The sequence below is a fragment of the Dreissena polymorpha genome, chromosome 8 (genome assembly GCF_020536995.1).
Source record: "Dreissena polymorpha isolate Duluth1 chromosome 8, UMN_Dpol_1.0, whole genome shotgun sequence".
Lineage (NCBI taxonomy): Eukaryota > Metazoa > Mollusca > Bivalvia > Myida > Dreissenidae > Dreissena > Dreissena polymorpha.
This window is the reverse complement of record NC_068362.1, coordinates 95,609,015-95,753,193: the sequence shown is the minus strand read 5'-3', so window position 1 is coordinate 95,753,193 and position 144,179 is coordinate 95,609,015. Positions and strand designations below refer to the sequence as shown.

At 35.2% G+C, this 144,179-nt stretch overlaps 1 protein-coding gene across 1 annotated transcript; it reads left to right on the top strand.

The window, feature by feature from the left end:
- Positions 1-31,700: 31,700 nt before the first annotated feature.
- On the top strand, positions 31,701-131,494 carry LOC127842709 (dipeptidyl peptidase 4-like). Its single transcript, XM_052372385.1, has 25 exons — positions 31,701-32,192; positions 98,622-98,736; positions 100,373-100,468; positions 101,851-101,945; positions 106,973-107,047; positions 107,337-107,389; positions 107,738-107,831; positions 110,600-110,723; positions 113,245-113,405; positions 114,875-114,969; positions 116,310-116,433; positions 117,018-117,056; positions 117,418-117,531; positions 118,065-118,147; positions 118,949-118,999; positions 120,547-120,725; positions 121,158-121,256; positions 123,461-123,600; positions 124,376-124,506; positions 125,160-125,211; positions 126,539-126,638; positions 127,279-127,340; positions 128,931-129,003; positions 129,395-129,468; positions 130,255-131,494. The coding sequence occupies exons 1-25, from the start codon at positions 32,163-32,165 to the stop codon at positions 130,399-130,401; spliced, it is 2,406 nt and encodes an 801-aa protein (XP_052228345.1). The 5' UTR covers positions 31,701-32,162; the 3' UTR covers positions 130,402-131,494.
- Positions 131,495-144,179: the final 12,685 nt, after the last annotated feature.

Genomic DNA, 144,179 nt, shown 5'->3' with positions numbered 1-144,179 from the left:
TTCTTAGGGGTTTTAAGTCCATATATTATTTGTGTTAAACTATTTTAAGTTGGTCGCGTTAGCGGCCGACTAAATTTACAGAGCATATTTTGCAAATCAGTATGTGCTTAGAAGCCTAGCTACGGTAAGAACCGCAACTCACTCTGCTAGAGACGATTACCGCTGCCTGTCTGCAGCAGACGACAAATTATTCTGCTCTAGCAGTGAGTGTATATACCAGCTTGTATGACGACATTGGCCAGTCTAGTGTTTATTGAAATCTGTACACATTGGCTGCTTTCAGGGAAAACGTGGCTTAATGCACGTCAAGTAAGATTAGCCTGTGCACACTAATTAGTCTGTGCAATGCGCACAAGCTAATCAAGGACGACAACAGCGAACAACTTCAGTGCCTTCAGCGCTTTGATTAAGAATCGCAAGTAGTATAGTATGCCCTCGTTATTTTTTCTGCGAACGATCCGACTGATCTTTATATTTCAAATTTTGTTCAAGGTACTTGTTAGACACACACACACTTAAGTATGCTTTTTTGGAATGCCTCTGATTAATTTAACTTTTACTAACATAAAAAGCAAATGACCTAATGTTTTCAGTTTATGCTACATTTGCTTGCATATGCATATACATATAATTAATAACGACTGCGTCCATATGATCCGAATAAAAATAATCGAATTCATGGGTGTCGAAATATCTCGTCAAGGGATATTAAGTATACAAGCGATGTGTTATTTTATCTTTCGAAACATTAATGTTGGGCATGCTTTGAAGCACATAAACAATGTCGCGTGGTATTTGCAGAACTACACCATTAACTCCGTAATATACAGGAAGAAGAATTACACCCATTTACTTGATATCGTACAGTAATGCGTTCCAGACGGGGTAGTCACGTGACAAACAAGCTGGCGACATCCCTGCCGAGACAGGTACTTTTCGCCGTTTTATACACTTTATTACTTGTATTTATTGTTTCAATGCCGCTCATTTTTTCAGTCATATCAGCAAAAAAGTGACTAGCGCTTATTTCGTATCAATAATCGCTCGTTTCACTCGTTGCGAATTTCCTTAGCTGGAACTGTAATGATGAGAACCGCTACGAAAGTTCGCGAGTAAAGTGTAAATAGAGAGCGAATATCAATACGATATGGACGCTTATCACTTTATTGCCGATATGTAAAAAAAAAATAATCCAAGTAATAAAGGATATAAACGGCATGGACGTAGCCATCGTGTTTAAGACGTGATTACCCCGTCGGCATTCGACACGTTGTAGTGTATTAAAAAGTCAATGAAATTCGCAAATAAGTACATCGTGGTGTAAGGTATATATAAAACAACTGATTTGCCGACGTCATATGTCCATATGATAAGGATTGGCTGCAACCTCCATTTCCGGATAAACTAAATAAAACACAACGAAGCCGAACAGCTGTCTACCCAAATAATGAAGTTGGAAGAAAGATGGTTTAGTTGCACGGATTTACATATGATTTCGGTGCTTCAGTGTGTGTTCAGTAAAGGGGTCCCAATAGGCAATATCATAAGTAATTCAAGCTACTCCCGTCATGTAATTAAAGTTTTGTCTACAACTTTTCTTGTTCTTAAATTCTTATTTCATGCAAAACGTTTCACTAAAGCGCGTCCATTTATTCCGGTTTTTACTTTAACATTTATAATTAACCGCCTGGCCTTATGTTTGTTCACTCAGATTCAAAATTGGTCTGTGACGACATTGTTATGTTATTGATTAACACGTTCAGATGCTACTTTTTATTTATAATTTTTGCTTCCTAAAGATATTCAAGACAACTGACAGGGTGGGGTATAATAGAATTCAATTCAATCTACTGACATAAACTTTGCTGTGCGGATTTGCTTCTGTTCAGTATTATTCTTTATTTTATGCTTTCCGGTGGTTTATAGAGAAATATTAGTGAATTAAAACTGATAATTTCACTGTTTCAAACAATGAAAATTAATAGTGAAACTTATCGATAATTTTCACTGTTAACTGTGAAATGACGTCATATTTTTGACGAAATGACGTCATTATCTCAGCGAAATTCTTTAGTTAAACTCTTAAAAAATGTATATAAACTGTTTAAAAAAAGCATAAAATAAAAAGAAAATTGTTGGATTCGGTGATAATAGAAAAAGTCCCCAAGTGTATTTGAGCGGCTATTATTTAATAACCCCTTTACTGAACACACTGAAGCACCGAAATCTTATGTACATTCGTGCAACTAAACCATCTTTCTTCCAACTTCATTATTTGGTTAGACAGCTGTATGGCTTGGTCCACGCTCAGTTATTTCCCATTTTTCATTGGATTCAATGAAGTTGTTATGAACTTTGTGAACAACTCAATTCTTCGACGACTTTCCAAGCATAAATGGGGAACTGAATAAGCACCAGTTTCCTCATGCATGCACGAATAAAGGCCATGGATATTTCAATCCACTTTACAAATTATATCATCTGCACTCTCTTGACAACAGCTTTATTTATTGAAAACGCTTTCAAAATACTATGCTGTAAATGTAAGTGACTGTGTACCTTCAATGCTGTATGCTTGAAATACTTCAGTGACAATATGTTGGCAGTATTAATTTTTAGAAAATTTAGTTAGAACGAAACCTAACATCTATGAAATTAATTACTTATTCTACGATATATTTATCCGTCACGACCAGTATATTCCAAAATGATTCCTAATTTCTTACTTTGCGCGACTGCATTTCAATTTTGCATTAATCCACTGTTTAAGCACATTTTAAATCGAAACTACCTATCCGAAGGTTAAGGCTCATCATTTCTGATGAGGACCGTGTGAGGCATATGTGAAACACAATCTTGAACTGTATGACGTCATATGAAGTAATCGAATAATTTTGTCGATGTCGAATGAACAAGACATATTGTTTCCAATGTTGTTTTAATTTATTTTGGTATGTGTGATTTGTTTATGCAATAATAGCGAAAATACACATTTTTTCGGACATGATCATCTGCGCTCTCGGGCAAAAACGGATTTTTCGAGCGCCCGCAGATGATCAAGCCTTCGAAAACGTGTATGATCCCTATATTGAGGAATAGTTTTCTTCAACCAGACGATCCACTAATGTGTAGCATAGTATTATTTGCCTTTATAATGTATTGTTCAAGCTTGTTCTTAGCAGTCATATTTCTAACCTGCCGCACCAGTAAGACGCTAGATTCCATACGGTGCAACATCTCTCAGATAGTCGTACGCGACTGAATATTACTTTTAACGGGTGCATGCTGAATGATTCTGTAGACATAGGTATACTGAAATTCCAGAAACTAATAGGTGTATTGTGACCATCCGCTAAATTTTATTCATTGTTGTTGGAGTGTCTTTTAATAAAATGTTGTCTTTTCCTAATATAAATCCATAATGTTTTTTTTACTATAATTAGTTTCATTTTGATTGTATTGAAACGTGAACTACGTTGAATAAAACATTTGATTTCTTTTGTTAATACACCACAACGCATAACGTACGGCGAGCAATCAAAGAAGGAGTATTGTCATATGCAACTATAGACTACAATACAATTGCTAAATGGAATCATTAAACATCTGTATTAGACCCCTTCAGTTATTGACATGTTAGTCATTTCTCTTAATTGTTCAGCCACGAATCTCTTGAATAATAAAAGCAAGTATACTTTTATATCATCTTCAAGGACTGAGCTAACGGCGAAGTGCCAATCTTAAACACATTGTGCGCGATAGTTTGGACTAATGATACTTTCTCGTCTACACCTTATGGTGAATGTTTTACATTAAATGTGTGTGTATGTCAGAGATTATTTACAGGTCAGCACTGAGTCTTCACGACTACCTTATGTGCTGACATGCCACGGTGGCTTATCAAGGGAAAATATTTAATGTTAAGCCAAAGTAGTTCAAATTTACCCTGGCTGCCCGGGTTTTCGCCGATTTTTTAAAAATATTTTTTGAATACAAATACACCAGTTCATGGTGGCCAATGAGACCTTAAAGTTCACTGGTAGTCATCATTATCATCACCATCATCGCCCTCACCACCACCACCATCATTATTATCATTGTTCTCTTTATTGCCACCATAACCATTTGTTGTATTTTTATCATAACCACCATTATTATTTTTTATTTATGATTGACTGTTTATAGTTTGTTTATTAAAGTAAGTTTGGTACTGTGCTCTCTGCCCCAAGAGAGGTGTTAGAGGGGGATCGAGCGGGATACAGGAAACTCCCCGATTCCAGAGGCGTCACTGGTTCTTTTAAGTGCCCAGTGTAGTGCACCGATACACTGCACCCCCGTTTAATGTCACAGTATTAGTTAAACCAATGCTCACAAAAAATAACAAATACAAATATTAGCAGTGAACGAAAACCTAGCAATATATACCTGCATTATCAGACTAAGATGTCACGGTTTCTATGTAATTAGAGGATGGGATTGAATTGAGTATTTTTGCTGCCCGTTAATATAACTTAATACTAAAGTTTGATAGAAATTAACAACTCGCTTTTTGAGGTGAATGACTATCATTGAGGTCATAGTCAAATAAAGGCACTTCAATATCAACATATTCCGCTCTCTATCTTACCCATGCGTTAAAGAATTTCGAAATTACACATTAAATGCATTGTCTTTATGAAACCGAACGTGCAAAACATCCGCGTGTATTTTCACTGTCAAGCTCTCCCGATTTAAAAATAGCAATTACATACAAGATTACTTACATGATACAGTTTGCCTTGTAAAAGAACTACATGCAGTTACAGGCATATATTTGTCGAGTCTTGTGCAATTTTAACATAGTTCGTGATTACAATATTGACACATCGATAAAGTGACATGATCCGGAAGCTGGATTGTGTTTGCTTTTTTATGGAAAATTGTTTTTTGACAGATCGAAGCCATTTAATCTGATTGCGGGTCCTGAATATACATTTGTACTATATAAGTCCATTCGACGATTTTCTCTTCGATTATATTCTTATTGATCTGAAAAACCGCGTTGGTTATTTTAAAACAAAGCTTGCATTACAAGAGTTATTATTGATATAATTCAGTAGAAGTAGCAGTAGAAGTAGCAGTAGAAGTAGAAGTAGCAGTAGAAGTAGCAGTAGGAGTAGCAGTAGGAGTAGCAGTAGCAGTAGAAGTAGCAGTAGGAGTAGCAGTAGAAGAAACAGTAGGAGTAGCAGTAGGAGTAGCAGTATAGTAGCAGAAGAAGTAGCAGTATGAGTAGCAGTAGAAGTAGCAGTAGGAGTAGCAGTAGAAGAAGCAGTAGGAGTAGCAGTAGAAGTAGCAGTAGAAGTAGCAGTAGGAGTAGCAGTAGGAGTAGCAGTAGGAGTAGCAAGTAGGAGTAGCAGTAGGAGTAGCAGTAGAAGTAGCAGTAGGAGCAGCAGAAGGAGTAGCAGTAGAAGTAGGAGTAGCAGTAGGAGTAGCAGTAGGAGTAGCAGTAGGAGTAGCAGTAGGAGTAGCAAGTAGGAGTAGCAGTAGGAGTAGCAGAAGGAGTAGCAGTAGGAGTAGCAGTAGAAGTAGCAGTAGGAGTAGCAGTAGAAGTTGCAGTAGAAGTAGCAGTAGCAGTAGAAGTAGCAGTAGGAGTAGCAGTAGGAGTAGCAAGTAGGAGTAGCAGTAGGAGTAGAAGTAGCAGTAGGAGTAGCAGTAGGAGTAGCAGTAGGAGTAGCAGTAGGAGTAGCAGTAGGAGTAGCAGTAGGAGTAGCAGTAGAAGTAGCAGTAGAAGTAGCAGTAGGAGTAGCAGTAGGAGAAGCAGTAGCAGTTGGAGTAGCAGTAGAAGTAGCAGTAGGAGTAGAAGTAGTAGTAGGAGTAGCAGTAGAAGTAGCAGTAGGAGAAGCAGTAGGAGAAGCAGTAGGAGTAGCAGTATGGGTAGCAGTAGGAGTAGCAGTAGGAGAAGCAGTAGGAGTAGCATTAGCAGTAGCAGTAGGAGTAGCAGTAGAAGTAGCAGTAAGAGTAGCAGTAGGAGAAGCAGTAGAAGTAGCAGTAGGAGTAGCAGTAGGAGTAGCAGTAGAAGAAGCAGATGCATTAGCAGTAATAGTAATATCAGTAATGTGCGTACGTGTCTAACCGAACAACGACATTTTAATATAATTATAAGGATAGTCGACGATGTGTTGAACGCTCCACTGAGGTAACGTGTTATCTCGTCTACCAGAATGCCCTTCGTCTGTTATTTGACATTAAACTACACAACACAATACGAATTAATTCTCTTAAAACGTTTTACAAATGCTTCCATCATGTCGTGTTTGGGAGACATAAATGAAGGACGAACAACAAAAACGGATTTATAACGATTGGAAAGAAATAAAACATGCATTAAACACGTATTCTATAATGTATTATAGGAATGAGTGAGCGCAACACAAAGTGTGTTTGGATGCAATGTTATAATCTTGAAGATTTCTAAACTGATGAACTATTAGATGAAAGTGTTCAGAGACACACACTGGTCTTAAGTGGGGATTAACCGTTCGTATAAAGACGTTATCTCTAGGTGATTATGACTGAAAAGAAAAAACTTCCATGGAACCTTGATGTTATAACTAAATGATTATCTGTACTGAGGGATATTGAAAAAAGTGTTTGCTACACAAATATTAGGTTAATAAAACCGGATGTAAATACTACAGGTTTTATAACTCGTTAAATAGGTTTAATGAACAGGCAGACATAAAGTAATTATTTGCACGGTGTAAGTGAAGTATTTATAATTGGCTGAAAACTGTTGAATGCAATATATTTAATAACTGCATCGACATCTCAGATAATATTATACAGTTTATACGAATTCGTGCGACATAATGACTAAAATAAAAACAAGAGAAAACAATAATACAAATTGTTTTTCAAATTAATAATTTAGACTCGAGAGACGCCTACTCTAAAAGTGTCTGCAGTTTGGAATGCAACACATTATGGGAATATTCTGTTAAGTCAACAACTATGAATTCCATGTCGCGTGCTGAAAACGGCGTCAGGGGAAACTCACGCGCGAAATTGTCGCGAGGGTCTGGGGAAAATTACGAATCTGACGTCGACTACGTGTTCACTGTATTTGAGGTGAGCTTATGCTTACATAATTCATCAAATGTGAGCTAGGTGTGCTTTTCAACATTGTTAGAACTGTTTACTAATCCACGATGTTGTTTGTGTTTAAAGTTATAGTGTTTTAGATGTGCGTTGATGCAGTTTTATTCAATCTTTAAATATACTGTTGACTAATCCACTGTTATATTTGTTATCTAATTGCACAATTTTGTGTTAACTATCTACTTTATTGTAATCATCTATTTTATTGATTTTACTTCAATATTTTTTGTGATCACCCTTGGAAATGAAAAAAACAACATTACCATACTTTCTAATATTGAAATTCAGCCACTTTTGGAACACACTTTTCACGGGTGTTCAGAACGGTTTTCAGTGCGTAACTTGTGGTCAATACTATTCAACACAAACTAAAAGGAAATCTTATTTTAAATTCGCAACTTATTGAGTCTCTTTTTACGTAGACCCAGCTAATAGTTAATCGAACTTGCATCGGTGAGTCCATATGGTTTATTTGCAAATTCTTTTATATCAATTAGTATCGTCTTTATACTATAAGCGTAAAACACCAATTAAAATTAATGTTTACAATTTTAGTTCAAGTTGATAACAAACTCGTATTTGTGTTTGAACGACTTTGGTTTTTCATTTAAGATATTCTTAGTGTTTTAAGTCCATAGATTATTTGGGTTAAACTATTTTTAAGAATCGTAAGTAGTATACCGGTAGTATGCCCTCGTTATTTTTTTGCGACCGATCCGACTGATCTCTATAATTCAAATCCAGTTTAAGGTACATATTTGTCACAGACACACACTTAAGTCTGCTTTTTTGGATTGCCTCTAATTTATTAAACCTTTTCAAACATAAAAAGCAAATGGCCTAATCTTTGCAGTTTATGCTACATTTTCTTGTATATGCATTCATTTATAATCAATAACGACTGTTTCAACATGATCCGAATGAAAATATTCGAAATCATGGCTGTCGAAATATCACGTCAAGTGATATTAAGTCTCTAGGTCCAAACAAGCGATGTTTTTTTCTTTTTCTAAACATTAATGTTGGGCATGCTTTGAAGCACATAAATAATATCGCGTGTTAGTTTCAGAACTACACCATTAACTCCGTAATATACAGGAAGAAGAATTACACCCATTTACTTGATATCGTACAGTAATGCGTTCCAGTCGGGGTAGTCACGTGACAAACAAGCTGGCGACATCTCTGCCGAGACAGGTACTTTTCGCCGTTTTATACACTTTATTACTTGTATTGATTGTTTAAATGCCGCTCATTTTTCAGTAATATATAATATTATAGTAATATATAATATTATTATTATAATATATAATAATAGCGCTTATTTCGTATCAATATCCGTTTATTATCTGGATAGTGAGCGGCATTTTAAAAATTAATTAAAGTAATAAAGGGTATTAAACGGTGAGAAATACCTGTCTTGTCGCCATCTTGTTTGTCGCATGATTACCCCCTCTGCATTCGACACGTTGTAGTTTATTAAAAAACGTAAATGAATTCCGCAAATAAGGTAATCGTGGTGTATTTAATATACTATAAACATTGTTGTGTAATTGATTGACACGTAAAAATGCTACTTGTTACAGTTATTGCTTTCTTTCTAAAGATATTCAAAAACAACTGTTTTGCCGACGTCATATGCCGATATGATAAGGATTGGTTCTAACATCCATTTCCGGATAAGATAAATAAAACACAGCGAAGCCATACAGCTGTCTACCCAAATAATAAGGTTGGAAGAAAGATGGTTTAGTTGCACGAATTTACATAAGATTTGGGTGCTTCAGTGTGTTCAGTAAAGGGGTCATTAAATAATAGTCGCTCAAATACACTTGGGGACTTTTTTAACGCATCACTTTTCAAACTTGAATATCTCAGTAATGAGTAAAGATATTGATTTAAAATTTAACGTACAATCATTTGACTACATATTTATGCAAGCTCACGGTAACATTATTCATCCGTGACGATTGGACGCATTAGCACGTGGGGTAGGTGTGGTTCCATATTTTTGCACGTGGTCATGTTGAAACGCGATTTAGTTCTAGTTTTATTTCAATTTAATTATTTTAGGTGGGTTCTTACTCAAGAAAAACATAAAAATAATTTACAAAACAATATAGCTGGTATGAATATGCTAGAGCGCAATGGCGCACTTTGCATTTTACAGGCTACCTTTACCACTTGCTAAAGCGTCCGATCGTCACGGATGAATGATTTTATCGTTAGCTTGCACATATTGTAGTAAAATGATCACATGTGCAATTTTAAATGAAAATATTTATCCATTACTGAGATATGTAAGTTTTAAAAGTATTGCATTAGAAAAATCACGATGTGTAGTAAAAGGCGATATACATGTTATTCCTATTTAATTTCAATTTCATAATTCTAGGTAAGTTTTACGCAAGAAAAACATAACATTAATTAAAGAAAAACAATATGACTCGTATGAATATTCAGGAGCCAAACGGCTCATTCGGCATGTTGCTAGCTTGTCGGTTATTAAGTGGTGTAAGTTTATACTTTTTATTTTTCACATTGTTATTATTTAACGTTGTACGAGATTGCGAATTTGACTTTTGAAGTGACATTTTTAATTTGTTAAGTTTAATATTTTGTTGTTTTTCAATTTCAAGTAAATTTTCAGGAATTATCAGATATGTGTTGAATTATTCTTGGTCCAAATGTCAACACAAACCGTTCAAAAATAAGGGAGCAATATTGATATGATTAAGTGATGCGTTAGAAAAGTCTCCAAGTGTACATATATGACAATCTACTCACCCTTTTATAGTACGTATTGATAAAAGTGGAGGGGCGTATAGAGTCACCCCTGCCCGCGTGTGTGTTTGTTGTATGGGTGTGGTATATCAATACTTTTGCAGAACATAATGACATTTCGAAATTAATTGGCAAATATGATAATCTTATCAAGACGACCTGTCGCGTGCAAGAGCCATGTCACTCGCTTCCAGGTCAAGGCCACACTTGGATTGTTTTTGCTTAATAAGTGTATTTAGTTAAAGGTCATTCTGGTTCATATGTTTGTTGTGCATGCTGGGATTTAAAAAATGGTTCAACAGATCGTTGTATCAATTAAGCGTGCAACAATAATGTCGCTCGCTTAAAGGTCAGGGTCACTGCAGATACTTGAGTTTGTGAATATGCCTTATATTGCCAAAAACTTTGTCGTGCATTGTCTTTTTCAACATGAATTGGGGCACATAATCATACTATTTAAACGATGTTTCACGCGGAAAAAACATCCGTCGATTCGAAGTCCAGACCACACCGTGTAGTTCTATGTTATTGTTGGTATTTTTGATGTTCAAATTTTCATCAATTTAAGAAGGTATGTTGTATGCTCAGTGCTTGTTTAAATGTCAATATAACTTATGTGGAATATAATGTATATGTAGCAGTTACAAAGAACTGATACATGCAGTACATGCTGAATTAACATCCTTTTGTGTCCAGTGAAATATAGAGGAGACATCCGTTATCTATTTCAGAATACAAAATTTCTTTCTTATAGAAAGTTTAAGCCCTGATTGAGAGGCAGAATATTAGCAATATAAACAATATGCTGACTGTTTATAGTTAACTTAAACGACTAGACTTATCTTTTCAGAAACCGATAAAAAAAGGTTCAGTACGCTAAGACATTATGTTAAAACAACTTGTTGTATAAAACACATTAATTCCATAAATTTTGGCAAGCTCTGGTTAAACAGATTTACTCTTTCACCCGAGGGTATTTCGCTGCATGGGGAAAATGAACCCATCGTAATTCTTTCAATCTATGCGTTCGTGATACAAATCGTTTAGAAACAATGGCGATTAATATAGAAACTTGCTGTCTTCTAAATACCACTACTACTAACAACAACACAACCCCCATCACCACCCCCACCACTACCATCACCAAAAACAACAACAATTACAACAACAACAACATAATTTTTATTATTAGTAGAAGTAGTAGTCGTAGTCGTAGTCGTAGCAGTAGTAGTAGTAGTAGTAGTAGTAGTAGTAGTAGTAGTAGTAGTAGTAGTAGTAGTAGTAGTAGTAGTAGTAGTAGTAGTAGTAGTAGTAGTAGTAGTAGTAGTAGTAGTTGAAGTACTACTACTAGTAGAAGTAGTAGTTGTAGTAGTAGTAGTAGTAGTAGTAGTAGTAGTAGTAGTAGTAGTAGTAGTAGTAGTAGTAGTAGTAGTAGTAGTAGTAGTAGTAGTAGTAGTAGTAGTAGTAGTAGTAGTAGTAGTAGTAGTAGTAGTAGTAGTAGTAGTAGAAGTAGAACAATCGCTGCACTACTTGGACTCAGGTGAACTCTCATGGACCATCCTTGGGCATTATGGTCCTCTTGCGCAGATGAATGCGGCCTACGATCCCAACATGCAGTTCTTAACAAATTAAATATCGCTCGTATTTGTCAGCCTCTTTTGACCTAATGCAGACTTCAGGTTCCATTACTTTCGGAATCAAAATGACTGATTTTGTTTCCTAATGGTAATTTTCTTATAACAGGTACACATGAACTATTTTATAGCGGTAGTGTTACAACCGTAACGGACAAAGCCATACAATTCAAAGATATAGAATGTCCAATTTACAATTAACTAGAGACATTGTGCGATTCTTGTTGGACCTCGTTACGTTGAATAAATATAGGAAGAGCGAACTCTACGTGAAATTATTATATTGTAACTTCCGTAACAACAGTTCTGTTTACTTAAACTCTAAGTCATGAAAAGAAGCTACAAGGCATTATCGATGTAATCGCACGAACTGCTTTGCCACTCAACCAATATATGTTATACGCAAAAAAAAATCCGCCCTCTAAATCAATGGTGTCAGTTTAAAGTACCATTTATATGATTAAACGGGGATTTGATGCGAAAGGTGATCTTTTATAAAACATTTGTATTTAAATACGAGCAAAAATAAACAACATAGAGACGTTTCAAAACAATTAAGTAAAAAGTCCTTATCGTGCCGTTAGATCGTTACAGTATTCATGCCAGTGACTTGTTCAGAAGCAGTGTGAGCAGGTCGCCCAAGAGAATGGTTCTGTATGAGTAATGGGCTGACTACTGTAGTGTGTTGGATTACCAAAAATTCAGAAATCGTGATGAAAAATTACCGATCAAAGGTTAATGTTACTCTGTATATAAATCTCTTTAATTTAGTATGCATATTCTAGTCGAAAAACGTTTGTCTACAATTTGACGCCCAAAATGCAATAGCAACAAGGACTTCGTGTGCTCAACTGTAAAACAACACATAATTGATACAGATAAAGAATCTCTGCTGCTTGAATAAAAAAAAATGGATTTTATGAAATTTCAGTGTGATTATAGAACAATAAGAGATCTCATGGGATCATACGCCTAACGGATATTGTGACATATCCAGCTGAGGCTTAAACTGGAAATCAAAAACATGCTTAGGAAGTCAATCGAAATACGTGGCTTAAAGTTTTGATCCGACACAATACGTAGATTCCGCAATATATTCCGTTGATATACCGTTGAAATATAATGGATGTTTGATAATGATTCAAGATGTTGTTTAATAATGAAGGACACTAGAGATAAAAATGACAAAAATAAAATGTTCAGAATGCATATCACTGTTGAAGCCTAAAATGTTGAACATTTGAAAGGACTGTATTTGGATTTAACTTGTCTTAAAAATTCAGAATAAAAAAATGATTGTTTTATTACAATTCATATAGATAAACTTGTGTGACTTGTGGAGGACCTTTAGTGACGTTTGTATTATATTGGGGTATGAATACGTTTGACAAACATTTACTTTGATTGCATTAAATTAATGACTGTATGAAACAATTTAAAATGCGTTTGACATTCGTATTCATTTGACAACACACGGCAATAGTTAACATATTGCGTTATGCCCGAGCTGTATTGAAATGAGTTATCTAAGACGTGTGTGTTTTATTTCACTTGATTTAACTCAATAAGTTTATGAAGAGTCATGGATGAAAACGTTTTTACAACTTTCGAACAAGATGATGATGTGAGTAGTTTATTCTTTACTTGATTTAATAAGCAGTTTATTGAAAATGTATTCAAAATAATAGTAACGTATCGGTAGCGTAGTAAATATGGTGTGTGCTTGTTGATCAGGAGGTGCCGGGTTCGATTGATACTCTGGTAACGTTCTCAGGGTTCGTCCAATAAAACAGCATCTTTTGTTTTAAGAGAATGACTCAATAGTGTCTCATGAGCTCCATGCATCTATACAATCGAGCTAAAATAAATAAGTTTGAACTAAAATATAATAAATGACGATTCTGTTGTCATATTGAACTTCTGACCAACGCTAGCGTTGTGTCTCTTTGCATGTTTGTGTTCATATGTGAATATTGACCAGATAACCCATGTTGCACATGTATTGAAATGTTTTGTATTGCCTAGCAAGAGTTTGCAGCAGGTGGCTGGATAGAAAGGGTTATTACACTCATGTCTATAATCGTTGATACGTTAGTAATGCCAAGACGTCATCGTAGCTACAAAACATTAGAATACAGCATGACGATTATGTGCATTGACCGTTCTTTGGGTTTATTCTTGTTTATATGTTCAATGTTATGCAGTTTTGTATATATTGTACCTTAGTGTTTAGGCATTTCGCCGTTTGAATTAAATAAACGAATAGCTGTGGCAGACAAGTATTTTTTAAATTTCCTGATTCGTTTATAATTTTCAACGGTTCATCTTATGTTTTCTCATCGGCTTGTACTCCGAACCAAATGCACGGAAGTGTTATGGTAACGGCGTTAGGAGATTTGATTCGGAAATACACACACAACGAATAAGTTCAAATGATAAAATATATAGAAACCAGATCGCTTTTGATGTATTATACACAAAACATTTATTTATTCGGTATACATAATTGAAGGGCTTATTCAACTTGAAGGCACTTATATTTTAATGTGTTACTTCCGCAATGGCGGGTGGTTTATGACTGCTGTTTACTGAAACTCAAAGTCATGAAAAGGGACTCCATGGATTTATCGATGTACCGATAATCGATAAAATTGCAGGTATTTGATGCAGCTCAATTCAAAAAGATATTTGCGAAACGCACAGTTCATCCGTAAAGTCATTATCATTACGGTAGAACACGTTTTAAATATTGATATAAAACATATTTTAGACTATTTCCGGTAAAGTAAACAAATGTTTCAATTGAAAATTTCAATTACTTAAATACTTTAAAAATAAGGCGCGGTATAGTTTGCATGCTCAAAATTATGCACGGCTTAGTGACTCTTGTCTCGAATGAATGATCCGATCGTTTGAAGCAGATGACTTGACATTATTCGTTTAATGCTAATCTTAACCGGCAAGGAGCCAGTTATTAATATAAAATACACACTGGTATTCGAAACCCAGAATGTGCGATGGTATAACTGCATGTTTGAACAATCATACTGATTGCTGTGACCATGCCTATCACTCTTATTGTTTTGTTACGTTTTACAGTGAGCACGAATCTTAATGTTTACAATATAAATCGTTATTGATTTATTCTTGTATCATTAAAGTTCATGCCATGATAATAATGGTATTAACATAATGATCTTTTCAAAGTTGTTGGACTCTCAAAAAAATAGGATCTAGAAAACTGTCTTGGATGGACAAAATAACAGAAATTGGGTATCTGTATGGTAGACATCAGAATTGAAGATTCTAATATCAGGCTTAGGTACAACCAATCGTAGAGAACTGATCGTTCAATGATTGGACTGGTGAGATGAAATCGTAGATTACTGAATTGTATATGACGGTTACATGACTAGCGTATAACGCAACGTAAATTAATAGCTGATTACTGATTTTTTGATAACTATTACCGGTTCAACGACGATATGAACGATTTTGCCATGTGAAAGATTCTTGAAAACAATTTTTAAAAGGTAAACATCAACTCCCTATATCTTGTATTTCTTAGCGTTGAAAGCAATGCCATTTATTTTGATGTGATACTGAGAATTCCATGAAAAGCGATTACAGATCAGTTTATTTGCTCAGCACGAAACTATGAACCACTCACCAATGCCCATGGCTTAGGTTTTCTATAAAGCCCCTCTAAATAACCATATCTGTATTCAACACTAACATACCATTCTATATATTCAAGTAATAATTTCACGGAAAAAAAGGCACCGCGTCAAGGATGACAAAGTGTTGATGCCGTTTCAACACGACGCAGTAAACAGTTTATCTTAGAAATATATGGATTGATCTTATAGCAAGTTAATATAGAATACCATATGTGATGAAACACGCGTAAATACAGAACCGTGTGCTGATATTGGTGTCTTTATTGAAGCATTCACATTACTCAATTGAATATCTTCCAAATTTGTGTAACCAAATATCAACCATTGATAAATGTTTTTTTACTATTTATTTTAACGTTATGCACAGGATTCCAAATAATATGAAATCAAGTATTGGGTTAGTAGTCGAATCTGAACGTGACTCAAAGTTGTCTGCATGACTTTGTACGGGCTGATGATCACGCTATTTCTTTAAATGATTATCGCAACCACAGAGAAACCAAGCGGCGTTTGATGCTCAGTTACCCAGAACGTTTTATAAATAATTACGTTGTTTACATAAATGATGAGCTCTTTTGCATCAAACTACATAAAAGACGGGATGATCTTTGGTTTCCATTTACTCATCCGGGAATGAATGAAAAGAAACTCTGTGGAATGATCGATGTTATCGCTATCGAGTTTATAAATATTACACTAGATGTCCAATGATCTTTTTAAAGTTACCTGCTGCGTGATTAATATTCCAAAGGTATTATTTTACAGAATTGTTTCGCACAATTGTTTTGTGACCATGGTATAAAATAGTTGGTTAAACGCGTTATGTCCGAGTGTGGTCATTGTATAATATAACAGACTGATTTGAATAGTAGTGCCATTTGTTGAAGCTTATATTGACATCGATTGGCTCGTTTGTTACAATTGTTTCAATGTGTTTAAAGTGTAAAATTAATGTTTTCGACTTAATATACAGAGAATCAGGATATGACATGATTACGTATTATAGTCTTGTTATCAATACTTCAGCTGTGATCCGTGTATCGAATTGGTATTATAGTGTTTCAAAATAGAAATCAAACGGATAATCAAAAGTTTATTGACGGAACGGGTTGTGTTGTTGATTAAATATATTAATAAAGTCATAGATTTAATCTTTGTTCTCGTTTCATCTTTCAACGGCAAAAAAACACTAAAAAGTGCTATTACTTGTGACTTGATTGTTTAAGTTTAACGTTGGCAGTTGAGATACAATCCAGTGAATATATACAAAATGTACGTTGTCTGATCACAATTGGAGCTCTAAAAGTCATCGAAACAGCATCATGGATAAAAAAGCGTTGATGTCGTTTGAAGACGACCAGGAAGTGAGTGTCTTTCCCTAAATTCATAATTATAAATTGTATGATTGTTTAATTCAAATTAGGAAAGTGCATACACTTATGAACTACATCGAAGATGATGCTCGGTACGACCAACTTCAACATGTAATAAATGCTGTTGTCATAGAAACGTAGCGTGAACACTCGTAACCTTTTTTACAGCAATTAATTGAGCAAGAAATAAAATACATGTACAGATTAATGAAAAAGGATTGTTTAACAATTATATTAGTATTCTAATGGAACCAATGAAAATTAGTTATTTTATTTTATGTGTTGTATCAATGAGTGTAAGTAAAATATTTTTTCATTAGAATACACCTTTGCAATAACTGCGAAGTAAAGATATCACATTTTTTTCTAAGGCATAGTACATAAAATATTTCTCGATTTGGAATATGCGCATTGACAGATTTTGATCAAATATTGAGATTTGAGTTTGTCTTACTTGGTCTTAATATCTTAAAACTAAAGCTATTTTGTTTTGTTGTGTATATAATATTTTGCTGTGGTTTTCAATTTTGGAAAGGGTAACATATTAAATGCCCTTAAGAATTAATGGTATCCCAAATTATTATTGCATAGGTCACTTGTTAATGAAAAAGTGTTATCACCTTAAGTAAACCATAATTGAGTTGTTTTAAGGTAATGCTTTATAACGTGAACATTTTATTAAAACATCCTTCTTGCATCGCACATACATACACAATGCTCCCAACTTTGTGCTTACCATTAACGAGAAACCAATGTCTTAGCAATGATCTGAATTGTGTTCGTTTAGTGCGTGTTGCATGCTCACTAAATTCATACCGGTGTTCAAAATTCTTCCGACATATACATATTTCAAATGTTTTATCACCCAAATACTCTCAAACATTCGTGAACAACATTTATTACTTTGATTCCGAAATTATTGTCTAATAACTGCATTGTTTTGTGTTATGAAATCGGGCTATCGGGCTATAGAGGCAGTTTGATAGAAAAAATCTAAATAGCCACAGTGAATTCAATTAAACAAACAAATGCGAAGAAGCAACAACATTCAAAACTGCACATGTCAATCAAAATGTAATAACAAAAAAAAAACTCACGATATAAAGGCATCAATGGAAAAATGTCAATTCGATTGAAGCACGTTTCAGCAATCGGTAAGAAATAAACCAAACAGGAATACAATGTATTGACAATCTAACGCTCCTATAAGTGGAGTTTGGGTATGAGTGTATAAGCATACGAAGAATTTGATTGATCAACATGGCCAAACCACTGACAGTAGTTTGTCAAAACTCTCGGACACAAATCTATTGTATTTCACTACGTTAAGATTAGGTGTGATTCCCGTAGCGTCTTATTGCATTACACAACGTTAACATTAGGTCTGATTCTTGTTGCCTCTTTTCTGAGATAGTTATAATGAATGCCTTACCTTATTAGAGAGAAGTATAATTCCAGCGCATGGATCAATATAACGACTGCTATTATAATTACTGAACAAAACACGTTGTTACATTAGCAAAGCATGTTACTTTTGTTGTCAGTAATTTAGTGTTTGGCACATGGTAATATTTCAATCCACGTTTGCAACTAAGCGGGGATTGAGAAACCGTCCACCGGATAGTTGCGGCTGGAAATAATGCACAGAAGTTCAAAATAAGTAAAAAGGCTCTTTAAATGTATGCATGAATTACCTTTATCGAGAATTAAGGGATATTATATTGGCATTTAACCATTTTTGGCTTATTCTATTTTAGCAAGTGAAGTCTATATTTTATGAATGTTAATAGTATGTAAATGTAACTGTGAATACTCATAGAACGAGTAGAACAGCTGGTCAACATTTTTCTTGCGTTTTTCAACGTTCTTTTTTACATTTTTAATATTATACTAAGTCTGACGTAAGTCCTTAGACCTGTTGCACATATCGTCGGGACGTCTTCGTCAACGGAGTTATCTAAAGTTTTCAATTAACAACGTAACGCACGACGTCAACGTTTGTTTTCAATTATAATAAGTGTAACGTGTTCGTCGTTTCTTCGGGATATATACGGTGGCTCCAAACACCAGTGGTATTTTTCCACACACAGCTTTTCCTGGGGCTTTCCTTAACCGTTTGATTAGATCATCAACTGCCTCAATTAACTGGAATCAATGAATATTTACACTATTAATGATTTGTAATTTTTGTATCATTGGTATGATGAACGTTTAATCACTTTACAAGCCGGTTTCATATGCCATGTGTGACTTGGGTTGGCTTGGGTCAACTTGGGTTGACTTAGGTGTCTTGGGTTGGCTTGGGTTGACTTGTGTTGACTTGGGTCAACTTGGGTTGGCTCGGGTCGTCTTGAGTCTTGAGTTGACTTGGGTCAACTTGGGTTGGCTCGGGTCGACTTGTGTCGTCTTGAGTTGACTAGGGTCAACTTGGGATGATTTGAGTCAACTTGGGTTGACTTGGGTCACCAAGGGTGTCTTGAAATGACTTGGGTCACCTCGGTTGTCTTGGGTGACTTGGGTCACCTCGGGTGTCTTGGGTGACTTGGGTCACCTCGGGTGTCTTGGGTGACTTGGGTCACCTCGGGTGTCTTGGGTGACTTGGGTCACCTCGGGTGTCTTACACCTATAGCAACGAGTCTGCAGTGTCCCCCTCTGCGTTACGCAAGGAAGACAATCGGTCAGTGTAGTACAAGCGACAATAAGTAGCTTGACAGACTCAGGCTGACCTACGAGACCTGACACGTGCACTAACTGGAATGGAAACCTTTGACCCGGACTTATATATTAGTCTCAAGCTACCCAGCAAGCTATGGTATGTTATGCGCAAAGTTGCTTGGGTCTCCCCCACTCAAACAGCATCCAAAGTCACAAAGATGTCCTTTGCTCAGGCTGACCTAAGAGACCAGAAACGTGCACTGTCTTATATTACCAAAGGAGACCTGTGCCCGGACTAATATATGAGTCTCAAGCTTACACAGCAAGCTATGGTATGTTATGCGCAAAGTTGCCTGGGTCACCCCCACTCATTAGGCATCCAAAGTCACAGATACTTTCAATGGTATTTGGTCTCATATTACTATAACGTATTAAACGTTGTGTTCTGTTCGACGATCGAACTCAGACTGACTGCTCCCAGTAGAGCAGCGCTTTATATACTGATATATCAAGTGAATCGCTTGCTAAAGACATCATCCTACTATTTCATTTCATGTAAACACAACCCTACCGTTTCAAACAGTAATTGTATAATACTGTGGCTATATTATGAAATACATATTGTGCATCCTAATAACCGACTTGTATTATTAAATCATCAAATTATGTACATAAAAATACAATGATCAATCCAAAATACACACGCTATTTGCGTGAAACTTACCGAATAGTCGAATGGTTGCCCGCGGGAAATGTACTTTCGTTTTGGTGTAAATAATAGGAAAGAACTCAAATAATAATGAACATAAAGGTTAAAGTACCGGAAAAAATCGTCACATAAGCTTGATTTTGACACATTGTGACAGGCATGTGGTTGTAGTTATCATCGGTAGAATTTGAGTGAAATCGTATTTGTGCTTAGTTTGATGTGAGAACAAAAATCAAAATTTGCAGAAGATTTGATCGATGAAAAAAGTACTGCTCGTCCTACCAATAAAATGCATATGATCGGTTTTCTGTCTTAGTTCCTTAACAGCGAAATGCTTTATGTGTCTGTTAACATGTGCTTCCAAAGTCGAGCAAAGTATGCTCTGTCGAAAACATCGATGCGTATAGGGGGTAACCTAGAGCAATACGCATAGTGTTCGGTGATATGCGAGTACACGGAAAAAATGTTGTACATTAGAACGTTTGAGAAAAGCACATACATTAAGGACGTAAAATCCACCAGAGGAGGATAATGCCAGGAAACTTAAAATAGTGTTATTAATATATGTATTGATTCATACAGAAGACAATAATGTTGGTGTAATGCTATTTTCAAGTTGTGAAATAATGTGTACACTTGTATACATTAGTAAATCTATAATGCGTTTCATTTTTAAGAAATAGAGACGGATTAATTGACCGAATTGGTAAAACGAAGTGTTTACAGAGTGCTCGTGGAATTTATTTATTCAGAGTGTATAGCTTTCATAAAGTGGAAAACCTGATAAGAAATGTGTGTATACATTTTTTAATTACATCTGTGAATTTGCAAGATCAAGTAAAATTAATAGTCGGTGCAATTATTTTAACGTTTGTGTTTATCATCTATTCATTAATCATTTTCTGTTATCGGGAGAAAGTTCATGTTTAAAAATAAATAATAGAATAATGCTAGTAATTGCCTTGGAAATTGTGTCTAGAGACATTAATGTTAAGTGTCATTCTGAAACTGTAAGTTAAAATATTTTCAGAATAATTCCTATCCATTTAGAAGATATATGTCACTCCGGCATGTTTAAACGAAGGAAAATAAAGTTTTATTAGCTTTTATAATTATTGAACACTTAGGCTGCTTTAACGCGTGTCATTTGATTGAAATACACACGTCAAGTATTTCCTTGAGTTTCAGCTGATACATTTTTACAGATAATATTTTTGCATTAACTCATATTAAGAAATAACAATGAATCATACATCTAGTACATGGTTTCTCTTTTAACTCATTAGTTGCCATTCCAATTATACCTGCAGGACTCATTATGCAACTTTAAGACACACTCTGTTTCTACAAGAGGAATACGGCTTGATAGATGTAGCTCTTACACAAAACATTTATATATTTGTAAACATAACAGTGTTAGTGGAGGCTAGTGCATGCTGATATTAAGTGTGTCAACCAACCTACATCAAATATGGATGAAAAAATGTTGGCGGCCTTTGACCGCGACGACGATGTAAGTTATTTTTTTTTCTATATAGCTTTAATGGAACTGTATATCCGATAATCATCGAGTTGAATTACTTGATAAAGAACATTAAATAATTAATTAATATCAAACAACAACAAATAAATTCAACACAAAGTGCACAAGCAGTATGACCGCAATAAATGTAGATGAGCGTATATCATATCGCACCCTTGGTGCAAGAAGGTACCATGTGACATTGAAATTAGAAGGTACATGATACCTTTTTGCATTAATGGGGCGATATATATGTACATTACGTTTTATTGAATATATTTTAATTCATAGAATATCAAAACGTAATTTAAATAAACTAATACTTAAGTTCAGGAAAAATGTTACATGCCTATTATTTATTTTTAACGTATGCGTTGTGATAAGTAAACAATGTAATATTTCATACACATATTTTTTGTTAAGCAGGGACTAAGTAACGAATAAACAAATAGTACTTTTTCGGAACCAGTTTTGTGCTAATAAGTGTTGGTAGAAATTCGTTTGCTTGTCTGTCAACAATCAGACATCAGACACGTTGTCGGCGACTCTGACAGGTAATACCACTTCAAGCGCAATCTATGTATTGGTCTGATATTGCGGTAGCTAGTTGATTGGCGGACGTTTTAGCATTTAATAAAATCAGTGTTGATTGATACATACGTGACATTCGTTACAATGAATGATTAATACGTTCCGCAATTAAGGTGTTCTAAGAAATTCATTTATGCCCCCCCCCCCATCAAATAATACAAACCATTTTAATATAATGCACTTAACTATAATATGTGTAATGAATTATGTCGGAAATTATGCACACTATTCGGCACAATGGCAAACGTGTGGACATTTGCATGGGATATCACCAGTGCATACAACATGTTTCGCCTATGTCTGTTAGTAATTATTTTTTTATAAATATTTATAATCGATCGGTTGTAGGTCAGTTGGTCGGTTTATCTGTACATGTGTTGTAATGAACATATCGCTCAGTGTTATGCCTATAAGTTTGAAACTTAAAAGATATATATGTGTGCATTATGTAGAAGTGCAAAACGTAATTTTTGTTGATTTTGCGACATTAATTATCAGTGATAGGTGCTCTTGAAAGTTGACAAACTTCTCATACTTTACATCATTGTACATGTGTACATGTGAAATAGTCTCTCAGTTTTCTGCGATCAACATAATACTTAGTTTTTATACCTTTTATAATATGCAGACGTTCGCGAACAGTTCAATGCGCATCTTAACGAAACTTTATGAGAGTGTCCTTTTTTACAATGTAGAAATTCATTTTTGTGAATAACCCACTATTTCTTTTGCATAGATATGTGCCTTGAACTTCGGCTTTTATTTAATAAATCAACGAGAACCGTTAAGTATTTGTGGTTGATCAATGGACATTAGAGAACGACACCATTTTTAGATGTATTTTACTTTTAAATACGCAACTTTTACACCTGCCTGATATAATCAATTACGATGACAGTTTTCGTCTTTAATTACTCTTCTAGTTAAGTCTGTAAAATTAACGATATCCCATGATTAGTATATTAACATTTCATTTTATGTGACAATCTGGCATTCTGCATTTGGCCAAGAAATATATATACAAACGAGAGATGGCCAATACAGAGAATCATACAAATTACAACATACCGTAACATATTCAAGATTGAATAAATATGACAATAAAAAAACGTTTGCCGTAATAGCAAATAACATATATAATTATGCAGTACATTCAATGCGTAAACATGCATTTATACAGCAGCTAAAAGATTAACTTTCTCAGATCTAAGTTTAAATGCTTCTACCAAAGTACATTTAGAAAATGTGTGCAATACATAATGGATAATTATGTATTTACGTATGGTAGGCCAGGATGTCCTGATATTAAGTTGTATACGCAATTCAGTATATACTGGACATCACAGTTAAAAGTGATTATCTGATTCACAAACATTTTGATGTACAGAGTAAACGCTTCAGGTCTTCTCGGGATATTCTATGATATCTGCCAACTTCTATTTATAGAAAATGGGAACTTAATCGAAATTTGCTCATTTGGATTCTAAGTTTTGATTGGCTATACAGTCAAGGCATTTTTCGTATTTGAAACTTTTTTTTTAATTTTAAGAAGTCCATTTTTGCTGTCTATGAAGCTTAAGTATCATTTTATTCTTGTACAAATTGATTTTTCAGTATTTGAGATACCATGCGTGTATTCAATGAAGCCTGTAAATTCATGAGTATTAAGCATATAGCCAGACCAAGGTTGTCTAAACTTAATTTTAAAAGCTGGCATCATAGATTATTGTTCGTGTACTTCACATTTTTTAATATTCATCAGTTCCATAAACACTTGATATGATATTGAATTCTGATTACTTACAATTTTCATCCAATAACGCAATGCCCTTAGTTTGGCTATAACAGCTAACGGGAATCTACCTTATTAACTAAGTACAGCATAGTTAGAAGTAGATTGCTTTACACATAGAATATTATTGCAAAATTTGATATGCGATTTATCAACATAAGAGTTGTCGTAAATGCCCCCAAACTTCAGAGCCATACAGTATGATTGGTGCAACTCATGAATCAAACAGCGATAGTTTAGTTTTGACATCTAATTGAACATGGCTAAAAATAGATGCAAGATGATGAAGGCTCAAAGTGTTTTTTCATTAATTTTTTTGACATATTTCCAGTGCAATGGAATTTTACATCCAGGTACAAAAATGTATCGACTATTTCAATAAACTCATTATTAATTGGCAATGAAAAGCTGCACCTGCTTTTTCGTTTTTCAAATATGCAAATTTTCGTTGTTTTTACATTAAGTTAAGACGCCACTTAGAAGAGTAAAGGAATATATCGTTAAGTTGGTTCTGAAGGCTTACTGGGTTAGTAGTAAATAGTACAATGTCATCAGCAAATAACAACACGAAACAGCTAGCACATGTTAATCATTATTTGTCAAATGTTGAACACGAATACAACCTTTAATATTATTGATAAACAGTGTAAAAAAGTAAAGAAGACAGATGATCCCATTGTTTAATTCCAAGAGATACGTCAAAGAAGTCGGAATCATACGTATCCTGAGTGTTTTTTTTTATACATGCTTTAACATTTCCATCTATACTTTTATCGTGGCAATCATTTTGCAGCTAAGACATGATTCAATCAATTGTATCCATAATGCTTGGTGAATAACTGTATCGAATGCCTTTTCGTAATCAATGAATGTATACTATAATTTTTGTTTCTGCAAAAGAACATTGTGTATTATACTGTGGAATATAAGTATACAGTTTAACAACATGAAGTAACTCAAACGTGTCAACTAGCAGTGCTGTGGGATCATTACCAATTACTGATTTTGATACGATTTAAATTGATTGAACATTAACGCCGCTAAAACACAATAACTCATTTTATTTTCGAAGATACCAAAAACATATATTCGTGAAACAAAGTAGTGTAGAAGAAAAAATGTCAATGTCGGATAAGGACAGAAAAAAAGTATTTATTTATTTTATTTTCATACTATGTGTAAAGTTACTTCTATTTATTTATAGATCTCGTTCATAATCATTATTATATTCCGTTTCAGCTATTGTTGAAATACACTTCTGCTACGTGTAGAACATGTTAACTTTCCAAGTTACGTAAAATATTTAAAAAAAGTTTGTATCGCTTGACAAAATCTCAGTTTTAAAATCGAAGACTCAAACGGCGAGTTTATGAATTTTTTAGTGATATTATGATGCCATGGTTGTCAAAGTGAATTACAAGCGCCCTGTGTTCCTTCATTAGTGATGCATTAAACTTCCTCTTCACTGCCACATGCTTTGAGAAGCAGTTCGACTAATCAGGATAGTGTGCTTTAAATGATTGTGTACGTTTGTGTTGTTGAATACATTATTTGATACATAGATTCTTTTTGTTTAAACAAACAAGCTACAACACATGAACACTTTGATTTGATGGTAGTCTATATGTGTCTCAATAAACATGAGATTTACTATTAGAATAACTAACTAACGCACCAGAATGTAATGGCAGCAATCAGCCACCATATATATACGAACTTACAAATAATAAATGCATTGGAACTAAAATGCTGTAAAAATTTAACGTGTCATTTGCAAAATGACACTTTTATTTATATACATATCACATATATTTAAATTGATAACTATTTGAATAAAGAATCCGTTTTCGGCTGGCATTTTCGTATCGCTGACTTCCTACCGCAAAGTATTTCGTTTTCTGCAATATTATCAATGCACATCGAATAAGCAATAACATCCAACACACTTTGTTGTTCAATAAGTCAGTATGATACCAATGTTCGTTTATACCGTACCTCACTTTTGCGTGGATCACAAAACTTAACTCGATACCACAGAGCGGTGTAATACACCGCTACAAGCAGCATTCTAATCATAGCAAATATGTTTTTCTTGCGCTTCTCACGGGCAAGTACTCTTACGGGAGTCGTTTACGTACTTAAGTTTTCTATATCACTTAATGACTTAAATAATGGAGCTGTAATACGTGTAATACGTTTACTTGTTGTTAATAATTATAATAACAGCGAAGAGAAGAAGAGACGAGTGCCTTCCTGGGGTTCCAAATCGGAACCTGAAAAGCCAACGGTAGCGCGCTACCACTATAGTACGCTTGCTTTCGAATGCAGTCTAAACGTTTGTTATTAATACACCTAGGTGCTAAATTAAGAAAAACGGTACAAACACTGTTGTGCCGAATTCGATTGCTGATCATCAATACAAGAACATATATTTCAAACATTTTTATTGGGTCAATAATTGTTAATGACTTATTTTAATTTTATGCAAACGTTCTTTAAACGGATTACATTGTTGTGAAAATAATCATTTGGTTCTTAAGATGAACAACCTTCACATAACTGTGAGAAATACGCGATACCAACACCACCTGCATCATTATTTTGTACATTATAAGTTAACTACGATGAACTGTATGGTGTTTGGTAACTGAAACATATATTTTTATTTTTATTACTTGTTGTGGTTTGAAGTCTGTGTCTTCTCAAAATTGGTAAGCTGGGTAACTATTATGAACTTGGTAAAATTAGCATGTCCAGTTCGCACACACGTATCTGCCACGACACTTTTCGCCTAGAGTGGATTTTTATTTAGAAGAGACTTCCTTTAAACGAAACATTGAATAAAAGAGGAAAGTGTTTTCCCGGATTAGCTTGTTTCGAGGCTAATTTGGGACGCTACTTTACGAGTTGATCGTAAGGTCGTCCATGTTGCTATTTATACAAAGGGGAGTAAGCATCACAGTAAAAGCCCGCTTAAGCCAGCTATATAATATATGCGTACAGAATATTTGCACATGTTACACAAACTTTGATTTTGATTTGACTGACTACCTCGTTCTCTTGAGAAAGCTAAAATTCTCTCCTGTTGTGTTTAATGCACCCCCTTTATTAACTGCACCGCTCTTTTTATGCCCCGCTTCGAAGAAGAGGGGGTATATTGTTTTTGGCCGGTCTGTCTGACTGTCATTGTATGTGTGTGTCTGTCCCAAAACTTTAACATTGGTCATAACTTTTGCAATATTGAAGATAGCAACTTGATACTTGTCATGCATAATTTTGAGTGGTGAAAGGTCAAGGTCATCCTTCAAGGTCAAAGGCAAATATATTAGGGCATAGTGTTTTACCAACACATCACTTGTTTTAATTGCACTCCTCTTTTATTTAGTTTTACACTCCTCTTTTTTTCTATCTCGTGGCCACGAGTTAGTAAGTCGTGGCATCGAGTTACTAAATCGAGGCCACGAGATAGAAAAAAGAGGAGTGCAATTTGAAAAAAGAGGAGTGGATGTCACCTATATGCCACCGTAAATCAGGGACGACCATTTTCGCTTGTGTGGTATTTTTCGTTTAAAGGATGTCTGTCGAAAATCTAGTTTATACGGAAAGTTGTGTCACTGAATAGCCTGTGCACGTTACACATTTCCATACACATAAAGAATTTCTCGGCTTGACAGTGCAAGGTTCAATTTTACTTAGCCATTTGTCATCATATCGTCATTATGAGTGTCGCGGACTGCACAGGCTAATCTGGGACGACACTTGACGCACATGCATTATGCCCAGTTTTCTCAGAACACGACTCATATGTTCAAAAGTACACAAGTAGAATCGTTCTATTGGAACGTAGTTCTCAAGGGTTAACGCCCTTTGTTATATTTATATTCTATTAAATTGTTCACGGAAGGAAACACTTCGATCAGATAACTTATGTTTATGAAGATCAGTGGGTAAAATATTGACGTACGTTGAGATGGTGAATGTTTTCTTCAAATATGTATATATAAGTTCAGGAACAGCCCAAATTGATGAAGTGTGTTTTTGCTCCATATACAGCATTCTTTTATTTTACGGCATAGCTGAATAAAATATCGTTGTGATTTTAACTCAACTTTTGCGTTGATCATAATGCTTGAAACTTTACCGGCAGCGTAAAATTTCGCTAATTCATTTAATTGGTAAATGCAAACCATAAAAACTGTTGGATGTCCACCAATGGCTGTTGCATATATGAATTAATAATGGTAAATGTTTTATATAATTATGAAATGTAGTTAAAGTCACGTATATGCCACATACACTCTAGTATTTCACGATTGTCTGTTATTTTATGTGGCTATGAACTTTATCAAACAATAAAAATAACAATGACAAGAATCGATGAGTTTTATTGTTTCGCAGTAAAATTATATCATAATTCGGATGTTATGACTTTTTAATTGCCATGCATTTCTCCAGTTTAGCGCTCTTAAAATCTACACTCTAATGAACTGTGAAATACCGAAACCAACAACGATCCTCAAGTATTGTTTCACATAATGAAATAGCAATACTCGACCATACAAGAAACTTTAAAGCACATGAATACTCAAAATAGATAGATATCGTTGTGACAAATTAAAATGTTATATATTGTGCCACAGAAAATAAAAACGAGCGTTTTGTATATCGTTAAATCTATGTTACCATACTACATCTAGCGTTGAAATTTTGTTTCGTGAGACTACATGTCCCTTTAATTATCTGGTATATGCATCTCATTAAGGTAACAGATAAGCCTATTTGGCCGAGTATTATACTATAAGATCCTATTTACAGATTAAATGTTGCGTACATTATACATTTGTATAAACGTAACAAAAAATATTGATGTAGATATAAACATAATGAGCTCTGTTTCTGGGGTTGTTGGGTGTGATATCCGATCTTAGCTAGATGGTCATATAATCATGCATTATTATATAATTGTATGACTTTGCATATATTGTCAATTACTCGCAAAAGCTGAGACGGGATGGAATGATCACGACTTTCATCCATTAACACATATAGTTTTATTATTTTATTTGTTTGATTTACCATTTTGAAAACTGGACTCAACGCATGTGCGTAAAGTGTCATCCAAGATTAGCCTGTGCAGTTCGCCGAGGCTAATATGTGACGACACTTTACAGACTGCAAATGCTAATCTTGGACGAAACGTTTCGAACATGTATTGCGCCCAATTTATCGAAGCACATATTAAAATACAACTTCGATGTAATGCAAGTGTTTACTTTGTTACCTGTCCTACAGGACGCACCAGACGAGTCAGTTATGTAATTTAGGGTAACATTCATACATACGTTTATACGTTGTTATTGTCTCGTAAGTCTCGTAAAACCATATCATTATCGCTAATTGATAACACATTTCATACTATACAAGTAAACGGTATGTATAGGCGTATCAGTTTGAGCATACGTACATTTTGTGTGCGCTTGTTTTGTTTTCTTTCAGCAGTTGGCATCTCTCTATATAAGAGATGTTTGTTTAATCCATTTATGCCCCGTGGACTCTCCCATCCATCTAAATTGGATCACTTTATTTCCAAAAATAGGAATGTCGAGAATATTTATTTCTATATTTAGAATATTTCTTTCAGAAATTCCTTTAAGCAAACATGCGTCTCATCTGGGTCAACGCTGTTTGCAAATGCCTTTTTTTAGACGCTAGGCATAAATGGGTTAAGAAGAATTAAGAATTACGTTAATCGAATTGCAGCATCCTGTTTAGGTGCGCGAGTCATTTCAGATAAAAGAACAAGTAAATACTATCTCCATAATACGTATAACTGAAGTTTTGTCCAAGCTCAATACCCTTTGATTAACAACTATATGTTCAATTTGTGGAGCATCCACTCTATTCTTTTCGGCATAGGTAATGTACAATGGTTCACATCAAAATAATAAACTAATTAAAAAAATGATGCATCTAGCATATAAATGATGCATCTAGCATAAAAATGATGCATCTAGCATAAAAATTATGCATCTAGCATAAAAATGATGCATCTAGCATAAAAATTATGCATCTAGCATAAAAATGATGCATCTAGCATAAAAAGTACATAACATGAGCATGTCTCTTAGTATTGAGATTTACACAAAAACAGCTTTTCCTTTTTTCAAGGTGGTCCTTGTAAATCAATGTGTTCTCAATAGCACTCAATTTTTAACATCGATACTCATTTCGATGGAATTATTTAAACTTATAAATATAACAAAACTGATTTAATCATCCTCAGTAATTCTTTGAATAGTATAGAATGCCGTAATTTACATGTTTTCATCCGAATCATTAATCCAAACAAACAAGGTTATTCTGCAATGTCTTGTTTATACATGAATGTTTGCAAGTTGTCTCGAATGTAAACATTTATAAACAAATCTGAAATTGTCGATGGTGTTACAAAACCATATTATATTATTATATACGATCTGGCACGAGTTGTCATATCATACCATATTTTATTCAACGAGTTCAGGAATTTTGTTAGTAAGCGAGGCTTTGGCGAGCTTACTAACGAATTCTTTGACTAAAATATGGTATGATATGACAACGAATGTCAGATCTTTTTATCACATGCTCTTAAATGAGCAAATTTAATTAATATTTACGCAAACATAATGATAAATCACGATTGTTGTTTACATTTCGTGACATCATTTTACGTTGCGACGTCATTTCAGCAAAGTAACAAAATGCGATTGGTTAGTCGAACAAAAACTAAGCCGATGAAAACGCTTAAAAAGTATATTACACATGTGCGAGATAAAAATATTCGTAATGGTTATATTACATGGGAAACAGGGTATGGCATGTGATAAATATAGTTATGTTAAGGAAATGTACAATGTATAGTACAGGTCTGACGAAATATGTATTGTAGTGTCCATTTAACAATCGTCACTTAGTGTTCTAGTCTTGGTGATGCAAGTGTTATTACATACCGACAAATCGCAATATTGTATCAGTTTTGTACATGTACAATTTATATGATTGAGGACGCAGTATTGTACATAAAATGTACATGATCTATACTGAACATTACGTTTTAAATGCCAATATGTATATCAATATTGCGTATCGGTTATTATTATAAATACCATGATCGGTAGATTAACTTTTGCACGCTAAAAATCATTTAAGACAATTAGAGTTAAGCAAGGGTTTGCATAGCCGGTCATCAACGACAAACGGTCCATTTCTTAATAACGGTAATTGCTGGTATATGAACAACGGACGAGAAAAACAATTCCGACAGGCATCGTTTAACCTTCATAGTATTAGGCACCTCATACTTGGTTACGAGCTGAGCGCTTGCGCTTATCATACATCCTGATTGATATGTAATCTATATTCTGCTTTACCTATAGACGATACACGAAGAAATCAGGGTTTAACGTTCATACGCTTGAAGCATGCCTTCATGTTTTGCTTGGTTTTGTTTATAGCCGGTATCGAACAGTGTTTTTTTTTCACTTTTCCATGCGTCGCATTAGTGATCTAACATACGAATATTCGTTGCTAGATTTGTTCTCGTGTGTGATATCCACTTTAAACGAAAACAAATAAGACGCAATTAAATAGCGTTATGCTCCGCAGTTACTCGTACACTCATTTAAGTAGGGTTGTGGCAGTTGTTTTTTGTATGCCGGGTGAGACAAATACCCGTCAGGTTTATTCCATACTTTAGATCGCCATCTCTCGACATCTCTAAGAGAATTCACTTCGTATCACTGTATACTTGGTTCTAAATACACTCAAGGAATAAACGTTCGGTAATTGACCTGCGCAACTCTTGGATGAATTGTGGAGCGTGGTTGGTTTCATTGTATTACAGTTCCTCAGAAAATCACGTGGACATATTATCAATATGTGACTTATAGATCTAAGTTGTTGATTTATCAATATGTGACTTATAAGTTGTGATAAAACGGTTTTAAAATACAGACAACAAGACAGCAACAGATCGAAACGGTTCAAAGTCGATAGGAAATTTTATAATCATAACAAAATAAACGTCTAGCAATTGTTTTGTATCGTTAAGCGTGTGCATTGGGTGTTTTTATTTAATATTTAGTATTTGTTCTTCTCCTATATAACTAGTTCGTGTAGTTTTGTGTGTTTCCTATCGAAGACCTATCAGGAAACATTATCAGTGGTTCGGGCATTATTTCAAGGATTTTGTTCCGAAACTATCGTGTATTATCGTAGGATATCTTGTAAGAATTATTACTGACGACATGGGCTCTGAATACGACGATTTCGAAGAGGTACGTTTATGAAATGAATGCAAGATATGTAATGCTGGCAATGTGTGTTTTCAGCATAGTTAAGAATTGAAATATAGTTTATGTATTGCTGTTTCAATGAGAAACGAGACTAGATCTGAAATAGATAAGTAATGGTCAATACAATTCGGTTGTAACTAGTTGAATACTTTGATCCAATGCGTTTTCTTAGGTGTTAGGTTTTTTCATTGTAATAATTTAATATGTGTGTCCAGTGTGTATATCAGTGAAATCAAGCTATTAAGCATACCTCAAAATAGGCAATTTTAAAAGTTTCCGATGCCCATTTGAGACGCGTTCTGAGAAAACTGGGCATAATGCATGTGGGTAAAGTATAATCCCAGATTAGCCTATGCAGTCCACACAGGCTAATCAGGGACGACAATTTCCGCCTAAACTTGATTTTCAGTAAGGAGGGACTTCCTTAAAACTAAAAATGCCATAAAAGCGGAAAGTGTCGTCCCTGATTAGCCTGTCTGTGATGACACTTTACGCACATGCATTAAGTCCAGTTTTCTCAGAACGCGACTCATTTAGTTGTGTATGTTTTCGGCAGGTGCAGTGGTTGATATTGTGTTTTTTTTATAAACATGATTATGACATTTGATATATGAAACAAGAAGTCGAGTTCAAAAGATGAATATTTATTTTACAACGTTTATTGTATTCACTTGCATACAATTAGTTTTGTTTTGTAAACGAACACTAAAATAACGTTCATCAAATTCCTATGCACAGGAGTAAAATTCAACAAAAAAGTTGCAACACAAACCATGTCATCATTGACATTTACTATGTCATCATTTGCATTTATCATGCCATAATTGACATTCATTTTACGCCTGTTGTATTCGTGAAATAAACAAGGCAAAACTAATGCGCGTTCTTCCAACAGCACTGCTTTGCGCTCGGGATATAGAGAATACTAGGTTAGCGTTGAATACAGAGAAGTTTATGTTGCGAGGCTTAGAACGCCGGGAGCGCGAGCCTTGTCGAGCGCTTTCGGTGTTCGAGCCGAGCAACATGAACTTCTCTGTATTCAACGCTAACCCTAGTATTCTATTTATCCCATTTGATTAAATAGATCTTATAACCTTAACAATAATTTCAATTCAGTCTTAAAAGCGCTTAGAATCTAACGAATGTAACCATGCGTAGTGATATAAATGTATTTGTTCTGGTACGCAAAATAGTCTTTAAAAAAATCACACACATACTGTAAAACAAGTAAAAATATCACCGTATGCCTCGATTCAATTTTACGCAGTATGCAAATTGTTACACATAACGACCGCAAAAAGAAGATTTTACTTTACTATAATTCATTTTATTTTCGAAAGAAAATAATCAAAATCCAATATGGCGGCGATTGCTCCTGACAAAATGATGTCGATGTCCACATTATGATACATGTACACCATCGACGACCTTGACAATCTCGACAAGTAAACAGACAATTGAAGCGACTGACACTTTATTTGACTTAATATACAGGGCAATACGTTTTCCGACTTCGGACGACGAATTTAAGGATGCGCAGAACGTGTTTTTTATAAAATGTTATGGGTATGCCGTGTGTGATCCGATGCATCAATGGCGCCCATGTTAAAATCATTACCCCGAGAACAGGGAACGACAAAAGTACACACAAAAACCAAAACACGTTCGAACTAGTTTCTTACCTTTAATTATCCTTTAAAATCCATCTAATAATCCATTTAACTCATTAATTGACGATTTTGCATCTAGGGTCTTTAATAATTATTTTAGCATAGTTAAATAAAGACCCTTATGCCATCCTATCACTATATTCAAATGAGTTTGCGAACTCAATAAACTTTCTTCTTCATCACACGCTACGTCATGTACTCTATGTACATTACTGCTGTTAAAATGAACCGGAGCAGTTTATCAAATAAAAGCCGTTGGTAAACTCGGTTGCATTTGCAGATTTCTGCATACAAACATAATTATGTTTAAACTTGCACAATGTTTTATTTGTCTATGGTAAATGCCCATATTGTACAAAATAATTTAATATATAAATACACAAAGAGTGGAAAACATTCCATTACACAACAGATAAATGAGTGGATAATATCCGTGTACAAAAAGGGACGTTCCGAATTCCAGTGTGGTTCTATTTTTACCATCTTATACTTTACACAGCTCTATGCCTAACGTGAATTTAATCGGAAAGCAAATATTGCAGATTATTTATGAATTGTGCGATATTTGTATGGCTTGTTGTACATTCTTAAATGTCAAAAGTATATGGATGGATTATAAACAATGCACATTACACGAAATAAGGAAAATGTGATAAATTGACAATTATCTCGATATACAGTACATGTTCAAGTGAAATAAGTCGCGTTTATAATAAAGCGTCAAACATTGGGGAAAATGACGCAATAAGAATGTCATTTTATGACGCCATCAATCAGCTGATTCATTATTATACGGATGGCGAAAACTTATGTCATATGACTAGATTTAAAGGTTGAAGGTCTCGAATTTTTTAAGCTAAAGTTTTCTCGACTTTAAATCTTATGAAAAATCATTCAGTGGTAAAGTAAAAAGTAGTCCGTGCACGCGACAGGTATATCCCACAAGGTTGAATAGTATATTCCATAAGGTGATATACCGTCAATGTCGCGTTGAAACGGGGATAAATTACAATCCGCATAATGTGTTTTATTATTATCTTAGACTATGTTTACGTATCCGTCTTAATAGCAAACCAGGTCCCGGTATTTTAATTCCGCAATTAAATATTTAGTAAAACCAGAGTGAACCCAAGAGGTTGGCAGACAGGTGTTTGGCTGAGTACCAGGATTTCTATCCGGATAGAAGCGCAGACCCGTATCCGTTACTGCAATCTCATTTCTCAATGATAACATCTTATTTGTTGGAGATGAATATCCGGTATGAAAGAAAGCACTGATTTGTGCGCGGTGACATACAACTTACATATTGTTGCATGTAGCGATCCTTATCGTTATGTTGGTTATTTTTTAGCAGTCGTAAATCGGACATGGAGACGGTTCTGTGTTAGGCGTGGCCAAAGTCTAACCCTTTGCATGCTGGGAAATTTGTCGTCTGCTAAAATGTCTTCTGCTGAATTATAAAATTAGCATTGTCTTTGATTTTAGAATAGCAAACAGTTTGGATCCTGATGAGACGCCACGTTCTGTGGCTTCACATCTGGATCCAAACTGTTTACAAAGGCCTTCAAAATTCGGTTCTAGCACTGAAAGAGTTAAACTAATGTTAATGTGTCCAGGTTTGCAGTGTGAACTTAACCAGAAAGATAATATACATTTTCATTCATCATCCATTTATGTACTCACTTATTCACTAACAAACTCACTCAACAACTCACTCACTAAGTCACTCACTCACTCACTCGCTCACTCAGTCGTGCATTAATTGAATGATTCGTTCTTAAGGTCTTGTATTCAATAATAAAACATTGCTTTTCTTGGTTCACTTTCTTGAAAAAACGGATATTATCCACAACACTTGAAAATTCCGGTTATGCATGGCCTTTGTTTATTGAGGTATATGTAGATGGTTAGCCAAAACGTGTATTGAACTTTATGTACACATCCGCAACAAAAGTGCCGTATCAAAGGTCTTACTATCAATTAAAATTACTCATGCACTTTTATTTCCAAACATGCGGGTTTGAATGAGCAATTTGTTCCAAGACTATATTAAGACCACATGAAAGAAAAAATGAATTGAATCACTTACTGTAAGATAAGCCTGTACAGTCCACACAGGCTTATCAGGGTCGCCACTTATCCCTTATAATGGATTTAGGTTTTTAAAAGACTAAAACTAATTTAAATTACAAATTCCGTTAAAGCCACAATAATGGTCTCTGACTGGCCGTGTGGAATGTTAAAGCCACAAGAATGGTCTCTGACTCACCGTGTGTAATGTTAAAGCCACAAGAATGGTCTCTGACTGGCCGTGTGGAATGTTAAAGGCACAAGAATGGTCTCAGACTGGCCGTGTGGAATGTTAAAGCCACAAGAATGGTCTCTGACTGGCCGTGTGGAATGTTAAAGCCACAAGAATGGTCTCTGACTGGCCGTGTGGAATGTTAAAGCCACAAGAATGGTCTCTGACTGGCCGTGTGGAATGTTAAAGCCACAAGAATGGTCTCTGACTGGCCGTGTGGAATGTTAAAGCCACAAGAATGGTCTCTGACTCGCCGTGTGGAATGTTAAAGCCACAAGAATGGTCTCTGACTGGCCGTGTGGAATGTTAAAGCAACAAGAATGGTCTCTGACTCGCCGTGTGGTATGTAAAAGCCACAAGAATGGTCTCTGACTCGCCGTGTGGAATGTTAAAGCCACAAGAATGGTCTCTGACTGGCCGTGAGGAATGTTAAAGCCACAAGAATGGTCTTTGACTGGCCGTGTGGAATGTTAAAGCCACAAGAATGGTCTCTGACTCGCCGTGTGGAATGTTAAAGCCACAAGAATGGTCTCTGACTGGCCGTGTGGAATGTTAAAGCCACAAGAATGGTCTCTGACTGGCCGTGTGGAATGTTAAAGCCACAAGAATGGTCTCTGACTGGCCGTGTGGAATGTTAAAGCCACAAGAATGTTCTCTGACTCGCCGTGTGGAATGTTAAAGCCACAAGAATGGTCTCTGACTCACCGTGTGGAATGTTAAAGCCACAAGAATGTTCTCTGACTCGCCGTGTGGAATGTTAAAGCCACAAGAATGGTCTCTGACTGGCCGTGTGGAATGTTAAAGCCACAAGAATGGTCTCTGACTGGCCGTGTGGAATGTTGAAGCCACAAGAATGGTCTCTGACTGGCCGTGTGGAATGTTGAAGCCACAAGAATGTTCTCTGACTAGCCGTGTGCAATGTAAGGCTATTCTTGGACAACAATATACGCAAGTGCAGTAAGTCTTCATTTCCCAGAACATTGTTCAATTAACTAATACTATAGACATTAATATATACTGACAAAGCGGAACGTTTCATCGTCTGTAAATAACAATTCACTTTTCTCGAGCAATATGCAATCCTTCGCTAGAGGCTTTCTATACTCTTTCGACGGTCCTTGGTAATTGCCCAACTAATTGTTGCACTAATTGCAAACACACCTTGGCAAATTGCAAAGTATAAGAATCATCAGGCGCCGCTACACGCTAGTTTAACCAATCTGCGCATTACAATCCAGCTAATAGTGTATTGAGCGTTTAATCAAGTTGTCTCGTTCCTTGAAGATGTTATTCGAAATATGTATTAATCATGGGAAAACTTTTCTACTCGAAACGCGCCTTTACCTAAAACGTAACGTTTAACGTGCCATTATGGTGTTGTTGTTATAATTACATAAAATATTTTACTCGTCATTGGTCCATTTTTTCATGACGCGGGTCCAATATAATAGGACTTATTAAATACTCGCCCTCTGCTATCGCTTAAGACCATCGATTTATAAAGTTAGGTGCAGAAACAAAGCGCCAATTAAATCAGAGTTTGTATATCTCTGCAAAACACTATCACACTATTAGTTATAATAACTTCAAGAAAAATTCTGCTGAAATATGAATTTGTTTTATGGAACGCTTAGAAAGATAATATAATTGTACATTTATGTCATATTGTTTATAACTACCAGTGTATCAATGAAAAAATGCATCGACCTTGAATATATACATGTATGTGCATGCACATTTGGAACAGATTAGTTTAAACGATAGACTCTTAATAGATCATATTTGTGAACTCTATACAAAGATCGCTTTTATATCTGTTCTTTATTTAAAATTTTGAAGTCTACTGTTAACCGAATGTATATAATCAATCTAAACATGGATATGTGCGTTTAATATAACGGAACATTTTTCTTTGTAGTTTTTGTCTAATCAAATCGTTATTAAACAGAACCGAGTTTACACTAACATAGCAGGGTGTTGATATGAATTATACATTATGTATTTCATTAGACGAAGGTTGTGGTAAGACGACAGTATCTTTCGACGACAATTTAACGTATTATTTTTCCCCCAAATAGAATCAAAGCTTTGCCTTCCAGAAGAAAGAACTCATTCATTTTTATTATTCGCCGAATTTTTCCAATATACCTCAAATTGGCTGAACGTTTCTGATTGAACCTTATCCCATTATTTAAGGGAGACAACTTTTATAATCGTTTAACAAAGACTTGATAAAGACAAACAATTCTTTCCCTCTTTTTACTTTTTTATCCCCCGACATAGGCGGAGGGATATTGTTTTGGCGTTGTCCGTCCGTCCGTCCCTCCGTTCGTCCGTCTTTTCTGTCCGTCCTTCCGTCCGTCCGGAACTTGTGTGTCCGGAGCCATATCTTGGAAGTGTTTGGAGGATTTCATTGAAACTTGGTATGAGTATATATATGGATAAGAGGATGATGCACGCCAAATGACATTTTACACCATATGTTAATAACGGAGTTATGGCCCTTTGTATCTTGAAAAAAATGCTTTGTAATATAAGCTTGCAGCTTTATCTCCATTAACACATGAGCCAGAGCCATGAAACTTGCCATAGTTGTTCTCAATCATCTGAGGTAGCTTCACATTTAACACCCATAATCCTAGGGGCTAAGGTCAAAGGGCACACATTTGATGAATTATTCATTATTTAGTCATGCCTATACTATGCATCAAGAGATTCTGTAATAACTGTCCACAATTGTTCTTCATTATCTAGCTGAGTGTCAAATATAAGAATCAGGTTGCTAGGGTCATGGTCAAAGTCACACACAAATGTCAAAAATACACTATTTGATTAAATATGCCTTTTTTGGTAAGGATTCTACCATACTAAATGGATTCTTAAAATGTCCTATTGTAATTGTTCTCAATAATCAGGCAGTGCAAGACTTATGTGTTTTTGACCAAAGTCAAGGTCACACATCAAAGGTCACATTTGTAGAAATATTTATTATTTAGCCATTATTTTGCTATGCATCAGTGGAATCTGTAATAACCTTCCATAATTCTTCTCCATCTTCTTCCTTGCTGTGTGTCATATGTAAGATTCGTGTCTAGGGTTAAGGTCAAGGTTCATGTCTAGGGTTAAGGTCAACGTCACATAATATACTTCATGTAAGGTCATACGATTCACATCAAGGGTCAAGGTTACACAAATGCTTCATGTAAGGTCGTACTCAATGATGGATGATTAACCTTAAAAACGTATTAATGTTATTTCCACGTATGTCATGGCGGATGTTGTGTTCACTCTGCATCACTCTGAAAATGTAATGTATAGTAAGATTGAATGTTTTCGTGGAAAAGGCAAGACTTTTTAATTCACCTAAATACATATTGAACACTGAAGAACCCTCCTTTATCTTAGTTTTGAGTTATTGTGCTTTGTTATTTTTGTATGTTGCTACTTTTCGGGACAATAACTCAGTATGTAAGATTTCTATGTAAGAAAATGCTCATAACAAGCAATTTCTCCTTTTGTCATTATATTATCAATGTTAATTGATTCATGAAAAATATACTATCTGCATTTTATTGTCTGCGAACCCATCACAGGTACAAATGAGTTTAAAAAAAATAACTGACAAAAGGCATAACCATTCACTTATACCATTTTTTTAGTTCTACACCTATCCATAAACAAAATTTATTTGGCGGGGGATATTAATTCAACGAATTTGCTTGTTAATTTACAAATTGAATATATCATTTTAAGTCTTTTGGTGTGAATCATAATGATAAATGTTATCAAAATATAAGCGAGTTTATTAGAAATTTTTTGAAATAAATGTTTTAATGCTTCGTCATGGCAGATTCTTTATTCATTGTTTACATGGGAAAATGTGAAATATTGCCGTTAAGAACTCTGTTGATGGACGTGTATTACTTTCATAAAGAACGTTATATCATCTTTACATGTGATGCTAGGCTATTAACATTGATAGACCACACACGCTAACACGTTGTTTTTTTTTTACAGTGTTGTTCTTTTATGAATGTTATGAACAAGCAAGCACTATCCCTCTTTTTCAATTTGCCGTGACACCATCAAAGAATTGTGCCAGATTTCTATCTCTCGTCTCTTTTTATTTTTTGTGTGATAAGAATCATAACCCTTTTAAAACATAATCCACATTCAAATTTACAGATTTAATTACTCCCGTGTTTCATCGTTTCATGATAATGCTCTATATTATTTGACAATGATATATACGACCAACATATTTATATGAATCACAAATTAATTAAAACTGGTATCATTTAAGAGAAAATAAATGTGCAATGTATAAAGTTTTAGTATTATCACATGAACATTTTCCAAAACGCAACATACATTAAAACACATAACTCACTTTTACCTAGTCTTTTTTTCAGGACATTGCAGGAAAATTTTCTCTTGATACACTGTCTTCCTTTGCAACGCCAATTGCAAGGGACATTACTACTGTTTATGGTTCTTACTTTTCTAAACCGGATTGTTGCCCTGAATTAACGGCAAATATAGCCATTTTAAGGTATTAGCATATCCCGACAATTACGTTGCCAACCTAGAGACTACACTAATAAGTTATGGATTTTTTAAACAATCATTTTCATTTCAAGGACAACTAAAAATCAGAGTAAAGACTATATTTCTGCTTTCTACATACACTGTTCCATTAAAATCGTGATTGGTCAATGTAACTTTGATATCACCATTTTATGGCGGTTTTCTTAAGCGGTTGTAAAATGTAAATGTTCAGAAAAGGATGTTTGTTTATAGCGTTTTAACAAGTTTCCATTTTTAATGAATATTGAGTTAAATTACATATTAAAAGCTGTTGTGATGGAGGTCGTTTCAGACTATTATTAACAACTGCCTTCAGTTATATTTATTACAATAATGTTGAATATACAAACATGCTATGCAATATTGCATGATGCAGCAAACTTCTGTTTTCCCGAATTGCACGATGATAATCGGTAATTTGTACTGTCTTGAACATTGACGACGTATTTACATTTTTATAGTCCTATTGTTAAAGCTTTTGGTCACTCGCTAAAAGTAGTACTACATTCATTACATTAATATATCGTTCAGCGACGTGTTTTTGTGTTTCAATTTGTTCTTAGCAAATGAAAATGACTCTTGTTTACTTTATACTATTTACATGTATATGTTATAGGAATACAAATCATAGCAACGTATAGTCGACAAATCAAACGTTCAGCCCTTACGCGTGTTTCGGTGATTGATGAAAACAAATCCAATGCATTAAATTGATATCTGCAACCCATCTCGTATTCTTACTACTAATACCTTTATGGCTTCGAATTTACTGCTTTTATGTAGTTATCGATTTCTGGGAAATGTTGGTGTCATCGGATGTCAACGTTTTCTTCTGGTCTCCAAAATTAACGAGAAAACGTTGCTATGGTTTCCAGGACACGCGCGTAAACATATCTACATTCGATGTACAGCGTAAACATGCACTATACAGCTAATTAGTCCTGGCGTTATTGCATCTTCTCTCATCATAGCTAGTTACGATGTACGCTTAGCGTTGTTGTGTTTAATTCCAAAATGTTGTTCGATAATATGATTAGGCTATTAACGAAACGGATCGCCGTTTGTCATTAACTTTGAAATTTCGTTGCGATACATTAAGTATTGACATTTGTTAGTTGTACTGGGTAGTTACTTTCACAATAAGTAAAATAGTGTGTACTGTAAAAACAATTTTTTTTCTCAATGTTGGAAATAGCCTTCAGTTAATAGAACATGTACACAATCAAGTGCACACATATTTAAACTGTCATTTAAGCTTTTTCTACTCCTCATGTTCTTTACATATCCAATCAATCTTGGCGAATGACTTAGTTCGCGTGTACGCAATGCCTTATTGATCGATCGGATTGTTGGTTTAGGTTTTTATAGTATGGAATTTTAAATTGGCCATCGTAATGTGCAGTTTATGGGGCATATTCCGTTATTCGTTTTTATAATGTGTTGCATGAATTCGGAAGCCTCCATGACGTAAGTCCACAACGGCAGCACTATACGACTACTAAATTATTGACATCATTCTATTAAACTCGTGCGTTCAATGCATATTTGAAGACGTCGTGAATAGCTAAAGGATTATTCAAAGCGTGCTTACCGGTGGTGAAATTCTCTTACATTCTTTTAATTGGATGTTTATGAAGGTTAAATTACATCAAAGCACGTATAAGATAGCTACGCCGAAAAATGATTCACATTTCCTTTGGCCTTTTTCAGCTTATATGTTTAACGAGGTACCTCTTTACATTCAGACATCTACTGAGAGATATTTGCTATGATTATTGTGTCTGAATGATTATAGAAGAAATTAATATGATATATATAGGATCTGGTACGAGTTGTCATGTCATATTATATTTTATTAAACTCGTCAAGGAAATTTGTTAGTAAGCTCGCCAAAGGCTCGCTTACTAACACAATTCCTGAACTAGTATGAAATGACAACGAGTGTCGGATCATTTTTATCACATGCTTTTAAATGAGCAAATTAAATAAATATTTACGCAAACATAATAATAAATCCCCGATGTTGTTTACATTTCGTGACATCATTCGACGTTGCAACGTCATTTCAACAAAATAAAAAAAGCGATTGGTCAATCGAACTAAAATAAGCCAATGAAAACGCTTACAAAGTATATTACACATATGTAAGATACAAATATTCGTAATGGTTATATTACATTGGAAACAGGGTGTGGCATGTGATAAATAAAGGATCTTGCACGAGTTGTCATATCATACCATATTTTATTAAACGAGTTCAGGAATTTCCTTGACAAGTTTAATAAAATATGGTATGATATGACAACAAGTGTCAGATCTTTTTTATCACATGCTTTTAAACGAGCAAATTAAATAAATATTTACGCAAACATAATTATAAATCCCGAATGTTGTTTACATTTCGTGACGTCATTTGACGTTGCAACGTCAAAATAACAAAATGCTATTGGTCAATAAACGAAAACTAAGCCAATAAAAACGCTTTAAAATGTTGTATGACACATGTGTAATATAAAAAAAATGTAATGGTTGTATTACATGGGAAACAGGGTATAGCATGTGTTAAAAATTAGTTCATGTGGATAATTTTGATTAGGTATGCCACTATATTTGATCCATTCCAACAATAAACACTGAACACCGGAGCGACAATTGATCAAAGAGTTCCAAACAACTTCTAAATAATGACGTCGTTTTGTCAATTTCATTCTACGAAACATAATTTTACACAACATAGTGATCAGTAGTTTTTATTTAGCATTAAAATCTCTTTAATTTCCCAGCTGTTAATTGAAATAACTGAAAATTAGATTTTCGTTTTGCTTGAGGTCCTGAAAGGAAAAATAATTGTTAAGGATTTTGCAAAATTACATAAAATGTTGTAGATAAAAATATTATTAAAAGCCTAAGTGTCGGAGTGGTCACGTGTTATATTGTGCTCCTTGATGTCCAATGTTTAAACTTCGGATGCCGATTTATTCACATTTATCTGGCTATAATTATAATCTTAAACCATATAAAAAAAAATCAGATCTGTTACTGAAGAAATTGAAATTTCCAAAAAAATAATGAAAATCTGTGAACAAAATCACGTTGTAGTTGCAGTAATAGATTCATTCCTTGGAATGCCAGAGCAACTCTCGCACACTTTATTTTCGATATTCGTCAATACTATAGCAAAGCACTCGTTTTATTCTGTCTGTGATAAACATCAATAATCGCGTAGCATCCAGCAACAATAATGGAATTGAACACCAATGTTTAATGGTCCGTTGGCGTCGTTTCCACATGTCATCTGATGATTGATGTCTGTCTAGTCGCTTGGTGTGGTTGGGAGGTTGAACCAATAAAGACATTTCATCTTCAATCGATCATATAAGCGGTTAGGCAGTACACGAAGATAGAAATGTAAACGAGTTTTTTGTAAATTGTGTTCATAGTTTGATGTCCAAAGAAAATCGTATTAAAACCATACTCAGCCTTGAAGGCCTATGGTGGGAGTAGTGATTCATTGGTAGTACGCGGACATCGGGATCGTATGGTCCTGCGTTCGTATTCTGCGAAAAGCACTCAAAGATTCTTGAGCGAGAAGTTCATCGCACTGCTGCTTTTCTCAACCCATGTGCGCTAAGGGGTATTAGATTTAAAAAGGCAAATGTTTCGTTGTTGATCACTGCATCCGTGTTAACGGAGACGACATATAACATAGTAATTTTTAGTCGGCGGGAGATGCACGTGTACATAAGAATCAGATTATAAATACTGATGTTTACGAATGATATTCTCAGAAAATAAAAAAAGCATGTACATCTAGAAAAGGTTGAAACTCATAAAGGACGACATTTCGCCTTTGTACTTCAGCCAAGCTTGGTATTGTGTATCTTTTTTTTTAAGGAACACATGCATTTATTATAAAATAAACATGGTAAGCGTTTAAAAAGACAATTTTCTTACAAATTAGGACAATAGCCTTGCTTTATTTGAGGCATTCAATTTTTAATTTATCATAATGATAGAACATTATTCTCATTATAAAATCAACATTTTTTATATGTTTTACAAGTCAATTTTTGTTTTCAGTTCGCATGCTTCGTAACTGTGTTATAAAAATAACAATTTGCAATAGAAAGAAAATATAACAATTCAAACATGAACTTAGATCATAATTAATACGTTCATATATGCTGAAATATATCATTATATTACGGTTTAGAGAAAACCTAAATAAACCTTATGCTTTCAATGCAATCGAGCTATTAAAATATGTTCAAACTTAACTAATATATTTTTATTTATATAAGCACTTAAGTCAATGCATTGCATATCGTGTACGCCTAACTATGCTACAGAGATATATGCGTGCATTAACGACTTCTGGATATAATTAACTAGATCTGAACTAATCACTGCATCGTCGGTCTTCGTGCATTATATTGTTGTAAGAGGAATTATCGATGAATGACAGTAACTCATCAGCAACCCTGACGGGAACATCAAACGCACATTATTCAAAGCTACATTAACAGTATATTCACGTTTTAAGACACATCAATCGTGTATCAAACGTTATCATGAGATCTTAGCATGATGTGAAAAAAGACTGCACATTCTAGCTATTTAAGAACTAATGGAAAATACATTTGTATTGTCCTTTGGTGGTTAATATATTGTAAGTGTAAACGTTTCATGCAATCCATATGTTTCATTAACAATCTATGAAATATTTAAAATTCCATACATGTCTATGCTTGAGCATGAATATTGATTTAACTTGTTGATTTTGTTGCGCTGGAATGTAGATGCGTCAGAACCAGATAGGAACATATTTTACATTATCAAAAATGGCACGACTGTAGACGGAAAAATGCAACCTTTTAATTCAATATTTCACTGTATAACAATTAATAAATAACAAGATAAAAATAAATAAATTCTGTTATCACGTTACAAGACAAAAATATAGTCTTAGCTATTTTTTGTTTTATTTCACTCAATGAAAGCACATCATAAAGATTCTGAAATAAATGGATGCTCCACACAATTATTATTTATACATTATTTGAAGAGGAAGATATCAACTTTGATTAAAAATACAAAACCGGGTTAGTACTTATAGCATAAACATAATTATAGAAACAATCGACGTGGCTACATCGTAAGAATGGACATTCATTCAACGACCAAAATGGTATTAATCACCGATATAGCAAGTATAAGCTTTTATATGGTCGAACAGACATCGTTTTATGTTGTTATGCCAAAACATATATACATGCATGTGAACAATGACCATAAAGGTCTATTTCAAGTGTGTATATACATGTATGTATATGTATTTGTTGAAATAAAAGTTCTTCTCCAAAAAACTTCTATTATTGAATGGTAAATGCATGTGTTTATAGTCTTATTACGATACTAGACTCATCTTCAATCAACTTTGACATTTACCCCCCGATCACTGGGTTATAAGTCGTACGTTTACATTCGGCGCAGTATGCAGCCACGACACATTGGCATTTTTTCCATCACAGGTACCCATTTTTACTCCTGGGTGGAGAGCAGCAAGCGTGGGATTAATTTTTTGCTCAGGACAAATCCGTGTACGAATTCTCATATACGAACAGGGCGAAACAATACCGCTGTAGTTGGACACCACTTGTTTCACAAAAACACGTTCTGTCTTGTAACTGCACATAGGCTTACCAAAAAAGGTCACGCAATGATACGGATGCATGTGAAGAATTCGCACGATTCCAAGAGTTCCTTATCGATTTACAAGGCGCCTTTACAAACAAGACACGCAAATCCATGTTATATTTCTCAATACGCTCAAGCAATGTGGCATCCATACCAATAAAACACCACTTTCGCTAGAATCGAATAGTATTTGATGGACCCAAATGCTGTTGTTCGTCTATATTGGATTGTGTGAAGGTTGTGAGTAGTGCGGAAACGAGTTAATGCATTTATGTTCCGGATATTGTTCAGAGTGAGATATGTTTAAAGAACAGGTAAGTAGGTGTATTATGCTCACCTGTATATGAGCTGTCGTGCAAAAAATGGGTCTTATGCCACATGCAGGAAACGCAGCTCTATAACAGCTAATTGGTATGGTGCTTCCATGTCCGTTAAGGATATCACAAAAGCTTGCGTTGATTTATAGCGGATAGGGAATGTGTGGGCTGAACAGAAGCTACGCTGACCGCATATTGCACACGACCCATTTTTTCGGGACATAGGTTGGTGAATGCAATTCGTGCTGCATTAGTTTCTTTAAATAATAAACCCTACACGGCTATTGAGGCGATTTTAATATAAGCCTTATCGTGCGAAATTATATATTATACCATATTCGACCAGCGTACCTCAAGACTAACCTGCGCAATGGCGCTTTCTGGTTAAAAGCTACCATGTCCTCTATAAAGTCAAACACGGTTTCATGGTCTCATTAGCGGACATAATGACCCCTCAACAGATTATACGGGTGGATACCCACATCAGGAGCCACACTTTTCGGATGTGTCATATGGCCCATTTTCGCACGACGTGGTTCATACAATCCTTTAGTTGTAAATCTCAAATTGAGAGAAATAGTCGACATAACTCACTTCCTTATTGCGAGGTTTTTTCACTAACGATTGATTTCTTTTTTTGACATGTTTGCGGCGTGTTATGTCAGATATAATTATCTGTCATAGAACGGGGTTCAATGCTGGCTCACTGAATGCCTCTGATCTGATGATAATGTTCAGTAAAAGTAAGGTGTAGATACTAGATACGTTGATCAAGATTTACTATTCCCATTGAAATACGATTGAGCAATTGACGTTGGATAAATGGGACATTGAAACGATAATTTACATTAATCTGCAAATATGCATTCGATACGTTACATGCATGTATTTTGAAAATTACTGAGATGTTCTACTAGTCCGAACTGCCCTGAACCGTTTAACTTCGTTTGTTCTCAATACCTTTTTTAATAAGTATTATGTTTCGATTAAGACTATCATCTTGCTGTATTTTCTTCACCAAAACGGTGAACTACATGGCGGCTGTATGTGCTAGACATGACTATTTACATGATGTGATCAGGTTTGTAATCAAAGTACTGACAGTACTGCTGTGACGATGCTTTTGAAGAGGATGGATATAAAAGCATCAATTTAAGTTTATCTACATCACCACAATTGTGTATGTAGGTACAGAAATTTTGGGTACGAATAAAAATTGGGTACGAAAACATTGTGTACTTACAAATTATGCCAACAAAAAATGGGTATTTGGGTGCGAAAGAAATTTGGGTACGAAAAAAAATTGGGTACGAAAAAAAGTTAGGGTACGAAAAAAAAATTGAGTACGAAAAATAAATTGGGTAGGAAAAAAAAATTGTTACGAAACAATTTTAGGTACGAAATAATTTTTTGGGGTAGGGGTAAGTAGTACCCGTGGGTAACTTTCAGCCATTCAGCGAAACTGGGAGGCGGGTTACATTCTCGATTAAATATAATCAAAGCGCTGAAGGCACTGAAGATGTTCGCTATTGCATAATTTAACACGCAATTCATTTTTGAAAATCAATCGCAAGTTTAAAATGAACACACGCCATTCAACTTTATAAAGTGTGTGTCATGGCGCACGAGTCGAGTTTTGTGTGCACTTTTTATCATCCTTATTATTTCATAGAAATAACTAAGACAAAATAAAAACAACATGCTTTTTGGAAGTTCTGAAAGCATAGAAAGTATGAAGAAAATGGTAATGACAACTTAATATAAAGAAAATTTGCAGTCACCATCATATTAAAAGAATATTTTTCTAATATCAAATGACTTTCTCACCAAGAATATAAATTCATAATGAAAGTTCCGTGTACAAAACTTTTGATTTTTGACACCATATACAAATTCAAAATATGCAATAATCTTAGTATCTTGTATATGGAGGAATAAAAGTATATAAACATTGCTGTTTATGCTTTACTTGTTACCCGAGCAGTTCACACGGTGTCAACAACGCTAAACTAAACATAGGTATAGAGCACTAATGCGCTTTTAGGCGTAGCTGTTTCAGTTTTCATCTTAGGGACTTTTACATAACGCCAACAGACACGCATGAATATTTTCGAATATTTAATAAGCTGATTCGAGATACTTTCGAATATTTAATAAGCTGATTCGAGATACAACCTCTGAATTTTGCTACATCACAGCGTATGTGCTCAATTCAAAGGATGTAGCACTATTCAGTGTAAGGAATTCCGGACTTCTCTCTGTATGCTCAAACGACACAAATTGTGGCCCTGTTACAATTAAGCGTTACAATCCATCTCGCAGACTTTCACTTTCGCCTCCAAGATGAGAAAACAATCATTAGCGAAATAGTATAGTGTCACGATAAGAGAAAATCGTTTTATTATCATACCACAATGTTTGCCGTACTTGGTCAGCACGTCTGGAAATCATTCCTTAATGTGTGGATAGGCTGCCATTATTAACAAGTTTGCTATTTTGAATTCAATTTTGTATCAAAAAGCATTGTTCTTAAATGTGGCATTTTCAATTCGCAATGAGATTTGTAATGACCCTCGTCATGCGAAAATGGGTCTTATTCCATATGCGCCTATCATATAAATAGCCCACTCAGCTATCCCTCCTTCTGGTAAGGAGAAACATAACATATTGAGTGATTTTAAAGCGAACAGCATCGCCTATGGCCTTACTGCGCAAAAGCACATGTTGGGTTTAACAAACGCTTGCCGAAACGCATAAGACCCATTTTCGCATGACGGCGCTATTGACGTGTGATTTAAATGTGTCGAAAGAAAACTGCGTTTAAATCAAATATAAACATACGATATATTTCGATAGTGAAGAAAGATACTCATATCAAGGCATATGAGGACACATATGAAGTGCTCTCCCGTAGTATATTTTTTATTTACTCACACTAATGTGTGGTTTGACAATGCTAACACACATTTCATGCGGTGAATATGCAGCTTACAAGTGAACAACACAATAGTTTAGCTTTTGTTTAATTGTGTTTGATTATTTAGAAAAGTAAATTGCTAACTTTATTTCAAAGTCAGCGTATACGCCGACTACATTTTTAAAAGACATTTATTGTTATAAATATATTTAATATAATATATTTAGTTGTTTTCGGTTTTAGCGATTATAAAGCATTTTCGAGGTTGCCTATAGTATGCCTGTAGTAATTGATGAACTCATATCCATCTGTCTATGTATTGACAACTGTGAATATAAACAAGCTAAACCTTCTACTAACCTTCTACTTTTTCGTTGCTAGCACCCGTAAATACAAAAGATCGCCTCTATCTGTTGAGAACAAAAGAACGTTTTCCAGAAATACGCGCTGTAGTAGCATGAACGAGGTTATGAAACAGGTCATTCGTATTATTATTATAAATTGTTTGTTATATTCGGGTTTAGCGATTATGAAACTTTTTTTTTGTTTTTGTCTATCGTATCGCTGAAGTTATTGTTGAACTTATGTTCAACGTTTTATAAATTGAGAATATAAATAAGCGTCAACTTTTTCCCGAATCTCTCAATTTACGACCTGTATTACGTCATTGAGTTGTATGTGAGAGCGTAACCTATTGCGTTCTTATAACCCGTAAACTTTTCTTTGTTTATCGACAGGCGCATCTATTAATAGCCTCATATCATGAATGCCAAAACACCCGCGAAAAAAGAACCACGTGACCAAATAGGACGCTAAACGCAAATACCATGCGACTACGACTTTTATTATGTAAGAACGCTCCGCAATTCCTTTGAAGCCGGAGCCTTGTGATTGCTATTACGTAAAGAATTGACCTCTAACTGAAGTAAGCAAAGGAAACGCAGCACCCAATTGACCCATTCCTTCTATGTGCGAAGGCAGATTGAATTTTACTAATGTATGGTTTGCCTATTATAACACACATTCTAATGCGGTAAATATGCGACTAACAAGTAAAAAACACTATAATTAAACTTTTGTTTTGAATTAAGTTATTTAGAAACCAAACTTCCAAACCTTATTTCAAAACAGCAAGACTACATTTTTTAGAGAATATTCTTGTTATATTTAAATCTTTTTTTAACAGTTTCAGCGATAATGAAACATTTTTTATGTTGTCTATCGTATCCCTGTTATAATTGTTGAACTCGTGGTCAACGTATTATTAATTGAGATCTGTGAATATAAACAAGCGTAACCTTATACTAGTGCGTTATTCTCACCCGGACTCCCCATTGTTTATCGCCAGCCGCAGAGTTATCAATGAGATGAGCGAAAGTACTACGTCACGAAGACGCAGCAGAAAGTGGACTATTTTAATCATTCATAAACAATCTCCTCCGCGACACGTACAATACGATCATTGTTTTTATATTCTTTTCTATAAAACACCATTCGAAACTATTGCATTTAACACGATATTAATATAATGTTTCCATTTGTGAATAAACATAATTGGAGAACTCAAACCTCTTGCATAAATTATACAACTCTTTCTTGCGCGTAGTAAGCGGGAATTGGGTTAATCATGCCTAGGCCGTACCGACCTGAATTTTACACTAAGTACTTTAGACGGTCGCTAAAGCGACCATCTGAAAATAACTACATTTGGAGTTTTCCCAGCGTCACAGCGTTTGAAGTGCAACCTGGCAGTTTCGTGTCTGGTTCCTTTCCCAAACCTCTCAATAAATTTGAAAGAGTACGGGAACCAAGCTGCCTTTACCTTCATCAATAATAATCAGCGAGATATGCCGATTGAGAAAATTTAGCTAACTCAATCTTTAACATAGGTCGCCATTGTGAATTTTTTTTTCATGGTATGGTAACTAAAACGAGCTGCTTCGCTGAAGCAGCATCGTCAAAAATGTTTGTTTGCTATTGAATTATTTATAGACGATATAATATTTCAATTGTATTTGATTATTTATTCATAATGAAGCACTTATTATTTTAAGTGCTTTTTGCACGTCGGTACTTTCTCTATTAAGATTGTGTCTTTTTGTCTGTTTTATGTTTGTCAACTTCATTTTGTACATAACTTGATTTGGTTTTTAACCCATTTATGCCTAATGGACTCTCCCATCCTCCTAAATTGGATCAATTTATTTCCAAAATTAGGGATGTCTGATATATTTATGTGTATATTTAGAATATTTCTTACAGAAATTCCTTTAAGCAAACAGCGCAGATCCAGATGAGACGCCGCATCATGCGGCGTCTCATCTGGGTCTACGCTGTTTGCCATGGCTTTTTTTCTAGACGCTAGGCATAAATGGGTTAACTTGCCATACATACGTTTAATAGCTTTTCCATAACTTAAAATCGTAAGTTCTTTATCACGATGGTATACCTTTAACATACGTGGGTTTACTCGGCTATGTGCGTTCTGCGTCTTTAAATTTGTATGGATAATTATCTGTCTTATTAACGATCCTTTTGTCTACTGAGCTTCAGCATTCGAGCAACGAGGTCAGTTAAAAGGACCTTTTCACGTATTTTGGCATGTATTTAAGTATGTAATTCAATGCTTTAAATTGATAAATGTAAACATTGGATCTAAAAAGTTCCAGTAAAAAACAAGAATACAATTTAAAAAAGAAATAAGTAACCCTCAATTATGCTCGAACCATTGACCCCTTGAGTAAAAGTCTATCGCTTAGACCACTCGTCCATCCGTTCTCATTTAATGAGTGATGTATTGAATACTTTATATATGCAATCCTCGTAGTATCACAACATTTAACGACAACAACATAACTCTCCAAATTATTCAATCGTTTCGCTTTGCAACGCTTTATAATTTTCAGGTTTTTAAATCGTCAAAATATGCATATATAATGGATATTTTAGAAGCATGGTAAATGTTTAGTATTACTGTTTCCTCACAAATATCATAACAGCAACGAATATTTGCGATTCTCAAACTATTTTTTTTATTTTGTCAATTAAGCAAAACGTGAATAGGCCCCTTTAATAACAACTATAAAGTATACGCTAAGTTAAAAAGCATATGCATAAAGTTAAATAAGTCAACATTTCCATAAATAGTACTTAGTATAAACAAGAAATATCTTTAAAAAGATATACGGCGTTGATTGTGGCTGGCGTTTAGAAAGGTAAAGAGTTAAATGAATGAGATCAAGGATAGCGAATGTCTTTTTCTGTGCAGTTCTTAGCTGCATCACACGCAGTACGGGATGTTACGCGGAGTTTTCGCGGCTTATTTTACATTATTACATATTGCTGGTCATAAACCTATAGATACAAAACAGAAAACCAAAAGAATAATGGAAGTGAAAGTAAAACATATGAGTCAACCGGCAACACGCGAAGTATCCGTACATATTTTAAATATTTATACGCGCGTTCTTCGAACAAACCTGTTTTAGTGGTTTGTCGGGCATTGCTATTTGATTCGAGTATTAACAGTATCGAGAATCATAATACATTAGTCAATATGGTGGTATAATTCATGTTAAATTAATTAAAAATAATATTTATCATGGTATTGTTGAAAACGCATTCATAATCTATTATTGAGATACCATAATTATATCACTGGATATCTTCATTTAACATCTTTCTGGTCTAAAGAAAATTCCAGTTCACCTAGCTCACGCTATACGTCTTTATTATATAACGATTATTTAACTGGCCGCGAACTCCGGTCAGCACATAAGGTAGTCGTGAAGACGCAGCGATGACCTGTATATAAACTCTGCCATTCACACACACTAACCGCGAACTGACGAAGGTGTAGAATGTACGCACAGATTGCAGTGATGCGAAGATTTGAGTGTAAAACTGTTCTACCTATCATGCCTTTTCATAAGAGATAAAATTGTTTTATGCTGAACACGCAGTAAAACAGTGTTAGAAAGACATGTTTCCAATGTTCTGGTGGTATTCTCAAATCAGCCAATGGACTTAATGAAGTGTATTCATTCGTGGGTAGCCGCGGGCATATTTATGAATGTAACCTTAAGGTCACCTAAGGTCAAAAGTTACGTTAAACAGCTATGCCGAAAAAAACAAAGAGATTTGCTTTTGTATATAATTGTATCATACCCCTAACAAGAAACTTTCGTCGTAATTCCCGACATTTTAAAGACTGAGCAACCCCAAGAGATTAATTTTATTTTGCAGCAGGAGCCTGTCTCGACGTAAATGTCTATATAGGACCCATTTGGTTTACTACAATTGGCATTACGAAAACGATCGTCGGTGGTTTTGTACAACAAACAATGTATTGGATGTCTCATCAATCGAATAAGTTGTTTTTTATTTCCTTGTGTATCTGTTTGTCTAGAACCATGTTAATAATGGTAGGTTTGTTAAGTCCATGTCCTCTTTGAACCATATACCTATAACTCAAATGGCCCTCAGCTAGTTATAAAATGAGTCTCGCTCTGTGAAAAGGGGGTTTAATGCATGAGCGTAACGTGTCGTCCCATATAAGCCTGTGTCCGCACAGGTTAATCAGGGACGACACTTTCCGCTTTGACTGGATTTTTGCTAAGAAGAGACTTTCTTCAAACGGAAAATATCATAAAAGCGGAAAGTGTCGTCCCTGATTAGCACATGCTTATGTGGGACGACACTTTACGCTAATGCATTAAACCCCCTTTTAACAGAGCATGACCCTTATATTTAATATATTTAACCCATTTATGCCTCGCGTCTAGAAAAAAAGGCATTGGCAAACAGCGTAGACCCAGATGAGATGCAGCGTCTCACCATGGTCTGCACTGTTTGTTTAAAGGAATTTCTGTAAGAAATATTCTAAATATAGAAATAAATATACTAGACATCCCTAATTTTGGAAATAAATTGATAGGCATAAATGGGTTAAGACTTCACAGCAAAGCTTGTAAAGTCAAGACGTTTGGCCTGTATAATGCGCAACATACATATGCCATCGTTCTTGCTATAACAGAGCACTCGTTTTTGTAACATTCGTTTTGCCTCAACGTTAACGTTTAATAATAGTTACATGGCTTCCTAATGACCTTGCAAGGTGTGAAACAAGTTTAGTCAATATATTGTACGAAAGCGTAGCAGTGAAATAACATTCATTATGCCACAAGCGTACAATGACATCAGAGACGCTGATCAAAGAATTGTCAGTGTTAATATAAGCCTGCCCGATAACACTTATTAACTAGGCCCATTTCGAAGCTTATCATGTCCCTGATCGATAGCATAATTTCAGCACCGCCCACATTTGTAATAATCGTATTCTCTGCGATGTCAATATCTCCTGAATGACTGCTTACCACGCGCAGTTATTCATCCAAACTTTCTCAAAAGTAATCGGCAGTATTGTAATATTAAATATATCATCTAATGATGTAAACATTTGAATTATTGTTGTTAAAGTTACGCTTGTTGCCATAATTAAGAATCCGTGTGATTTCATATTTTGTTTTTGTTGGATGTTTACATTTGCCACTTTTGAATCCAAACATTGATGTAGGTTGCATTTTGCTGTCTGCGTTTGTGAATCGTTAATGTGAAGGTATTCATTTTTTGTTATTTTTTCTTACAACAAGTCACACTGTCTACCTCCATTTTTTGCCCATTTATTAAACGTGTACTTAAAAACTATTATTGGTGTTTTTATCTAAAACTATTGTGTGTGTTTGATATTCAATAAACATCTATCCACGTTGACGTCGTCGGTCTGTCTCATTTGACTTTTGTTCTGTATTTAATTAATGCGTTTTTTATTTGTTAATATTTAAATTTTAACACTTTAAAAGAGAGTCACACTTAATACAATATATGGTTAGTGGCTTTTAATATATTTTGTGATATCACACTTGTCTCATATGGCGTGTTAAAAGTCAAGCCTCTCATTTTCCTACGCCATATTAAACTCGTCTGATATCAAATGATATCAAAAGTCACCAATCATATATTCTCTGTTAATCTTACCGAGTACCATTCTTTCTCCGGCATCAACGTTATAAAAAGAAACGTGTTGGATATAATGTATTTTAGGACGTTGTCTCGTTTATTTCCGTAACTTCATTGAGCGTCACTTGCCTAATATGAAACGTTACTGCCTTAATATGTGACTTGGTTAGGCCAAAAAATACCGGTTTTCTGTACGAGGTAGTACGATACAAATGCCATATTCCACTTTGCTGTCTCATTTGATATTGTAAACAAGATAAGTATTGTTGCATAGCATCAAAGGGCGTCGGGAATTTCAGTGTAAAAGGCACTCAATGAAGTTACATGGAACGATTTTTTTCTACTGTAAATATTAATATATTGGCCGATTATTTTTAACAAAATAGAAAAAGATACTGGTATAACCATTATCTATAATTTTGTGTAATAACCCCCAAATAACCATTATTTATGATGTTGTGTTATAACCTTCAAATAACCATTATCTGTGATTTTGTGTTGTAACCCCCAAATATTTCATAGTTCATTTTATTTACATTGGTTTTCTTTTTTACTGGCATCCGTGTGCAGTTTTCATTAATGGAACAGAACTGTGTAGGTTTTAAAAAATCTGTTTCATCTTGTAAGCGTAATTTCATATTTTTCTCAACTTCAAGGGGAGATGATTCTGAACTTATTCTTACGTTGCTCATTTACGATAGGGGTTGAGTACTCATTGATATGAGTTTGGAAAGATTCAGACGAAAGTTGTGAACTCTTTTAATCAAGTGGAAATTGTTTATTTTGTCAATTTTAATAGAAAAAAATCTGGACTTATTGTCCCGATGTTTCTCATTTTAAATGAGGTAAAAATGCTCATTGATATAAAGACACTGTAAGTTTGGAAAGAATCTGATGAAAAATGTTGACATAATCACCTAACCAAGCAGTTTTTCACTTTTATTTTTAAATTCAAAGAGACATAATTCTGGACTTATCGTCCGAAATTGCTCATATAGAGTTTGGGTTGGGTCCTCATTGATAAAAAAAACCTGTGCAAATTTGGGAACAATCGGGTGAAAATTTTGGACTTTGAACAACGATTTCAAAATTTCTCAAATTATAAGGAACACTATGGACGTAATGGTCGGATAATGCTGAAGGGCCCATACCACCTGGATAGTAATACGTGTCGCGCTTCGCGCTCTATATGTGGTTCTTAAAAAATGCTCCGAGCAGTTCTTGACTCTAGGGAAACGGGTTGCTGGGGCACAGCTCCTCCTTGATAAGCGGCTGCTTCGCAACTCATTGTTACAATCAATAATACGTGTCGCGCTTCGCGCTCTATATTTGGCAGGGATAGTACTTAGGGCCTATGATTGACAACCATAAAAATACATGGATAATAGATGTGTTGTTTGCATTTATTTGTTAATATAAAAACACGTTTATTTTTTATAATAAATTTAAGTGATGTAAGAAATTTTAATTAACGTTGTCACCACCCGGCATCCATTAATTTTAATAAAAATGTCCAATTGTAGTAAAATAGATTGTGAAATGTCTAAATGAAATAAAGTTCTATTATATATTTATTAACCTGACTGAAAAAAATTGTCAGCCGCCGAACTGTTCCGTTCGTGCCGGAACCCGGGATTGAACCGGGAGCCTTTAGATGATTGTTGCGAAAACAACTTCAGTCTAACGCTCTCCCAACTAAGCTATTCCGGCTGACATCATTTATGTACTTCTATTTGGTGAAGTTGTGTATAGCGATCGTTATTATATGTCTATTAATAAACTAATACATTTTACGTTTTCGTACCACTACGCTTTTCAATAAACTTGCTTGCGCGATAGGTCGTCAAATATCGTACTAAATTGATTCTTCACTAAATAAGAAAATTAGAAAAACCACAAAATAAATATATTTTGATTATGTTTTGTTTTTATACAAATCCAGTTAGTTTCGCGTATATGCCCAGTCTCTGTGATCTTTCCCTTGTGATCAGTTGTGGATCAGTTATTAATTAAAACAATTAGCTTTGCGTTATTGACAATAAATGTTGTAATAAATGTAATAGGCACAAATGCAGTACTTATTGACACTAATTTACACAAAAAATCACCACTATGCAAGATATTCTTAAAAACAAAAATATATACATTGATCCGTAAAATAACTTCTCCTCCCATAAGCGAAAAAAAATATGCATTACATAATAGTCGCCGCTCTCCAGAGCGACGCCAATAAACTATTACTTAGAATTGTACATCGGGGCGCGTCATGGAACAATCTTGTTAATTGCCACTTACAAAAGTAACGTTCAAAAGACGAACACTACGACTGTGTCTTATTTGTTACAGTCTCATCGGAACATTTTTTCATATTCATGTGTTATGCATTGCATAAACAAATATCAATTAAAAATAAAAATAACTAAGTTTGAACGCGAATTCACTAGAAGAAAATCATATGTAAAGCATACCTACTCACTAAAAGCTTTTCGGTTGGTATCTGGAAATACATTAGTTAGGCTGAAAGGTAAGTTCAAAAATGCATGTCAGGTAGCTCGGCATGTTGGTTTTTAGCATAGTTGCGGTTACGCAACTATGCTTATGTTAGAGCTACATTTCGAAAACCGACATGGAACGGTTGACCATTATGAAGCCTTACCTGATCAAAAATCAGACGAAATATCTATTTAATATTGTATATGGAAATTCTGACTTTTTTTTCATTTAGAAACGTTTTTCTAACGTTTTCTGTCAGAATATTGCTGACACCGTTTTTAGTGAATTTTTCAAAGACCGTTTTACGTGAAAAACCCTTCTAAGAAACTAAAACAAATTTCGTTCGTAAAACAATTCTGTTCTGGTTGATAGTTATCTCACACCTACTTTCTATTTCCTTTGTTTACTGTTCTAGGAGAGGTCAAATTCATTAGGCCCTGGTTTAAGGATATGTAGAACTTCATTGGTTAATTATAAATAGAAATTAACATATTCTCAACAGGAAGTGGGACATAAAGCACTTTCATTCTTTGTAAATGTGTAAAAAAATAGCGGAGTACGATGAATGTTTTCTGATTTATGACATGGATTCTGACCTGCCTTTCTATGGATTTAATGAAGTAGAGTTTGAAAGTTATGTAAGTAGAGTTTGAAAGTAATAGAGATGTGTTAATTGAAATTAAAATGATTTTCTTTGAGCCAGAAATTAACGTTACGAGTAGAGCTAACGGATTAAATGTGGCATAGAGTTTAATGGATTCGCGCAAATTCTGGACGAGTGTTGTGTCTGTAAAATATTAAATGGAATGCCGTAAATGTATCAAGTCGGAAAAGAAAACGGATGGATGCATAATGGTATGCGTGAAATAGTGTAATTCTATGTATTTATTTTCATAGTTATGTCATTTTGTAACCATTCACATTCGTCACGATTTGGAAATCCCTTTTCTAAAAATAGTACATTTTGGTAGCATGAACCAAAAAGGGAGGCGACTCGTGATGAGAAATTGTTAAGGTAACAATAAACTAAATAATCGAGTCCTGAATAATCGAGTCATGAAGGTCTGTACTCTCTAAACCAGGGACCTATACTGTATAGGTCCCTGGCTTAACAAATCATCATATTTTCCTCGAAGGCATGTTTTACACTTTAGACTGTTGTTCTGGTTTTATCGTTTGGAGATATTGATAGGGTAAGCATATGTGTTCACTATTAAATACCTGAAATATGATAAAGTTAGAGATTAAAGTAAAAAATGGTTACTGCAAACGGTTACAATCCAATAGAAAACGGCCGAAAAAAGAAGGTGCAAAAACAGTCGATTTTGATTTGAGTCGAATTTTTTTTGTTTTGAACATGACATATCTTCTTTATTGCTTAAATCGATTCAGCTAAGAATGCCCGTCAAGAAAAGATATGGTTATGGGGGTCTCTATGTGCAAAATGTTGTATTTATTTTCGCTCAAATTTGTCGCTTTTACATTGAAACATATAAAGAAACTATTTAGTATATTTTGACCTAAAAATTTACTTCAGCAGCACCTTCCCTGTATCTTGCAACTATGCTTTTAACGCCATCGGCGCTCTCGTTATACCTAGTTTTCAACAGATTTGTCCCATTCAGCTTGAGTTGTCGTTGTTTGTTTTCTAAACCAATAAAATCTATTTGATTTGAAATCACTTTATTACCGTGCATGTGCTGAAAGCAAGTGAATAAAAGCACAGGGTTTGTGTAGTTAAATAACTGTAATTAGTTTTATATGTGACCGTAGTATAAGTATTAGCATAAGTAGTAGTAGTAGTAGTAGTAGTTGTAGTAGTAGTAGTAGTAGTAGTAGTAGTAGTAGAAGTAGTAGTAGTAGTGGTAGTGGTAGTAGCAGCAGTAGTAGCATAGAAGTAGTAGTAGTAGTAGTAGTAGTAGTAGTAGTAGTAGTAGTAGTAGTAGTAGTTGTAGTTGTAGTAGTAGTAGTAGTAGTAGTAGTAGAAGTTGTAGTAGTAGTAGTAGTAGTAGGAGTAGTAGTAGGAGTAGTAGAAGAAGAAGAAGAAGTAGTATCATTATTATTATTACTATTTTATTATTATTATTATTATTATTTTCATTATTATTTTTATTATCATTGTTTTTAATATTATTATTATTATTGTTATTATTAATATTATTATCGTCTCTTTAAATATTTTATTTATTTTATTGAATTATTATTATCATTTTTATTATTATTATTATTATTATTATTGTTATTATTATTATTATTATATTGAATAATGCATCTAAAATGCAACGTATTTAATATACTAGTATGTAGAAGAAGCACCATTTGTGTATGGAAGAAGTTTAATAAATTCTAAATTACTGGTACCTTCTCCGCAAAAACTGGTGGTAAAACGTAAAAGTAATGCAGTTCAGTTTATGTTCCATTTGACGCCACTTCAGAGTATTACGCAGCACCAGCACGATTTGCGAAACTCATTAGTGAGATGCGCAACGCTATGCAAACATTACAGGGGAAAGGTTTAAGAAAATATGTACATAATGGCAGCAGGGAAATACAGTAATGAAAGTGAATCAGACGCAAGGGCGTTTGCAAATGGTAATCAATCGTGAACCAGACACATTGCGCATTTACAATCGGTAATCAATCGTTAGTTACATGTTTGAAAAGCCACTGCAATACTATTTATACACAAAATGCTAAACAAATCTGTGTGTTATGTAAGTTCATGTCAATCGTTGGGTTATGGTAGACGTGCAGATGACACGGTTAGATGAAATCAGAATGAAAACGCATACATGATTACGATATGAATAGATACATTAAAAGGTGCCGTAGTTTTCCAGATTTGTGAATCATAAAAATCATTTGTCGACTAATTATCTCAACATGCAGTGAATGAGAGTGTATCTGCTTCTCGTGTAAAACACTTAAAAAGACTTATTTTGTACGTTTATTGCATTTGATCTTGAAACAAATAACTAAATATATTCTTCTTTCAATCCACACTCTTCGCTGTGTGATTTATTTTAAATGCTCGATATGTTTGCCGCAATGGATGCAAATAACAGCCAACTTGAATACTATATCATATTGGTAGACTAGTATTATCTATGAAATTTACAACATCTGTTGGTAGTACTTTCTGACGATTGTACGTAGGTATTTGTTGTTTTAAATGGATTTACGAGGGATGTATCGGAAATTTATCTTTACATTGAGTTGTGTGGTAAATTATCGTGGTATATCGGTTTGTGTGGCTAGTTAAACAACAGCAGTACTTTGCAACAGTGATAAGGGATAAAATGGACATAGAACAAAAACATAATAGGTTACTGTTATGAGGGGACCTACGACAAGGGTAAGAATGGGTTTGTTTTCAAGTATTTAGTATGCGTACAGTTTTCCCAAAATTTAAATAAAGATGTGTATATATTTAAAAACTAAAATTATGATTTGAAGTGTTAAGGGCCTTCTGTATAATATATATTTTAATACGAGCATGTCATTTAGTAATTCCTTAATTGCGGGTAAAGGTTCACGTCTTAAATTCATTAATATGTTCGTTTTGCTGCCAAATTCAGAAGCAGCGACTATATAATGAAACGTCCTCTTATTTTTATTAATTACACGTGTTGTCTGACTACTACGTAAAAAGTACAAACGTTATGCAATTTGAATAAATGACAAGTGACACATTTTATCGAATTAAAAATACTCTGAAACTTTTCAACTAAATTGGCATCTAATATGGAGAATGGTTCAATTGATTAAATTTATGTAATTTGTGTTACGGTTGATATTGCTTGTGTTGAAGAAAAAATCTATGTTTTTGCTTTTGAGTGAACTCATGTGTTTTGATCAAACGGTGATTAATTTAGGAAAGGCATACATCTAATCATATGAGTCTTGTTCTGAGAAAACTGGGCATAATGCATGTGCGTAAAGTGCCGTCCCAGATTAGCCTGTGCAGTCCGCACAGGCTAATCAGGGACGACACTTTCCAACTAAACTTGATTTACGGTAAGGAGGAACTTCCTTGAAACTAAAAATACCTTAAAAGCGGAAAGTGTCGTCCCTCATAAGCCTGTGCGGACTGTACAGTCTAATCCGGGACGACACTTTACGCACATGCATTATGCACAGTTTTCTCAGAACACGACTCTTATCATAATCTTGGCGTGTTTTACGCATTGCTATTTTTAATGGGTACTGTGTAAATGCTCGCATTTGTCCAGGTTGCCAGCTAGCCTATGTTTTATGGTTGTTTGCCGTTGACTTCATCTTGCGACTCATGCCCATGTCATGATAACCATCTGGAGAAAATATACATCGATTTAAATTCTGTTCTAAATTTTTCATTGTTGATTGTGGTGTTCGTTTTCATTTTAATGAGGGCAACTGGACTAAAATCTCTAATGCAAAGGTCCTTCATTGTACATTTTAAATAGTGGTATTTTATTGTGTTCACTTTCATGGTTATCGGATGATAAAAATGGTAATTTTATTATTCACGGTAGGATGTAATTATTTTAGATATAAATCAGGAATAAGACGGCTAAGGGAGCTATTTAAGTGTTTTATTCATCCCGTAAAAGTATTTTGTCATTATTGTTCAATATCGTGGTTATTGAAAATTACTACAATTGCAGATGGAAACACGTGTTCAACCATTGTAGTAATTTTGAACGTTCATATGTTTTGAATGATAATAATAACTTGGAAAATATTTCATTAGTTTGTATAATTCCTAATTATTTTATACCCTTGTTGTTTAAGGAAACTAGCATTCTAACATTTGAATTTCCGGAGCGACAAACTCGTTATTTTGTCGGAAGGATAAGAAACTATGACTATAATATACAGTAGAAAGCTTAACCGCTTGCATTCTGAGCGGAAGTTAACACCAAAGTCATGTGGAGAACCGAAAGCTACATATGTTTTACAGGCATTTAGTTTTGGTTGTTAACAACTAACTCACCACAATTAACACAACCCTAGCATGGTCTCGTGTTTCTTTTTTGTTTATCGAAGTCGAATGTTAAACCGGTGTGTTGAAGTATTTCGGATGCTTAATAAAGCACGCCTTTACGCTTTAATAAACCTTCATGTAAAATTGGAAAAATGGGTCGAATAAGCGCTCAAAATAACACGTTCAGATTAACAAGAACAGGCTTTACACACTTCTGCAAAATAATTTCACAACAAATACACCATAAATTCCTGTCGTTTACAGCAGCAATAAACATCATTGGTAGAAAAGTTTTTGTTTAACATGAATGCGCAATGAACATGAGTGGGTCTAATGAGGCGTAGCTCTAGATTAGTCGAGTCAAGATACTGTGCGAATACGCAGACTGATCTGGAGCAGCGCCTTTGCATAACGCGGTTCAAATCTCATGTTTAACCCATTTATGCCTAGTGGGCTCTCCCATCCTTCAAAAGTGGATCAATATATTTCCAAAATTAGAGATGTCTAGTATATTTATTTCTATATTTAGAATATTTCTTACACAAATTCCTTTAAGCAAACAGCGCAGACCCTGATGAGACGCCGCGTCATGATATATAATAACGTAAATGAGTTGATTACCATTCGATGAACCCATTTTCACTTTTGACTAGTTTGAGACTGAAGTCTGGTTGTCGAAACTCCCAAGTTATTCTACATTTCTTATTAAATACTAGTACTAGTAAGTCTGTTCATAAAGACAATTACAACCTAATTTCTGATTTTCTTCGAAAGCTACGGTTAATTAAAGGTAATTTCCTTATTTGAGTACATGTGTAAGCATATAATGAATTGTATGTGAATATTATGCCATTAGGTTCATTCCAGTTAGCGTCAGTAATGCTTGCGGAATTTCAGACCAATATCCATTCTAGGTAATTGGATATAATGTTCGGGAAATGCACCCACGTGGTGTGTAATCTAGCACAACTTCAAGTCATAGTTGTCAGTCGTCAAAGGTTTTGACGAGAGGTTCTACACTTTCATAAAGGCATGACATAAACAATAGAATTCCACTACTTCGTTGATGGATTCAATTGTAAGAACGTACAATACATGTATGCATTAGTGCCTTAAAGGGGCCTTTTCACAGATTTTGGCATTTTTTAACTTATTCATTAAATGCTTTATATCGATAAATGTAAACATTGGATCGTAAAAGCGCCAGTAAAAAATCAAGAATAAAATTAAAAAAAGGAAAAGAACATTGCCCGGACCAGGTTTCGAACCAGTGACCCCTGGAGTCCTGCCAGAGTCCTGAAGTAAAAACGCTTTAGCCTACTGAGCTATTCCGCCGTGTACACGTATTGGACGTATTTTATACCTTATATAAGCAATCTTCGTAGTTTCACAAAATTAAACGACAAAAACAGAACTCTCCAAATTATTCAATCGTTTCGCGTTGCAACGCTTTATAATTTTTAAGTTTTAAAATCGTCAAAAGATGCATATAATGTCTATATTAGACCTTGGTAAATGTTCAGTATTACTGTTTCCTCACAAATATCATAACTAAAACAAAAATTTGCGAATCTGAAACAACTTTTTTCAATTTTGTCAATTTACCAAAGCGTGAAAAGATCCCTTTAATATTGGCGTTCGAATATTCAAAGATTACAATGTCCACCAAAGTATTTCACAAGCCTGAATAAGGGATATTGCTGTAGCAGCGTTATAGCATCGTACTTTAACCCATTTATGCCTAGCTTCTAGAAAAAGGCATTGGCAAACAGCGCAGACCCAGATGAGACGCCGCATAATGCGGCGTCTCATCTGGGTCTGTGCTGTTTGCTGAAAGGAATTTCTATAAGAAATCTTCTAATTATAGACATAAATATACTAGACATCCCTAATTTTGGAAATAAATTGATCCAATTTAGAAGGATAGGAGAGCCCACTAGGCATAAATGGGTTAATGCAGTGTACTTAGTTTACAAAACGAACAGCAAAATATAAATGACCCTACTCCAAAGTACCGAAGCTAATTCAATTTAACCCATTTATGCCTAGTGGACTCTCCCTTCCTTCTAAATTGGATAATTTATTTCCAAAATTAGGGATGTCTAGTATATGTAGTTCTTTATTTAGAATATTTCTTATAGAAATTCCTTTAAGCAAACAGCGCAGACCCTGATGAGACGCCGCATCATGCGGGTCTACGCTGTTTGCCAAGGCCTTTTTTCTAGACGCCAGGCATAATTGGGTTAATATTAAAGAAAACTGTATATTCATTTCACGCCACTTGAGAATATAGCACAATGCCTGCACCGCATGCAGAAAGTATTGAGTTGGACATCGACGTGCTAACTTTCTATGGAAACCTTTTTTCAAAATAATATCAGCTGAGAAATAATGTATTGGAAGTCTATCCGATAGACGTGTCAAACGAAGCATTACAATTGTACAAACGTTGTTAAACAGTTAGAAATCAGGAGGCAAACTGTACACGTGCGAAAAAAACAAGGAATATGCGCGTGTTTGGCATGCAAATAGCTGTCACAAAAAACAGTAGTAAGTCCCAGTTTTATATAAATTCCAAATAGGGAAAGCAGATACATAAAAGACCATTAATGTTTGCAAATGTTTGGGAGGTTTTAGGCATACTAAACAAGTAATACAGTGGTCAACGGTTGCCTGGCGTTTGTGTAAAACATAATAAAACGATTGGCCAATTTTAAAAAATGTATGACGTTTATGTGAAACAATTTTCTTTTTTGTTTCAAGCGTTTTTCCTAATTGAATTATCTCTATTATTGACGTGTTTGCCAACCTGGGTACGAAGAACATGAAAATGGCATTACGGATGAAGAATCGAAATCAGAATAGTGTTTGCTATTACTTGCGTGTCACTTAGGTAGTTGTGTCATTGTGATAAAGTGTTACTATGGGAATATAACAAATACATAACTTACAAACTATGAAGTATTTTGTGATACATGGTATAATATTGCATCCTCAGGCGCGGAAGAACCTCTTAAAGTTCGAAAACGACAAGCACAGCTACATAATAGTGATAAACCATTAGCTTGCTTCTGCTTGTCCGTCATATTTTATTTCATTAAGTCTAAGTCATCTAGGTTGATATAAATTAAGTCGGACATATATCATATTACTGGATTGTTCCTGCAAAGTGCTGCTTTCCATAGAGATAACGATTAAATAATCATTCTAGTATAGGGTCCACACTAGTAAATGTTGTATGATCGCCTGGTCTTGTCTTGACTCTGGCATGTGCATATATATATGTATAATTGGGCAATACATACACTACGGGTAACCGTTTTGAAACTGCTAATGCAAAGCATTACGCGCTAAACCGGTTGAATTGTTTTCTGAATTTTACACACAGGAACCGTTGCATAAAAGAAGTCTGAAATGTGAAAAGGTATGTGAGTGTGCAATGGTAAAGCAGAAAGACATCGAAGCATTTTAAATTGACTGGCACAATGCAAAGGCGCATTTCAAACACGTTGTAATTTTTGGGGTGATGCCATTGTATTCAATCAATTAGTTTAATATACAATTGTGGTTAATTTGAATGTAATCGCTGTAAAATTGTGTTGAAAAAATTTATCAATTGTATTCTGTTTTTGCAAAGGCGGTTAACACTTACAATCTATTTGTTTCGTTAAAGGTGTATTGACGACATATACGTTGTTGCCTCTCTCAATAATATAAATAATGTAACATATGTCTTTCCTCGTTCTCATTTATAGTTCATTGATGTCGGTTAGGAAGCAGTTATGTTTGGATAATTTGTGATGTTTATCGATCAAACGCGTACGTTCCGAACGCCTTGATTTTGCGTACCAATAACTTAAACCTCTTTAACCTGAGACCTCTCTATACCCAGTCAATTACAAACATCGTTCTAATTTTCTTACATGCAGACCGTGCAAAAAATAAAACATCTTAAAATAAAAAATGGCCGCTGATGAAGACCGTGAGGTCGAAAGCTTCGGCATAAAATAAATACAGCGTTTATATATATATATATATATATATATAAACGCTGTATTTATTTTATGCCGAAGCTTTCGACCTCACGGTCGAATATATATGTGTGTGTGTGTGTAAGCATTTCATTTTATGTGCCATAGACTCATCAGTCATATTTTCATATTTAAAGGGTAACTCGTTTTCATGTGTTTATAGTTGTCAATTTAAATAAATTATCATCCATGGAACATGTATTGTGTAGCCTATATCCACTCGTCAACGTTTAACGTCATGATACTCCCCATTTATAATGCATATACACAATGTAGCTACATTGTGTATTGTAACGACGTATATATTACTGCGGGGTATTAATGTCAAAATACAGTAGCCTATCAAATAAGAATATACATTGAATATAATGAAAATGGCTATGATTTAATTTGAAGATTGTATGTATAGATGTATCAAGCATGTTATTAAAATACATATAAAATAATTCAATTAACCAATTACCTATACAAAAACCTTACATGTACGTAAACCACACGGGATAGTTGACACTTCGCAGTTCAAAAATACATTCTAGAAACACGGATTATTCTGTAAGTCATTAAGTGTTTATTGAAATATACTTTTCCTATACGTATAAAAGTGACATAAAGGCCATGAGTACAATTTTATATGAATACACGTAAATAGATATACTCAAACTGTTACATCCATGAGAAGACAGACCTCGGGGTCAACAATGTCCAATGTTGGATTTTATTTCGTAGATTGCAATTTATAAGGCCTGACATATACCATAGAGTGGTAGTGCTTCTAATTGAATTGCATGATGGTTTCGCTGGGTAAGGACAGTTTGAGTAATTACATCTGTTCGGAGATAATGGCACACTGGCAGTATATTTTATGCTCATCAATTTTGCGTTGGAATTAAGAATGTCTATATGTACATGATGTCGTCAAATAGTCATTGCTTTTTAACTTACTGTGCTTATTATTCAGCTTTAGTTGCAAATTGTTTTATTGAGGGTTTTCGTTTTATAATGGGCATGTATGCATATTAATACGATGGAAAACATTTATTGAAGAGAGAAAAGCGTGTCAGGACGATTTGTAAAAGCACAAAGCACAAATGCTATCTTAACGATTATAGTTTTATTTGCAATGAAAGAAAATGCGTGCGAAAAAAGCTGGTCAACAATGTAATAAATTCGTTGTACCCTAATGCGTATACTGTTTCGATGTACCGTAATGCGTACACTGTTTCGTTGTACCCTAATGCGTATAGTGTTTCGTTGTTCCCTAATGCGTATACTGTTTCGTTGTACCCTAATGCGTATACTGTTTCGTTGTACCCTAATGCGTATACTGTTTCGTTGTACCCTAATGCGTATACTGTTTCGTTGTACCCTAATGCGTATACTGTTTCGTTCAACCCTAATGCGTATACTGTTTCGTTGTATCCTAATGCGTATACTGTTTCGTTGTACCCTAATGCGTATACTGTTTCGTTGTACCCTAATGCGTACACTGTTTCGTTGTACCCTAATGCGTATACTGTTTCGTTGTACCCTAATGCGTATACTGTTTCGTTTTACCCTAATGCGTATACTGTTTCGTTTTCATTTGAACGACAGACCCAGTATGTCGATGAGTAGAGTACTGTTTTTGAGTCAAGAAATACTTCCTAAATTGGCATTTACAAATATATATTACATCTTCTGTAAAAGTTGTTGAATGTAATTTCTATATACCCATCACTGCATGATTTTATTCTTCCATGAAGTTTGAAGCCAATCGGCTATAATTGTTTATATAGCCCGCCTGTGGGGCTAAAGTGGTATCTTATAATCGCTATACGTTAACTAAAATGTAGAAAACAAAATAATGTTGATGAGTACAACATGTTTGTTTGGTATAATAAAATAAATACAATAGGCAAATTGCCTCGGGCTACGAAAACTATTGTCCCTCGAAGAGGGATGGCCATCTTGGCCTTCGGAAAACTCAACAACTATATACAATGCCCTCCGTTTGCCATCCACGAAAGAAAGTTGAAGCTGCACATTGACATAAGTAATGGATAGATTTATCAATCACTGTATATATTGACTTAATATAAAGCGTTGAATGTGTCTGACAGAGATGTTCAGATACCATTGACATACATGTAAAACGTTTCAGTTTGCTTTTTGATTTTTGGTTTTTCAGATTTTGATTTATAACGCTTCCTTTTTATCGGGTATTTGAAAATATTTATCGCGTTATCGTGTTACCGTTTGAGGACGTTCTGAAAGTATCTTACAGTTTAGCGCCGAATTTATTAAAGAATCAACACAGACTTCCTTTTAGTGCTTGTAAAGAGAGATTCACAGTTGACAAATATAGTAAAGTGACTGCAAGTGAATCCAGTGCATTTAATATGTCTCGCGGTTATATATACTCCTGTGTATGTGTGCAAGAAAATAATCATTTGGAAACTTTTCACATAATATTAATTTACCCAGGATGTATTCCCTTTATTTCGTACGTGTTGTTGGTTTTCACGCACATGAGTAGACAATTTCTCGTTAATTTAAATACTTGTGATGCATTTCTCGTCTCGTTATTTCTGGTCTGTCCCCGTGTGCAGTTGGAGACGAAAATGTTCTGCGTAATCGGATTATCATGTTGGATAATGGTTCTAGACTTCAATTATCTAGGGAACTTTATTGACGTCAGATGAGCATAAAGGGTTTATACATGGCGACTTTACGGTATTAATCCTTTTTAAAAGTGTATGAAACATCACAAGGTTTTTATTTTATAATATTTTTTTACAATAATCTTCATTCAGATTGAGTTTCCGTGGTTTTGCCTTATGTAACATCTTTAAATTACAGTTATTTACCTGTGAATGATCGTCTTTGTCATAGGGTTGCATGAGATGGGTATCGCCAGATACGTTTCTGTAAAATCATCCTACACATTTCTGTACGCGTAATAAACATGCTTGAAGAATCTCTGGTCAAAATGTCCTCTGGAAAATTTGTTTTGACAAACGTTCACCTGTTTTCATAAACAAGGTGTTTTGAAGATCATTTGCTCAGTTAAAGGTTAAAATTCTATTTTTGAGGAAAAACAAAAACACAAATGAAAACTGCATCACATTTCAAGTGACACTGACGCTGTACCGTGCAGAGGGACGCTGCTTTGCTAGTGCTACACGAGACACATACAAAAGTGCAGAAGGGTCGATTATATAATATATATATTATAAAGTGCTTCTTTTCTAATGTGTACATGTTTGGTCAGCATTTAAAAAACATCGAGTCAATTCAATTCAATGGGTGTTTTGCAATGGTTGTTGTATTGGTCTACTACATCTTTGGTAACTGATTGATTCGCTTTATGTGTGTGGCAATATTATGACCTCTCTGATGTTTGAAGTCTTGTTATAACCGATAACCTGCCCCGATTTTGAACAAATAAGTAAGCATGGTTTAAAAGTAAATGTCCTAATTAATTTATAATATTCATGTATATTAGAACAATATGGGTGTTCAAAGAAAAAGGATTAATTTTGTTTAGACCACATATGACTTTCAGTTAAAGCGTGTAATATTTTATACATAATTGTTTGTTCTCACTTTATGGCAAAATGAAAAAAGTGAGCTGAAATATCCCATTAAATGGGGGCTGAGAGGGCTGAAGAATTTTCTGAAATCGTGGCGTGGATTTCTATTTTTTCATACAAATATCTTAAAGGTCAATAACAGACCAATAACAGGGCTTTCCCAACACAACATGCCATCTCTTACTAATAACCAATTGGGTAGGTGTATACTCTGGCCGTTTTATTTGATTATATATACCGTTTTAAGCCCTATACTCAATGCTTTGTATGTTCGAGCATGTGAACTGGGCACAGTGGTGCATCACTAATCAATTAACGTTTACATGAGACAAAGTTGCTGCATGCAGAGGTTCAAGCCAATATTGTGAAATATCAGCGTTAATGTGATTTTGGAATGCGCTCTCCCTCTATTCTATTTCTATGAACGTGTTTTGGACAACAGCTTCAATGTCTTCTTTTTGAAGGCACATGATAGATGTGCTTTTTACACAATAGGGAAAGCAGCTAATCAGCTAATCAAACAGAAAGGTCAAGATTTGATTCAAATTTGATTTTAATGTCTCTCGTTTCACTTTTCGAAATAATTGATTCCTTATTCCAAATAATACTTTTAACAATTTATTCCAAAATAATGTATACATGACTTTTTCGTATGCCATTTCCAAACGCCATAAAACATGTAGTTGAAACAGTATCATTTGTGTTAGGCATTATGTTTTCTTTATTGATATGCTATGTTTTGGTAACTACTTATATTAGAGTATATATTATTATATTGGGCACTGTACATTATTTTTTCCCTAAAATAACTCTCTGAATAATTCAAGTTGGCTATGTTTCATGAGTTGAGTTATCGTAACTATTGTGTGTTATAAATTTGTTTACCCAATTATTATGTTTGCTTTGTTAAAAACATAACGTATAAACATGACATAACGTATTTGGTTTAAAAGTTTGTTTAAGTTTTAAAAGTTACCATTCATAATATGATTATATGCTCTGTTTCCAATTTCGCTCATCTAAACTTTACCAAATAGATCCAAACGTTTTTGTAAAAAAAAGTTATGATTTAATTCAAAGTTATTTCCTGCTACTAATTAGAAGTACACAACATTGCAACGATCAATAGTATTTCCTTTCTGCGAGTTCATTAAAACATGTCACAGCAAACCGATTCGAAAGCAGTTTGTGGTTCGGAAGTTGAATGTCTCCGGTGTGTTTGCGTCGCTTCTCGAACGATAAAGATTGTACCCAGGTGACAGCTTCGTATCGACTATATTTGCCGTTTGTCAGTTAGAAATCACAATTTTAATAACATATTTATTTGTTCATGTTATTTTCAAATAAGTAAACCGACCTCTTTAAATTACAAGGGCGATTCTTACATGTCAAAAGGAAACAGTAAGTCCTTTGTCAAATTAACAGGTTTGGTTTCTACCACGTATAATTACGACAAATAGTTTCTTAAGAATCAAAATATAAACAATTAAACCAGATGAGAATTTCTTGTACGGAATTATCGTTAGTTTCACAGTGGAACTGAAGATATATACAAGCAAAACACGCATATTTAAGTATTGCAAATTAATTTTAATTTTTATATGAAAACGCTATTTTTTGTATTAATACGTAACGAAAAACAATAACAATACGGGATGTAGTGCCGCTTAAAATGTAGTGAAGTATCTATTTTATAATTAAATAACAATATTTCAAATTTTGCCAATCCAAGTATTTCAATTGCAAGCGAGAGAACTCGTACTTACATTACATGTAAGTGTTTCAATGCCATTCTCCCCTGTGTTGTGTCAACTATATTATCAGTGATTTTATAATCGGAACAAGAAATATAAAAAAAGAATGTCCTAACTTTGAAATAAATTACGTTTTAAAATAATTACATTGAAAATAAAGGTTTAATTGCTGTTCTTTTTTCACTTGTTAGTATCATATCCACAGCAGGCAATGTGATATTAAGTGCACGTACCGGTATATTCATACACCACAATAGTGTTCTTAGATACACATTATACAAGGAGGGATCACATAATATCTGTCCTCACATGGCTTTTTATGTATTTATTTCTGCACCATGGGGGAATATATGGTATATTTATATTTGATTAACATGCAGCTTTCTTTCGACACATTCAAATGCCACTTTCAGAGCCGCGTCATGCGAAAATGGGTCTTATGGCGTTTCAGCTAGCGTAGCTCGAGCCCAGTCTGCGCTATTGCGCAGTCGGTTCATGAGCTGCACTGTCCGCTAATAACTCACGCATGGTTTCGTGGTCTCATAAGGTATTTTATGAACAGAGATGCGCAGACTGGGCAATAGTCTGGGCGCATGTGGAATTAGACCAAGTTTCGCATGACGCGGGTCGTAAGAAATCGCATTGATTCTCGTAAATGGAACATCTCAGCACACTACTTATCGAGATGAAATAGATTTCAAACTGTATTATTTATAACAAGTTGGAAAATGACGGTACCCTGTTCAGACTTTCATGAACGATTTTCAGACAGACTGACTGAGAACGGCCCACATGTGTGGTTAGATAATTAAACGATTTCATTGTTATCATGACACTACATTATTTCGGCAGTGTTTGTTTTCTCATCTTGAGAGCAAACTGAATTATCAACATTGATTGATAGTCCATGATGTCTTTCCCGGATGATTTTGTAACCGAGTGCCGAATTTAAAATTCTGCGAGATTGATCATTACGCGTCATTGTAACTAAGTAAAAGATGTGTCGTACGTACAAGGCAAGAGTGGGCTGGAATTCCTTACACTTAACAATGTAACATTAATGCTGTCCACAGACGCAGTGATGTGGCCAAAATTTGGGGGGATTTCTGTCTAATCAGCCAATGAATTTATCGAATTATCGAATTTATTCATTCGGATCTGCCTGCGTTATGTAACGATCATTTAAGGTGTAAAGCTGGGTTAAACAGCATACGCCGATAAAACTTCAAAACTTACCATTGTAGTAAGAGATTTTAAACTTATTCGTTTAATCATATTTTTTTCAACAACCATTAAGGAATTATTTATGTTAATAAAGTGACACCCAATAATATATAAGATACATATAAAATAGCGAAAAACGTTTATTGAACACAAGTTTGAACAGTTAAAAGATTTGTCATATCTTTGCTGGTTGGATGTTTCGTGCTATACTTTTTAAGTATCAATTTTCTCGTTCTAGCATTTGCTCAGAATTCTTTAGTCTATACTACTGGTTTCTCAAATGCTCAATGATTCCGATGCCTACATGTATGTCTGATATGTATTTTCGTTTTTAACTTGTATTATTTTTCAAAATGGAATTAACCTTATATAATGATGTTGGAAAGAATGTATGTTAAATCGCAGAACGTGTCATTTTTTATTCAGCAACAAATGAAAAGATTGTTTCGGATCCTATGATGTATAGTGTCGTATTGCATTATATATTACATATTAATGACACCATTTGGGTAATTCTAGCTCAAATACTGGATTTTATTTCGGGCAAAAACAATCACATTCAGACCACAAGCGTCCATCCATCACCGAATCTCATTTCCTTCTACAATTGCCGCCATCCCGAAACTTACCAAAGAAGTAGCAATGACATCTCCTCTGTAATCAATCGACAGAAGCGCTAGATATTACAGGATGATCATTATTGAGTCGGCAGTTGTTGCAACTCTACTGGGCACAGGTCATATGCAGCCCCTGTTTCCTAGAATTCCAGAAGTGCGTCCTGCTTAGGAATCGCGAGACACTTTAACCCATTTATGCCTAGTGGACCCTCCCATCCTTCTAAATTGGATCAATTTATTTCCAAAATTAGGGATGTCTAGTATATTTATTTCTATATTTAGAATATTTCTTTCAGAAATTCCTTTCAGCAAACAGCGCAGACCCTGATGAGACGCCGCATCATGCGGCGTCTCATCCGGGTCTACGCTGTTTGCCAAGGCTTTTTTTCTAGACGCTCTAATATGCATAAATGGGATAAACGTATCAAGTTCCTGTAATGTAAACGTTGTCCGAGCCATGTTAGCTTTACTTTTAAATTGAAATTTAAATAATCAATTATATTGCTGTGTATCGTGTTCATTTAAACGAAGATAACAACGTGACATAAGTCATGTATACAGTCTATTTGAGATGTGTTCGATTCATGCACCTATTACATTTTAAACGATTACGTATTTGATAATGAGGAAAGTGAAGGAACCAAACCATACATGGGTCATATTTTGTTTGTGCAGCATGCAAAACACTAGAACTTCGGTCTGCAATGTGAATTTTCATACGAAGAAGATTTTCTGTATTAACGAGATACCAAGAAACACTTTATTTGCGATGGTGTGCCTCAAACGTTGATTTAAATGACACATGCATCATTGCGTTTGATGTACGGTGTGTTAGATGTATGGAAGGAAACGCCGTATGGAAGAGCCATCACGGGAAATTGTGGCGATCTCCCCTGAAAACAATTACCAGTAGTAAATGTGATTTTTCGGAATAGACTTGGAGATTTTGTATTAAGGGTTTTTTTCAGTAGACATTTCGGAAAGTAAATCTGTTCTTTTGTCCACGGGCTTATTCTTCTTATTATACTAAACGCTTTCCTAAAACGTGGTGTCCAGATTAAGAATTCCCAGTTCGTTTAATGAGAGTTATGTATATGCGGAAAGATAAGTATAAAACTGTGCATCTGTTATTTCATCATACGTACGGAAAATAACTGGATTTTATTTATAACCTTTGGATTTATTGAAGTTTAATTGTTTATGGAACGGAAACCGCATCAAACACATCAAACATCTGTGGAACAATAATGATTGGAATTTAGCAAAAATAACTTTTGACGTGGCCGTGTAAGCTTCTCCGTATGGTTATATTTATCTAGATTTAATTTAGATTTATAAAAAGTATTTGCATTAAAACTATACATATTTCGAATGCCTTACTTTGTCAAAAATACTGTACACTTATCTCGATAAACAGACGGAGAGGACATTTGCTGGGTTTAGACGCACACGCAATCAAAACATTAACAACGAAGTTTACTAATTTAGTCGTGTTCTGAGAAAACTGGGCATAATGCATGTGCGTAAATGTCGTCCCAGATTAGCCTGTGCAGTCCGTACAGATTAGATTTTTGCAAAGAAGAGACTTCATTTCAACAAAAAATGTCATAAAAGCGGAAAATGTCGTCCCTGATTAGTCCACTTTACGCACATGCATTATGCCCAGTTTTCTCAGAACACGACGCAATTGAAAACTCGTGTTTACGCTATCCTGGATAGGACACAAGACTCTGAAATTTCCATTCGAAGTCTGTAGATAAATGTTGTGTATGTGGACTATGTGCCTAAACTAAAATGAATTTACCGGTTCAGCGATTGTTTTGACATTCAAAAGATTTTCTTTTAAACGACGTCAAATTGTGCAGGTGTTAAATGTAACTATTTACTTTTTGTTATTTTCATTTTGTATGCCTCGTATTCGCTCTCTAACTTGTTTCATTAAAAGCACGAGCAAATGAACATTGGCATTAAAATCGCATACAGCCATCTTGACGTGTTCATGGAACAAGACAATTAATGACAATTAAGCTTGGTTTCATTTTAAATCATATCAATACATATTTACTTATGAAATAACAATTTGTATTGATATTTGTTTTATTATTTAGTTTAACATTGTAGCGGAAAGGCAAATATGCTTTTATAACGAGAAAACACGCTGCTTTCATTTCTTTACGAAAACGTTAAGCATCATGGGTGGCAAACTAAATACTTGCTCTAAATATTTTCATTCGTTGTATTTTCGGTATCGATTGTAATAGGCTAATGTAAACTTTCACTTTCGTGTGAGCAAATATTTGTATGTGTATAATATATGAGTTCGCCTGTGCCGTGCTCAAGCTTTCTTCGAATTGTTCCCTCACAGAATGGCGGATATATATCGCGCTGAAACTGACGGCGTAGTGATTGTTTTGATTGAATTACGCCCTTCTCAAGCTGTCCTTTGATTGGAACTGCACAGCGACGTGAACAGTTATTACATGATGAAAAAGGAGCTGGTGTGTCGGTTATTATTTATTCATTACCACACGTGCACGGCTGTGTTTACTTGTTAGAACAAGAGTCGAAAATAACTTAAAGTATGTTCTTGCATTATTATTGTTGTGGCCTTTAAAGAACAGGATTTGTAACTTGTGGTCACTTTGAATATCTTAAAAAGGAAAACTGTTATAATGGATAAACAGGATCGGACTTCATTGAACTCTTCTAAAGACCCGGATGGCGATCAGGTACAGTCTAGTCTCCATCACGAATTTTATTATCATCTGCATCCTCCGCCTGCACATCATCCACACTATTGTCAGTATCACCAGAAGCAACATCAACATCAGTAATCACAACAGGAGCCGCTTATCATAAACTCCTACGGGAAATCTTAACTTAAGTTGTACGTAAAAAACTTTTCAGATAGACGGTTGTCTGTGATAGACGGTTGTCTGCGAAAGACGATTGTCTGTGATAGACGGTTCTCTGTGAAAGACGGTTGTCTGTGAAAGACGGTTGTCTGTGAAAGACGGTTCTCTGTGATAGACGGTTGTCTGTGAAAGAAGGTTCTCTGTGATACACGGCTCTCTGTGATAGATGGTTCTCTGTGGTAGATGGCTCTATGTGATAGACGGTGCTCTGTGATAGACGGTTCTTTGTGATAGACGGTTCTCTGTGATAGACGGTTGTCTGTGATAGACGGTTCTCTGTGATAGACGGCTCTCTGTGATAGACGGTTCTCTGTGGTAGACGGCTCTATGTGATAGACGGTGCTCTGTGATAGACGGTTCTTTGTGATAGACGGTTCTCTGTGATAGACGGCTCTCTGTGCTAGACGGTTCTTTGTGATAGACGGTTCTCTGTGATAGACTGCTCTCTGTGATAGACTGTTCTCTGTCATAGACGGTTCTTTGTGATAGACCGTTCTCTGTGATAGACGGTTTTCTGTCATAGACGGTTCTATGTGAAAGACATTTACTTGTGATAGACGGTTCTCTGTGATAGACGGTTCTCTGTGATAGACGGTTCTCTGTGATAGACGGTTCTTTGTGATAGACGGTTCTCTGTCATAGACGGTTCTCTGTGATAGACGGCTCTCTGTGATATACGGTTCTCTGTGATAGACGGTTCTTAATGATAGACGGTTCTCTGTGATAAGACGACTCTCTGTGATAGACGGTTCTCTATGATAGACGACTCTCTGTGATAGACGGTTCTCTGTGATAGACGGTTCTCTGTGATAGACGGCTCTCTGTGGTAAACGGTTCTTTGTGATAGACGGTTCTCTGTGAAAGACGGTTGTCTGTGATAGACGGTTCTCTGTGATAGACGATTATTCGTGATAGACGGTTCTCTGTGGTAGACGGTTGTCTGTGATAGGCGGTTTTCTGTGATAGACGGTTTTCTGTGATATGCGGTTCTCTGTGATAGACAATCTGCGCTGAAACTGACGGCGTAGTGATTGTTTTGATTAAATTACGCCCTTCGTAATCTGTTCTTTGATTGGAACTGCACAGTGACGTGAAAAGATATTACATGATGAAACAGGAGCTGGTGTGTCGGTTATTATTTATTCATTACCACACGTGAACGGCTGTGTTTAGTTACTTGTTAAAACAAGAGTCGAGAAAACTCAAAAGTATGTTCTTGCATTATTATTGTTGTGGCAATTAAAAAACAGAATTTGTAACTTGTTGTCACTTGAATCTTAAAAAGGAAAACTGTTATAATGGATAAACAGGATCGGACTTCAATGCACTCTACTAAAGACCCGGATGGCGATCAGGTACAGTCTAGCCTCCATCACGAATTTTATTATCATCTGCATCCTCCGCCTGCACATCATCCACACTATTGTCAGTATCACTAGAAGCAACATCAACATCAGTAATCACAACAGGCGTCGCTTTTCATAAACTCCTACGGGAAATCTTAACTTAAGTTAAACGTAAAAAACTTTTCAGATAGACGATTGTCTGTGATAGACGGTTGTCTGTGAAAGACGGTTTTCTGTGATAGACGGTTCTCTGTGATAGACGGCTAGACGGTTCTCTGTGATAGAATATACTCTGTGATAGACGATACTCTGTGAAAGACGGTTGTCTGTGAAAGACGGTTCTCTGTGATAGACGGTTCTCTCTGATACACGGTTCTCTGTGATACACGGTTCTCTGTGATAGACGGTTCTCTGTGATAGACGGTTCTCTGTGATTGACTCTTCTTTGTGATAGACGGTTGTCTGTGATAGATGGTTGTCTGTGATAGACGGTTGTCTGTGATAGACGGTTCTCTGTCATTGACGGTTCTCTGTCATAGACTGTTCTCTCTGATAGACGGTTCTCTGTAATAGACGGTTCTTTGTGATAGACGGTTCTCTGTGATAGACGGTTCTCTGTGATAGACGGTTCTCTGTGATAGACGGTTTTCTGTGATAGACGTTTCTCTGTGATAGACGGTTCTCTGTGATAGACGGTTGTCTGTGATAATCGGCACTATGTGAAAGACAGTTCTCTGTGATAGACAGTTCTCTGTGATAGACGGTTTTCTGTGATAGACGGTTCTCTGTGATAGACGGTTCTCTGTGATAGACGGCTCTCTGTGAAAGACGGCTCTCTGTGATAGACGGTTCTCTGTGATAGACGGTTCTCTGTGATAATTGGCCCTCTGTAATAGACGGTACTCTATTAAAGACGGTTCTCTGTTATAGACGGCTCTAAATGATAGACGGTTCTCTGTGATAGAATGTTCTCTTTGATAGACAGTTTTCTGTGATAGACGGTTCTCTGTGATAATTGGCCCTCTGTAATAGACGGTTCTCTATGATAGACGGTTCTCTGTTATAGACGGCTCTCTGTGATAGACGGTTTTCTGTGATAGACGGCTCTCTGTGATAGACGGTTCTTTATGATTGTTGGTTCTCTGTGATAGACGGTTCTCTGTTATAGACGGTTCTCTGTGATAGACGGTTCTCTGTGATAGACGGCTCTCTGTGATAGACGGCTCTCTGTGATAGACGGCTCCCTGTGATAGACGGTTCTCTGTGATAACTGGCCCTCTGTAATAGACGGTTCTCTATGATAGACGGTTCTCTGTTATAGACGGCTCTCAATGGTAGACGGTTCTCTGTGATAGAAGGTTCTCTTTAATAGACGGTTCTCTGCGATAGACGGTTCTTTGTGATAGACGGTTCTCTGTGAAATCCAGCCGTTCTTCTAATCACATCAAAATCATTAATCATTTTATTTATTATTTGTTATGTTTAAATATGAGCATAGTTGATCACAAAAAAAATCGCAGATCTCATGAATTTCACGACTTAGAACTTTGATTTGTTTTCCCGACGGAGTTTTGTTGAACGGATCTAGGAGGAAATATATTCTTCCTCGTCATCAGCATCACTTGCATTCTTAGGATTGTTTTCACGTATGTTTATTTCTCATTTAGTATTTCATGAATTATGTCGATTGCGATTTCTCAAACAGTACAAGTTATGATTTATTCAGTACTTCAGACACTGGAACATTCAATACTTGTCAAGCAAGCGAAACAACTCTGATAAGCAAACTTTACCATAACTTAATTGGATTACGTTCCGTGATTCATCGCTCCTTTCGGTTCTTTATTGATTTACTAACACTACTAAACTGAAAAAACATGTGTCCGCATGCAAATATATCTTATAAATGATTGGTGTTAACTGAATATCGAAGACCTTATACCCGATCCTATCTAACTAAAATTTACAATAAAAAAAACAAAATGGCAAATTTTCATGTAAACTCAATCAGAAAATGAAGCTACTACATTCACAAAATAAATATTTTAAAAATCAACTCCCAATTACCTCAAATCAATATGTTTATATGTGTTGATTGTGTGGGACAAAACAATTAGTGTTCTGATAAAACTGAGCATAATACATTTATGACATTTATCGTTTAAATTCGTTTCTTAGCAAAAATCCAATTTAGGCGTAAAGTGTCGTCCCTGATTAGCCTGTGCGGACTGCACAGGCTAATCTGGGACGACACTTTACGCATATGCATTATGCCCAGTTTTCTAAGAACGCGACTCAAATAATTTCATGGTCGTAATTGAAGCTCGTTACGATGCCTATGTACCTTCAGTAGTTTCTTTCATTGTGACATTGTGAATGATGCCTTTGGTCATGGTAATCTCTCGAGATTGGGATGAGAACTGAATAGCTGATATGGGGGGGTAGCTGTTATAGGATCTGTCACCGTTTTCATGCGTGCATGATCAATTAACCCGATGCTGAATTTAACATTCTGAAACTGAAAACCATTTTCCCTCGACTATTCATATTAAACGTTGATAAATTGCTTAATCTAGTCTACACGTAGCCATGATGGGACCCAAAGCGCATTTTAATGTCAATAATAATAGCCTCGATGGACAAATCTTTTTATTGCCAAATTGATTGATTGGTAATCGAAGGCGATAGTCAATAGTAATACATAATACATCAATGCGAGCAATTAGCGACGTGGAATCGATCGAACCAGGATCGAAAATCGCCCCAAATTACTGTCCAATTCCAGAAACCAAGTCAACGTTAAAATTACTGTCCAATTCCAGAAACCAAGTCAACGTTCAAATTACTGTCCAATTCCAGAAACCAAGTCAACATTCAACGGTTGTTGACATGACATGATATGCATATATTAAGTTCTGTATGCATATAGAATAAGGACCATTTATGACTTTTAATAGCGAATACATATATTCGGACATATACAAATATGGTAAACTGGATTTCTGTATACATGTATTTGGTGCCATAAATGGGTCAAATTTCATGTAGTTAAGATATGTGAAAATCACGTTGGCTGGTAATTCTATGGTTAATCATCAAATGCCGCCTTCGTTGCGCGTTTCAAGGAAACGAAATCCATAATAATCCAACTGCATATGGAACTGGGCGTCAATTGTGAAAAGAACAAAACAATATTTCCATGTAATATAATTATGAATCAATACTAGTGAATTATGATAACTTTTGAATGCCAACGTGTTACAAGGTAGCTTCACTAAATAATAACTGGAGTTCAGATCATATGAACTTTGTCCTTTATTTGCAATGCCTACAAATAGAAGACTTCATCTTAAACATGTGTTATTTACCTCGAGAACTGTTACTGAGATTAACCTGACAATAAACAGCTTACTATATTTAATAAATAACGGAAAGATAATCCATTTATGCCTAGCGTCTAGAAAAAAAAGGCCTTGGCAAACAACGTAGACCCTGATGAGACGCCCCATGATGCGGCGTCTCATCAGGGTCTGCGCTGTTTGCTGAAAGGAATTTCTGTAAGAAATATTCTAAATATAGAAATAAATATACTAGACATCCTTAAATCTGGGAATAAATTGATCCAAACTAGAAGGATGAGAGAGTCCACTAGGAATAAATGGGTTAACATAGCTGGTAGAACGCTGGGCTACAAATCCGAGGATCGTGGATTCGATTCCCGGCCTGGCCACATAACTTGTGTTGAATTGTTCCCGGCCAAGCCACACAACTTGTGTTGGATTGGTCGTGAAATCTCTTCTTTGATCTGTGTTTCAAGAAGGGAAGTTGTGTAAGTTGGAGTCGGTTAACTGCCCGCCGTGTTGCACTCGTAGACTGTAGACTGAAGAACCGTTTTACTCGCAAACCAAACATCAAAACAAACAACTTTGCAATTGACAAACCACATTTATTCCAATATCAAAGATTGAAAAATAATCACCATAACTGCAGGTTTGCTCATCATAAAAGTGCAATCGCAGTTGTTTCTTTGTAGAAACATTAAATATATCAAATGCAACAATCTTTGTTATGCGTCTTCAAACGATTACACCATTGCCTGAGAAACGAGTCTCTTGAATTCCATGTTTGTTACGTGGTATGTATAATTGATGCTCGTGAATTTGTTATCGTAACTTACGGTAAAGTGATCGCTTACACGACATTTGAGTGTGAGAAAATATTGTAAACGATATGGATTAATCCATGTATGCCTAGCGTCTAGAAAAAAAGGCCTTGGCAAACAGCGTAGACCCAGATGAGACGTCGCATGATGCGGCGTCTCATCTGAGTATCATGCGGCGTCTCATCTGGGTTTGCGCTGTTTGCTAAAAGGAATTTCTGTAAGAAAATATGGAAATAAATATACTAGACATCCCTAATTTTGGAAATGAAATCGATTCAATTTAGAAGGATGGGAGAGTCCACTAGGCATAAATCGGTTAAAGCGTCGTTGGTGCCTTTAACTCCATGAACTGTCCTGTAGCGGTTGCACAGAGTGATCTACGTGTTGTATTGTCAACGAGGATGTATTAGTTATGTACATTAGTTATGTACATTAGTTATGTAGATGCTTAAGTCACATACCTGCATTTGCAGGTGTAATAATAGAGCTAAGTTATTACAACGCGGTACTCGACTGTTCCGCCTTGCATTTGTATTATTACTTGTATGACATTTTCAGAGCGTGGATTGATAGCGGATACAACCTGTTAACGAGAGTAACATAACACCTGCATTCTTGTGCTTTTTATCGGAATATTGTATTCCAATGATGACTGTTTTGACTGTTGTATGATAACAAATCTACGTTTGGTTTATGACTGAATGCACCTTTCTTTCTTCTGAACGTTGGTGATTGGATTTTAAAGCAAAACTAACTGCTACCTATACACTTATTACACATGAACTCGTTGCATTGTTGCACTCAGGATTGACAGTAGGTTACTGTGTTGCACTCAGGATTGACAGTAGGTTACTGCCACTGAAAATCGTTTATGTGTGATTAATCTTGTTTGCGAAAGAAAATGTGTGTTCTGGAATATATTTATAAATGACTAGACATTGCTCGGTTGATCAGATATGTGTTATTCATCAGTGTTATTTGTTGTGAGAATCAGTTACTGGTAAATGCATCGTTTTATATTGTTATTTATTGAACCATCTTTATAAAAATAAAAACAACATAGCCCCTAAAAGAATGTGAAAACAAACGTTAATTGGGTGACGATTATGAATATTTAGGGAGATTGTTACTGACTCATTCTCCCGCTCTTGTAAAATTCTGAACACCATGCACTCGGCAGTATTGCGATTGAGGAGTGGAATGGTAAGTTAAAATATAATGTGTGCCTTGCTCTGCGATCACGGGGCTTTATGCAGGTGGGTTAAGTGCCGTCCCAGATTAGCGTGTTCGAACGGGATTGTCAGGAACAAAGATTTCCACTGTATTGTACTTTTCGTTTAAAGCAAGTCTCTTTTAGCGAAATTCCAATGTAGGCGAAAAGTGTCTTCCCTAAGTAATAAGCCTGTGCGGACGGCTGCGACCTTACTGGGACGACACTTTTCACACATGCATTACGCCCGGTTTTCCCAGAGCAAGGCTCCTTTCAGAAAAAAGTCCGCACAGAAATGATGAAACATCAGAGCTGCTTCTTCTCGATTGGCACTCTACTTGGTCTCCGTATGCAAGGTGACACTGCAGGTTTCCTGTAGAGCCGCCACCGGACCGTAACGCTTCTCCTTCAATCTAACAGCCGCCACCGGTCCGAATAGCTTCGGGCCACGCATTAACTGTTGGAGACGACCAAGTGTGGAATGTCTTGTGAATGCGATGGTTTTATCTGAAATACCTTGTTCACATTCGGAAGATGTTCGCCTATCCTAGTCCGGACAGGTGATGGTATCTGTCATGTGGTTGTTTGAAGCTGAACACGCTCTTGGTGATGGTTTACATTTCTTCAAGCCTAACTGTTATATTGTAGTCTTTTTGTCCAATCCCAGCTTTGCTATTCTGACTGGCTAATCATGTGTATTCCGGAGTATGATAGAATTTACTCTCAATTCGATGTTGCTGAGATGGAATGGATAAATATGTAACAAAATGTCACATTCGCTCATTGTAGTCTTCTGTGGCTGTAAGTTGAAAGAAAAGTACAAAGGTACTCGATTTCTCTTTTTCGGTGGTTTAGGTCGTACTGGCTGGGTACATCATTATAACGAGGTCAATAGTTATCTTTTTAAATACCAGTGAATGTACGTATGAAAATATTACAATGATGCATTTACACGTATATATTAATATTTGTTAGCGTTTTAAATAATTTATTTAGATATGTTTTCGAGGACTGGGGAACATATGTTATATTGAAAATATTGCGTTGTTGTTTGCAACTTTCATGGGTTTCTTAAGTTTTCTTCCATCTCTACGGTACATGCTGCAAATGGTTTCTTTGTATTGTTTCGTTTTATGTTGCGATTTTTGCTCTACCGTCTCAGTCACTACGTCAGATGTAATTCGCATTTATTTGATTTTATTATTTTCTACGAAAACCCTACATCATCCGCCAGTTTGCTTTACCTCTAAATAAAATTTTCGTTTAAGTTTACATCCGTATTTGTGCTGTTTTATTAGCTCACCTGAGCACAACGTGCTCATGGTGAGCTTTTGTGATCGCCTTTTGTCCGTCGTGCATCGTGCGCTGTCAACATTTGCATTGTGAACACTCTAGAGGCCACATTTATTGTCTGATCTTCATGAAACTTGGTCAGAAAATTTGTCCCATTGATACCTCGACTGAGTTCGAAACTGGGTCATTCTGGGTAAAAAACTTGGTCTCTTGGTCAAAAAAAAGAAAAACCTTGTGAACAATGCAGAAGTTACATTTGATGCCAAATCTTCATGTAACTTTTTCAAAATGTTTGTCTCAATAATATGTTGGTTGAGTTCAAAAATGGTTCCGGTCCGTTGGAAAACATGGCCGCGAGGGGGCAGGGCAGTATTCCTTATATGGCTTTAGAGAAACCCTGTGAACACTCTAGAAGTCACAAGTTTTGCCCAATCATCATGAAACTTGGTCAAAACATTGGTTTCATTGATATCTCGGACGAGTTCGAAAATGGTCCAGATCCAGAGGGCGGTGAAGTTTTCTCTACATGTATATAGTGAAAACATGTGAACACTCTAGAAGTCACATTTTTGGTTCAATGCTCATGAAATTTGGTCAGAACATGTGTTTTCTGGATATGACGGTTGAGTTCGAAAATGGTTCGGATCGGTAAAAAGCATGGCCGCTGGGGGGGGGGGGGGTCATTTTCCTTATATTTATATAGTAAAAACAGCTTGTGAACACTCTAGTTTAGCATGTCAAGGGAAGTAACTGCAAAATGGCTTTTGAAAAATTATGTTGAATTGACAGAGTTGTCACCCTTTTTAAAATATTTTTTAAGCACAAGAAGATTAAGTTGAATTAATTATAAATGATAGATTTACATTCTGGAAGATAGCAAACTTTTGAATATGTTTTTTATTGTTTGATGATTCTGTACGATATGGCATTCTTTTGTCAAGCTATTAAAGCGAGACTATACGATTTTTAAATGTGTTAAATTGTAATATATTGATCAATACATGTTACAATAACACAAAATAGGCAAGACATTGAGGACGAATTTCATAAAATGCAGCAAAGACAAATTAGCGCCCCGAGCCGATGGTGACGAAAGGATATTTCGTACATATTTTCCTACAATAACCGAAGTATTCGTGTTTTTATTAGGATCGGAGTTAGTGTTCTTGTGTCGTATGAATCAAGATTCACATCGTACATGCATGATTAACATTCTGGCGAATTCGACTGTACATACATTTTCGATTTTAGAATTAAATATCTGGCTTATTTCGCATTTTTCGACACATGTTCTTCTTAACTTTTATTTTAAATTATATTGAAATGTTTGACCTTGTTAACACTCTAGAGGTCACAATTATTTTCCGATCATCATGAAACTTGGTCACAGGTGGTTAGCGTGTTGCTATGATAATTTTTCGTTATAATATGATTATTTATCATCATAATTAGTGAAAACATCATTTTTAATGATAAATAATCATATTATAACGAAAAATTATCTTTTCTGGAAAAAACAATTCACTATCAAATATATATATAACAAGGTATGCAACTCAAAATCACCCCAAAACGGGGTGCATCGCTTTGAACAGCCATATCTTCATCAATTGTGCAGCGATTTTCACGATCTTGGTCTTATTCAACGCAGAAATGAATTTCCTTTCTGGAAATGTATATGTCTTGCAATATTTTTACAAATGCTGGGTCAACTTTTAAGAAATAACACGATACACAACTCGCATGACCCAGTTGACAATGACAGTCTTTATGAATGAAATCTCCAGTTGTAAAGACACACCTCCGCATTGGACCAATGAAATCACTCGTTTGTTTAAAATGTCAGTTAGTTGAAATGTATGTAAACAAAGGTTTCAAACGGCGCTGGACAATTAGTCTTGATGCATAATGTAACGACAAGAACGGTAATAATATTTTTCATACGTTTTATTGAATTATGGTATCGAGGTACATGGACTTTGTAGGGAAGATGCCCTTTACTCCGTGAAGATTTCAGTCTTAAAGACAGCATGATCATTGTCAACTGGGTCATGCGAGTTGTGTATCGTGTTATTTCTTAAAAGTTGACCCAGCATTTGTAAAATTCATTTCTGCGTTGAATAAGACCAAGATCGTGAAAATCGCTGCACAATTGAAGAAGATATGGCTGTTCAAAGCGATGCACCCCGTTTTGGGGTGATTTTGAGTTGCATACATTGTTATATATATATTTGATAGTGATTTTTTTTCATAAAATTTAATTTTTCGTTATAATATGATTATTTATCATTCAAAATGATGTTTTCACTAATTAATATCATAGCCACACGCTAACCACCTGTGAACTTGGTCTGAAGATTTGTCCCAATGATATCTTGGATGAGTTCGAAAATGGTTTTTGTTGCTTTAAAAACATGGCCACCAGGGGCGGGGCATTTTTCCTTATATGGCTATATATGGCTTTAATAAAACCTTGTTAACACTCTAGAGGCCACATTTATTGTCCAATCTTCATGAAATTTGGTCAGAAGATTGGTCTCAATAATATCTCGGATGATTTCGAAAATAATAATGTTTGCTTGAAAAACATGGCTTCCAAGGGGCGGGGCATTTTTCCTAAAACGGCTATAGTAAAATATTGTTAACACTCTAGAGGCCACATTTACTGTCCGATCTTCATGAAACTTGGTTAGAAGATTCATCCCGATAATATCTTGGAAGTGTTCCAAAATGATGCCGGTTGGTTGAAAAACATGGCTGCCAGGGGGCGGGGCATTTTTCCTTATATGGCTATAGTAAAACCTTGTTAACACTCTAGAGGTTTATTTTCTGATCTTCATGAAACTTTGTCACAAGATTTGTCCCAATAATATCTTGTTATCTCAGGTAAAGACTTTGGGCCTTTCTGGCCCTCTTGTTTCATTTTTCATTCATATTTTGTTTTAGATTTTGATAGATACAATGCTAAAGGGAATAAAGCCTGTTCAGCCACTGTAATTATCATACACGATTTTCTCCCTTTGCAACGTGACTTCACTGTAGCTTTTATTTAGAAATGTCACGAATGGTATGACTAAACGCCTTAACAAATATACATTTCATAGAATGAACACTCGAAATCCAGTTTTCGTTATTCGGATACTATAATGATGTTTTATGCGTTTGGTTATGTTAAATTTTTATTTTTTCGTACGAATGAAATGATCTATATAACTCTGAAAACGCTGAAAAAATCATTACGGCTTCATGTGTTGTTGTATTTCTGCAATCGGATTTTCCTGCCACGCTGATAATACGACCGTTTCCCACGGGTTTGTTAAGTAAATGGAAATTTAAATAAGTTTATTTTAACTTGATCTATTATTCCTTTGTGAGTTTGCCACATTTTGTATGAATCATGCTCATAATGAGGTTAGTATTTCGAACTACGGACGTTTGATAAACTATGCCTTTCGCACTAGCTTTCCGAACAGCTAGCATTACTTTTTTATGACATTTGTGTGGTAACAGGATGAGCGTATGTTATGTGGACTATTTCTCTTTATTGTTGAAATGACGTCTTAATATCACTTCAATATGCAGGTGATGTGCTTCATTGCGACCTCTCCGTTACATATGACGCATGAAACGATTCAGTTTGAAAGGCCTTTATCATGTTAATACGAACTGTTTCGTTTAAATTTTCAATCGTATACTTAGTTTGTTCATTATGTCCGTATATATCTTTGCCACGTGTATTCAATGAATCTAAATGAATGACTTTGTAAAATAGGTCGCATGCCTTTAAAATACTGACGGTAATTACAAGCAAGTTTGGTTAAAGCTGTCAAAGCTGCCACCATTCATGTCGTAGAACAGGAATATTTATATGACCCTTGTTCTGAAGAAACTGGGCTTAATGCATGTGCGTAAAGTGTCATCCCAGATTAGCCTGTGCAGTCGCGAAGGCTATTCAGGGACGACACTTTCCGCCTAAATTGGATTTTTGCTAAGAAAAGACTTCATTTAAACGAAAAATGTCATACAAAAGGAAAGTGTCGTCCCTGATTAGCCTGTGCGGACTGCACAGGCTAATCTGGGATGACACTTTCCGCTCATGCATTAAGCTCAGTTTTCTCAGAACACGACTCACATATAAAAGAACACTTAATAAGATGAGGACCACACATGACGTAACGAGTTAATTTCACGAGCAGTTCTAGTCCATTATTCGCGTGCCTGTTTTGAATATCCTTCATTTAAAATGTTTGTTTTAGACACCATTTTCATTTTTCCACCAATCCAGATTAAATATATATTATATTCAAACAGATCAAACTATGAGTACGTTTACTTCCTCGCCACTGTACTTGAAGCATAGGCCGGGTACAAATGCATTTTGACCAAATGCGGATCAATACAAAGTCATCGAATATCGATTGTATTTCAAAGGATTTAGGGATATTTCGCCTTCAATGACTTAAATTATGTTAAATTAATTGTTAAGAAGAAGATCTATCAGAAATTTATTCGAGCCTTAAACAACGTGCAGTGCTTATCCCTCTTGTCAATGTTAACCCATTTATGCCTAGCGTCTAGAAAAAAGGCCTTGGCAAACAGCGTAGACCCAGATGAGACGCCGCATGATGCGGCGTCTCATGGGCAGAGCTCCAGATAAAATTTTGGTCAAATTCTTATTTACTCCCTATTTTAAAACTTAATTCTTATTTTACCCCCTATTTATAAAATTAATTCTAAACAATATATTACAAAATAATTGTTTACTCATTGTTTTTGACACATCAACAAATTGAGTCATTTACGCAAGAGCTTATAAATTCATCAATTATTGACGAAACCATGCTTTCGGTATTTGAAACTAATTGAAAGAATGCATGCAGCGTGGACTTTTGACACTGAAATGGCTTTTTTTTTGCCTTCCACGCTTCGGTCGGCCATTTTGATTTTTTATGTAAAACGGTAACTGACATTTCGGCTTAGGTCATATTGGCCTTTTGGTCGCCGTTAAAGTCATATCAAAAACTATATTTAACATTTAATTTTAATGACATTTTGATAAGGTATACAGTATATTACTTGTGTATAAAAATTACGATAAGGGTATTTAAAAAGGTACAATAAACAGTAATGACTCGCCTACAATACTAGGAGAACAGAAATCGAGACCGTTTGGCCTTTCGACCGTTAGGTGTGGCTCTTCCTCACAGCAAACGCTTTTGTGACGTTGACTTAAAGTTGTAGTTTTAATTGAGCGCCTAGACGAGTTAGAACCGGGATGAAATGTTTACCGTATATAATTTGCTACTGGCAGTTTTACGCACGTTCGAAAATTTTGATTTCGTGTTTTATTTTTTCAATGTGTAACTTAACGCAAAGATTTTAAATCTTAATCATTATTTAAGAAATTTAATTCGTTTCTACGCCATTACGCATGTTATCTGGAGCACTGCTCATGGGTCTACGCTGTTCGCTTAAAGGAATTTATGTAAGAAATATTATAAATATAGAAATAAATATACTAGACATCCATATTTTTGGAAATTAATTGATCCAATTTAGAAGGATGGGAGAGTCCACTAGGCATAAATGGGTTAAAAGGCCTCTCGGTCAGGCTAAAAGCCATTTCATTTGTTGATTTCCTTCTTGCCATATCACGTCAATGACAGCAAGTGGATATTTTTATTATGCTCAACAATTCTCAACAAGAAATAAGACCACTCAAAGTTCCCATGTCGGAAATAACAATAGCAAATATTATGGAAAATCAATGCCTCTTAACAGTCTCTCAAATCATTCCTATTTGTTGAAAAGATGCATGTCATTTATGGAATGCCATTAAGTGGTCGGAACGTGTATTACTTTGGATACATAAATGAAACCAGACACACTATTGTATATATAATTATATTAAAAGTTTTCATTATTTTCCTTAACCCACTTGCCTAGCGTCTAGAAAAAAGGCCTTGGCAAACAGCGTAGAGCCAGATGAGACGCCGCATGATGATCCAATTAAGAAGGATGGGAGAGTTGACTAGGCATAAATGGGTTAACACGTATACATACGCACAATAATAGTACCGTGATAGTCTGCATTATAATTAATCAAAATTGCATTCAGCGTTAATATTTGTAATAGCTTAACAGTATGCACACAAAATGTTTTATGTTACCCGAGAATCTAAACTTGTTAGAGATTAATACAACGACAATAAAATGTGCCATGTTTAAAATTGCATGACCATATCAGGTTTTTGGCTTTGAACACATATTTGACACTAAATGCATCAACAGCAAAACTAGATCGAAATGAGAAAACTATTTTAATTATATACACGTTATACACTTTTAAGATAGCCTTGGCGTGTTGAATATGATTACAGATTTTTATATGGAGTATTTATAATTGTGTAATCTAACTATAAAAATGACAATATTTTATAGTGTTCATGTGCATTAATTTATCCTTCATATCAAATGATAATTTCGATAATTTCGATGTTTAATATTAATATATATATATATATATATATATATATATATATATATATATATATATATATATATATATATATATATATATATATATATATATTATTAAATACTGTACAGACTCTTCTATATTGCTGATAAAATATTCAATAAATGTACTCGTATGCAAATACCATGCTTAGGCAGTGCTGATATGGGGAAGTAAAGCAATCCCCGACAATCGGTTATGGACCAAATACGACGAAATTAAGCCCCAAATCGCCTATGCTTTGCTATCAATCTATCGGACATACTGAACACATGGTATTTGTCTTGGACGGAAGGACTTGATTGGCCTCGTATATGTAGGGCTCACGTGGGAATAGTAATATGCAAAAGCTCTTGCGATGACCCATTGACCAATTTGAGACGCGATTTTCCCATAGTTTGAAGCCATCAATATATAAGACGCAATGGCCATTTGTCACAACACCAGTTCGGAAACTTTGTGATTGCAAATCGAAGTTGTTTGCCGCATGTTTTTTTCCATTGAAGAATTATAAACGTAGACACTGCTTTACTAGTCGTTTGTATGATGGACAAAGGACCGCATAACGCGCTTTGGTCCGACTTGGTGAATGTTAGTTTGCAAAATGTTAAGGCGCATTTATGACATAACTGACATCGAGTGCGGATAAATTTAATTGCTTCACCATAAATATTAATAAATGAGTAATGTACTGAGTCGTTGACCATAATTATTGAAGTAGTCAAGTTGGAAAAAGTTTCAATGCGTGTTTGACATAAGTCATGCTATTTGTTGGTGTTGTGTCTGATTTTAGCAGTGACATGCATGCGGTGATTTTTCGTATTGGAATACGCGTGCGTTGTGACAATGCGGACGTATAAAAAGAGTCTATGATTGGTGTTTCCCTATGAAAAAATGTTTTCTTTGCTATGCGAAACTGATATTAAAAACTGCGAGGATTTGCCATTCAGTGAAAAGAATAATAACCAGTGACAATCGTCCGTTTTGTTCAGGATCATTTATAACGATTTAAGCTCGTCTAGTAACTTAATGAATAATTGTATTTTGAGTTTCTTACGTTAAACATCGTTCTTATTTTTCTACTTAAATGACCGCATAAATAAGGACTGACTTTAGTCGTCAACTGGGTGATCAAATATTATTTTTGCATTTCTAAATTTGGATTGAAGAAAAGTCAAATGGAGTCTCTTTTTATCAATTAACTATAATAGTGGACATACACTTCACAGTCTGATCATGATGGACTTTGTGTCGAGTGGTGTAGCCACGACCAGGCTCGAGTCTGGCAAAGGCCCGAGGTACATGATCGATATGCGCGGTCATATGCGCAAAACGGATGCGTCTTTTGAGAGGGTATGTTGGTCGGGGCTCGATGGTTTTCTCGAAAATATATATCATAAAGATTGTTTTATGGTTTTATTATAACAGTAATCTTTATTGTATTGTTTTTATTTGTTCATACTTAATTTTCAAAGGTTTTGCTAATAATTGTCACACGCCGGATATGCGGATATTTTGATAACAGATGGCACTTCGATACCAGATAACAACAAAAGCCACGCGCGAGAGTTGAGTTGATCAGCTTTTTTGCATTCATGTTCTGTTCATTTGGTTTTCAGACACGTAACATTGTTTGGTCGATTAATGGTATAGTACTCCGTATTGCGAAGCAAAAAAGCCGTGAAAAAAAACAGTGGATTATAAAAAGAGATAAAATTTCATCGATAATCGTCATGAATTCGATGATCAGTACGTATTTCAACAAAATAAAAATATTTGGAAATAAATCAAGAACGTGACAACTAATCAAAATAAAAGATCAATATGTCCATTCATGTTACAACATGTTAAAGTTTAGTTTAATAACGTATTTGAGGAAATTCAAATGTTTTAAGAGTCGGATGCCAAATTTTCATGGACACTTCTTTTACCGATCATCTCAAAGACAATCACAGTTCGATTCCAGATAACTCGACACTTTTTACTAGATATAACACACTCTATTTAGTGAATCAGAAATGCAGAATTCGCTGTGGAATACTGCTATAGTAAGCAGGCAATAAATAAAAATCTATGTTCTGACGTAAATTAAAAACGAATTACCTAAACATATCCCTTTGGAATCTTTGGAATATGATGATAAAATGGAAAGGGAATTGTAAAGGGAATTGCTTACTATAAGTAGAGCTCAATATAAAGGGAGTTTTCCAATCTATTTTATATTGTGTGGCTACGCATTAGTATCGTCTTCATGATGCGATTCTTATGAGCACCAATGCCAAAGTTTTTTGGGTGTATTGGCCGCTTTAAGACCCATTGCTCCCCTTATCTAGAGTCCTGCTATAAGTTCATTTGAACACAGTCGTGTTGATCCAAATGATCCGTTGTATTTTCAATTCTCTTAATCTCAATTTATCACTTAAAAACAAGTTAATTATTTAGACAATTATTTTCGGTCGTCACTTGAAATATATTACTTCAGAAATAAACATTTGAATCTTTTTAAAATTTGCCCTACTTATAATATTAATTATATAAATTAATAGTAATAAGATTTTTGAAAACGAACAACGCGATTGGTTATATTTCACGTGTATGTAATTACGTTATGCATAGATTCCCAATGTGTCGAGCTTGACAATGCAAATTGATTCGTACTTCAAAATGTTAGGTAAGAATAGCCATAATATACATACATGTATTTCATGTAGAAGATAAAACTCGGTTATCAGAGTGCCCAATTTGTTGAAAATCTCTGTTATCCGAAGTGCCCTATATCGGGAATCAAAGTATCCGCAACTTCATAAATACCACATATTTAAACATGCTTATCTTCGTTTATATTTCATTGAATACTATAAAAATTTCAGTATTTGAAGCACAGTGATTACTCTACATGCTGGAATATCAAACAATTTCTTGCAATATTTCAAAGTAGTTTTATTTTGTTGTAATGTTTACTGTTTATCCAGTTTATGCTGTTTTCCGACCGATTTTTCTATTTTCGGGTTAAAAATCTACCATTCTTCCGTGATGTTTTTCTTTGCAATAGAAAAGGATTCACTATTTATAAACTCGACCATGCGCCTTGTCTTAAAAACTAATCTGTATGATATAACTTAAAAAAAACTGAAGAACTTACCTCTCGCGCGTGGCTTTTGTTGTTATCTAGTATCGAAGTGCCATCTGTTATCAAAGTATCCCATACCCAGCGTGTGTCAATGAACAATTTAATTCTGTATACCTCATTAAAATAATCTAATTAATACTCCACTTTATCTATATTTAAGAAAGGGTACATCATGCAGCTTAAAATGTTCAGTTATCAATATATTCCGCTCTGAAAACGAAATGCTTTCCATTTTCAACATTTTTCTCCCTTATAAATACTTGATTTAGATTAAGCAAAGTGTTGGATTCATTTCAAAGTATTAATCAAACGTTTTATACAATTACTAGATACTATTCCTATAAAAAGAACTTTTGCGGGCAAAAGCACCATTTGCGCAATTGTGACGCATGTGCCCATGGCGAGAGCCTTTAATGCTGCTTGATTCTTTAACAAAACACGGACATGATATTTAAATACTAAGTTATACTGAGTGTAATATAATTCATTTAACGTAAGCACAATAAGAATATTGAATATCAAACTACATTTTCAGAACAGAAATTCTGATAAATGTGCGACAAAACAACCAACACACCATGAAACATTTTAATATATATATATATATATATATATATATATATATATATATATATATATATATATATATATATATATATATATATATATATATATATATATATATATATATATATATATATATACTAAGTGTGTGTGTGTGTGTCCGCAACATTGAAACGGTCGATATATGTGGCCGCAACATTGAAACGGTCGATATATGTGGCCGCAAAATTGAAACGGACGATATATATGGTCGCAACATTGAAACGGTCGATATATGTGGCCGCAACATTGAAACGGTAGATATATGTGGCAGCAAAATTGAAACGGTGGATATATGTGGTCGCTACATTGAAACGGTCGATATATGTGGACGCAATATTGAAACGGTTTATACATTGGGCGTTTCAATCGGTTGAAAACTATACCATACAAATATCAACGATTTGTATTTTATGTTATGCAACTGCTGTGTTATATAGTATGTATATGTAGAATTTATGGTATATATGGATTTCAGGATAAAATTGTGATCTAAACGAAACTTAAATGTAACGTGTCGATTAAAGGATGTTTGTTTATTCCAAAATCTACAAGTTGAATATAGATAGTTCGATATTAAAATTAATTAACGTTTTGCTTCGGTTCTAATCCTAAAAGTGGGTCCTTCCTTACCGTAAGAAGCATTGAAAGATAGCATTCGAGTTATTGTTTCATCGTCTCTTAACGCAAAAATATAGGAGCTGTTCTCATCTAGATCAGTTGTGTGTTCTACAAAATTTGTTCTCACAAATATCCTTTATTCGTAAACAATAATAAATCTCAAAGTAACATGACATCTACGTTTGTACAAACGACTATGACTTATTACTTCTGTCCTTTTGAGAGGCTCATTTGTGTCCAACGATAGGCCTACATTGCCAATATTCTTCACCGAAGATCCATCAATATGGGCGCTCATTGTATTTGGATCTTTTCTAAACGTCTGTATAATGCCTTATGATGGATTGTCGAATGCTAATTGATGTTTTGATAGGTCCGAAAGTACCAATGGCTTGGTCACGTGATAGGAAGGTGAATAGTTTACTCTGGTCTTTATTAATTTGTTCCTTGATCATGTGTTGACTTTCAAAGATGAGACTCTAACTTGCAAATACCCGCACGTTTGTTTCAGGTATAATTTAGTCGAACTAGGCCATCAAAATGCACGTGTTTCTGTAGGATACCAATCAACTTAAAGAACGAAGCGGAAAATAACACACTGTACACTTCAACACCGTTATTTCGAACACCGATAATCCGAAGTCACCATTATTTCGAAGTATTTCCCGGGTCCCGATTTTGTTTCTTCTTTGTTTAATGTAAAATTTAATTGTTAATCCGAACTTCGTTAAACCGAAGAAATCGTTAATTCGAAGTGATTCTGTCGGTCCCAACACTATAATTCGCACCTAATTATCAATCTTTAATCCGAAGTCAAAACTGCAAAACATTGAGCGTAATTTCACACGTCAAAAACCGATAATTACACCTTTGTCGTCTGCGACTTAATCGGTCAGAGATCAGCGGACGCAGTACTTAAAAGATTAATCCAGCGACGACGACGAGGCCGACAACACAAGAATGAACATGATATCCAATTAATGTGTGACCGCATCAACGACGTAAGGCAGTTCTGCGAGCAAAACACGGGCGGAGTGAATTGTTGAATGTCCTTATAATATCAGTGAACTAAAACTGATAATTTCACTGTTTTAAACAGTGAAAATTATCAGTGAAAATTATCGATAATTTTCACTGTTGACTGTAAAATGACGTCATTTTTTAAGAAATGACGTCATTATCCCGGCGAAATTCTTTAGTTAAACTCTTTAACAATGTATATTAACTGTGAAAAAAGGCACAAAATAAAAAGAAAATGTGTTGGATTCGGTGGAATATCGATTTTAATTCACTCGTGATCATCGAAAAAATATATTTTCACGAGTGGCGCAACATATTGTTTTCAATGATCACTCGTGAATTAAATTCGATAATCCACCGAATCCAACAAATATCCTCTATGTATTTACATGTATTATAATGTGTGCTGTTCATGGTATTTTATATGTTCTGTTATTAGAGAAAAATAAAAAGAAGAAGAAAGAATCGTTTTATTCCTCCGTTTGTTACAAATAGAAATCTATTGCTATCTGACTAGTTTACGTTTTTAAGTAAAACCATTATTAATATTAGCGTGTAATCGAACCATGCGAATTCCACAACGGTTTATTTGTACAGAGTCAAAGAAGTCTTCTGTCAAATGTTTATTTCGAATAATCGTTAATCCGAAGTTTGTTTTACGGTCCCGACGACTTCGAAATAACGGTGTTGAAGTGTATTTTAATTGATTGTTTACGCTTATTGAGTTGTTATTTCAACTGTAGACTTGTCGTATTAAAGGTAGGGTCCGTACCATTCGAACGGTTATATACCTACCACTATGAATGGATATCCGCTGCGATTTTGTTGATTCGTGTGGTTGTTTATTTGTATTTATGTACACAAGTATGTATTATTGCTTTATATTACCTTTGGCTGCGGTCGTTGATGATTCACGAAAACAGATTCGCATGTTACCTGTGCAGACTGAGAAAATATTGTATAAAAGATTTATAACTCTTCTGTGTGGAATACTTTGTTAAACTCATGCGACCCCTGATTGTACATTAACCACGAATGCAAGATGGGAAAATAGTAATATTTAGACAATAATGACTATTGTCAATTTATTGTTGATAGTTTACTTTATGTATTCAACATAAGACCCGTTAAGTTTGAACGAGACTACAAATTGATTCACAACATTTAACACTTAATATTAAACAACAAACGATAGATGTTATTTAAATACAATATGACCTAGTTCATACAAACAATCGTAGCATGGTAAATGCATGAAGACACACACAACACACTAAACTGACGGTCATACATTTCCACAAAAAGACCTCGAAAGATGTGAGTACATACAACTTTTAATGGACTAAATCAAAAGTAGCGAATTCAATAACTTTACTTATTAGCCTATTAACGTTATATCCATATATAACACCAGTCCCTCTGTTTTCAGGAGCTGATAGGGAGCACAGCACCACAGCGCAACTGGCGGGGAATCATCATCGCCCTGCTGGTCATAGTGACAGTGCTGGGACTTATCGTAACCGCCATTGTCCTCGTCACGCCAAGTTAGTCAAAGTTCCATTTCCGATTAGTTACACAGATAGTGTATTTGTATATATTTTTGTTAACGTTACTAAGTGATAATTGACCCGCGTCGTGCGAAAATGGGTCCCCGCCCTAAGTGGTCAGCGTAGCTCCAGACCAGCCGCAAGCCGTCGCGCAGTCTAGTCTGGGGTTACTTTGGCATTTCTCATGCGTTTGTCGTATGCGTACGTCTTAAATCACAGATGATCGTATGCGTGACAGTTCAGTCAACTTACCATTGTACTGCTCCGAAATTGTAATAGCCACTTATGTTGTTGTTGTTTTCCAGGTTATTCCATGTAAATAATCGTCGGATCATATTTGAGACAAAATAATTACATATGAAGGCGTTTTATAGTTCTCTGCTATGATGTTGACAAGGCAGTGTAAAGGGCGGGTATATATTCACCGTGATCCTATCCCCACCGTGATCCTTTTGACCTTTAATGGGTGACTCGGGCCTTAATTCCCCACTCCTTCTGCACATTGCGTCAATATACGTATGTGCTTGTGTGTTAGATATTGCACACGTAGAATTAAATCATGCATGTGCGTATTCAATGTGCAGACGACATAAAAGAACAATTTAGCTAAAATACGAGTGGAAACTGAGTGAACAGTGATTAAAACTTTTACAAAAAAGATCATTTGTGATTTAAGAAATAAATGATACAATTATGTCGTTCACTGCAAGGAAATGCTCGTTATTTCACTAGTTTGAAACATAAAATTGAGGCTAATCACATCGCTAAACGTTCTGATTTTATAGAGTTAATTGAAAAGACGTCAATTGTACGTTACATTGAACACGTGCAAGCAAACGATGTTACGTTGGATAGCGATTTTTTGAAGTTAATAAGAATTATCTAGATACCTTCACTATTCTTAGTTATTACAAGTAAGGAAGATAAAATATTTGCTTTATGAACATCGAATTATTGATACATGTTCCGCCATGAATGATAACACAGTGTATAGAAGTGAAATGAACGTTTTGTACTTTGTAAGAAATATTGGGGAAAAAACTCAGCGATTAAATTTGTTAACAAAACATCCGTGATAGTTGATACAAATGTTGCAGTGATGCATAGAGAAGTGTTATAGTTATTATTATTATTTAAGAAATGCCACTAAGCTATATTTCTTATATTTTTTATTTGCCCATGTAATAATAATGGGGCGATAAAATGCCCAATAGATATGTAAGTTTACTTGTTGCTTTAAATTGCTTTACAGTATACGTTTGTCTGCATGTTATACTAGTTTGCGAGCCAGTTATTTGTCATTTTAATAAGATTTTGAATTTTCTAAAGCTGTTTAACACATGTATGCATAGCGTCTAGAAAAAAGGCATTGGCAAACAGCGTAGACCCAGATGAGACGCCGCATGATGCGACGTCTCATCATGGTTTGCGCTGTTTGCTTAAAGGAATTTCTGTAAGAAATATTCTAAATATAGAAATAAATATACTAGAAATACCTTATTTTGGAAATAAATAGATCCAATTTAGAAGGATGGGAAAGTCCACTTGGCATAAATGGGTTAAAGTGAATGCTACTGTTGGTATGCCTCAGTATCATAACGGTAAATAATGTGTATGCATTATCTTGTTACAGGGGAGATTGAAGAAAATTTTGGAGACAAATTATCATACAAAGATGTTATAAACCATCATTTTGACCCGAAACCATTCCATGCATCTTGGAGATCAGGTATGATATGCCTTTTGAAAAAAAACGGTCTTATTGACAAAATTAAAATTAATGTGTGTATTATTCCAAAGCTTGCACAGTGCACAGTTAAGCTTATGCATTCAACAAAGCCAAATAAATATTAATTGAAATCGTAGTTATAACAAAACAATAATAATTTAGTCTTCCTTTAACAGTTAGATAGTAAGTAAGTTGCCCTTAAAACCTTTGCAGTGGGATTTTCATGCATCAGATCAGGGTTCCGCATTCATTTTTATATTTATTCATATACATGTATTCCCAACTCTCAAAATAAATCGCGAGATGTATTTTCACATGGTTCGATTGTTTTGTTTAACGTCCTCTTTATATATGTATCTGTTTGATCAGGATATCTTTCTCGACTATATGTGCTTCTTCAGTGCTCATAGTATCTCGAATGTGTAAGAAGGTTCTGTCCTCATAATTATTACACATTTCTGTGTAGGTTCCGTGCTCACAATATATATCGAAAATCTTTCCAGTTTATTTTCATACTATCTCGAATGTCTGTTAAGCCTCAGTACTCATGCCATCTCAAAAATCTTTCCAGGTTCAGTTCTCTTGCTATCGCAAATGCCTCTGCAGATTTAGTGCTTATGCTTTCTTGAATATCTCTGTAGTTACAGTTCTCATTCCATCTCAAATACCGCTGCAGGTTAAGTAGTTATGCCCACTCAAATATCTTTGCACGGTCAGTACTTTTGCGATCTCGATTCCCTCTGTAGGTTAAGTACTTATGCTATCTCGAATATCCCTGCAGGTTCAGTACCCACGATTTCTCGAATATCCCTGCAGGTTCAGTATTCGTGTTATCTCGAATATTTTCCCCAGTTTCAGTACTCCTGCTATCTCGAATCTCTCTGCATGTTAAGTACTTATGCTGTCTCGAGTCTCTCTGAAGGTTCAGTACTTATGCTATTTCGAATATCACTGCATGCTCAGTATTTATTCTATATCGAATAACCCCACAGGTTCAGTTCTCATGCTAGCTCGAATATTTTCTTCAGATTCAGTACTCAGGCTATCTCGAATCCCTCTGCATGTATAGTACCCATGCTATCTCGAATACCTCTGCAGGTTCAGTTCTCATTCTTTCTCGAATCCATCTGCAGGCTCAGTACTCATGTTATCTTGGATATCACTGCAGGTTCAGCACTCACGCTTTCTCGAATCCATATGCAGGTTCAGCACTAAGGCTATCTCGAATCCTTCTACAGGTTCAGTTCTCATGTTATCTCGAATCCCCCTGCATGTTCAATACTCATGCTATCTCGAATACCTCTTACGGTTCAGAACCCAGGCTGCATCTCTCTTATCCCACTGCAGGTTCAGTACTCATGCTATCTCGAATATCTCTGCAGGTTCAGTACTCATGTACCGGTCAGATGACGGCGGAGTGGTACAGTTCGACTGCGATTCCAACACCTCCACACTTGTTATGGACAATACCACGTTTGTGAGTTATTTGTCTGTTGTTGTTGTTTTTTGTCTCCGTATTTATTATGTCGCATAGTACGTACTCGAGGTGTACATTATGCTTTTTTATTAGATTTGATCTTATACATGTTGAATTGAGTACGTAATTAATATTGTACTCAATTACGTAAAGAATTACGTAACACAATAGTCACCTTGCATAGAAGAAACGTAAATACAATCGTAATCTAGCATTACCTTAACTTGTTTCTTCTTAAAAATCGATCACACAACGACCTACATAGAAAATACACAGCTTTAAAAACATTTCAAGTGTGTAATATGCTAAGCGTAGTATTATTCAAAAGTAATATGTAAAATACATATAAAGCCTTTATAAATCAAGCGCTGAACTTGATTCCTGTACGCAACTAGGCTTTTCGTGTGCAAGTTTTGTTATACAGTAAATGTAGTATAGTGGATAACGAAATATTAGTAGTAACGATGCAAAGTATGATCTGCGTCATGTAAAAATGGGTCGTATTTCATAGGCAGCATGCGAAGCTCTATTACAGCCGGCGAATACGCGCAGTCTGGTCAGCAGCTATCCTGTCCGCATATCTCGCGCAACTTTATAGCGGATGCAGTAGCTTGTAACCAAACTGCGCGGAAGCGGGCTGGGCTGGAGCTTTGCTGGCCGCATATGGCTTAAGACTCATTTTCGCACGACGTGGCTCATATGCTTTTATCTAATTGCCAGTGTCATGATATATTTTGTTGAATTTTACCAGCAAATATCTGAGATTTCGTGTCAATAAATTTAATCAATAAGCGCAGAAATGATTCAAAACAGAAATACGCCATATTACGCTATAATACACCGAGAGTGTCTGTGATCGTATCAAAGTCATCTGACCGTCCCAAGACAATAGACTTTAATTAAACGCGCTTCTGTTATTCTAAGTGACTGACCGGCACTGATTAAAGAAGCCCCTGGCAAATCCTTGGTGCCATAGTATATGTTCCGATACCGTATTTGTGAAATGATGTAGGCCATTAGGAAATCCGCAATGTGCCAATATTTGCGGCATTACGGAAAGAAAGAAAACAAAAGATGCCATAAATAATTTCTGAAATTCTTATTTCTTTCTATCAACATTCACAATTAGTGCCTTTCAGTACATGCACACTTGTTGTCCAATAGAAAAAAAGTATCACGTTCAAAATTATATCATCAAAGCTTTTTTTGTACCCATATAAATTATATTGCTCAATACAGTGTACAATTACACATGGTGTACGCGTATTTTGTCAATTAACTAGTCACTGTTATGTGTATGCGTGTAATATTGAATTTACTATTAACACTCTATTTGCTAAATCTGTATGATTTGTACAAAATTTAGCCAAATATTTATGGTGCGTTTGCACTCGTACCTGATGCTTTTTATTTGCATAGATTAATATAAAATTTACTTAAATACTAAATTACTCTAAAGATGCCACTGGTATAGCTCTTTTTTTGTCCGATAAAAAAATGAGGCCAATTACGAAGCTGTACGAGTAAATGAGTACTGGAACTATGACATTGCATAACGTAATGAGTACTGGAACTATGACATTGCATAACGTAATGATCACTTACATGAGTACTGGAACTATGACATTGCATAACGTAATGAGTACTGGAACTATGACATTGCATAACGTAATGATCACTAACATGAGTACTGGAACTATGACATTGCATAACGTAATGATCACTAACATGAGTACTGGAACTATGACATTGCATAACGTAATGAGTACTGGAACTATTACATTACATAACGTAATGAGTACTGGAACTATGACATTGCATAACGTAATGCGTACTGGAACTATGACATTGCATAACGTAATGATCACTAACATGAGTACTGGAACTATGACATTGTATAACGTAATGATCACTAACATGAGTACTGAAACTATGACATTACATAACGTAATGAGTACTGGAACTATGACATTGCATAACGTAATGAGTACTGGAACTATGACATTGCATAACGTCATGATCACTAACATGAGTACTGGAACTATGACATTGCATAACGTAATGATCACTAACATGAGTACTGGAACTATGACATTGCATAACGTAATGATCACTAGTAAATGAGTACTGGAACTATGACATTGCATAACGTAATGATCACTAACATGAGTACTGGAACTATGACATTGCATAACGTTATGATCACTAACATGAGTACTGGAACTATGACATTGCATTACGTAATGATCACTAACATGAGTACTGGAACTATGACATTGCATGACGAAATGAGTACTGGAACTATGACATTGCATAACGTAATGATCACTAACATGAGTACTGAAACTGTGACATTGCATAACGTAATGATCACTAACATGAGTACTGGAACTATGACATTGCATAACGTAATGATCACTAACATGAGTACTGGAACTATGACATGTCATTACGTAATGATCACTGACATGAGTACTGGAACTATGACATTGCATAACGTAATGAGTACTGGAACTATGAAATTGCATAACGAAATGATCACTAACATGAGTACTGGAACTATGACATTGCATAACGTAATGATCACTAACATGAGTACTGGAACTATGACATTGCATTACGTAATGATCACTAACATGAGTACTGGAAGTATGACATTACATTACGTAATGATCACTAACATGAGTACTGGAACTATGAAATTGCATAACGTAATGATCACTAACATGAGTACTGGAACTATGACATTGCATTACGTAATGATCACTTACATGAGTACTGGAACTATGACATTGCATAACATAATGATCACTAACATGAGTACTGGAACTATGACATTGCATAACGTAATGATCACTAACATGAGTACTGGAACTATTACATTGCATAACGTAATAATCACTGACATGAGTACTGGAACTTTGACATTGCATAACGTAATGATCACTAACATGAATTACTTGAACTATGACATTGCATAACGAAATGATCACTAACATGAGTACTGGAAGTATGACATTGCATAACGTAATGATCACTAACATGAGTACTGGAACTATGACATTGCATAACGTAATGATCACTAACATGAGTACTGGAACTATGACATTGCATAACGTAATGATCACTAACATGAATACTGGAACTATGACATTGCATAACGTAATGATCACTTACATGAGTACTGGAACTATGACATTGCATAACGTAATGATCACTAACATGAGTACCGGAACTATGACATTGCATAGCGTAATAATCACTAACATGAGTACTGCAACTATGACATTGCATAACGTAATGATCATTAACATGAGTACTGGAACTATGACATTGCATAACGTAATGATCACTAACATGAGTACTGGAACTATGACATTGCATAACGTAATGATCACTAACATGAGTACTGGAACTACGTTATTGCATAACGTAATGATCACTAACAACAAATATCGAACACAATACACGTGTTCAATGCGAAAGTCTGAGTGAAACCAACGAGTTGTGCAACAGGGCACGTTTTTTAAGTAACCAACTTAACAATTTACCAATTTAACGCTTAGTATAGAGATGTGTTAAAAATAAAGAATTGGTGCTGCGTTTGCTCAATAAGTTGTATATTAAGGAAATAAGTTACTGAGTGTTTAAAGGGGCCTTTTCACAGATTTTGGCATTTTTTAACTTATTCATAAAATGCTTTATATCGATAAATGTAAACATTGGATCGTAAAAGCTCCAGAAAAAAATCAAGAATAAAATTTAAAAAAGGAAAAGAACATTGCCCGAACCAGGTTTCGAACCAGTGACCCCTGGAGTCCTGCCAGAGTCCTGAAGTAAAAACGCTTTAGCCTACTGAGCTATTCCGCCGAGTACATATGCAGAAAGTATTTTATACCTTATATAAGCAATCTTCGTAGTTTCACAAAATTTAACGACAAAAACAGAACTCTCCAAATTATTCAATCGTTTCGCGTTGCAACGCTTTATAACTTTTAGGTTTTAAAATCGTCAAAACATGCATATAATTGCTATATTAGACCATGGTAAATGTTCAGTATTACTGTTTCCTCACAAATATCATAACTAAAACGAAAATTTGCGAATCTGAAACAACTTTTTTCAATTTTGTCAATTTACCAAAGCGTGAAAAGATCCTTTTAAGTTAAGCTTAGTAATTTGAAAATATACACGTCACGTTTTTCATTTTTATCCAGGATGACGTTTTTCATTTATATCCAGAATGAACAAAAACGTATGATAAAATGCATGCTTTACTTAGGCATATAATTGAGAAAACTTTGTAAATTTAATACGAGTAGTAAATTTTGCAAAGGTTAACTCTTTTGCCTGTTTTTTAATTTATCTGATCTTAATATGTATTGTCATCAAAATGTATTAATACTCGTGTATGAATACAAGGAACGTTGACTTTGAACATTCATTACACGCAATAGTATTAATGGTGTAAAATAAACACATGCTTGCTCCTTGTGATAACTGAAGAGTTATGACTTTGTGAAGTATTGTTCTTGAAGCTACAAACGTTTTTGTAACATAAGTGTATTTGAAACAAAAGAAACCTGCAGTTTCAAGTATTTCACTCTAAGTTGCCTTGGTAGTTATTCACAACAATTTTTTTATGCGTCGTGTACAAAACAAGAAAGAATCACACGAACATACAAATATTCACATCAACAATTCTTAACATAAAAACATACTTTTGATACGAATGTGGTTGTTTCAGGTTTGCATCATTATTAATTATTTGGTAAATATACACGTAGTCCATACTATAAATGGTGGTTGGTTCAAGTTTGCTTTATTAAGATTTTAAACAAAATGTGCTTGTAGTCAACGCCGTTAAAATTTTGTTGTTTCAGGTATACCTCATTATTTACTTCTTTACAATTATACGTGTAATCCATACCATAAAACTGAGGTTACTTCAGGTTTATGTGTCTTATTGTTACTTGAGCACAATTATGGTGTGCGTCATTGCAAGACACTGTCGTCTTCCTTTTCAGAGGGAGCTCAACACAGAGTCCTACGAGATCTCGGCAGATGGAAAATTCGCCATTTTACCATACGATATCAATTATGTAAGGACAGTTGCTTTAGTTAGTCGATTACTGATGGCTTTCATGTAGTACAAATATTGCTTTCATAATAATAGGTCTTGTGTTCACATTCGACATTACCCTTCCTTATTTTAATATTTAAAAGTATTGATTTCGTTTACGAAAATGTGAAATAATACTCGGTTACATAGTAATGCAATTGTTAGTTTCTAATGGCAATCATACGGATACATTTTTGGTGATATACATAACGGCTGTTCGAGTCATTTTACTGTACATTTGCTCATGATGTTTTTCCTTTTTGTTTCAGATATACAGACATTCATTTGTAGCGAAATATAAACTGTTCAACATTAAAACACGGTATGTACAAATTTGTTTCGAATAAGTTTTGGTCATTGATTTGAAGTTTTTAGAAATGTTTAAGATAAAGTGTCATTTCTCGTCATACCTGTTCCATTAGTCACGAGCGAGGCAAAATATAGCTTTCTCAATCTCGTAAACTATTATAAATATGATGCTTATTGATAAGTTAATTAATTATATTCAATCCTTGACAATAATTCCTGCGCTACGTCGGTATTTCGCTACATATGCTAAAATATTACGCTTATATCGTTGAATTCGACGCGGACAGTGTTTTGTTCTGACCTAAATCCATATACGACAGCTCACAGCCTCCGCATCAATATTGTGTGCTGGATGTTTCAGTTCCCACCGTGATCTCGTGGGCCCATCAACGCCACAGCAGGAGGGCGAGCTGACCTTTCAGTGCGTCACGTGGTCGCCAGTGGGTAACAGTCTGGTAAGTAGACAAGGGTGAGCTGACTTTTCAGTGCGTCACGTGGTCGCCAGTGGGTTACAGTCTGGTAAGAAGACAAGGACGAGCTGACCTTTCAGTGCGTCACATGGTCGCCAGTGGGTAACAGACTGGTAAGTAGACACGGCCGAGCTGACCTTTCAGTGTGTCACTTGGTCGCCAGTGGTTAACAGTCTGGTAAGTAGACAAGGGTGAGCTGACCTTTCAGTGCGTCACGTGATCGCCAGTGGGTAACAGTCTGGTTAGTAGACAATGGGAGCTGACCTTTCAATGTGTCACGTGGTCGCCAGTGGGTAACAGTCTGGTAAGTAGACATGGTCGAGCTGACCTTTCAGTGTGTCACGTGGTCGCCAGTGGGTAACTGTCTGGTAAGTAGACATGGCCGAGCTGACCTTTCAGTGTGTTACGTGGTCGCCAGTGGGTAACAGTCTGGTAAGTAGACATGGTCGAGCTGACCTTTCAGTGTGTCACGTGGTCGCCAGTGGGTAACAGTCTGGTAAGTAGACAAGGGTGATATGACCTTTCAGTGTGTCACGTGGTCGCCAGTGGGTAACAGTCTGGTAAGAAGACATGGTCGAGCTGACCTTTCAGTGTGTCACGTGGTCGCCAGTGGGTAACAGTCTGGTAAGTAGTAGACATGGTCGAGCTGACCTTTCAGTGTGTTACGTGGTCGCCAGTGGGTAACAGTCTGGTAAGTAAACGAGAGTGAGCTGACCTTTCAGTGTGTCACGTGGTCACCAGTGGGTAACAGTCTGGTAAGTAGACAAGGTCGAGCTGACCTTTCAGTGCGTCACGTGGTCGCCAGTGGGTAACAGTCTGGTAAGAAGACATGGTCGAGCTGACCTTTCAGTGTGTCACGTGGTCGCCAATGGGTAACAGTCGTCGAGCTGACCTTTCAGTGCGTCACGTGGTCGCCAGTGGGTAACAGTCTGGTAAGTAGACATGGTCGAGCTGACCTTTCAGTGTGTTACGTGGTCGCCAGTGGGTAACAGTCTGATAAGTAGACATGATCGAGCTGACCTTTCAGTGCGTCACGTGGTCGCCAGTGGGTAACAGTCTGGTAAGAAGACATGGTCGAGCTGACCTTTCAGTGTGTCACGTGGTCGCCAGTGGGTAACAGTCTGGTAAGTAGACATGGTCGAGCTGACCTTTCAGTGTGTCACGTGGTCGCCAGTGGGTAACAGTCTGGTAAGTAGACAAGGGTGAGCTGACCTTTCAGTGTGTCACGTGGTCGCCAGTGGGTAACATTCTGGTAAGTAGACATGGTCGAGCTGACCTTTGAGTGCGTCACGTGGTCGCCAGTGGGTAACAGTCTGGTAAGTAGACATGGTCGAGCTGACCTTTCAGTGTGTCACGTGGTCGTCAGTGGGTAACAGTCTGGTAAGTAGACATGGTCGAGCTGACCTTTCAGTGCGTCACGTGGTCGCCAGTGGGTAACAGTCTGGTAAGTAGACATGGCCGAGCTGACCTTTCAGTGTGTCACGTGGTCGCCAGTGGGTAATTGTCTGGTAAGTAGACATGGTCGTGCTGACCTTTCAATGCGCCACGTGGTCGCCAGTTGGTAACAGTCTGGTAAGTAGACATGGTCGAGCTGACCTTACAGTGTGTCACGTGGTCGCCAGTGGGTAACAGTCTGGTGAGTAGACATGGTCGAGCTGACCTTTCAGTGCGTCACGTGGTCGCCAGTGGGTAACAGTCTGGTAATTAGACATGGCCGAGCTGACCTTTCAGTGCGTCACGTGGTCGCCAGTGGGTAACAGTCTGATAAGTAGACAATGCCTAAACGGGATGCATTCGAGCGTTGGTCCAAAAATATGTTAAGACGATACAAAATGATAAAACGTGTCAATAGCACATCCTATCGACAAATTAGTAACATACTCATTTGATCGATGCAAGATAGCGTTTTGGAATTGTAAAATATAACAATTTCTCAGATGTAAATTTTCATTTGCATTTTGACTTATATTCGTTCTTACCAAATGTGTTCCTATATATAGATTATTATAGTTTATTACATGCATGGCAAAAAAAGATTTAAAACAAACGTTTTAATTTTAATGCATACTCTAAGACATTAGTTATCAATCGTGTACACGTTTTGATATGCGGTTACGGATTCGATATCTTCTCTGGAGGGATGGCGGGTTCTGTATCCCATTTGCAGGCCCTTAGTACTTATACCACCCTGGAATTTACTCATGTGCCATTACAAGTCTTAGGATTTCGGTGGTATTTAGTTTGGATTGTTATGTTTAAACATAACTAACGTGGCGTTTTATGGTATATAAATTGGGCTTGTTCACAGTTTTTTTCAAAATGAATTTTTCAAAAAATATATAAATTTATAGATGTTAAATTATAATCTAGAGTAAATTGAATGTTAAAATATCGTTCCGTTCATTGATAACCGTCAATCAATATGTGTAAATTAAGAAAGCGTGTGTTACACTTTTTCATCGATAATTTGGAAAATATGTCTCAATCTAACATAACTTCGGAATACGCAAGCCATTCCGAAAGTCATAATGGTCCAATGGCAGCACGGACAACTTTGCTTCCCGAGGTCACGGGTTAAAATACCGTGAAAGGTCACTTTTCAAAAATTGTTGTTTTTGTTATTGTATATTTTGCTATACTAATTATTTTAGAATATTCTAAATAATATGTATTTGTTTTTAAAAGCATTAAAGAACAAGTCCCATTAATAGTGTCATGCTTTCAATGATTTGCCTTATATTTAAATTTGACAGGCTGTCGTCGTACAAAACAACTTATATTTATTAAATGACGTCGAAAGCAATACGTACGTTGCCTTGACGACGGATGGGGCGATGGAGGCTGTATATAACGGCGTCACCGACTGGTTGTATGAAGGTGAGGAAGCATTATTGGATCCGTAGCTACGAATATTCATAGAATGTTTGTTTGCAGTGCACACTTTTTCTAGGAATGATTTAGAGGACCCGTAGCCAAGTTACCGAATAAATATTTAACTATGCTTCCCCATTAATAGTCATGGTAATTTGTAAACGGTAAATAGGACACTTAAACACGTGATTCACAACAGTTTCATCCTCGTTTCCGAATGTACATAGGAGATTGTTTGCTAAATGATTATTGATAAGGACTGAATTAAGGTTAGTGGAGTTATTTCTAAAACGGGCATGTACACTGGATGAATATTTATCTCCAGTGTATAAGTACTGGAGATTGTCGGCTTAACGTTTTAAATTTTGAAATGTGTCAATCTTTTGGATGTCAATATGTAACGAATTCCATAGATTCACGACATATTGTATAAACGAGCGTGAGTAACGTAAAGTTATTCTTGATAAAATTATCAAGTGTTAGGAGTGTTCATGAACTGTGTATGGAAGAATGTTAGTAAGGTAATTGGGACACTGACCGTTATACAAATTAACCCATTTATGCCTAGTGGACTCTCCCATCCTTCTACATTGGATCAATTTATTTCCAAAATTAGGGATGTCTTGTATATTTATTTCTATATTTAGAATATTTGTTACAGAAATTCCTTTAAGCAAACAGCGCAGACCCTGATGAGACGCTGTTTGCCAAGGCCTTTTTTCTAGACGCTAGACATAAATGGGTTAAGATGCGAGACAGATCTTGTTAGGCCCGAGATTATTCTTGCGGCTTCATTTTTGTTTGTTTCTTTCTAATGATGCTTTTTCGTACAATATATTTTAGTCCCAAACATTGCACGCGTGTTCTTTAAATGGTCGCATGAACGTATTTTTCAATAAGATATTATCTTGAAAGATTATACTTAACTTTTCGCAAAACTATTTGTTAGTTCCATTTGCCTTCGCTGCATAACGTCAGATCAAGATGTTTGTGATTATCAACAAATGTTACGAGTGCTTAACCAGACATAAATTTGTGGAAGGGAATTTTCTTTTATGTTGTATATACAATTGCTGAAGTTGTTGTCTCGGGATTAAAATCAACAAGCCGCCCATTGACCAACGTCTTCGATCATTAGGTAAAAGTCATGCTTCAAACTAGCTTCGAGATAGGCTAATTTTGATGTAGTACATGATAATGAAGTATCTTCAGCAAACAGACGAGTAATACCAACAAGGTTTTCAACGTTATCATAAACATAAATCAGGTAAAACAACGGCCCTAATACTGACAGCGAATAGCTCTTTTAGCTGTGTTTCGATATAACATCCCCTTCACTGTGAGCTGCTCCTCTTTAGCAAGCCCTCATTAACCCATTTAAGCCTAATGGACTCTCCCGTCCATCTAAATTTGATTTATTTCCAAAATCAGGGATGCCTAGTATATTTATTTCTATATTTAGAAATGTCTTACAGAAATTCCTTTAAGCAAACAGCGCAGACCCGGATGAGACGCCGCTGGGTCTACGCTGTTTGCCAATGCCTTTTTTCTAGACGCTTGGCATAATTGGGTTAAATAATGAAAACAACACCCTTACGATATAATAATATGACAACTTTTTATTATGATTAATATTATGATGAAGATGTTGATGATGTTGACGGTGATAATGATGGTGGTGGTGATGATGATGATGATGATGATGGTGATGATGATGGTGATGATGATGATGATGATGATGATGATGATGATGATGATGATGATGATGATGATGATGATGATGATGATGATGGTGATGATGATGATGATGATGATGATGATGATGATGATGATGATGATGATGATGATGATGTTGACGACGACGACGACGACGACAACGACGACGATGATGATGAGGATGATGATGACGATGATGATGATAATTATGATGATTTATGAGGAGGTGGAGGAGGAGAATTATGAGGATGAGATTGATGAGGACGAAGACGACCACGACTATTAATAATAATAATAATTATTATTATTATTAATATTATTATTATTATTATTATTATTATTATCATTATTATTATTATTATTATTATTATTATCATCATCATCATCACCATCATCATCACCATCACCATCATCATCATCATCATCATCATTATAACTTTGTTATCAAATGTAAACATGTGTATTAAATAATGTCTATATTTGCCTACGGAAATGTAATAGGTTTAAAGAAATTTGTGAACGATGTTTGATCACATAAAGTAATGTTGTTGCGTGTCTTGTTTTTGTTCTTTGATAAATCTACCATTGGAAGGATATTATGCTAACAAATATATACTAAAATAAGTTTACGAAGTTGTTAAAAAATCAAACGTTTTTTTCTACATGAATAAATAAAAATGCTACCACATGTTCATTGTTGTGCGTAAAAGACATAAAATAATAATTCAGTTGAGAAAAAAAGAGATAAATGCATAAACGATGCCCACTTAATGAACTACGTAATATACACATATAATTACGTTTGTTACAGAAGAGATTTTACAGTCCAGCCGAGCTCTCTGGTGGAACGCGGATGGCACGTTGCTGGTTTACGGGCACTTTGACGACCGTGACGTCACGCGCTATACTATGACGCTATACGGGCCCGCCAAGAATAAATACGTGGAAAACAGACGTCTGCCGTATCCGAAGGTATGAAAATCGTAAACATAAAATGCTGCAACGTATTAAATTTCATCTCGCGGAATTTCAGGTCCATGGCTAGGCAAGTAAATCGTCAGGGAAAGCCAGAATGGACTATCGATAAACGCCTGTTCTAATACAACAGCATTGCTTTCAAGATATAAAATAACACGGGTATGAAATTAATGAAAACCTATCGGTCAATGACACTTGCAATGTGAGAAAAAAGTACCGAAATAGTATGGCGTCATTATGAGAGAAAAATCGTGTAATTATCTAACCTCACATGTGTGACGTACATTTCCAAATGCATGACTGCGAGACGAATATTTTTTATATTGTAAATAAACACAGGACGGTATACATAAATGATATAATTCAATATAAACGGGAATACTTTATAAATATTATAAACTTTGTAATAAACAGTGTATGCAAAACACTTTAAAAATTTATGAACTAATTGATTTACGGCGGATTAGCAATAAACGCGTGATGCACGTTGAGCATTAATTAGTTTTAGATTAAATTAAATTGTATAAAATTGTCCATTTTGAACTCTCATGTTTCCAATTATTACCTTACCTTTGTTTTAGATAATTCTTGCATATCATGGTATAATTGCTTTCCTTTCTGTTCTCTACCATAATATACAACCAAAAAATACGTACAAAAAGTTATGTAATACAGTTTATATTGACAAACAACTTTGTTTATTATCGGGTTTTACTTAACCAGAGTACCATTACGAACAATATGGGCTTTGTTTTGATGTAATATTCCATATCACAGAATAATCAAAGTCACTGCAGTACGCGGTCAGCCTGCCCGGAAAACGTTTCTGAAAGCCAAATATAAAAATCAAGATATACGCCGGGTATTTTACTTTTTTTTAGATATTTATTGTTTTGTATTTTCGGAAATTTGTATATGCGATACATATAGAATGGTTTCAAATTGTCAATGTATCCTTGTTGTGTTTACAATTGAGATCTGGAGGTAAGATACAGGAGTAGGGTGAGTACAACACTAGTATATGCGTAAATCTTATACACTATTAATATAAAATTATGTTTAAGATGAAAAAGTGTATGTGTTTATCTGGTGCCTTCCATAACAGTTTATAATAGCCATACATGGGCTATTAAACAATATGAAATTGGATTTATGTCATTTTATATAACTTTAGCATATGATAAATCTGAGTCTATCGCGTATTTGAATCGTGAGTTTTAATTATAATTCTGCCATTTGATGCTTTTCACGCAGTTTCTACAATTTATAAATCATTTATGTGAATTAAAATACAAATAAATTTATTATAGTTTTTAAACAAACTAAGATCTATAGTGTTTCTATAAACACAAAAAGAGCATAAATTACTTTTAAAGAGAACGTTTTTTTTTGTGTGAGACAGATAGCAGTATCCTCATTATAAGTACACCCACACTTATGACGCATGTGTGTGTCCCATACAGGCAGGAACCAGGAATCCATCGGTGGAGGTTCGAGTCTTCAACCTGATGACGAACACCACCAAGGCCCTCCCACCTCCAAATGCCTTTCTAAAGAGGTAAGCTTTCGCATATCAGATAATGGATTGCACACAAAATATAAGTCGCGTCAGTCGAAAAATGTTTTTGCCATGTGCGGCCAGCGTCGTTCCTCACCAGCCTGTGAATCCCCACAGACTGATCAGGAGCCCCCTCGTCCGCTTATGAGATACAAAACATTGTGTAACTTTATAGCGGACAGCACAGCTGAAGACCAGACTACGTGAATGCGTATGATTCTCAGTTTTGCATGACACGGTTGATATTGTTTGCGCTCATGCCATATTATATGAGTAGTGTTCTGAGAAAACTGGGCTTAATGCATGTGCACGCACGGCACGTCGTAACATTCTTAAGACGTACAATGTAACAAATGAGATCATATGAGTCGTGTTCTGAGAAAACTGGGCATAATGCATGTGCGTAAAGTGTCATCCCAGATTAGCCTGTGCAGTCCGCACAGGCTAATCAGGGACGACACTTTCCGCTTTTATGAAATTGTTCGTTTAAATGAATTCTCTTCTAAACAAAAATCTAATTAAGGCGAAAAGTGTCGTCCCTCATTAGCCTGTGCGGACTGCACAGGCTAATCTGGGATGACACTTTACGCACATGCATTATGCCCAGTTTTCTCAGAACACGACTCATATGATCTCATTTGTTACATTGTACGTCTTAAGAATGTTACGACGTGCCGTGCGTGTGAGGGTCCTCGAATGGTATGATCAAAAACAGTATATTCAAATGACACCTTTACAGAAACTGTACATATTAAGTCAGTGATGTGACAGTGTGGGAATTAAGATCCTATTATAAAAGGATGTGAAGTTCTAAGTATTCAATTTTAAATAGCAGTTGTTTAGTTCAGATAATGTTTTATATCATATAGGTTTTTTGTGTTTTGCTTCATGAAATCAAAATGGAGTGAATTACATTTTATTCGTGATTTATTTACAAAGCACGTTATTTAAAATCAGTTCCGTTACATGTATAGTTATACATGTATACTATCCTATAAGGTTATACAAGTACACAATAAAAATGAACATTTTATGGTAGATGTTTTATCTTTTAATAGTGCAACTGAAGTTCGTTGCTTCAAACAGCTTTGCGTGTTCTTCAAACATTTTGATAGCTGTACTTGTACTTTTTTATAAAGTTAAAAAATGAAATTTACCACAATATAAAATATGAAAATTGTGTTTTGTCGGGACTTACTAACCATCGTTACTACAGTTATGTTTCTTATTGCTTAAAATACAGTTACGGTATTGTATTTAATGTTATATTAAACAAGGCATTGCAATTAATTAACACATTTTTAATTAATAATATGTTCGTTTGTTTGTTTTTGCTTCAGTGACTATTATTTTACGTCCGTCACGTGGCGAGATTCCAGGCACGTGCTAGTCACGTGGTTAAACAGACATCACAACGTGTCCATCGTGTCGATCTGCGATGCAATATCCACCACGTGTTGGGATGTAAGTGTTGGCAGAGTACTTAACCCATTTATGCCAAGTGGACTCTCCCATCCTTCTAAATTCGATCAATTTATTTCCAAAATTAGGAATGTTTAGTATATTTATTTCTATATTCAGAATATTTCTTACAGGAATTCCTTTAAACAAACAGCGCAGACCCTGGTGAGGCGCCGTATCATGCGGCGTCTCATCTGGGTCTACGCTGTTTGCCAAGGCCTTTTTTCTATACGCTAGGCATAAATGGGTTAAACTCAAATAGTACATTTAATAATACAAAATATGGGCATACACATTCTTCTTATAGATACATCAAAGGCGATTAATTTGATCACCTTCAGGTAGAGTTTGATACATCTGAATGCAGTCTGTGGCCTTGTACAAATATATACCGAATGCAGTCTATGACCTTATACAATTATATACTGAATGCAGTCTGTGACCTTATACAATTATATATGTTTGTATTATTATGATCATAAATGTAAGAAAAACATGGAACATGTATTTTGATGTTATATTGTTTTCCGAATAACACTTGCCAATTGGTTTGGATGATATTAGCGTTCGTATTAAATCTGTTTCAGAATTTTAGAACTGTTGCAGAATCAGGCTGGCTAGATATGGTTAGTAAAGTTTTTGGCTATGGTTTCAATTCGCAAAGACATGCGAGTGCCTTTATTGATGTCGCGTTGTATCCTATGTGATGACATGATTATGCCTGTATTAAACATAGTTAGTATATATGTTTTTTCTGTTAAAAATAATTGACATCATTCAATCCGAGTCAATGCACACTTTAAAAAAATGTGCAGTGTAGGTGCAATGCTCATCAAGCAAAATTTACATTTCGTTGTATTCAAGAACTGTTTACAAATGTGTTTAAGTAACGCTAGTGAAATGAAACATTGTTTCTACGTTCACATCTAACGTGTTAGTACTCTCGAAGTGGCTGTCATTTAAAGTGGACGCGCACGTACTTTTCAGTCATCCCCGGTAGTTACGTCAGAGAGGGACGCATACTTCCTGATTCTGTCTCAGAAAGATGTCGACACGGACAGCTTCAAGCACATCACTCAAGTGGATGCCCCTCTTAAAGGGGTAGCTATCAGTTATAGTGCTACTTCTTGTGCATCCTTTCTGTATTTATGTACTTCTTTTTGTGTCAACTAAAGAATAGGGGTTAGTTTTAGGAGTGCATGCGTCCCATTTAGTTTGTGCAGACATTTCAATGGGTTTCGTAGCAAACCACGTGCGCTTAAATCATCTTGTCAATCTGTTGATCCTCTTACATGCAGCGGTTAACCCATGTATGCCTAAAGTCTAGAAAAAAGGCATTGGCAAAGAGCGTAGACCCAGATTAGACGCCGCATGATGCGGTGTTGAAGAAAAACGTTACTATGACAAAAGGATTTAAATTGCGAATGAAAATGAATGTATCATGTACATGTACATAATTTTATATGATTTATATACTATTGGAAACAGTAATTAATTGTAGACATGTTCTGTACATTTATACGTGGAATATACTGCGATATCGCACAAACTGCTTCAAATGTCTGCGCCGTACGGAGCAGCAATTCAGACTGTGAATGCGTATGGTACAGTGCGATGTTTCTTGCTATTCACAGGGGGTCGGGTCGAGCTACTTTGTGACAGCGGGACCCATAAACGTGCTCAAGATTGTCGGCTACAATCCAGATCTCAGTGAAGTGTAAGCGAGTATTTTAGCTTATTTAAAAACTATCAAATAAACTGCTTATTCTCAAGATTTGCAGATCCTTTTTCTTGTTTCATCTTACCATATTGCGGCTCAATTTGGAAGGTTTCGTGTTACTTTTTTGAAAGGTCTAAACTGAAAGTATAGTATACAATGGGCGTGCAATCAGGAAATAAGTTTGTGTAGTAGCACATTATATATTCTATGTTAGCCAGTAACGACGGCAGCAGTTATGTTAGCCAGTAACGACGGCAGCAGTTTATCCATTTTTAGACAAAAAACATACAACTTATTTTCTAAAGTATCGCTATAAATTCTTGGCTTTATATGCAAAGCCGTCATTATTCATCAATGTTGTAATTAGAAATAACATAGTGTATTTTTTTAAAGATATTTAAACCATATCTATCAATTAATGCATAAAACATTACTAAGGACGCATACCGCATGTATTAAAAAGCACTTTAATATTTTAACTGCTGATACATTTTGGCTGATAATCACGTTTCATTAACAAACGATTGGCTATAGATATATCACAGGCACAATTTAAAGTGATCGCGCCCAACTGTTCCGTATAACGTTAAACTATTCAAACTCTCCCCAATCGCCTTTAAATACATGCAGTGTACTGCATCGTTTAAAGTACGTAGTTTGTTCACAGAATATATGCAATGAAAATTATACACCGTTTATGTCAATTTTGTCATTTAGCACGAGTGTATGTAATTACTTAATTAAGAAGTCGCAGGTTTAAAGTGTTCGTTTGATACTTGTAATTTGTTTGAATTGCAGGTATTTTCTTGCGTCTAAGAACTCCACGCCCATGGAAAGACATCTATACAGGTATTGCAATTATCCAGGTATCGTAATTATACCGACCGCATACAGGTATCGTAATTATACCGGCCGCTGGATAAACCGGGCTTAATGGATGTGTCTAAACTAAGTGTCAACCAGATTAACATTTGACTGAAAAGACTGCAGAATCTCGAACGATACTTTACGCACAACTATTAGGCCTGATTTACTCAGAGCAAGGCTCAACTAGTTTTTGTTTATATTTGGCATTGTTTATAGTCCGCACAGGCTAATCAGGGACAATTATATTTGGCATTGTTCATAGTCCGCGCAGGCTAATCAGGGACAATTATATTTGGCATTGTTCATAGTCCGCGCAGGCTAATCAGGGACAATTATATTTGGCATTGTTCATAGTCCGCGCAGGCTAATCAGGGACAATTATATTTGGCATTGTTCATAGTCCGCGCAGGCTAATCAGGGACAACTTGTTCATAGTCCGCGCAGGCTAATCAGGGACAATTATATTTGGCATTGTTCATAGTCCGCACAGGCTAATCAGGGACAACTTGTTCATAGTCCGCGCAGGCTAATCAGGGACAATTATATTTGGCATTGTTCATAGTCCGCGCAGGCTAATCAGGGACAACTTGTTCATAGTCCGCACAGGCTAATCAGGGACAACTTGTTCATAGTCCGCGCAGGCTAATCAGGGACAACTTGTTCATAGTCCGCACAGGCTAATCAGGGACAACTTGTTCATAGTCCGCGCAGGCTAATCAGGGACAACTTGTTCATAGTCCGCACAGGCTAATCAGGGACAACTTGTTCATAGTCCGCGCAGGCTAATCAGGGACAACACTTTCCGTTTAAACTGGATTTTTGTGTAGAAGAGTCTTCCATAAAAGCTGGAAGTGTCGACATTATTGAGCCTGTGCGGACTGCACAGACTAATCTTGCACGTTCATCTACGCACATGTATTAAGCCAGGTTTACCCAGAGCGAGGCTCAACTAGACTGTGTTTATGTTTGGCGTGGTTTATATAATTACTTAAAGAGACACATTCTGAATTTGCATAAATAATTATACGTTTAACACGTTAAAATTCCGAAAGGAGCACCATATTAGACATTGTCAGATCTCCATTATTAGTACAATTGTTTGAAGTACGTTAGATGTGCATTGGAATGGTATGCGCTAATTCGTCTCGTGGCTATTAAGTAGTAGTTTCAAAGCGTGGTTTCGATGGATTTAATAGCCTAAATTCTGCAAAAACTTGAACACGACTTGTACAAAGGCGCAGTGAATCAGATTGTCTTGTCTTTTTTTCTGTAAACAAAGCCAAAACAAATGTCCGTCCATCATGTAAATGAATACTGCAGTAGTGTACATTGACTTAGATTTTATATTTTAAAGCAATATCTGTTTATTTCATCGACACAATTCGTCAATACATATGCACGAGACCATGTTTATCATGAAGTGTGACTTCATTTTACCAACCATCGTGTTTAAATTGAACTCAACTTTATTCTATGTTTCTTATGTACAATTACTCATTCTCTGAGTTCAAGTATTTATCTTTCCGCAGTTCTACCACAGACAAAACTGACCCTGACTTCCGGCAGCCCCAGTGCATCACGTGCGACCTTGACCCCGACTGTCTGTACGTGGACGCCTCGTTCAGTGTCAGGGGCCAGTTTTACGTGCTCTCGTGCAAGGGGCCCGGGGTCCCGAGCCACCAGATCATGGCAGTGCCAAACATATCGGGTATGCCCCTTGTGCTTGTATCAAAAGTTTAAATTTTAAGATTTTTTCTATGTTTTGACCAATCTTTGTCGTTCTGTACGAAACGTTACATTCGCCGTTGTTTGGAGAAACAAAAAAAAATACAATAATTGTAAAAACAGCCAAATAAGGTTTAATATATAGGCCTGCAATCTCCAATTCGTTGTTAATTGACCCATTAAGAGTGAAGACGCTAAAATGATTTATTAAGCCTTTATTTACTATTAAACAGCCAGTGATGTTACCATAAAAACCACTTTGAGCAGTCCGTATTGTGCGAAGGATTGTTGCTAGAGCACATTCTGAGGGAAGATAAATTAGTATCGTTGATTTGATTGAAATTCAATTAAATGAACAGTTTTGTCAGATGTAGACCTTATACAAGTGTTGTCATGGTATTTGTCATTTATGAAGTGTCGATGCTCGAAGACAACCAAGCGCTGAGGACGTTCCGGCAGGGCAAGGCGTTCCCCAAGGTGGAGTTCCAACAGATACCTCTCGAGAATAACGAGTGTAAGTACATACCAGCAGATGCATGTACCACTCGAGAATAACGAGTGTAAGTACATAATGTGTTCCAGCAGATACCACTCGAGAATAACGAGTGTAAGTTCATACCGGCAGATACCTCTCGACAATAACGAGTGTAAGTACATAATGTGTTCCAGCAGATCCCTCTCGACAATAACGAGTGTAAGTACATACCGGCAGATACCTCTCGACAATAACGAGTGTGAGTACATCATGTGTTCCAGCAGATACCACTCGAGAATAACGAGTCTATGTACATCATGTGTTCCAGCAGATACCTCTCGACAATAACGAGTGAAAGTACATACCGGCAGATACCTCTCGACAATAACGAGTCTATGTACATCATGTGTTCCAGCAGATACCACTCGAGAATAACGAGTGTAAGTAATTATGTGTTCCAGCAGATACCACTCGAGAATAACGAGTGTAAGTACATCATGTGTTCCAGCAGATACCACTCGAGAATAACGAGTGTAAGTACATAATGTGTTCCAGCAGATACCACTCGAGAATAACGAGTGTATGTACATCATGTGTTCCAGCAGATACCACTCGAGAATAACGAGTGTAAGTACATAATGTGTTCCCGCAGATACCACTCGAGAATAACGAGTGTATGTTCATCATGTGTTCCAGCAGATACCACTCGAGAATAACGAGTGTATGTTCATAATGTGTTCCAGCAGATACCACTCGAGAATAACGAGTGTATGTTCATCATGTGTTCCAGCAGATACCACTCGAGAATAACGAGTGTATGTACATCATGTGTTCCAGCAGATACCACTCGAGAATAACGAGTGTATGTTCATCATGTGTTCCAGCAGATACCACTCGAGAATAACGAGTGTATGTTCATCATGTGTTCCAGCAGATACCACTCGAGAATAACGAGTGTATGTTCATCATGTGTTCCAGCATATACCACTCGAGAATAACGAGTGTAAGTACATACCGGCAGATACCACTCGAGAATAACGAGTGTATGTACATCATGTGTTCCAGCAGATACCACTAGAGAATAACGAATGTATGTTCATCATGTGTTCCAGCAGATACCACTCGAGAATAACGAGTGTATGTACATCATGTGTTCCAGCAGATACCACTCGAGAATAACGAGTGTATGTACATCATGTGTTCCAGCAGATACCACTCGAGAATAACGAGTGTAAGTAAATCATGTGTTCCAGCAGATACCACTCGAGAATAACGAGTGTATGTACATAATGTGTTCTAGCAGATACCACTCGAGAATAACAAGTGTAAGTACATAATTTGTTCCAGCAGATACCACTCGAGAATAACGAGTGTATGTACATAATGTGTTCTAGCAGATACCACTCGAGAATAACGAGTGTAAGTACATAATGTGTTCCCGCAGTACATATGTTTTGCATGGCTGCGTAGTCGAACACTTATCCTCATTACGTTCGGTAGACCCTTAAGTATAATTTCGCAAGTAGCTCTTAATGATGACTATGTGTTTGTTAGCCCGTCACCCTCACTCTACCGTTTATAAAATGTGTAAAGGAATCCGTGGTCAAATCGGCATACGAGTCGTAACATATGTACGAGAGCTTATCAAAATGAGAAGCGTTCTGAAAAAAACTGTGCGTAAAGTGTCGTTCCAGATTAGTCTCTGCAGTCCGCACAGGCTAATCAGGGACGACACTTTCCGCTTTTATGACATTTTTCGTTTAAATGAAGTCCCTTCTTAGCAAAAATCCAATTTAGGCGGAAAGTGTTGTCCCGGATTAGTCTGTGCGGACTGCACAGGCTAATCTGGAATGACACTTTACGCACATGCATTAAACCCAGTTTTCTCAGAACGCGACTCTAATGTTATCCCGGTCAGGCTGTTGTCTTCTCTCTAGTTCACATTCCACTAAGTCAACCTGTATATATGTTGACAACCATCATCATGTGACCCGCGTCATGCTAAACTTGGTATTATACCATATTGGGCTAGCATAGCTCCAGATCAGTCTACGCAACCGTGAATTCTGTTCAGGAGCAACCCCGGCCGCTAATGAGACCACGTTATCTTGCGTGACTTCAACGCGGACAGCGTAGCTTCTTGTAAGACTGTGCGACTGCGTAGGCTTGTCTGGAGCTAAGCTGGTCGCATATGAAATAAAACCCATTTTCGCATGATGCGGCTCAAGTATTTCCTATATCAGACACGTGGGTGAAGGTTCTCTACCCGCCGATACTCAAGAAGGACCAGGTGATCAAATTCCACGCCCTCTTCAAGGTGTACGGCTCTCCGGGCCAGCAGCTCGTCACGCAAGAGTACGAGGTCGGCTGGGAGCACTTCCAGGTATGGGGTAATCACGGGCACTTGACTCAATATTGAAGTTGTTAATAATAGCGAGCGATGATGTCACATTTATTGAATAGCTGTATGTATGTTTTTATGAGTTTGTAGGTGTCAAATTTTACGTATGACGTGGCGTTTATTACTGGCGTATTTGCATCCTTATCATTTGGCCTTCATTAAATAAAAATTAGCAGTACACATACCTCTGAACTTCAATCTTCTCAACGTAATAAAAAAAGTGATTATAATAATTCGTACAAACTCGTATATTGCATTGTAAATTGTAAACGATATGTTGTAGGACCATTGAAATTGCCCCAGCTGGCCCGAACCTCACGGTTTATAATGATCATTTGGTATACGTACAACAGTCATATCAGATACGTTATATTGTTTGTCTGACCCTGCTTAATAAAATACATATTATGATTTCAATATAAAACTTATCAAACCTCTACGATTTCTTAATCGTATGTTCATATGGATAATTGCTCAAACTTGATACATTTGCTATTTTTAGCTAGAAATAACTTTTAAGTTGGTAAGAGAAGCGCTAACATGTTAATTCATAGACCCTGTCCGCAAGGATCAATTCGATTATAATAATGATAACGATGCTGATGACGACGACGCCAGCAATATATTTAGCTCGGTCAGTTTTAAATCTTTTAATACTGTCAAACGTGAAGGCTGAATTTAAACAAGCTATAAAAAAATTTGAGTTGTGTATGTATTCCTTTGTTCAATCAAATGAATCTGCATGCTTCTCTTGCAGTGTATTACAAATGATTTGATCATCGTGTATGTAGAAGTTCGGGGTTCAGGAGGGCGTGGCGATCAGTGGATGCACGCGGTCCACAAACGCCTAGGCAACTTGGAGGTCAAGGACATCATAGCTGCTGGCAGGTAACCGCTGTGACGTCACGCTATGTTGATACAATCAACACGTAATTGTGAATGTTGCGCGGGAAATATCAGTGTCAGAGTTAATAGTTAAGCTATATTTTGTCGGGAAAATGTGGATTTACTTTTTTTATTTCACCTAGGTAGGACTGGTTCTTGTCATTCAAAATAAGAGCAATTGAACGCGTCATGTGTATTAAGGATACATTCAACTTTACGACCTCTCCCACGCCAGGAAGGCACATCCGCCTCAAACCATGGAAGTTGACAATATTCTTTGGGATTTTTAGCCAAGGCTACTTACATCTAACTCCAAGTGCCACCATTTACGATACATGTGCATGCAGATTTACTCAATAGTTCCGCTCAATTCATCAATTAGCCCTATCTTACTACAAGTCGTTACGATGTAATTTTATTAAAATTGTTGCGACAGACATAACGCTTTTAATAAAGCGTTTTATATACTGTTATAAATCAATTGAAAGTTTCTTTTATAGATCTTAGTATATATCAAACATGAGTCCACATTTCGTTATTTTCTTGTTACATGGGTAACTGGCTGCAGTTTTACAAAACAAAAAAATACACAATGTTAAACAATCTTACATTTTCTGATCTGACAGTTGTTTACTTTAATAAGCTTCTTGTTTCAGATATTTTAAAAGCCAGCAATACGTCGATCCGCAAGTCGCTATTTGGGGCGTGGTATGTATGTACAGATACATATTTAGTGTTCATGAAATGATAATAACAATCATTGCACTTTGTTTATTTGCGGCTCTCTAATATAGTGTTTAGCTGCAAGGAAATAAAAAAGTAAAACCGAAACTATTCCAAACACGGACCGGACAAAATATCCAGTTTAAAGGGAGTTCCGGTTTACTGAGAGTTGTTGGCAAAAACAATTACTTAGTATGCATCTGTTTATCATACTCAGATTTTATCAGACATGTTGTATTTAAACAATAGAAATTTCGTTATTTACATTTTAATTTAAAAATATATCATACAACACAACACTTCCGCTCTCTTAATTGGTTACCTGTCAGCAAACGTGGTGACCAGATTATCCTTTGTCATGTTTTTAAGGTCAAAAATGGTTTAGCTCCTGATTATGTGGAAGAGTCGTTTATCCCCCAAGATTCTGTCCATTCATATAAGACAAGGTCATGTAGTAGGGGTGCTTTTGCAATTCGAAATGTCAAAGATTTTGGTTTCAAGTCCTTCTGCTTTCTTGGTTGCTCCTTGTGGAACAGCCTACCAGCTGTAGCAGTTGAAAAGTACCTGATTGACAGTTTATAGTTTTCTCATTTTTATATCATTTTTATCTATGTATCATTAATGTTTCGGTATAGGAATATTTTAATCAGTTCATCTAGATCTAGTCATTTGATGATTTTTATAATTGCTGAAGTTGTGATTTTGTTTTTATCAGCTTTCCTTTAATTGATATTAAATTATGTTTTATTAGGTTTTAAGGACATTGTGTAATGTGTAAGTTTGTGTCTTAATTTCATGTATTTTCTAGCTTTTTTTTTAAACCCATATATATATTTCTTTATATTCCTTTATATTCTATTCCCAACTGTGATTACAAAATGCCAAATTTAGATTTGTACTGTGATAATAAATTAGGACATTTATCTGTGATATCATTCCATTTAACAATGTGTACATATATGAACTTTATTATAAGGTTAAAAGTTGCTCTTTTTTGTGTTATCCTTGGTGTTGGTGTGCATGCCATGGTTTATTTATTCTCATGTGTTATACGATTCTGTATTAAACATGTTGTTATGAATGTCCATGTATGTGTATTCCATGCCGAAATAAATCAATCAACAAAAAATCAATCAATATTTTTACATTTCATAATCATGGACACAAACACTGCAAACCAATGAAAATATTTAAAACAAACGATATCGTCTTTCAGCGTAAAATTGACGTGTAAAACCAGGAAACGTTTTATGTACATGTAAAGCAATAAATGTTAATACAAAATAACCTCTTCATGTCTGTCTTTTTGAAGTCGCACGGTGGGTTCCTGACGGCGGCGTTGCTAGGCAACCCAGAGAACGTGATAACGTGCGGGGTGGCAGTCGCCCCGGTCACGGACTGGAGATACTACGGTACGCAGCTATTGTGTTCTAGTGTTGTGTTTCTAATCAGCGAATGATAAAGAAGTTAGGGGCAGCAAAACAAATTATTGAATAGAGAAAATCATCTGATTAAGTGCAAATGAAAATGTGCTCATTTTTCGTATGCAAAATACTTGTCCTTTCGGTTATTAAATGGGTATGTTGACAGTAGTCGGAACTCAATTAAATATTTTTTTGCGGTAATTTACATGAGGTACAAACGAAAGCAGCATTAATCTATTGGAAATGTATTGTCATTCAAATAAACGTGACCCCCAAATATTTCCACACTATGCAAATATTCATGCGATACAAATGGGTATATTTGTAAAAGGTTGTCTTTTCCTATTGATGACTTGAGTTTGTATAGTCTGGAACGTATGGTCCGTATAGTTATATTTGGACTGAATTATCTTTTACTATGGGCTGAAGTTTACATTTTTAACTTACTATGTAATTAATTACAAAAGACTAACGTTGTATTGTTTAACTTAATATGTAATAAATTACAAAGAACTTAAATTTAAATTATTGAACAATGCATGAAATTGATCATCAAAAGAAAGCATCACCGCATGTATTCATGTTGACCGGTTTCTCTGCCTGTTGACCGGTATCTCTGCCTTTTCAGATACTTTCTATACGGAGAAGTTTATGGGTTATCCGACCGTTGATAATCTTGACGCATATAATGTAAGTGATAATAGTACATTCCATAATCTATAGGTATATAATGTAAGTGATAAAAGAACATACAGTAATCTATACGCATAAAATGTAAGTGATACAAGTAGATACAGTAATCTATACGCATATAATGTAAGTTATAAAGGTACTTACAGTAATTTATACCCATATAATGTAAGTGATACTAGTACATTCAGTTATCTAGGCGCATATAATGTAAGTGATAATAGTACATTGGACGCATATAATGTAAGTGATAATAGTACATTCAGTTATCTGGACGCATATAATGTAAGTGATAATAGTACATTCAGTTATCTAGACGCATATCATGTAAGTGATAATACATGTAGTACATTCAGTAATCTATGCGTATAGAATGTAAATGCTACTAGTAATCAGTAATCTGGACGCATATAACGTGAGCTATAATAGTACATTCAGAAATCTGGACGCATATAATCTAAGTGATAAAAGTACATTCAGTTATCTAGACGCATATTATGTAAGTGATACTAGTTCACTCAGTAATCGGGACTCATAAAATGTAAGTGATAATAGTACATTAAGTAATCTGGACGCATATAATGTAAGTGATAATAGAACATACACTTATCTGTTCGCATATAATGTAAGTGATAATAGTACAGTCGTATGGCCATCGGTAATTTGGACGCATATAATGTAACAGTAAGTGATATAGTTCAGTCAATAATCTGGACAAATATAATGCAAGTGATAATAGTGCAGTCGATAAAATGGTTAAATATAATGCAAGTGATAATAGTTCAGTCGATAATATGGTTAAATATAATGTAAACTACATGTGATAGAAGCGCAGTCTTCCGACCGCCAATAAGTTGGATACTGAAAGTGATAATAGTGCAATCGATAATCTGAACGCACAGACACTGTACTGTAAGTGATAATAGTGCAATCGATAATCTGAACGCGCATACACTGCACTGTAAGTGATAGTAGTGCATTCGATAATCTATACGCATATAATGTAAGTGATAGTAGTGCAGTCTTCCGACCGTCGATAATTTGGACGCATATAATGTAAGTGATAGAAGTGCAGTCTTCCCACCGTCGATAATTTGGACGCATATAATGTAAGAGATAGTAGTGCAGTCTTCCGATCGTCGATAATTTGGACGCATACAATGTAAGAGACAGCAGTGCAGTCTTCCCACCTTCGATAATTTGGACGCATATAATGTAAGTGATAGTAGTGCAGTCTTTACACCGTCGATAATTTGAACGCATATAATGTAAGAGATAGTAGTGCAGGCGTATATAGGGTCGATTTTCTCGACCGCATGGTTTAGTGCTTTAAAGGTTGAGACAAAATTGTCTTGGGACGAAAAAAGAATACAACAAAATACAGTTTGTGTCTGCCAGATGACAATTGCATAGTTGTTTTATGTGTTTTGGATTAAGATGCACTCTGGTTAAGGCTGTAAACATATTATGGGCGACAAAACATAGATCGTTATATAATAATATTAGAGCAACATACGCGGTTAATTGCGTTACTGTATTACACATGAGCACACAAACAAAATATTTGTTTTTTGCGTTTCCACGTTCCAGAATTCCAACATATCACGTTTTGCGGTCAACTTCAGGACGTCTAGATTCTTGTTGGTGCACGGAACAGGGGACGGTAAGCAACAACCTTGCAATATCAGTACACGAGAGTTGTCTTTCATTACAACTTCATGACTGGGTGTGTGCGCCTCCCGAGCTAGATAATTTCCGAATGAAACAAGTAAATATATCGACAGTAGAATTCGGACGGACCGAAAAAGCGGACACATGCTGCCCCTTTTGAATAGTACAATAAAACTAAAAGTATAAATCTGACATATGTATAAAACAATGTTTTACCAAACGATATTCGGTTACGTGACAAAATTTGAAGCTAAAATATAGATGTAGTAATAAAATAACTCAAAAGCTCACGATGGATATGATTATAAATGTGCACGATGTCCGAAACTTTAATTATCCGTGATGTACATAGTTTATCTTTTTATTGATGATGCTTATTTCAGACAACGTGCATTTCCAGCACTCTGCTCAACTGATGAAGGCATTAACGGAACGTGACGTCTACTACAAATCACTGGTATGTCAGTCATGTTAACATATCAGTCGCGTTCGGAGAAAATTGGGCTTAATGCATGTGCGTAAAGTGTCATCCCAGATTAGCCTGTGCAGTCCGCACAGGCTAATCAGGGACGACACTTTTCGTTTGTATGGTATTTTTAGTTTCAAGGAAGTCCCTCCTTACCGAAAATCAAGTTTAGGCAGAAAGTGTCGTCCCTGATTAGCCTGTGCGGACTGCACAGGCTAATCTGGGACGACACTTTACGCACATGCATTTCGCCTAGTTTTCACAGAACAAGACACATATCAACATATCCGGCACTTGTTCTATTGTATCACTTGTGCTTTTTTATTTCACGTGTCTGTTATACTAAATGTGATTTCGTTAATCAGGTCAGTCTCGCAGCAGCATATATTGAACAAAAACAGCATCTGTTTCCAAGTAATGTTAATAATGCTCATAAGTAAAGTACGTTTCTGAGTATAAAACTGCACGATTGCGAAAATGCCATATGCGGCCAGCGCAGCTCTGTACATCCGCATAGACTGGTCAAGAGCTTCCCTCTGCGAAAATGAGATTTTGGTGATTTTATAGTGGACAGCGTAGCTCCTGACAAGACGGAGCGATTTGAATACAGCTAAGCTGGCCGCATATGGCAAATACCCATTTTCGCATGATGTAGCTCAAATCATCTAAACGGTGAACGGTTATTAGTTTGGCTTAGATTATACTAAATAAGGGTTGATTAACATCGAACTAGTTATTTAGTGGACGATTCCAGGTAATTTCATCGATTGCTTTCAGATATATACGGACCAGCAGCACTGGTTGAGCGGCGGCAATACCCGCAACCATCTGTACAACAGCATCGAAGACTTCATCTTCAAGTGTTACGGCAAGACCGCCCCGCGCCACGTCGATCCGCCTGTCATCGAAGAGGAGGAGGACTGAGCGCCGGAAGTTCAACTTCTACACACATATTATGTTGACAAGTCGCGTAACAATATATTAGAGCACAGCTATGCCGATGATCGGACATGTGTGCACGGGATATATTTTGACTCAGAGTTGAGCGTTGCAAAAACTTTGAACATACAATTCAACGCCGGAAATACATTGACCATACAACAGTACGCCGAAGTACTGAGCTCGGCTCCCTGAATGATCGTTAAGGCAGGATTTTGAGTATGAATGCTTTACGAATAACGTGTGGAAAGTGCAAGTTTTCCCTACAATCAGCTAGGACGAGTTATGATTGAGCGTGACAATCCTTTCATTTCTGATTGGGTAGTCGATACAATAAAGGACATTGAATACTTTCTATGCCCATTTCTGTCGACTAAAACTATAGGAATAAATCTGAATTTACGATGTGAAGATCAATATTAGATGTATGTTTACTAGAGATCATAAAACCTCTTGATTTGTAAGAAAAGTGTGTGCTAAGGTGTGAAAGTGTGTGTTATTACGGCGTTGTTGCGAAGAAATGTTATAAATTATGCTTCATAAGTTGTAAATATGTGTAGGTAAAATTGTAAATACGTTTCAATCATTCCCATGTATGATTTTTATCAGAAGATTTTATATCATTATGTTGCAATTTTAATGCGATGGGAAAATGTGTTCATGTAACACGTTATAACAAACATAGTGTTAGTATGAACAAGTAATCTGTGTTTTTATGAACAAACAGTCTGTGTTTCAAAGGTATAACAAGTTCTTCAATAAAAACTGCGAATACAACTGTTCATTATGGACTATTGGAATATAAGAAGTGCGATATCTTACTGTTAGCGTGTTGTGCTTATATTGTTTTCATTATGAATTATATTTAAAATAATTACTTAACATTGTTAAAAATTCTTCTTTCTGTAAAACCTAAACCGGAAGTCAATACTGGTGTATTTCTGAGATTGTTCGGAGTGGAAGTGTGCATTTATATGTATGTGTTTATGTCTATCGTAGCATAGAGCAACCGTTCGAAACTAATTAGCATGCAATTGAGTAAAAAAAAATTGTATTGTTTTTATTACATGATAATGAATATTACGATGTTTATCTATAATACTTATTATTATTATTATTATTATTATAATAATAATAATAATAATAATAATAATAATAATTATTATTATTATTATTATTATTATTATTATTATTATCACTATTATTATCACTATTATTATCATGATTATTAAAAAAAATATTATTATAGTTATTATTATTATTAGTAGTAGTATTACTTCTCCTACTACTTCGTCTACTACTACTACTACAACACCTACTACAAATACTACTATTTGATATATTTGTAATAGGATTGACACTTTAATTTATCACCATAAACAGCGGTAGAAGAATTATAGGTTTGCGCCTCGTCCGTGAGTACTCTACTCCGTTAATAAGTTATTCGTCACTTCGTTGTGTTCGCCTATGTTTCTTATACTCATCGAAAGATTTGTATGAAACTTGCCTCAACACGTGATTACATTAAGACGATTTACAGCTGACTAAAGGTCAAAATCGTGCTTCAAAGTAAAAGATTTGAGTCTCCATTTTCTTGTCCGGTCCATTTATCTTCTATCATTTGAAGGATTTTCATTAAACTTGCCTGAAATGTTTGGGAATTGTGACGCTGTGCATAAGGCAGATTCAGCCTGCCGGCTCAATGTCAAGGCTGTACTTGAAGGTCAAATGTTTGAGTCTCCAATTTCATGTACTTTCCGTATCTCATATACCTGTTAATGTATTTTTATGAAACTTGACTTAAATGTTAAGGTCATTGAAATGATATGCAAAAGACATGAGTCAGTTGTGCCAAATCGAAGTAAAGACCATATTTGAAGGTCAAAGGCCTGAGCCTGCTTTACATGCGTCGGCTCCGTATCACCTAAACGTTTTGAAGGGTTTTTCACGAAACTTGCCTACAATGCTAAGGGTATTTGGAACAATGTGTGAAAGGTAGGATTCAGTCATGCATGCTCAATTTCAAGGTCATATTTCAATGACATAATTTGAGCCATTATATCATCAACCTTGGCCACAATGTGAAGGTCATAGGGTTGATGTGGAGATGTCAGTCACGCTGGCTCCAAATCAAGGTAACAAATATCGTCTGGTAATATTACTGAATTTTGGATGGCATTGTTACCGTTTTTATGTAACTATGTTTTGCAATTGTGTTTATATTTCATTGTACATAATTTATTGTTGTAATTGGCCTAGTTTTTTCACGAATTCATCGCTCTCAAGTTTTTTTTACAGATACGAGTAGCCCTCGAGGAAAATAATATGTCGTGTTAACTGCGTAAATAAAAGCTTGTTATTTAATTAATATATGTCGACATGGAAATACCAAAAACAGATATATGTATATGATAAAATGCTTATGAATGTAAGCATTCTCTAGTTACTCATTTTATATAACGGTAATGCAGAAAGTTAATTTAATGAAAATATTATGCTCAACAACTTCTACATAAAAGTTGTGCACAATTGTTTCCTGTAAACGTGTATATGTCGTTACTTATTATATTTTAAATGTTTAATATTTCTCGTTCTCTCTCGATGTTAAAAATGCTCATAGCTTCCTGATTTTTTGTCTGTGTGATTTTACAAATGAGCACAAACTATATTTGACTTTTCGGATTTGAGTTGTATATGACGTAGTTTATATAAAAACACCATAAACATGATTGCAATTATGTTCTACCCCAAGGTGCCATCTATATATCAACTCGATTCTAAACTATCCTTGCTTTTAGTACATTTACGTTTGTGTGTTCCATATTGCAGGCATGCTCATAAGAAAACAATCCACAAACACATTATTGTTTCCAATTCGCTTAATTCCATACTCAGTATTTTTATCCGTTCGTTATTTATATTTACATGTTATATATTTGAATAAATTACCAGATTTGAAATACAAATATCTTCTTCGGTTCAATTCTGTTTTCTGAATGCACGTTTAACCATTTTTTGTTACACTCAGAACGTTAAGCGAAAATGCGCCTCGGTCTGGAAAAGATCTAGAGCGTAATAGAAAATCGTCCTGCTCATTATTGATGCAAAACGGTTTCCCTCCTGGACTTTTCAACACAAAACGAAAAAGGGAATACGTCACAGACTACTCCTAATAATATTAATTTGACATTTCTTGATAATTCAGTCAGGTTAAGTAAAATATGAAAACATTGATCTACACACAATAAATAAAATTATTTATTTCAGAATTCTGCATGTTGCAAATGGACTTTAAGCATTAGAGCAAATACTGCTTCCAAGAGGTTAGTAAATTCCAATGATTCAACATTAAAAGTTGGTTTCAGCAAAATGTGAACATGTTGCAGCCAAATGTTGAAAGGTTGAATTCGTCGAGATACCCGTAGCCTTAGTGTTATGTCATTAACACAGTTAAATAGTGGTTATCGTATCCCTAAAGATAAATCAGTACATCCCGAACATGTAGCCCACAGCAGTTTGTTTGCAAAGACACACATGCTGAGTCTAGATGAAAACATGCGAAATCCGTTGCGGCCTATCCATTGAAATATAAAGTACACTGGAGATATTGAAAGAAAAAAGGAGCCCCCTATGCATCAGTTCCATGGGCTAAGATGACTACATTGGCGTAAACAATCCGATCAAACTGCTATATCATGCAATGGAAAGTTATTAGGGTCTCTCACCTTACTTGGTACAACACATGATTATATTATCACCAAGAAGTGATCTAAGCACTGTCATGTAAACATAGCATGTGCTAAATGTTCAATGAATTTAAATAATTCATATATTGGCAACATTTACATATGGACCACGTGCTTACTTGTTGGTACGAAACATTTTCAATCAATGAAGAAATGAAAAACTATTTCAAAAACATTTGTATCAAGCAATTGTGTGCTAAACTAATTATCGAAACATTTTGTCTCTCATTCAAACAGTTTTATAAATGTTTCATATTAAACATTCGAAATGGAATAATATAAGTGGCAATGTTTAAAACGAAAGAAGACTGTTTAATGTTTTAATTAATAGTGTTAGTTCTGTACAGTTCTTAAGAAAAAATGTATTAAGTAAAACAGCTGGTTTGTGTTTGAAACATAAAAGGATTTTTTACACTTGCAAACCACCGTTGAATTCAACACATGTAAACGGGACAAATGATGTCCGCATTGTGCAAAGGCAAAGATAATATACTTAAGAGTAGAGCAATAAATTATAACAAAAAAATATATTCTAGATAGTAGAGCTATGTATTACAACAAAAAGATAATATAATTGATAGTAGATAAAAATGAAGTATAACACAAAGGTAATATACTAGATAGTAAAGCAATGAATTATAACAAAAAGATAATATACTTCATAGAAAAGCAATGAATTATTACAAAACTAAAATGTACATTGTTAAAGTCAGTGTAGCAGCTAGTGTTATTCAATCTTTTTACTTTCAATTACCAAAAAAAAATGTATTCCAATTAACCAATAATATTCACCAGACCATTGAACAATGGGCATGGTCCAATGTGTCTTTAAAGTATAGTATTGAAATGCAACAATAGGAGAAACAACCATAGAACTACAACTGCAGTACGTAGTATTTTGTCAGAAAAAAAGATATGAGCTTGAAAAAAAAAATTAAGTGACTATAAACATCACAACATTTATAATATATACGCGATTTCTTTACTAATAACCGCTTCGGGTAGTTTTAAATAATAAATACATGTACTTCTAACAAAGAAGCAACTGAATGTTAACATCATTCTGGGCAGTAGCAGAGAAATATTGCGTACGAGAAACATGACTACACGGACACAGCAGTGGCTATATGCTTACGATAGTTCTTGACTATTTGACATGTTTTACTAATCCTATCATCAAATCAAATCTACTAATTTGCATAATCATATCAAATCAAATTGATGGCTTTTTATTCTGGCGTAAGTATAAATCCACACACGTTACATACATTTATTTTTCCAATAGCAAAAAGAAGAACATATATTATTTTATACAGGTTTATTCAATATATACAATAGACAAACGGTCCATGAATATACATGATCAAAACATAATAACATATATAAAGGCATGACATATGATCAGTATTGAATTTCATAAGTTGTTAAATAAAGTATCAATAAATGAAAAGGTCTAGGACACATTTTTTTATTACAACATTTAGAATCTATATAACAATTAATGCTATAACGATAACAGCAAAAACAACCGATACGAATCTACAAGAGAGCGAGAAGTCACGTTTGGAGTAATGATATATATATATATATAATTAATCATAATAATATTTATAGAGATTTCTTTGACTAAATGCTTTATTTACATAGCTAAGTTTCTGTTGGTACTTGTATTATCAGATTGCATTAATTCATTTTTTTTATAATGTTCGGTCTTTTACAGTAATATTTAATAAAATACAATGTCCTAATTTCATCATATAAGAAACATTCTGATAACAAATGATATTCATCCTCAAGAACATTGCAATGTTGACATGTTTTATCATGAAAAGGTATGGCTTCAGGTTTTTGCCATCTGTCTGATTCGATTTCTAGTTTATGGGATGAAACCCCTAATCTACAAAGATCAGATCTAAACTTATTTATACTAACGATTTTTTTTAAGTAAGGTTGCAATTCAAATTTACAAAACTGCCTGTAACTTATTGCTCTTGAAGAATCATTAAGTTCTGACATCCAAGTTTGCATAAATGTATCATTAAATCTAGACTTTACCAAGGTTAAAAAACACTTTTCATCATTTACACCCTGGTTTAGCCATGCATATTGAAAGCATAAGGTCTGCAACATACTACACACAGATTTTGCTCAAGAATTTGGTCATGTGCCTATAAATACACTTTACATACTTATGATCTCTAAACTGAATAATCTTCAACCAATACCGTATTACATTAATGGCTCTTTTAGTTATCAGGGATGTTCTTCCAAGTTCCCCATATACAAAATTATTCTGTGTTTGAATTTTCACGCCTAGTAGTTTTTTGCCAAAAAAAATAAGTAAACTCTTTCAATTGCCATTGACTCAGTTAAGCCCCATATTTCTGACCCATAATTTAAAATTGGTAAAACAAGCTGATCATACAACTCTAATTTGGTATGTATTGAAATTGTTGGATAATTTATTAAATATGAGTTAAGCTTAAAAACAGCCTTTGAGGCTTGACCTGCATGTGTTAAAAGGTATTTGCAAAAGATTCTTCTGTAGTGAATACAATTCTTAAATATGTAAACGATTTAATAATTTCTAATGCTTAGTCTTTGTACAAAAAATTAATATCCCTACTAAGTTGACCCCTTTTTTTGAAAACCATCACCTTTATTTTATTTGTGTTAACACATTATTTCCACCTATAACAATATTCCTCTAACAACGGCAAACCTTTTATTAGTTGTATCTCAGTTTCTTCCATAATAACAATGTCATCTGCATATAACAACAAAAATAATTTGAGCATACCAATATTCATTCCTCTTAAACTATTTAGCATATAATGTTCTTTAAGTCATTCAAATAAATATAAAATAAGAATGTTGATAATGATTATCCTCGTCTTACTCCTAAAAAACAGGAAAATCTTCATTACTCATTATATTACTTAATGTTATTCTTGATTTCACAATTGTATACATACAATTTATGATATCAAGCATTTTTCCTCTGACGAATAGCTTTAACAGTTTATAACAGATGGTACCCCACACCAAAGAATCGAAAGCTTTGGTGTAATCGACAAATACAGCATACAATCTTTGTTGGTCACTTAATAAATTATTAATCACACCGTGTAACACAAAATTGTTATCAACAGTTTTGCATTTGTTAGTCTTGCATTTTCTAATATAATTGTTTGATTTTTATCATAAGCATATTTCTTTTTCCAAAATTTACTTTTATAAAGACTCATGGATTCTACTATGCTTTGTCTATTTTCCTCTGAGGGATAATGTCTGTACATTTAAAGATTCATATAATAACATGTTTTTAAATATTTATAAAATGCAGCATTAAAAACAAAGACAGTATCTATGTACACGTGAAACATAAAGAATGTCTATGGTACTTCACTTAAATACTCGTCCACTTTATGAGTTGGTTCGCCGCACACACTGGCCTTAATATCCAGTATTCATTGTGTACACCGATCTTTTAGATAACGCAGTGACGTCACCATCTATGTATAGAATGATCCAGTATTAACTATTCACACAATACTTTCTGAATACATATGTCTCACAAACATGTCAATTATATGGCCCACCGATATGTCAGATTTGCAAAAATTACATTATGTATCTTGCTCATCTTGAGGACAACCGTTTCATTCCGACGGAACTATAACTTAAAAGAACTGTTGAACTCTTTTAAATCCATTAATTTAATTTTGATTTCCGTACACCTAAATCCATGATGAGTTTTGATCTAGATCTGCAAAGCTTGATAAAGTCCTGACAACTTTGCTTTCAACATATCGGTGGTATATATTACATCATGAAGCTGTAGCAAGTAAAACATTTTATTTAAGGACACATGTGTTCATAGTCATCACAACAAAACAAAAACCCAATGCAAAACAAACCCTTCGAACAATACATTCAAACAAAATGTATTCTACATTAAGTGATCACTATCAAAGTATACAACGAACATGTATTTACCGTTTGAGTTTCAAAGTTAATTGAGAGTGGTCAACATGCGCTTCATTTAAGTTCGGCCGTCAAAATTCGTTCTCATCTTTGTCACGTTTCTCGTAAATGTATGTATGTTTGTGGACATTGGTGTATTATTTTCTCTCATATTCATTCCCAAGTGAAGATAACATTATATCTCACCTCCTACAAAAATTACCTAATCCAAATAGCTTAGAGCGGTCACGTGTCCACGGTGTATTTTCCAAACACCCTGAGTAATTTCCATACTACCCAAGTAGTCGAGTAGTCGGTTGAGATAAAATCGTTACACTGTTAGTAACTGATGGTGTATGGGATAATGAAACAATCCATCCAGAAGGCCAAAAGCCAAAGTGGACAAAGCAAGCGTACCGTATTTACAAAATACACACGCTATGATTATACAAAATATAGTTATACAAAGAAGTAAAACGTTTAATTACAACGATGCATACATGAATTATTATATATTACACTAGAACATAAATAATTATCGAAAGTATATATGTAATTAAATATGTCCTAATTGCGTCAGTGTGTATGAGGCTAATTAACTTAAATTAATGCAACATACCAAATATACTGTAATTTACATTTATTAGGTCTCCCTAAGCCAAATGTAATAATACAAATACTTGTACTAAACCGCAAAAAATTGGTTTAATAAGGAATATTCTAATGATACTAGTATATGTATATATACATCATATGTTTAAGAGTAGCAGAATAGTTTGTGATGGTAACAGGCTTGTAAAAGATTTGTTGACAGTAAGATGTTCTAAAATAAAAGTCAATTAAAACACATGCATGTAATAATAGCATAAACGTCAGCCCTTACAGGCTACCTATACGAAACGAAAATATAGGCAACCCAAAGGCCTTGGAAACAATAAACTTTGTTAAACGGATGTTATAAATTGGTTCAAATATCTAAACAAACACAACAAAATGTATTGAAAAGACGACGTTTGATATTAATTAATATTTAATATCATTGTATAAACCATGTATAGACAACCTACGAAATCTAACATAGATGGTCCAAAAGTCATGTAATATGCTATATAAACAATAGTAGTTATGAGAACATTTGATACGTCTGACATTATAGCTATAATTCAAAACGTTACAATTTGTAAAGTACGAAACACATCATAATACATGTACATTAAATGGATGATGATACAGAGGTATTTTGCGATCGAATCTGAAATGAATGATACATATAACAGCTCAAATGTTTGTTTGTTTTTTGGAACTGTTACAGTTCATTATTCGATGTTATTAGCTCGATAAATTTGTACATATTTGGTCTTTGCCTGTAATACAATGGAATATATTTTGATCTTTGTTCCGTATATATAACGTACATTCAAGAATTAAAAATGAAACTCATCGTCGAGTTTATTACAAACAGTACACTTTTTTTTCGCTCTCGTATGGTATGAAATTATTGAGGGCGTATATCCCATATACCATCAGTTACTAATGAATGAATGGGAATGAATATGGCATACTCAATACGATTCATATCAAGTATTAAAATGTTTGTGCCACTGTGACGTACTTAAAAAAAATCAAATGTGCACACAAATTAATATGAATATCTGTATTGGCAAGTTTAACAGAGAAAATTGTGCACCAAGTGACATTTGGAATATAAGCTTCAAGCGAATGCACAAGCGCCTCTTATAATACTCAATATTGTAACTTAAAGTAACAATTTCCGTGTATGCGCTAATCTATGATTTTTACTCTTTTTCACGAATGCCCTTCGTTGATGATATAAGACATTTAAAGAAAGCCTAAAAGTAAAAAATATACACAGTCCGCTGTAGCGGGTCTAGATTTGCTTTATTGTCATAATGGCGTTAATGAAAAAAAACACATCTTAATTATGATTTATTTTTTACGCGTAAAATAAAGAGGTAATAATATTTATGTTATTGAAATTAACATACTAGACACCGCGTCATTTAGAAAATATGCAACTTTATTCAAGAACACAGAAACGAAAAAATATTACACCTAAATATCCCCCTGGGCGATAGGTTAATAAAACATGCGTGGTATTCAACGTTTTCCAGATATAAACCGTTAAAGTTATATGATATCATACACACGGCATCGAGGTCGCTTTTCCTTGTCGATGGCGAAATACTTGTGCATCAACTCGAAAGCTGTTTGACATTAAGGATTCATTTATCGACGCCCGTAACTAACAGAAAAGTGAATAGAACAGGCAAACACATCACGATTCAAAGAAAATAATAGAATCCGCAAAACCAGGTTATAACTTATGTTGTTTAACATTTAAGAAATGTAATAACAAAGCATGCAATTAGGAATTTTAAAGCATAGCTGAAGAGTGATTTATGGTAATAATCCAACCTGTCACATCAATAACAAAGTGTTTTGATCATCAGGATTATTACGTTTTCCTTATTACAGTTGATATACGTAAATTAAACAAAATAAAATACTTGCGTAAAATAGCGTCTCAATTCATCTCTTTATATGGTTGCTTCTTCTTTATTCATTGCACACGACGTTGCCTACATATCATATTTCTCACTTCATCCCTAAAGGTCTTCCCTGACAATATATAAGCTAAGCAGTTTAAAGCGTGAGTTGAAAATCTAACTAAGTCAGTAAAATGTAATATTATTATTTGAGTCAGCATATTAAACAAATCCGACGCTTTAAATTCGAGTGTGAGTATATAGATTGTATACGGAAACTGTGTGCATATATACGCCATGTTGACTGCCAGAAGATTCCTTGTAACAGAATTTATTCGACGTTGGTTTCTGCCGATGGAGGTGCGAATTTTTACTCCGATAATTATGCTAGATACACTTATCACAGCAAACGGTGTTAAAATGTTGAACAAAACTAATGCCTTATGAACGTTGAGACATGCGTCAGCATCCAATGTTTCTACATCTTGATTTTGTATATGGAGGGCGAAGTACACCAGAACAATTATGACACTAGATATTATGATTTCGGAAATCATTACTATCTTAGTAGTGACGCAAGTCTTTACTTTCAACGGAATCATCACACTCACTAACCGTTCTATTGTTATAAGTACCAAAGTCCACGCACTGAGAGCTATGCACGTTGAGGTGAAAAAATCGTACCAAAATGTTCTAGAAACAAATAAACCAAAAAACCTGAAGCATACAGCCAGTACGTCGAATATTGACAGAGTTCCAAAAAGAAAATACGTTGGTGAAATTCCACTCTTTCGTTTTGACATAATGACGGAAATTATGAGACCATTTCCAAGAAAGGACGCCAATGTAATCACTGAAGTAAATCCATAATTGATTCCAACGATGTAGTATAGTTTGCTTTCAAATTTATACAAGTCTGTCTGATTAGCAGTGACGTTACCCATTGTATCGTGGAGCAAAGAGGAGTTGTTTTTACACTTAAAGCAAATATATAATGCTCAATGTTTGTTATTCAACTAGTATAATAGCGTTTCAAATCACAGTGAACAACTATCATCCAAATGAACTTCTTAACTTAAACGAGATGATCAATGTGTGTTGCTCGAGTGAATTATAATTGATATAAATGCGACGGTATGTATATGTTTATATTATTATGCAAATGCGTTTAGTTGACTGATGTTTTATTTTTGAAACAAATTGGACATAAAGTAGAGTGTATAAAATTATAAAACAAAGACGTTTTGATCAAAATTGAATGACGTTTGAATGTTTCATTAGGGAAATGTGCTAATGTGTTGGAATTTGAAATTATGAAAGACTTCCTCTTTTTATTCTCATCACGAATCTCGTTGTCAAAGACCCAATCAATCAAATTATCGGACAAACATCCCCAGGCAATATTAAATGCGAGCAGTGCCTGTTGCGCGCTATTTATCTACTTTTGCATCCACAATGTTAAATTTATAGTTTTTGTTAGTGAAAATTTATTAATTTGAGGATAAAAAAATCGTTCTCTCCGAATATACGTAAAGAGATGCTATCAATAAAATCCGACATAGGAAAAGGCTAACGCATATTACGCTGATGTTTTAACAATTTACTAAAACAATTGGTTGATAATCAGAAAGTGTCTTATGGAATTCTAAATTGCACTAAGGGAAAAGTCGTTGCGAGGTGCTTCCTATGTAAATATTTCGTTTTCTAACGAGCGTTTCATATTATATTGTTCTCTATGCAATCCTTTGAGTTTATCAGAGTTTATTTTCAGATCCCACTTGCCTCTTCACGAGGTCTTTGCAGCCCGACCTGCACTCTATGCAATCCTTATATGTCATACTTTAAAACTCTAATTTTTATCTTAAATTACACGTGCATTTTTTATTAAAACGATTAAATGATGTGAATGGCGTTATCCACGTGACGTCACATGATGTCGATTAATGCGTTTCGGCTGCGTTTGCACACATGAATTACTATTTGTATTGTCGGCGAGTAAACAAATTTGAAAAGCAAAATGATATAGTTTGCGCAATGAAATAATGTACGTATACTTCAACCAGATAATTAGCACTTTACATCAATATCTGGTATTTTCAGTATGGTTCACTAACCAAATCTTATCACATTTTTTTAGTCTACTAACACTCCAGTTCTCCAAGAATGTGATGAAAGGTATTTATATAATATTACAAACATATTTTAGTTAATAGAAAAATGATCGCTTAGTTAATCCATAAACTTAATAATACTATATTTAAGGGGTGTACGGTTTTGTGTGTATCGTAGTTAGATATCAATTTCAGATAAAAAAAAATCAACTTAAAACTGCTTAACATTTATCGCTTTCATACATGTACGTCATATACTCAATACCAATTAACGAAAAAGCCATGTACCGTATATTGGATATTAAAGAATACGATGTGTGTTTTTTCAAAGGCCAGCCCATTTGATTCTTGGTCGAATATTTCCGCCAATGTCATTAAAACTAAGTGTCGAACAAAATGTAATTTTGAATCATGTAGCGCACTAGTACATCTAGTGTTTTGTCACATATTAAGGATTTTGCTTAAGTAATCATGCGTTTTCCATAAATTCGGGCTTTTTCAAGAGTAGTTATTGGTGTCTACCCAAAGAGACAGGTCATCCGATGATTTTTGATACAACCAACATGCAACCGATCATATTTTTGGTTTGTTAAACATAAGCTTAATTACATGTTATGGATTTTTTGCAAGAATAACTGGTCTTCGTGTCTTATGTTTCTCACCCATGATGATAATCATCATTATCGTGATTATCATCAATCATCATCATCAATTATCATCATCATGGACCAACATCGAGATAAGATGCAAAAGCTAAGCTAACAATAAATATATAATGATATTTTCTACTTATTTATTTTGGTCAAGATAAATAAAGTTTTCCTTGCTTATCAAAATATTAATTAATCTTGACCGGTCGGTCCTGATGATGTGCATTTCGTTTGTGTAGAGCCACATCTCAAGCAATTATATGTGTCTTTTTCTGTGAAAACTGGGTATAATGCATGTGCGTAAAGTGTCGTCCCAGATTAGCCTGTGCAGTCCGCACAGGCTAATCAGAGACTACACTTTCCGCTTAAACATGACTTTCGGTAAGGAGGGACTTCCTTGAAACTAAAAATACCATAAAAGTGGAAAGTGTCGTCCCTGATTAGCCTGTGCGGACTGCATAGGCTAATCTGGGACGACATTAACGCACATGCATTATGACCAGTTTTCTCAGAACAAGACACAAATACAATCTTTATCCGAATGCACGTCTTCGCAAGAACTTTTTTTAACAATACCTATGCAACCTTACATTCCCATCTCTATTGATCTTGGTAAAGATCTTGTTTGCATTTTTTAATGTGAATTTTGAAACTTAAGGATAGAACTATCTGTGTGCACAGAGATTTTGACGAAAATTTATCTAAATGACTTATACTGTAAATAAGGTTCAAGTTCTTTAAGAACTTTGTTAAAAATCTGACAATGGCTCCATGAATTCTAGT

Excerpts from the sequence above, each read along its gene's own strand:
- LOC127842709 (XM_052372385.1), top strand. The coding sequence starts at position 32,163 with ATGGGCTCTGAATACGACGATTTCGAAGAG. Across the intron at positions 114,970-116,309 it reads CCAAATGCCTTTCTAAAGAG|TGACTATTATTTTACGTCCG; the intron begins GTAAGCTTTCGC and ends TTTTTGCTTCAG. Across the intron at positions 119,000-120,546 it reads ATGGAAAGACATCTATACAG|TTCTACCACAGACAAAACTG; the intron begins GTATTGCAATTA and ends ATCTTTCCGCAG.